Genomic DNA, 144,179 nt, shown 5'->3' with positions numbered 1-144,179 from the left:
AAACCCTAACCCTAACTTTAGCCCCAACCCTAACTTTAGCCCCAACCCTAACCCAAACTTTAGCCCCAACCCTAACTGTAGCCCTAACCCTAACTTCAGCCCCAACCCTAACTTTAGCCCAAACCCTAACTGTAGCCCCAACCCTAACCCTAACTTTAGGCCCATTCCTAACCCTAACTGTAGCCCCAATCCTAACCCTAACTGTAGCCCTAAACCTAACTTTAGCCCCAACCCTAACCCTAACTTTATCCCTAACCCTAACTTTAGCCCCAACCCTAACCTTAACTGTAGCCCTAACCCTAACCCTAATGAAAATGGAAATGGAAAATGGAAATAAATACATTTTTTTAATTTTATTATTTTTCCCTAACTAAGAGGGTGATGAGGGGGGCTTGATTTACTTTTATAGTGGGTTTTTAGCGGATTTTTATGATTGGCAGCTGTCACACACTAAAAGACACTTTTTATTGCAAAAAATAGTTTTTGCGTCTCCACATTTTGAGAGCTACAATTCTTCCATATTTTGGTCCACAGAGTCATATGAGGTCTTGTTTTTTGCAGGACGAGTTGACGTTTTTATTGGTTCCATTTTTGGGAATGTGACATTTTTTGATCGCTTTTTATTCCGATTTTTGTGAGGCAGAAAGAACAAAAACCAGCAATTCGTGAATTTCTTTTGAGGGGGCATTTATACCATTCCATGTTTGCTAAAATTGATAAAGCAGTTTTATTCTTCGGGTCAGTACGATTGCAGCGATGCCTAATTTATATAATTTTTTTATCTTTTGGCGCTTTTATAGGATAAAATCTATTTTATATAAAAAATAATTTTTTTTGCATCACTTTATTCTGATGACTATAACCTTTTTATTTTTTCGCTGATGACGCTGTTGCATCGCTTTATTCTGAGGACTATAACTTTTTAATTTTTTCGCTGATGATGCTGTATGGCAGCTCGTTTATTTTTGCGGGACAAGAAGACGTCTTCAGCGGTACCATGCTTTTTTATATCCCTCTTTTTGATCGTGTTTTATTCCACTTTTTGTTCGGCGGTGTGATAATAAAGCGTTGTTTTTGTCTCGTTTTTTTTTTTTATGATGATCATTGAAGGGGTTAACTAGTGGGAAAAGACCATCTCCAAGCAGCTTGATGTTCCTGTGACTACAGTTGCACATATTATTCAGAAATTTAAGATCCATGGGACTGTAGCCAACCTCCCTGGATATGACCACAGGATGAAAAATGATGACAAATGGAAGAGATTGATAATACGAATGGTAACAAAAAAGCCCAGAAAAACTTCTAAACAGATTAAAGGTGAACTTCAGGCTCAAGGAACATCAGTGTCAGATCGCACCATCCGTCATTGTATGAGCCAAAGCGGACTTCATGGGAAACGACCAAGGAGGACACCATTGTTGAAACAAAATCATAAAAAAGCCAGACTAGAATTTGCCAAACTACATGTTGACAAGCCACAAAGCTTCTGGGAGAATGTCCTATAGACAGATGAGACAAAAATGCAAAGTTTTTGCAAGGCACATCAGCTCTATGTTCACAGACGTAATAATGAAGCATATAAGGAAAAGAACACTATCCCTACTGTGAAACATGGAGGAGGCTCTGTTATGTTCTGGAATTGCTTTGCTGCATCTGGCACAGGGTGCCTAGAATCTGTGCAGGGTACAATGAAATCTCAATGCTATCAAGGGATTCTAGAGAGAAAAGTACTGCCCAGTGTCAGAAAACTTGGTCTCAGTCGCAGGTCATGGGTCTTGCAACTGGATATTGACCCAAAACATACAGCTAAAACACCCGAGAATGGCTAAGAGGAAAGCATTGGACTATTCTGAAGTGGCCTTCTATGAGTCCTGATCTAAATCCTATTGAGTATCTTTGGAAAGAGCTGAAACATGCTGTCTGGAAATGGCAACCTTCAAACATGAGACAACTTGAGCAGTTTGCTCTTGAGAAGTGGGCCAATACCTGTCGAGAGGTACAGACGTCTCATTGACAGTTACAGGAATCGTTTGATTGCAGTGATTGTTCAACAAAATATTAAGTTAAGGGTACCATCATTTCTGTCCAGGCCTATTTCATGAGTTTTATTTTTTTAACCCCTTCATGACCCAGCCTATTTTGACCTTAATGACCTGGCCGTTTTTTACAATTCTGACCAGTGTCCCTTTATGAGGTAATAACTCAGGAACGCTTCAACGGATCCTAGCGATAATGAGACTGTTTCTTCGTGACATATTGTGCTTCATGTTAGTGGTAAATTTAGGTTGATAATTTCTGAGTTAATTTGTGAAAAAAATGGAAATTTGGTGAAAATTTTGAAAATTTTGCAATTTTCACATTTTGAATTTTTATTCTGTTAAACCAGAGAGTTATGTGACACAAAATAGTTAATAAATAACATTTCCCACATGTCTACTTTACATCAGCACAATTTTGGAAACAAAATTTTTTTTTGCTAGGAAGTTATAAGGGTTAAAATTTGACCAGTGATTTCTCATTTTTACAACTAAATTTACAAAACCATTTTTTTTAGGGACCACCTCACATTTGAAGTCAGTTTGAGGGTTCTATATGGCTGAAAATACCCAAAAGTGACACCATTCTAAAAACTGCACCCTTCAAGGTGCTCAAAACCACATTCAAGAAGTTTATTAACCCTTCAGGTGTTTCACAGCAGCAGAAGCAACATGGAAGAAAAAATTAACATTTAACTTTTTAGTCACAAAAATGATCTTTAGCAACAATTTTTTTTATTTTCCCAAGGGTAAAAAGAGAAACTGGACCACGAACTTTGTTGTCCAATTTGTCCTGAGTATGCTGATACCTCATATGTGGGGGTAAACCACTGTTTGGGCGCACGGCAGGGCTCGGAAGGGAAGGAGCGCCATTTGACTTTTTGAATGAAAAATTGGCTCCAATCTTTAGCGGACACCATGTCGCGTTTGGAGAGCCCCCGTGTGCCTAAACATTGGAGCTCCCCCACAAGTGACCCCATTTTGGAAACTAGACCCCCCAAGAAACTTATCTAGAAGCATAGTGAGCACTTTAAACGCCCAGGTGCTTCACAAATTGATCCATAAAAATGAAAAAGTACTTTTTTTTCACAAAAAAATTATTTTAGCCTCAATGATTTCATTTTCACATGGGCAACAGGATAAAATGGATCCTAAAATTTGTTGTGCAATTTCTCCTGAGTACACAGATACCTCACATGTGGGGGTAAACCACTGTTTGGGCACATGGTAAGGCTCGGAAGGGAAGGAGCGCCATTTGACTTTTTGAATGAAAAATTATCTCCATCGTTAGCGGACACCATGTCGCGTTTGGAAAGCCCCTGTGTGCCTAAACATTGGAGCTCCCCCACAAGTGAGCCCATTTTGGAAACTAGACCCCCCAAGGAACTTATCTAGAAGCATAGTGAGCACTTTAAACCCTCAAGTGCTTCACAAATTGATTCGTAAAAATGAAAAAGTACTTTTTTTCCACACAAAATTTCTTTTAGCCTCAATTTTTTCATTTTCACATGGGAAACAGGATAAAATAGATCCTAAAATTTGTTGGGCAATTTCTCCTGAGTACGCTGATACCTCATATGTGGGGGTAAACCACTGTTTGGGTGCACGGCAAGGCTCGGAAGGGAAGGCGCACCATTTGACTTTTTGAATGGAAAATTAGCTCCAATCGTTAGCGGACACCATGTCGCGTTTGGAGAGCTTCTGTGTGCCTAAACATTGGTGCTCCCCTACAAGTGACCCCATTTTGGAAACTAGACCCCCAAGGAACTTATCTAGATGCATAGTGAGCACTTTAAACCCCCAGGTGCTTCACAGAAGTTTATACCGCAGAGCCGTGAAAATAAAAAATAATTTTTCTTTCCTCAAAAATGATTTTTAGCCCGGAATTTTTTATTTTCCCAAGGGTAACAGGAGAAATTGGACCCCAATATTTGTTGTCCAGTTTTTCCTGAGTACAATGATACCCCATATGTGGGGGTAAACCACTGTTTGGGCGCACGGCAGGGCTCGGAAGGGAAGGCACGCCATTTGGCTTTTTGAATGGAAAATTAGCTCCAATCATTAGCGGACACCATGTCGCGTTTGGAGAGCCCCTGTGTGCCTAAACATTGGAGCTCCCCCACAAGTGACCCCATTTTGGAAACTAGACCTCCCAAGGAACTAATCTAGATGTGTGGTGAGCACTTTGAACCCCCAAGTGCTTCACAGAAGTTTATAACGCAGAGCCATGAAAATAAAAAATAATTTTTCTTTTCTCAAAAATGATTTTTTAGCCCACAATTTTTTATTTTCACAAGGGTAACAGGAGAAATTGGACCCCAAAAGTTGTTGTCCAGTTTCTCCTGAGTACGCTAATACCCCATATGTGGGGGAAAACCACTGTTTGGGCACATGCCGTGGCTCGGAAGGGAAGTAGTGATGTTTTGGAATGCAGACTTTGATGGAATGGTCTGCGGGCATCATGTTACGTTTGCAGAGCCCCTGATGTGCCTAAACAGTAGAAACCCCCCACAAGTGACCCCATTTTGGAAACTAGACCCCCCAAGGAACTTATCTAGATGTGTAGTGAGCACTTAGAACCCCCAAGTGCTTCATAGAAGTTTACAACGCAGAGCCGTGAAAATAAAAAATAATTTTTCATTCCTCAAAAATTATGTTTTAGCAAGCAATTTTTTATTTTCGCAAGAGTAGCAGGAGAAATTGGACCCCAATAGTTGTTCTCCAGTTTGTCCTGAGTATGCTGGTACCCCAAATGTGGGGGTAAACCACTGTTTGGGCGCACGTCGGGGCTCGGAAGGGAGGGAGCACCATTTGACTTTTTGAACGCAAGATTGGCTGGAATCAATGGTGGCGCCATGTTGCGTTTGAGACCCCTGATGTGCCTAAACAGTGGAAACCCGTCAATTCTAACTCCAACACTAACCCCAACACACCCCTAACCCTAATCCCAACTCTAGCCATAACCCTAATCACAACCCTAACCCCAACACACCCTTAACCACAACCCTAACCCTAATCCCAACCCTAACTCTAAACCCAACCCTAACCCTAACCCCAACCCTAACCACAACTTTAACCCCAACACACCCCTAACCCTAACCATAACCCTAACCACAAGCCTATTCTAAACCCTATTTCCAACCCTAGCCTTAATTCTAACCCTAAATCTAATTCCAACCCTAAGTGTTGTGAATTCCGCTCTTGGGCTCCGTCTGGTGGTTGTAAGTAGCACTTTTGTGAATTCTGCTCTTGGGCTCCCTCCTGTGGTTTTGAGTGGTATAGCTGCTTCTTGGATTTAGCATCAGCAGCTGCCTCCACTGATTGTCTTTCTGGCTCGGCTATTTTAGTCTGGCCTTATCCCTCAATCAATGCCAGTTGTCAATTGTTCCTGCTTGGAGTCACTGCTCTTTTGGATTTCCCTGACACTCTGACCAGTTCTGCAAAGATAAGTCCTTGCTTGTCCTTTTGCAGTCCACTTGTTGTGGACTTTATTGTTCAGCACATTCTATGTTTTGCTTATTTGTCCAGCTTATCAGTATGGATCTATTCAGCTAAGCTGGAAGCTCTGGGCAGCAGATTTTGCCCTCCACACCTTTAGTCAGGTGTGGAGATTTTTGCATTTCTCTGCGGTGGACTTTTTCTAGTTTTTATTACTGACCGCACAGTGTTCTTTCCTGTACTATCTATCTAACTAGAAGTGGCCTCCTTTGCTAAATCTTGTTTCATACTACGTATGTCATTTCCTTCTCCTCTCACAGTCATTATTTGTGGGGGGCTGTCTATCCTTTGGGGATTTTCTCTGAGGCAAGATAGCTTTCCTGTTTCTACCTTTAGGGGTAGCTAGTTCTCCGGCTGTGACGAGGTGTCCAGGGAGTACAGGAACATCCCACGGCTACTGCTAGTGTTGTGTTAAGATCAGGAACTGCGGTCTGCATAGTTACCACCTGCTCAGAGCTAGTCGCATGTCGCTCCTAAATCACCAGTCCATAACAGTACAACTGGCCAAAAATGAGTTGAATGCATCTCAAAAGAAGGAAAAGAAAAAGAGTTCTGAGCCATTTTTTTTTCTTTAGTCTGTTTTGTCTTTTTCCTTCCTCTTAATCTCTGGGTGGTTCAGGATTTGGGCGCAGACATGGATGTTCAGGGTTTGTTTTCTCGTGTGGATCAGCTTGCTGCAAGAGTTCAGAGTATCCAAGATTATGTTGTTCAGACTCCAGCCTTAGAGCCTAGAATTCCTACTCCAGATTTGTTTTACGGGGATATATCTAAGTTTTTGAACATTAAAAATAACTGCAAATTGTTTTTTGCTCTGAAACCCCGTTCCTCTGGTGACCCCACTCAGCAAGTTAAAATAGTTATTTCTCTGCTGTGTGGTGACCCTCAGGACTGGGCATTCTACCTTGAGTCAGGGTATCTGGCATTGCTTAATGTAGATGCATTTTTTCAGTCGCTCGGATTATTGTATGACGAACCTAACTCTGTGGATCATGCGGAAAAAACCTTGTTGGCCCTGTGCCAGGGTCAGGAAGCGGCAGAATTATACTGCCAGAAATTTAGAAAATGGTCTGTGCTCACTAAATGGAATGAGGATGCTCTGGCAGCAATTTTCAGAAAGGGTCTTTCTGAAGCCCTTAAAGATGTTATGGTGGGGTTCCCCATGCCTGTTGGTTTGAGCGAGTCTATGTCTCTGGCCATTCAGATTGATCAGCGCCTGCGCGAGAGCAAAGTGGTGCACCATATGGCAGCATCCTCTGAACAGAGTCCTGAGCCTATGCAATGTGATAGGATTCTGACTAGAGCGGAACAGAGGGGATACAGACATCAGAATGGGCTGTGTTTTTACTGTGGTGATTCTGCTCATACTATTTCTGATTGCCCTAAGCGTATTAAGAGGGTCGCTTGATCTGTTACCATTAGTACTGTACAGCCTAAGTTTCTCCTGTCTGTGACCCTGATTTGCTCATTGTCAACTTTTTCTGTCATGGCATTTGTGGATTCAGGCGCTGCCCTGAACTTAATGGACTTAGAATTCACCAGGCGCTGTGGTTTTTCTTTGCAGCCTTTACAGAGCCCTATTCCTTTGAGGGGTATTGATGCTACACCGTTGGCCAAGAATAAACCTCAGTATTGGACTCAGCTGACTATATGCATGGCTCCAGCAAATCAGGAAGATTGTCGTTTTCTGGTGTTGCATAATTTACATGATGTTGTTGTACTGGGGTTTCCATGGTTACAAGTACACAATCCAGTGTTGGATTGGAAATCGATGTCTGTGACTAGTTGGGGTTGTCAAGGGGTACATAGTGACGTTCCTCTAATGTCAATTTCCTCTTCCCCCTCTTCTGATGTTCCTGAATTTTTGTCAGATTTCCAGGATGTATTCGATGAGCCCAAGTCCAGTTCCCTTCCTCCACATAGGGACTGTGATTGTGCTATTGACTTGATTCCAGGCTCTAAGTTCCCTAAGGGCCGACTTTTCAACCTGTCTGTGCCAGAACATACCGCCATGCGGAGCTATGTTAAAGAGTCCTTGGAGAAGGGGCATATTCGGCCGTCTTCGTCACCATTGGGAGCGGGATTCTTTTTTGTGGCCAAGAAGGATGGCTCCTTGAGACCCTGTATTGATTATCGCCTTCTTAATAAGATCACGGTCAAATTCCAATACCCTCTACCTTTGCTCTCTGATTTGTTTGCTTGGATTAAGGGGGCTAGTTGGTTTACCAAGATTGACCTTCGAGGGGCATATAATCTTGTTCGTATTAAACAGGGTGACAAATGGAAAACTGCATTTAATACGCCCGAAGGCCATTTTGAATACCTGGTGATGCCTTTTGGGCTTTCTAATGCTCCTTCTGTATTTCAGTCCTTCATGCATGATATTTTCCGCAATTATCTTGATAAATTCTTGATTGTGTATTTGGATGATATTTTGATTTTTTCCAATGATTGGGAGTCTCGTGTGAAGCAGGTCAGGATGGTATTCCAGATCCTTCATGATAATGCTCTATTTGTGAAGAGGTCTAAGTGCCTATTTGGAGTTCAGAAGGTCTCTTTTTTGGGGTTTATTTATTCTCCTTCGTCTATAGAAATGGATCCTGTTAAGGTCCAAGCCATTCATGACTGGATTCAACCCACATCTGTGAAGAGCCTTCAGAAATTTTTGGGCTTTGCTAATTTTTATCGCCGTTTCATTGCCAACTTCTCTAGTGTGGTTAAGCCCCTGACCGATTTGACGAAGAAAGGCGCTGATGTGACAAATTGGTCCTCTGAGGCTGTTGAGGCCTTTCAGGAGCTTAAGCGCCTATTTACTTCTGCCCCTGTCTTGCATCAGCCGGATGTGTCTCTTCCATTTCAGGTTGAGGTTGACGCTTCTGAGATTGGGGCAGGGGCCGTTTTGTCACGGAGGAATTCTGATGGTTCCTTGATGAAACCATGTGCCTTCTTTTCCCGAAAGTTTTCGCCTGCGGAACGCAATTATGATGTCGGCAATCGGGAGTTGTTGGCTATGAAGTGGGCATTTGAGGAGTGGTGACATTGGCTTGAGGGAGCCAAGCACCGCGTTGTGGTCTTGACCGATCATAAGAATCTGATTTACCTCGAGTCGGCCAAGCGGCTGAACCCTAGACAGGCTCGATGGTCCCTGTTTTTCTCCCGTTTCGATTTTGTGGTCTCATATCTTCCGGGATCTAAGAATGTTAAAGCGGATGCCCTCTCTAGGAGTTTTTTGCCTGATTCTCCTGGAGTTCTTGAGCCGGTTGGAAATTCTTAGGGAAGGGGTGATTCTTTCTGCCATCTCCCCTGATTTACGGCGGGTGCTTCAGGAATTTCAGGCTGATAAACCTGACCGCTGTCCTGTGGGGAAGCTGTTTGTTCCTGATAGATGGACAAGTAAGGTAATTTCTGAGGTCCATTGTTCGGTGTTGGCCGGTCATCCTGGGATTTTTGGTACCAGAGATTTGGTTGCTAGGTCCTTTTGGTGGCCTTCCTTGTCGCGGGATGTGCGTTCTTTTGTGCAGTCCTGTGGGACTTGTGCCCGGGCTAAGCCTTGCTGTTCCCGCGCTAGTGGGTTGCTTTTGCCTTTACCTGTCCCTGAGAGGCCCTGGACGCATATTTCCATGGATTTTATTTCGGATCTTCCAGTGTCCCAGAGGATGTCTGTTATCTGGGTGGTTTATGACCGGTTCTCTAAAATGGTCCATTTGGTACCTTTGCCTAAATTGCCTTCCTCCTCTGATTTGGTTCCATTGTTTTTTCAGCATGTGGTTTGTTTGCATGGCATTCTGGAGAATATTGTGTCTGACAGAGGTTCCCAGTTTGTTTCCAGGTTTTGGCGGGCCTTTTGTGCTAGGATGGGCATTAATTTGTCTTTTTCTTCGGTGTTCCATCCTCAGACAAATGGCCAAACTGAGCGAACTAATCAAACCTTGGAAACCTATTTGAGATGCTTTGTGTCTGCTGATCAGGATGATTGGGTGGCTTTCTTGCCGTTGGCTGAGTTTGCCCTTAATAATCGGGCCAGTTCGGCTACTTTGGTTTCGCCTTTTTTTTGTAATTTTGGTTTCCATCCTCGTTTTTCTTCAGGGCAGGTTGAGCCTTCTGATTGTCCTGGTGTAGATTCTGTGATGGACAGGTTACAGCAGATTTGGACTCATGTGGTGGACAATTTGACGTTGTCTCAGGAAAAGGCTCAGCGTTTTGCTAACCGCCGTCGGTGTGTTGGTCCTCGGCTTCATGTGGGGGATTTAGTCTGGTTATCTTCTCGTCATGTTCCTATGAAGGTTTCTTTCCCTAAGTTCAAGCCTCGGTTTATTGGTCCTTATAAGATTTCTGAGATTATCAATCCAGTGTCTTTTCATTTGGCCCTTCCAGCCTCTTTTGCCATCCACAATGTTTTCCATAGATCTTTGTTGCGGAGATATGTGGTACCCGTTGTTCCCTCTGTTGATCCTCCTGCCCCGGTGTTGGTTGAGGGGGAGTTGGAATATGTGGTTGAGAAAATTTTGGATTCTCGTTTTTCAAGGCGGAGACTTCAGTATCTTGTCAAGTGGAAGGGTTATGGCCAGGAAGATAATTCTTGGGTGCTTGCCTCCGATGTCCATGCCGCAGATTTGGTTCGTGCTTTTCACTTTGCTCATCCTGATCGGCCTGGGGGCTCTGGTGAGGGTTCGGTGACCCCTCCTCAAGGGGGGTACTGTTGTGAATTCCGCTCTTGGGCTCCCTCCGGTGGTTGTAAGTAGCACTTTTGTGAATTCTGCTCTTGGGCTCCCTCCTGTGGTTTTGAGTGGTATAGCTGCTTCTTGGATTTAGAATCAGCAGCTGCCTCCACTGATCGTCTTTCTGGCTCAGCTATTTTAGTCTGGCCTTATCCCTCAATCACTGCCAGTTGTCAATTGTTCCTGCTTGGAGTCACTGCTCTTTTGGATTTCCCTGACACTCTGACCAGTTCTGCAAAGATAAGTCCTTGCTTGTCCTTTTGCAGTCCACTTGTTGTGGACTTTATTGTTCAGCACATTCTATGTTTTGCTTATTTGTCCAGCTTATCAGTATGGATCTATTCAGCTAAGCTGGAAGCTCTGGGCAGCAGATGTTGCCCTCCACACCTTTAGTCAGGTGTGGAGATTTTTGCATTTCTCTGCGGTGGACTTTTTCTAGTTTTTATTACTGACCGCACAGTGTTCTTTCCTGTACTATCTATCTAGCTAGAAGTGGCCTCCTTTGCTAAATCTTGTTTCATACTACGTATGTCATTTCCTTCTCCTCTCACAGTCATTATTTGTGGGGGGCTGTCTATTCTTTGGGGATTTTCTCTGAGGCAAGATAGCTTTCCTGTTTCTACCTTTAGGGGTAGCTAGTTTTCCGGCTGTGACGAGGTGTCCAGGGAGTACAGGAACATCCCAAGGCTACTGCTAGTGTTGTGTTAAGATCAGGAACTGCGGTCTGTATAGTTACCACCTGCTCAGAGCTAGTCGCATGTCGCTCCTAAATCACCAGTCCATAACACCTAAGGCTATGTGCCCACGTTGCGGATTCGTGTGAGATTTTTCCGCACCATTTTTGAAAAATCCGCAGGTAAAAGGCACTGCGTTTTACCTGCGGATTTACCGTGGATTTCCAGTGTTTTTTATGTGGATTTCACCTGCGGATTCTTATTGAGGAACAGGTGTAAAATGCTGCAAAATCCGCACAAAGAATTGACATGCTGCGGAAAATACAACGCAGCATTTCCGCGCTGTATTTTCCGCACCATGGGCACAGCGGATTTGGTTTTCCATAGGTTTACATGGTACTGTAAACCTGATGGAACACTGCTACGAATCTGCAGCGGCCAATCTACTGCGGATCCGCAGCCAAATCCGCACCGTGTGCACATAGCCTAATTCTAACGCTAACCCTACCCCTAACCCTACCCCTAACCCTACCCCTAACCCTAACCCTAACCCTAACCCTACCCCTAACCCTAACCCTACCCCTAACCCTACCCCTAACCCTAGTTCTAACCCTAGTGGAAAAAAAAAATATTTTCTTTATTTTATTATTGTCCCTAGCTATGGGGGTGATAAAGGGGGGGTTCATTTACCATTTTTTTTATTTTGATCACTGTGATAGGTTTTATCACAGTGATCAAAATGTACATGGAACGAATCTGCCGGCCGGCAGATTCGGCGGGCGCACTGCGCATGCGTTCGCCATTTTGGAAGATGGTGGCACCCAGGGAGAAGATGGACGGACTCCGGGAGGATCGGTAAGTATGAGGGGGTGGTGGGGGGGTGGATCGGAGCACAGGGGGGGTGGATTGGAGCACGGGGGGTGAGGACAGGAGGACGGGGGAGCGGTCAGGCGGACAGAGGGGAGTACGGGACAGAACGGAGGACTGGGGAGGAGATCGGTGGGGGGGGCAGATCTGGATTTCCAGCCATGGCCGATGATATTGCAGCATCGGCCATGGCTGGATTGCAATATTTCACCATTTTCATAGGTGAAATATTGCAAATTGCTCTGATTGGCTGTTGCACTTTCAGCAGCCAATCAGAGCGATCGTAGCCACGTGGGGGCAAAGACACCCCCCCTGGGCTAAAGTACAACTCCCCCTGTCCCTGCAGATCGGGTGAAATTGGAGTTAACCCTTTCACCTGATCTGCAGGGATGCGATCATTCCATGATGCCACATAGGCGTCATGGGTCGGATTGGCACCGACTTTCATGACGCCTACGTGGCGTCATGGGTCGGGAAGGGGTTAAAAGTTCTGTGGAAGCACGGTTGAAAAGCAATGTCTGACTTTCATTTGTTCATTTTCATAGATTTTTTTATTTATTACTTTTGTGAGATTCAAGTTATTTCTGTTATTTCATTAAACAAGGAGTACCAACAATTTTGACCACGTGTGTATACGCTTTTTTTCTTTAAGTGGTGAAAAAAAAATTAGGAAATTTGTAGGAAAAAAACGTTTTGATTTAGTCACCATTTTCTGAGACCTTTAACCATTTTCATACCATTTTAGGATAGATATGATGTTTTGATTGCCTTTTATTGCAATGTTGCAGAAGCCATAAAAACTTTGGCATTTTTTTTTTTTTTTTACTATGCCATTTACTGATTGGATTTATTTATTTTATATTTATTTATTATATATTTTGATAGATCAGACTATTCTGAATGCAGTGACACCAGATATATGCATCTTTTAAAGTGTTTTTTGTCCTTTTAAAGTTCACTGTATTAACAACTTCAGGACATGCGTCATACATGTAGTGGGCATGTCGTGTCTCTCCCTTTGATATGGGCTCTCATGGTGAGCCCACATCTTCCCCCACACATGTCGGCTGATTTGAACAGCTGACATGTGCCCCTAACAGCCTAGTGTGGAATCGCGATCCACCTGCGGCTGTTAATCCATTAAATGCAGCTGTCAATCTCAGGAGACTATTGACGCAAGTGAAAAGTAAAAAAAAAAATGTTTTTAAAAGTATTAAAAAAATAAAAGTTTAAATCACCCCCCATTCAAAATATAACAATTAAAAAAAATAAAAAATACACATATTTTGTATCGCAGCTTTCAGAATTGCCTGATCTATCAAGATATGAAAAGAATTAAGCCGATCAGTAAAAGACGTAGCGACAAAAAAGTAAAAACTTCAGAATTAAGTTTTTTTGGTCGCCGCAACATTGCATTAAAATGCAATAACGGGCGATCAAAAGATCGTATCCACACCAAAATTGTATAATTAAAACGTCATGGAGACGCTACAGGTCTCGGAAAATGACGCAATTTTTTTTAAGCAAAAATTGGAATTTTTTATTTACCACTGAAATAAAAAAGAACCTATAAATGTTTGGTAGCAACAAACTTGTAATGACCTGGAGAATCATAATGGCAGGTCAGTTTTAGCATTTGGTGAGCATGGTAAAAAATAAAATTAAAAAACGTTGTGGAATTGCACTTTTTTTTTGCAATTTCACTGCACTTGGAATTTTTTTTCCCATTTTCCAGTACACAATACTGTATGGTAAAACAATGATATCTTTCAAATGTACAACTCGTCCCGCAAAAAACAAGCCCTCATATGGCCATATTGACGGAAAAATAAAAAAGTTATGGCTCTGGGAAGGAGGGGAGTGAAAAACAGAAAAGCAAAAAAAAAAAAGGTCTGTGGCATGAATAGATTAAATAGTCTTCTCAAGGGACTTGAAGCTGTGATCATTCGATTGCATGTGCTATACATAGCAGTGCTTCAGCACTGCTATGTATAGCAGAAATCATGAACGCTATGAACGCTGGTTACAGAACGGCGTTCACAGGAGTGTTGTAATGACAGGTACGGAGTCATCAGCAGATTCCCAGCTCTTTAGAAATGAAACAGGCTGGCTTATGAAAAGGACATGCCAGAAGATGTTCCATTTCAGGGCAGGGTAACCATCATTGGGAAGTGACCACAGCGTTTTCCCCTGATGTTAATTTGTTGCAATGAGGAAAGTGATCAGGGCCGCCATCAGAGCATTACTGCCCATACTACTACTGAATGGGGCCTGGTTAGCAGCAGTACAGAGGGGGGCTCAGGGCCCCACTCTTGAGCTTCCACTCACCGAGCCCCATCGTGCACTAAAGTGCTGTGCACTGCGGCGCAAATGTTGGAGCTGTGGCCTGGGAGCTTTCTCAGAGCTGTGCATGGCCATCTAACCTTGACAGCTGTACAGCTCCTGCTCCCTCCCTCTTCTTTGTACTTCTGGTCAGGTGACAGCACGTATGCGATTACGTTATCGCATATGTGCCAACATGTACCGGACGCTGGAAGAAGAGATGCACCTGCAAGGGACCGTCTGTGAGGTTAGTATAAAAGCGTTTTTGTTTTCTTCATAAAATGAATTAAATGGATGAGGGGAGGAGGGAGACTGCAAATGAAGGGGAGGGGGACTGCACATGATGAAGTGTCCAGGAGGGGGACTGCACATGATAATGTGGGAGGGTCTGCAAATGATGAAGTGGGGGGTGAGGGGGACTGCACATGATGAAGTGGGGGGTGAGGGGGACTGCACATGAAGTGTGGGGGGTGAGGGGGACTGCACATGATGAAGGGGAGTAAGGGGGAATGCACATGATGAAGGGGGTGGGGACTGCACATTATGAAGTGGGGGGTGAGGGGGACTGCACATGATGAAGTGGGGAGTGAGGGGGACTGCACATGAAATGTGGGGGGTGAGGGGGACTGCACATGATGAAGGGGAGTGAGGAGGAATGCACATGATGAAGGGGTGGGGACTGCACATGATGAAGTGGAAGGTAAGGTGGACTGCACATGTTGAAGTGGAGGGGTAAGGGGTACTGCACATGATGAAGTGAGGGGTGGGACTGCACATGATGACGTAGGGGGTAAGGGGAACTGCACATGATGAAGTGGAGGGGTAAGGGGGACTGCACATGATGAAGTGGGGGGTGAGGGGGACTGCACATGATGAAATGGGGTGACTGCAAATGATGAAGTTGGGGCAGAGGGGGACTGTACATGATGAAGTGGGGGCTGAGGGGGACTGCACATGATGAAGTGGGGGTGGAGGGGGACTGTACATGATGAAGTGGGGTAAGGGGGACTGCACATGATGAAGTGGGGATGGGGACTGCACATGATAAAGTGAGGGATAGGGACTGCACATGATAAAGTGGGGAGTGACGGGGACTACACATGATGAAGTGGGGGTAAGGGGCACTGCATATAATGAAGTGGGGGGTGGGGACTGCATATGATGAAGTGGGGGAGGTGAGGGGACTGCACATGATGAAATGGGGGAGGTGAGGGGACTGCACATGATGAAGTGGGGGTGAGTGGAACTGCACATGATGAAGTGGGGGTGAGGGGGACTGCACATGATGAAGTGGGGGAGGGGGACTGTACATGATGATGTGACGGCAAGGGGGCTGCACATGATGATGGGGACTGCACATGATGAAGTGAGGGGATGGGGGACTTCAAATGATGAAATGTGTCTGAGGGGGGACTGCACATGATGAAGTGTTTCTGATGAGAGGGACTGCACATGAAGAAGTGTGTCTGAGGGGGAACTGCAAATGATGGAGAAGGGGATAGGGGGCTGCAAATGATGAAGTCTGGGGGATTGCAGATGAAGTGAGGGGGGATGAGGGACTGAAAATTTATATTTGGAATGGTGGATTACATAATAACCAATTATGTTGTGTAGTGTCGAAGAAAGGGAAAAATTGGGGAATGTACTCTGGAAGTGGTGCTCTAGGTAACTATGTGTTATTTTATGCAGAGACGAGTCCTGGCTGGAAGATGTGATGGCGGTCTGCGCTGCATGAAAAAGAAAAGCAAAGAAGGACTTCAGCTAGAGACGTCACTGGTGAGTCAGTGTGTTAACTGTACACTGACACTCTACACTGTATACTATATACAGAAGTCCCTGGTAGGATGTCAGTGATGATCCCTGTATTACCTCTGCATTGACACTATATGCAGAGCTCCTGTGTATAATGGCACTTAGTATTGTGTTTTCTAATTAATGATCATTATTGTAGTATTCAGTCACTATGTGCTGGTAATATGTCATCTGGTCATGGTGAGGCTGTATTTCTCCCTTTTATGTGGTAGTATTCAGTCACTATGTGGTGGTAATATGTGGTCTGATCGTGGTGTGAAAGTATTTGTTCATTGTTTGTGGGATTATTCAGTCACTATGTGGTGGTAATATGTGGTCTAGTCACGGAGTGATGGTATTTGTTCCTTGCATGTGGTATTATTCGCTCACTATGTGGTGGTTACATATGGTCTAGTCATGGTGTGGCACTATTTGTCCCTTGTGTGTGGTATTATTCAGTTACTATGTAGTGGTAATATGTGGTCGGGTCATAGTGTGGCTGCATTTGTTCCTTGCATGTGATATTCTGTCACTATGTGGTGGTAATATGTGGTCGAGTCACAATGTGATAGTATTTGTTCCTTGTATGTGGTATTAATGGTCATTTTAAAAAAATGTATGTGACACATTCCCTTAAAGAAAAATACATGCACATATACCTAAAAAGAGTATAGGATATTTTAGGAAATATTCAATAGGTTACAATAGAGTAGAGCCCAGCCAAAAGAGTCTACCTTGTCGTGGTGGCGGCTTTAAAATTCTTTCGGCCAGAACAAAAGCTGCTGGTTATGAATATGATATGGTGATGGGAACTGTTAATGTGTGATTGGTGAGGACGTGGAACAGAAGTGGAGTTTTTCCTAGAGAGGGCGGTGGGAGTGTGGAATGTTCCAGGGGTGGAGGCAGGGCTAGGGTGGAGCCTTGGTGGAGCCTCAAGGAGGCCCGAAAATTTTGCCAGTATGAGACCCCAAAATTCCTAGTGGCAGCCCTGAAAATGATGCCTTGTAAGTGACAGCAGCTTTTGCCCTCCTAATGACAATCTGTTTGAGAATGCCAAATGCAAGCTGGGAGACTCAAACAAATTGTCATAGGAAGTAAGTATAAAAAAAGCACAGACTGGAAGTTAAAGTAGAGAATGATGGGCAGCGACTTTGTAAATAAAGTGCATTAGAAAAGTGGTTAGCTTAGTAATTAAAATGTGTAAACACATAGAATGAAATTCACTATTAGGGTTGAACCACACTTTTAAAGGTCCGCTCACATGGACCGGCAAGTTTCCTTAAACGACCCCTGATCGCTAAACTGTTACTGATTGGTGGTAGTATAATAGCCTGCTCACAGGCAGACTGTGGTTAATGATGTGCACTGAAAGATCTGAAATAGACTGCTCAGTACGCATAGGCTTCCCTTGTTCTAAACCTACAAGAAACAAAATGAGCAAAAACCCTGCTGTAGCTAAATAAGTAAAAAGCAGTGCATTTAAATAACACAGAGTTCTTAGCAATGCTGTTTTGATCAAAAATAGCATAAAAGCCATCCCACCATCAACAAGGTGACTCTGATCGGGACAGTCCTATGCTGTCTAATATTAGCAACCTTACCATGTGTCAGAGTTGACCTCAGTGTGTGAATAAGGGCAGACTAAAAGACCGGATACCAACCACTGAAGGCCAGTCTGGGGAAGCCTTTAAATGTAATTTCCAGCTCAGAAGAGGGAGACCACGCTGTTGTGAACTCTGTTTTTGGGCTCCCTCTTGTGGTCATAAGTGGTACTGTGTGAGTGCTGTCTTTGGGCTCCCTCTGGTGGCTCTTTGTGTCATTCTGCAGGTCTGAGGCTGGATCAGCTGTCTCGTTATCTGTTAGCTGGTTTCCTATTTAGCTCACCTGGACTTTCAGTGTTTGCCTGCTGTCGATGTATTCAGTGCTATTTTGATCTCTCCTGAATTCCTTCGCTATCAGTCTCTTCAAGAGAAGCTAAGTTTTCTGTTTGGTTATTTTTTGCTCATCAGTGTTCAATATGTTTTTGGGTTATTTACTTGTCCTTGTCCAGCTTGCTAATATGTGATTTCCTTGCTTGCTGGTAGCTCTAGGGGGCTGAGTTTCTCCCTTCACACCGTTAGTTGGTGTGGGGGTTCTTGAATTCTCAGCGTGGATATTTTGTATAGGGTTTTTTACTGACCGCACAGTTCCCTGCCTGTCTTCCGCTATCTAGTATTAGTGGGCCTCATTTGCTGAATCTGTTTTCATTTCTACATTTTGTATTTTCCCCTTATCTCACCGTTATTATTTGTTGGGGGCTTCCTATATCTTTGGGGTCATTTCTCTGAGGCAAGTGAGGTCTTATTTTCTCTATAGGGGTAGCAAGTTTCTCAGGCTGCGTCGAGACGTCCAGGAATTTAGGCACGTTCACCGGCTGCCTTTAGTGTGTTTGTTAGGATCAGGTTGCGGTCAGTCCAGTTACCACCTCCCTAGAGCTTGTTCTATGTTCAGTAACTTAGCTAGTCCATTCTGTGATCCTCAGCCACTAAGGATCATAACAGTACAGCAGGCCAAAAAGTGTTTAATGCATCGCAGAAGTGGGATAAGAGAAGTCCTGAGTACAATTTTTTTTTTCCTCTCCCTTTGCTGCAGTCTGTCCAGCTTCTCTCATCCCCTTAATCTCTGGGTGGCTTTGAGTTCAGCTGCAGACATGGATATTCAGAGTCTGACTGCTAGTGTGGATCATCTTGCTGCAAGGGTGCAAAGCATTCAGGATTTTGTTGTTCACAGTCCTATGTTTGAGCCAAAAGTACCTATTCCTGAGTTGTTTTCTGGAGATAGATCTAGGTTTCTGAATTTTAAGAATAATTGTAAATTATTTCTTTCTTTGAGACCTCGTTCCTCTGGTGATTCCGCTCAGCAAGTTAGAATTGTTATCTCCCTGTTACGTGGCGACCCTCAAGATTGGGCTTTCTCCCTGGCGCCAGGAGATCCTGCATTGCTGAATGTGGATGCGTTTTTTCTGGCGCTTGGATTGCTTTATGAGGAACCTAATCTTGAGAACCAGGCAGAAAAGGCCTTGCTGGCTCTCTCTCAGGGCCAGGATGAAGCTGAGGTGTATTGTCAAAAATTTCGGAAATGGTCGGTGCTTACTCAATGGAATGAGTGTGCCCTGGCTGCAAATTTCAGAGAAGGTCTTTCTGAAGCCATTAAGAATGTAAGAATGTTATGGTGGGGTTTCCCACGCCTGCAAGTCTGAATGACTCAATGGCTTTGGCCATTCAGATTGATCGGCGTTTGCGGGAGCGCAAATCTGCGCACCATCTGGCGGTGTTTTCTGAACAGAGACCTGAGTCTATGCAATGTGACCGAATTCTGACCAGAATTGAGCGGCAAAATCATAGACATCAAAATGGGTTGTGCTTTTACTGTGGTGATTCAACTCATGTTATCTCAGCATGCTCAAAGTGCGTAAAAAAAATCGCTAAATCTGTCACCGTTGGTACTATACAGCCTAAATTCATTTTGTCTGTTACTTTAATTTGTTCTTTGTCATCCTACTCGGTTATGGCTTTTATGGATTCAGGTGCTGCCCTGAACCTGATGGATTTGTCGTTTGCCAGGCGCTGTGGTTTTGTTCTGGAGCCTTTGGAATTCCCTATTCCACTGAGGGGAATTGATGCTACACCATTGGCTGAGAATAAGCCTCAGTATTGGACTCAAGTGACCATGTGCATGACTCCTGTACATCAGGAGGTGATTCGCTTTCTTGTGTTGCATAATTTGCATGATGTCGTCGTTTTGGGTCTGCCATGGCTGCAGGCCCATAATCCAGTTCTGGATTGGAAAGCTATGTCTGTTTCAAGTTGGGGTTGCCAGGGGATTCATGGCGATGCTCCTTTGGTGTCTATTGCTTCTTCCACTCCTTCTGAGGTCCCTGAGTTTTTGTCGGACTACCAGGATGTATTTGATGAGCCCAGATCCGGTTCCCTGCCTCCTCACAGGGATTGTGATTGTGCTATAAATTTGATTCCTGGTAGTAAGTTCCCTAAGGGACGACTTTTTAATTTGTCTGTACCAGAACATGCCACGATGCGGAGTTATATAAAGGAGTCTTTAGAGAAGGGACATATTCGCCCGTCCTCCTCCCCTCTTGGTGCAGGATTCTTTTTTGTGGCCAAAAAGGATGGTTCTTTGAGACCTTGTATAGATTATCGTCTTCTAAATAAAATCACGGTCAAATTTCAGTATCCTTTGCCATTATTATCTGATCTGTTTGCTCGGATTAAGGGGTCCAGTTGGTTCACCAAGATAGATCTTCGTGGTGCATATAACCTTGTGCGTATTAAGCAGGGGGATGAATGGAAAACAGCATTTAATACGCCCGAAGGCCATTTTGAGTACTTGGTGATGCCTTTTGGACTCTCTAATGCTTCTTCTGTGTTCCAGTCCTTCATGCATGACATCTTCCGAGAATATCTGGATAAATTTATGATTGTGTACCTGGATGACATTTTGGTCTTTTCTGAGGACTGGGAGTCCCATGTGAAGCAGGTCAGGATGGTATTTCAGGTCCTGCGTGCTAATGCCTTATTTGTGAAGGGCTAAAAATGTCTCTTCGGAGTACAGAAGGTTTCCTTTTTGGGTTTTATTTTTTCTCCTTCTACTATTGAGATTGGCCCAGTCAAGGTCCAGGCTATTCATGACTGGACTCAGCCTACATCTGTTAAGAGTCTTCAGAAGTTCTTGGGTTTTGCTAATTTTTACCGTCGCTTCATTGCTAATTTTTCTGGCGTGGTTAAACCCTTGACGGATTTGACCAAGAAGGGTTCTGATGTGACTAATTGGTCTCCTGCGGCCGTGGAAGCTTTTCGGGAGCTGAAGCGCCAGTTTTCTTCGGCTCCAGTTTTGTGTCAGCCTGATGTCTCTCTTCCTTTTCAGGTCGAGGTTGATGCTTCTGAGATTGGAGCAGGGGCTGTTTTGTCGCAGAGAAGCTCTGATTGCTCTGTGATGAAACCTTGTGCTTTCTTTTAAAGAAAGTTCTCGTCTGCCGAGCGGAATTATGATGTTGGTAATCGGGAGTTGTTGGCTATGAAGTGGGCATTTGAGGAGTGGTGACATTGGCTCGAGGGAGCTAAGCATTGTGTGGTGGTCTTGACTGATCACAAAAATCTGATTTATCTCGAGTCTGCCAAGCGGCTAAATCCTAGACAGGCTCGTTGGTCGTTGTTTTTCTCCCGTTTCGATTTCGTGGTCTCGTACCTGCCTGGTTCGAAGAACGTGAAGGCTGATGCTCTTTCTAGGAGTTTTGTGCCTGACTCTCCGGGAGTTTCAGAGCCGGCTGGTATCCTCAGAGAGGGAGTAATTTTGTCTGCCATTTCCCCAGATTTGCGACGAGTGCTGCAGAAATTTCAGGCGGATAGACCTGACCGTTGCCCACCAGAGAGACTGTTTGTCCCAGATAGATGGACCAGCAGAGTTATTTCCAAGGTTCATTCTTCGGTGTTGGCAGGCCATCCTGGGATTTTTCGTACCAGAGATTTGGTGGCTAGGTCCTTCTGGTGGCCTTCCTTGTCGCGGGATGTGCGTTCCTTTGTGCAGTCCTGTGGGATTTGTGCTCGGGCTAAGCCTTGCTGTTCTCGTGCCAGCGGTTTGCTTTTGCCTTTGCCTGTCCCGAAGAGGCCTTGGACGCACATTTCCATGGATTTTATTTCGGATCTTCCAGTCTCTCAGAGAATGTCTGTCATCTGGGTGGTGTGTGATCGTTTTTCCAAAATGGTCCATTTGGTGCCCTTGCCTAAGTTGCCTTCCTCCTCCGATTTGGTTCCTCTATTTTTTCAGAATGTGGTTCGCTTGCACGGCATCCCTGAAAATATTGTGTCTGACAGAGAATCCCAGTTTGTGTCCAGATTTTGGCGGATCTTTTGTGCTAAGATGGGCATTGATTTGTCTTTTTCGTCGGCCTTCCATCCTCAGACGAATGGCCAAACCGAGCGAACTAATCAGACCTTGGAAACTTATTTAAGATGTTTTGTTTCTGCTGATCAGGATGATTGGGTGACTTTTTTGCCATTGGCCGAGTTTGCCCTTAATAATCGGGCTAGTTCTGCTACTTTGCTTTCGCCGTTTTTCTGCAATTCTGGTTTTCATCCTCGTTTTTCCTCGGGTCAGGTTGAGCCTTCTGACTGTCCTGGGTCCTGGGGTGGATTCTGTGGTGGATAGGTTGCAGCTGATTTGGAACCATGTGGTGGACAATTTGAAGTTGTCACAGGAGAAGGCTCAGCGCTTTGCCAACCGCCGTCGCGGTGTGGGTCCCCGACTTCGTGTTGGGGATTTGGTATGGCAGTCTTCTCAGTATGTTCCTATGAAGGTCTCCTCTCCTAAATTCAAGCCTCGCTTCATCGGTCCTTATAAGATTTTGGAAATCCTTAACCCGGTGTCATTTCGTTTGGACCTCCCAGCGTCGTTTGCCATTCATAACGTGTTCCATAGGTCTTTGTTGCGGAGGTATGTGGTGCCTGTGGTTCCTTCTGTTGAGCCCCCTGCCCCAGTGCTGGTTGAGGGCGAATTGGAGTACGTGGTGGAGAAGATCTTGGATTCTCGTATTTCTAGACGGAGGCTTCAGTATTTGGTTAAGTGGAAGGGCTATGGTCAGGAGGATAATTCCTGGGTTGTCGCCTCTGATGTTCATGCGGCCGATTTGGTTCATGCCTTCCATGTGGCTCATCCTGATCGCCCTGGGGGTTTTGATGAGGGTTCGGTGACCCCTCCTCAAGGGGGGGTACTGTTGTGAACTCTGTTTTTGGGCTCCCTCTTGTGGTCACAAGTGTGAACTGTTAATGTGTGATTGGTGAGGACGTGGAACAGAAGTGGAGTTTTTCCTAGAGAGGGCGGTGGGAGTGTGGAATGTTCCAGGGGTGGAGGCAGGGCTAGGGTGGAGCCTTGGTGGAGCCTCAAGGAGGCCCGAAAATTTTGCCAGTATGAGACCCCAAAATTCCTAGTGGCAGCCCTGAAAATAATGCCTTGTAAGTGACAGCAGCTTTTGCCCTCCTAATGACAATCTGTTTGAGAATGCCAAATGCAAGCTGGGAGACTCAAACAAATTGTCATAGGAAGTAAGTATAAAAAAAGCACAGACTGGAAGTTAAAGTAGAGAATGATGGGCAGCGACTTTGTAAATAAAGTGCATTAGAAAAGTGGTTAGCTTAGTAATTAAAATGTGTAAACACATAGAATGAAATTCACTATTAGGGTTGAACCACACTTTTAAAGGTCCGCTCACATGGACCGGCAAGTTTCCTTAAACGACCCCTGATTGCTAAACTGTTACTGATTGGTGGTAGTATAATAGCCTGCTCACAGGCAGACTGTGGTTAATGATGTGCACTGAAAGATCTGAAATAGACTGCTCAGTACGCATAGGCTTCCCTTGTTCTAAACCTACAAGAAACAAAATGAGCAAAAACCCTGCTGTAGCTAAATAAGTAAAAAGCAGTGCATTTAAATAACACAGAGTTCTTAGCAATGCTGTTTTGATCAAAAATAGCATAAAAGCCATCCCACCATCAACAAGGTGACTCTGATCGGGACAGTCCTATGCTGTCTAATATTAGCAACCTTACCATGTGTCAGAGTTGACCTCAGTGTGTGAATAAGGGCAGACTAAAAGACCGGATACCAACCACTGAAGGCCAGTCTGGGGAAGCCTTTAAATGTAATTTCCAGCTCAGAAGAGGGAGACCACGCTGTTGTGAACTCTGTTTTTGGGCTCCCTCTTGTGGTCATAAGTGGTACTGTGTGAGTGCTGTCTTTGGGCTCCCTCTGGTGGCTCTTTGTGTCATTCTGCAGGTCTGAGGCTGGATCAGCTGTCTCGTTATCTGTTAGCTGGTTTCCTATTTAGCTCACCTGGACTTTCAGTGTTTGCCTGCTGTCGATGTATTCAGTGCTATTTTGATCTCTCCTGAATTCCTTCGCTATCAGTCTCTTCAAGAGAAGCTAAGTTTTCTGTTTGGTTATTTTTTGCTCATCAGTGTTCAATATGTTTTTGGGTTATTTACTTGTCCTTGTCCAGCTTGCTAATATGTGATTTCCTTGCTTGCTGGTAGCTCTAGGGGGCTGAGTTTCTCCCTTCACACTGTTAGTTGGTGTGGGGGTTCTTGAATTCTCAGCGTGGATATTTTGTATAGGGTTTTTTACTGACCGCACAGTTCCCTGCCTGTCTTCCGCTATCTAGTATTAGTGGGCCTCATTTGCTGAATCTGTTTTCATTTCTACGTTTTGTATTTTCCCCTTACCTCACCGTTATTATTTGTTGGGGGCTTCCTATATCTTTGGGGTCATTTCTCTGAGGCAAGTGAGGTCTTATTTTCTCTATAGGGGTAGCAAGTTTCTCAGGCTGCGTCGAGACGTCCAGGAATTTAGGCACGTTCACCGGCTGCCTTTAGTGTGTTTGTTAGGATCAGGTTGCGGTCAGTCCAGTTACCACCTCCCTAGAGCTTATTCTATGTTCAGTAACTTAGCTAGTCCATTCTGTGATCCTCAGCCACTAAGGATCATAACACCACGCCCTGCACGGAATACAAAAATACAAAGAAAAAACACAAAAATTGAGCTTGCTTTGAGTTGGCTTAGGACCATCCCGATCAGAGTCACCTTGTCGACGGTGGGATGGCTTTTATGCTATTTTTGATCAAAAACAGTATTACTAAGAACTCTGTGTTATTTAAATGCACTTTTGCTTTTTACTTATTTAGTTATAGCAGGGTTTTTGCTCATTTTGTTTCTTGTAGGTTTTGCATGTTTTATGGCCAATTTGAACATGCATTTATGTGCTGCATGTATACCAACTCAAACCAAGCTCAATTTTTGTGTTTTCTCCCTTGTTCTAAGCAGTTCGAGTCCTGTTGCATCAAGAGCGATAATCTTTTGCACTGTGCAAAAGATTGTTCCACCTGATGAACAAGTGTTTTGTTTGTTCAGTGTGTGATCGGCTGCCTGTTTACACAGAAGAATTATTGTGACATGAGAGTTCTTAAGAACGTTCGTGCATGATAATCCTTTAGTGTAAATGCACCTTAAGGGTTAATATTTTTTCTTACACTTTCTTGAAATAACATAATAAAATTAACACACTAAAGAATGGTATGCACTGATTATATCTGTTCTTCATCAACTAAAATGGTTTACATAAAACCACGCATTGTGCAAATAGATAAAGATTTGTGCGCTCATATTCATGTGTCAACTGCTACATACTTATCAAAGCCACAGTATGGAAATTATTTCATCTTTATCATTATTTCAATCTCTATCAAAAGCAAAAGAAAAGAAAAACAGCAGAAGCTGTCTCTTTTCTACTAGAAGCCACCCACCTGCATATCTTAGCCGGCATGTTACAATAACCATCTTTTATCAAGTTCTGTGGGTATGGAGTCAAATCAAATAACTATTTTAATTAGTCTAAAATAGCTTATTGCAATTCTGCCATTAACTATTTTTTTCCTACAGTGTATCAACACAGACACAAAACTATAATTTAGTTGCTTATTTGTCACTGGTCAAAAATACTTCCCTTGACAATACTGCTGGCCGTCGCTACTACTGTGAATGTTGGCAATATTGCGGTTTATGTATGTTCCTGGTTTCCCGTACCTGCTGTGCACTTTGCATTTTTGTAAGTATACATCTATGGTTCCGTACATGAGGCTTGGAATAGGGAGGATTATCCTAACAGTCACTTAGGTGGCAGGTAATAGGAATTGGCGGATATCCTTCTGATATTTTAACAGAATTATATATCTTGCACCGGTATATGAAACTAAATAGAATAAAATATGAATATCCATGTGATATCTTGATATTAAGGTATATCTTGCAGTGGTGTAAGCGGGTATTTAAGTAATTAACAGTGTTGCTGTATAATGCCTCATGGAGGAATATAGTTGACAACGCTGCTGCTCTGAGCCTCATAGCGGTATATATAGCAGGTAGTGTTGAGCATTCCGATACCGCAAGTATCGGGTATCGGCCGATACTTGCGGTATCGGAATTCCGATACCGGGATTCCGATACTTGCCGCGTATCGGATACCGGAATCGGAAGTTCCCAGATTCAAAATTCCGAAATTCAGCCAATGAGAATGATTCCAAGTGTGGGCACATCCTGTTTAGCATGGAGGGCATGAAACTACTGGCAAGGCTGTGATTGGCTGCTGAAATGATGTCATGCTGCAGTTTAAAATTCGCTGGCGCCATTTTGCGATCACTCTGCTGTGAATTCAGTTAGTGACAGGACGCTGTTTGCTGACTGAGGGACAGTTTAGAGATAGCGATTTGCTTCTTTGTGCTTTCCAAAGGCTAATTTAGCAACCGCTGTGTTCACCTACTATTCACCTTGCTTTTGCCTTGTAGCGCTGTTTTCACAGCGATCTGCAAGGTCTGTGTGTGTGTGTGTGTGAGTGCAGCCCACTCTCTAGTCTGAGTGCAGCCACATAGGCCATCCATAGCTGGTTGTATTCAGTTCAGGGAGGGTGGTTCATTGCCTCATACTGTTCTTTTTTTTTTTTTTTTTTTCAAGTAGTGTAGTCTGCTGCTAATTTATTCAAAAAAATCCTATTAGTGTCTTTCCACCCGTCTCCAGCTAATTTGTGGAAAAACACTACATAGGATAAAGTAGAGGAGGGTTTTTGGGCCTTGCAGCGCCGTTTACGGCTGTCTGCACGGTCTCCCTGTGACTGCAGCTCGCCCTGTAGTCTGTGAGCAGCCGTAGCCTGGTTGTCTCCAGCTCAGGGTTGTTCACTGCGTCATACCGCCAAATCAATTTTAATTTTTTTTCAAGTAGTGTAGTCTGCTGGTAATTAATTTTAAAAAATCCTATTAGTGTCTTTCCACCCGTCTCCAGCTAATTTGTGGAAAAACACTACATAGGATAACGTAGAGGAGGGTTTTTGGGCCTTGCAGCGCCGTTTACGGCTGTCTGCACGGTCTCCGTGTGACTGCAGCTCGCCCTGTAGTCTGTGAGCAGCCGTAGCCTGGTTGTCTCCAGCTCAGGGTTGTTCACTGCGTCATACCGCCAAATCAATTTTAATTTTTTTTCAAGTAGTGTAGTCTGCTGCTAATTAATTTAAAAAAATCCTATTAGTGTCTTTCCACCCGTCTCCAGCTAATTTGTGGAAAAACACTACATAGGATAAAGTAGAGGAGGGTTTTTGGGCCTTGCAGCGCCGTTTACGGCTGTCTGCACGGTCTCCGTGTGACTGCAGCTCGCCCTGTAGTCTGTGAGCAGCCATAGCCTGGTTGTCTCCAGCTCAGGGTTGTTCACTGCGTCATACCGCCAAATCAATTTTCATTTTTTTTCAAGTAGTGTAGTCTGCTGCTAATTAATTTAAAAAAATCCTATTAGTGTCTTTCCACCCGTCTCCAGCTAATTTGTGGAAAAACACTACATAGGATAAAGTAGAGGAGGGTTTTTGGGCCTTGCAGCGCCGTTTACGGCTGTCTGCACGGTCTGCGTGTGACTGCAGCTCGCCCTGTAGTCTGTGAGCAGCCATAGCCTGGTTGTCTCCAGCTCAGGGTTGTTCACTGCGTCATACCGCCAAATCAATTTTCATTTTTTTTCAAGTAGTGTAGTCTGCTGCTAATTTATTCAAAAAAATCCTATTAGTGTCTTTCCACCCGTCTCCAGCTAATTTGTGGAAAAACACTACATAGGATAAAGTAGAGGAGGGTTTTTGGGCCTTGCAGCGCCGTTTACGGCTGTCTGCACGGTCTCCGTGTGACTGCAGCTCGCCCTGTAGTCTGTGAGCAGCTATAGCCTGGTTGTCTCCAGCTCAGGGTTGTTCACTGCGTCATACCGCCAAATCAATTTTAATTTTTTTTCAAGTAGTGTAGTCTGCTGGTAATTAATTTAAAAAAATCCTATTAGTGTCTTTCCACCCGTCTCCAGCTAATTTGTGGAAAAACACTACATAGGATAAAGTAGAGGAGGGTTTTTGGGCCTTGCAGCGCCGTTTACGTCTGTCTGCACGGTCTCTGTGTGACTGCAGCTCTATCTGTTGTCAGTTCAGCCCCCAAAAAAGAAATAAATAATAAAGTTCACCAAACACACCAGTTACACCACTTTACATTTGTGTAGGCCACATTAGCTCATATTAAAGTCTAGTCCACACTTTAGAAAATTAGTGTTTCTTATACCTGTTAGGAGGAGTTGCTCAGGAATAAGCACACAAATCCGTTAGTACTTTTCTGCTTATCTTTATCAGTCAACCAAGATGAAGAAGGCAGTGAGTAAGGCACGTGGGCGTGGGCGTGGGCGCGGAGCAGGGAGGGGACGTGTCATGATCTCCATGGCCAGAGAACTAGCATAAGCCTCTATAGGAACAAGCTCTTGGAAGATGTAACTATACTGACCATGAACTAAACCTACCGCATCATCTAGAAGTAGCCAGGTAGCATGTCCTACTTTTTATCCCTATATGCCCAGCGCCGGCCGGAGAACTAAATAATGCTAGCAGAGGGAAATATAAGACCTGACTCACCTCTAGAGAAATGCCCAAAAGGAGACAGAAGCCCCCCACATATATTGGCGGTGATATGAGATGAAACAACAAACGCAGCAGGAAAATAGTTTTAGCAAATTTGAGGTCCGCTTTCTAGATAGCAGAAGACAGAAAGCATACTTTCATGGTCAGTAGAAAACCCTAACAAAACACATCCAGAAATTACTTTAGGACTCTGGCATTAACTCATAATACCAGAGTGGCAATTCCTGATCAACAAGAGCTTTCCAGACACAGTAACGAAACTGCAGCTGTGAACTGGAACCAAAATACAAAAACAAAACATGGACGAATGTCCAACTTATCTAGTAGATGTCTGGGAGCAGGAACAAGCACAGAGAGGCTTCTGATAACATTGTTGACCGGCAAGCATCTAACAGAGAAGCCAGGTTATATAGCGACACCCAGATCTAATCAGAACAGGTGAACAGGGAAGATGATGTCACAAGTTCAATTCCACCAGTAGCCACCGGGGGAGCCCAGAATCCAAATTCACAACAGTACCCCCCCCTCAAGGAGGGGGCACCGAACCCTCACCAGAACCACCAGGGCGATCAGGATGAGCCCTATGAAAGGCACGAACCAGATCAGAGGCATGAACATCAGATGCAGTGACCCAAGAATTATCCTCCTGGCCGTATCCCTTCCACTTGACCAGATACTGGAGTCTCCGTCTGGAAACACGGGAGTCTAGGATTTTTTCCACAACGTACTCCAACTCACCCTCAACCAACACCGGAGCAGGAGGCTCAACGGAAGGCACAACCGGTGCCTCATACCTGCGCAATAACGACCGATGAAAAACGTTATGAATAGAAAAGGATGCAGGGAGGTCCAAACGGAAGGAAACAGGGTTAAGAATCTCCAATATTTTATACGGACCGATGAACCGAGGCTTAAACTTAGGAGATGAGACCCTCATAGGGACAAAACGAGAAGACAACCACACCAAATCTCCAACACAAAGCCGAGGACCAACACGACGGTGACGGTTGGCAAAAAGCTGAGTCTTCTCCTGGGACAACTTTAAATTGTCCATCACCTGCCCCCAGATATGATGCAATCTCTCCACCACCGCATCCACTCCAGGACAATCCGAGGATTCCATCTGACCGGAGGAAAATCGAGGATGGAACCCCGAATTACAGAAAAACGGGGAAACCAAGGTGGCAGAGCTGGCCCGATTATTGAGGGCGAACTCCGCCAATGGCAAAAAAGCAACCCAATCATCCTGGTCAGCAGACACAAAACACCTCAGATATGTCTCCAGGGTCTGATTAGTCCGCTCGGTCTGGCCATTAGTCTGAGGGTGAAAAGCAGACGAAAAAGACAAATCTATGCCCATCCTAGCACAAAATGCCCGCCAAAATCTAGACACAAATTGGGTTCCTCTGTCAGAAACGATATTCTCAGGAATACCATGCAAACGAACAACATTTTGAAAAAACAGGGGCACCAACTCGGAAGAAGAAGGCAATTTGGGCAGGGGAACCAAATGAACCATCTTAGAAAAACGGTCACACACCACCCAGATGACAGACATCTTCTGAGAAACAGGCAGATCTGAAATAAAATCCATCGAGATGTGTGTCCAAGGCCTCTTAGGAATAGGCAAGGGCAACAATAATCCACTAGCCCGAGAACAACAAGGCTTGGCCCGAGCACAAACGTCACAAGACTGCACAAAGCCTCGCACATCTCGTGACAGGGAAGGCCACCAGAAGGATCTTGCCACCAAATCCCTGGTACCAAAAATTCCAGGATGACCTGCCAACGCAGAAGAATGCACCTCAGAGATGACTTTACTGGTCCAATCATCAGGAACAAACAGCCTATCAGGCGGACAACGATCCGGTCTATCCGCCTGAAACTCCTGCAAGGCCCGCCGCAGGTCTGGAGAAACAGCTGACAAGATAACTCCCTCCTTAAGAATACCTGTGGGGTCAGAGTTGCCAGGTGAATCAGGCTCAAAACTCCTAGAAAGGGCATCCGCCTTAACATTCTTAGAACCTGGTAGGTACGATACCACAAAATTAAACCGAGAAAAAAATAATGACCAGCGCGCCTGTCTAGGATTCAGGCGCCTGGCGGTCTCAAGATAAATCAAATTTTTGTGGTCAGTCAATACCACCACCTGATGTCTGGCCCCCTCGAGCCAATGGCGCCACTCCTCAAACGCCCACTTCATGGCCAAAAGCTCCCGATTCCCAACATCATAATTCCGCTCAGCGGGCGAAAATTTACGGGAAAAGAAGGCACAAGGCCTCATCACGGCGCAGTCAGAACTTTTCTGCGACAACACTGCCCCAGCTCCGATCTCAGAAGCGTCGACCTCAACCTGAAAAGGAAGAGTCACATCAGGCTGACGCAACACAGGGGCAGAAGAAAAATGGCGCTTAAGCTCCCGAAAGGCCTCCACAGCATCAGGGGACCAATTAGCAACATCAGCACCCTGTCTAGTCAAATCGGTCAATGGCTTAACGACATCCGAAAAACCAGAAATAAATCGACGATAAAAGTTGGCAAAGCCCAAAAATTTCTGAAGACTTTTAAGAGAAGAGGGCTGCGTCCAATCACAAATAGCTTGAACCTTGACAGGATCCATCTCAATGGAAGAGGGAGAAAAAATATATCCCAAAAAGGAAATTCTCTGAACCCCAAAAACGCACTTAGAACCCTTGACACACAGAGAATTAGACCGCAAAACCTGAAAAACCCTCTTAACTTGCCGGACATGAGAGTCCCAGTCATCCGAAAAAATCAGAATATCATCCAGATACACTATCATAAATTTATCCAAAAAATCGCGGAAAATATCATGCATAAAGGACTGGAAGACTGAAGGGGCATTAGAAAGACCAAAAGGCATCACCAAATACTCAAAGTGGCCCTCGGGCGTATTAAATGCGGTTTTCCACTCATCCCCCTGCCTGATCCGCACCAAATTATACGCCCCACGGAGATCAATCTTAGAGAACCACTTGGCCCCCTTTATGCGAGCAAACAAATCAGTCAGCAACGGCAATGGGTATTGATATTTAACCGTGATTTTATTCAAAAGCCGATAATCAATACATGGTCTCAAAGAGCCGTCTTTTTTTGACACAAAGAAAAAACCGGCTCCTAAGGGAGATGACGATGGACGAATATGTCCCTTTTCCAAGGACTCCTTTATATATTCTCGCATAGCAGTATGTTCAGGCACAGACAGATTAAATAAACGACCCTTTGGGTATTTACTACCCGGAATTAAATCTATAGCACAATCGCACTCACGGTGCGGAGGTAGTGAACCCAGCTTGGGTTCTTCAAAGACGTCACGATAATCAGACAGGAACTCAGGGATTTCAGAGGGAATAGATGATGAAATGGACACCAAAGGTACGTCCCCATGAGTCCCCTTACATCCCCAGCTCAACACAGACATAGCTCTCCAGTCAAGGACTGGGTTGTGAGACTGCAGCCATGGCAATCCCAGCACCAAATCCTCATGTAGATTATACAGCACTAGAAAACGAATAGTCTCCTGGTGATCCGGATTAATACACATAGTCACTTGTGTCCAGTATTGTGGTTTATTATTAGCCAATGGGGTGGAGTCAATCCCCTTCAGAGGAATAAGAGTTTCCAAAGGCTCTAAATCATACCCACAACGATTGGCAAAGGACCAATCCATAAGACTCAAAGCGGCGCCAGAGTCGATATAGGCGTCAGTAGTAATAGATGACAAAGAGCAAATCAGGGTCACAGACAAAATAAATTTAGACTGTAAAGTGCCAATGGAAACGGATTTATCAAGCTTTTTAGTACGCTTAGAGCACGCTGATATAACATGAGTAGAATCCCCACAATAGAAACACAACCCATTTTTCCGTCTAAAATTCTGCCGCTCGCTTCTGGACAGAATTCTATCACACTGCATGCTTTCTGGCGTCTTCTCAGTGGACACCGCCAGATGGTGCACAGGTTTGCGCTCCCGCAGACGCCTATCGATCTGAATGGCCATTGTCATGGACTCATTCAGACCCGCAGGCACAGGGAACCCCACCATAACATCCTTAATGGCATCAGAGAGACCCTCTCTGAAAGTAGCCGCCAAGGCACACTCATTCCACTGAGTAAGCACAGACCATTTACGGAATCTTTGGCAGTAAATTTCAGCTTCATCTTGCCCCTGCGATAGGGACATCAAAGTTTTTTCTGCCTGAAGTTCCAAATGAGGTTCCTCATACAGCAAGCCCAAGGCCAAAAAAAACGCATCCACATTGCGCAACGCAGGATCCCCTGGTGCCAATGCAAAAGCCCAGTCTTGAGGGTCGCCGCGGAGCAAGGAAATCACAATCCCAACCTGCTGTGCAGAGTCTCCAGCAGAACGAGATTTCAGGGACAAAAATAGCTTACAATTATTTCTAAAATTCTGAAAGCTAGATCTATTCCCTGAGAAGAATTCCGGCAAAGGAATTCTCGGCTCAGATACCGGAGCATGAATAATAAAATCTTGCAAATTTTGTACTTTCGTGGTGAGATTATTCAAACCTGCAGTTACACTCTGAAGATCCATTATTAACAGGTGAACACAAAGCCATTCAAAGATTATAAGGAGAGAGAAAAAAAAGAAAGACTGCAGCATAGACAGACTGGCAAGTGATCCAATTAAGAGCACAGAGGAAAAAAAAAAAAAAAAAACTCTCAGCAGACTTCTTATTTCTCTCCTTTCTCAGCCAAGGATTTTAACCCTTTAGTGGGCCGGTCAAACTGTCATGATCTCCATGGCCAGAGAACTAGCATAAGCCTCTATAGGAACAAGCTCTTGGAAGATGTAACTATACTGACCATGAACTAAACCTACCGCATCATCTAGAAGTAGCCAGGTAGCATGTCCTACTTTTTATCCCTATATGCCCAGCGCCGGCCGGAGAACTAAACAATGCTAGCAGAGGGAAATATAAGACCTGACTCACCTCTAGAGAAATGCCCAAAAGGAGACAGAAGCCCCCCACATATATTGGCGGTGATATGAGATGAAACAACAAACGCAGCAGGAAAATAGTTTTAGCAAATTTGAGGTCCGCTTTCTAGATAGCAGAAGACAGAAAGCATACTTTCATGGTCAGTAGAAAACCCTAACAAAACACATCCAGAAATTACTTTAGGACTCTGGCATTAACTCATAATACCAGAGTGGCAATTCCTGATCAACAAGAGCTTTCCAGACACAGTAACGAAACTGCAGCTGTGAACTGGAACCAAAATACAAAAACAAAACATGGACGAATGTCCAACTTATCTAGTAGATGTCTGGGAGCAGGAACAAGCACAGAGAGGCTTCTGATAACATTGTTGACCGGCAAGCATCTAACAGAGAAGCCAGGTTATATAGCGACACCCAGATCTAATCAGAACAGGTGAACAGGGAAGATGATGTCACAAGTTCAATTCCACCAGTAGCCACCGGGGGAGCCCAGAATCCAAATTCACAACAGGGACGTGGGGATTCTGTGCCTGCTGCGGGCACCGGTGACTCATCATCACCCACTTTCACCAGGCAACAGTCGTTCATGCGCAGCTTTGTGTCAGAGCGCCGTACACCGCTGCTGCGTCAAGAACAAATTGAAGCTGTTGTCGGATGGATGGCAGCTAATGCATCAACTTCCATTAGTGCCACATCCTCTCAGACACAGAGCACTGGAGAGCAGCCATCTGTCTCTTCACCACCTGCCAAATTGCCCAGGCAGACAGAGAGCCCAGGACAGGAGCCGTCTCTACTTCTGTTCTCTGAATCTCTTGGCTTGGAAACAGGGGGCCAGCCAAGCAGCATTGGAGAAATGGAAGAAGAGGCAGGGTGCAGTGATGCCCAACAGCTTTTTCTGTCTTCCTCTGAAGAGGCGGGTGGGCCAGTGGCTCCGGTCACCACATCGCAGGCCGCATCAGCTGATGATGACACTCAGGTGCCACTTACTGGTGCGTGCTCTGCTGCTGAGACTACCCAGGAGGAGCAGTTGGGGGCAGAGGGTAGTGTAGATGATGAGGTCCTCGACCCATCTTGGCGTGAGGGACAGGAAGGTGGTGGGAGCAGCTCTGAGGAAGAGATTCCCCGTACGGCCCAAAGAGGGAGAGGGAGGGGGAAGACTGCGGATCCTGCAGCCTCCGCTTTGGCACCCGTTAGGAGCATGTCTCTTCCAAAAGCCAAAAAGGGCGCTCCCAAGACTTGCAGTGCCTGGTCCTTTTTTGACACAGTTGCAGATGACATTTGCTATGTCAGATGCAACGTGTGTCATCAAAAAGTCAAAAGAGGGAAAAATGTCAGCAACCTCAATACCTCCAACATGTGGAAACATGTGCGCAACAGGCACCCGGCGGAGTTAGAAAAACACACTGAAGAGGTAGGCCAACCAACAGCGGCAGCTACCACCTCTTCAGCTCGTGTTGCCTCTTCCTCTAGCTCACACGCAGCTGGTTCGGCTTCCTCCCAGGATCGCCGTGGACGAACCTCTGGCCCTGTTGTCCAGAGACCCGCTGTAATTCCACCCGCAGCACCACTTTCCCAGTCATCCACACACTCCCAGCCCAGTCTACAGCCATCGGTAGTACAGGCATGGGAGAAAAGGCGGCCTTTCTCGTCAAACCACCCACGAGCACAGGCTCTGACTGCAGGCATTGCCAAACTGCTGTCACTGGAAATGCTGTCATTCAGGCTGGTGGAGACTGACAGCTTCCGTGACTTGATGTCATTGGCAGTCCCACAGTACAATGTGCCCAGCCGCTTTTACTTCAGCAGGCAAGCCGTCCCTGCCCTGCACAAGCATGTGGAGGGACACATAAAACACGCGCTACTGAACGCCGTCAGTAGCAAGGTCCACCTCACCACCGATGCGTGGACCAGTCAACATGGACAGGGGCGATACCTTTCCCTCACTGCCCATTGGGTTAATGTCGTTGAGCCAGGTACAGACCGTGCGAGTGGCGCAGGACGTGTCCTGCCCACTCCAAGGATTGCAGGAATCCATTCTGTACGCATTGACTCCTCCTCTTACACCAGTTCCTCAGAATCATCGCTGCAGGAGCCGTCACAGTCCACCTCCACATGGACCCGTGATGAACGTGTACCTGTTACGACCGACATGAGCACAGCCGTGGCCAAACGTCAACAGGCCGTGTTGAAATTAATTTTTTTGGGGAATCGTAGCCACACAGCGCAGGAGCTCTGGAATGCCATCAAGCAGGAGAGCGATGTGTGGTTTGTGCCAGCGAATCTCCAGCCAGGCATGGTAGTGTGTGATAATGGCCGAAATCTGGTGGCAGCTCTGGGCCTCGGCAACCTCACTCACATCCCATGTCTGGCACATGTGCTCAATTTGGTCGTGCAGAGCTTTTTGAGGGACTATCCGGATCTTGATGCACTGCTGCACAAGGTCCGCCTAGAGTGTGCTCACTTGCGGCGTTCCAGCACGGCAAAAGCGCGCATTGCGGCTCTGCAGCGCCGACACCGCCTGCCGGAACATCGCATCATATGTGACCTACCTACCAGGTGGAATTCCACGTTACATATGTTGGAGCGGTTGTGTGAGCAGCAGCAAGCTGTAATGGAGTACCAGCTGCTTCAGGCGCAAAAAAGTCGCAGTCAGCGCCGTACAGACTTCACAACCACAGAGTGGGCCACTATGAATGACGTCTGCCAGGTTTTGCGTCCCTTTGATTATTCCACGCGGATGGCGAGTGCAGATGATGCACTAGTCAGCATGACTGTCCCCCTTATCTGCCTGCTTGAAAAATCACTGCAAGCGCTAAGGGATGATGTTGTGGAAGAGGTGGAGGATGAGGATTCACCATTTCCATCATCTTCTGGACAGTCAGCGCCACGTGGTTCCTCACAAACGCGTAGGCAGGGGACAGTTTGTGAGGAGGATGAGGAGGAGTCAATGGAGGAGGAAGACATCCGTCCAGAGGAGGGAGTTACCGAATTGTCCAGTACTCAGTGTGTACAGCGAGGGTGGGGTGATGACGAGCAGGCAGAGATCACGCCTCCAGCAGGGGACAGCGTTTCTTGGGCAGTTGGCAGTCTGCAGCACATGGTGAATTACATGCTGCAGTGCCTGAGAAACGACCGCCGCATCGCCCACATTCTCAACATGTCTGATTATTGGGTGTTCACCCTCCTCGATCCTCGCTACCGGGACAACGTAGAAAGCCTCATCACACCGTTGAACCGGGAGCGAAAAATGCGGGAGTACCAAGACACACTGGTCAATTCCATCATCTTCTCCATTCCAACTGAGAGAAGTGCTGCTAGTGCATTCCAAAGCAGCTCAGTGCGTCCAGGCAGTGGTGGAGGCTCTGCACAAAGAGGGAGCAGAAGCAGTGCCTCTGCCCAAGGCAAGACCAGTATGGCCCAACTGTGGCACAGTTTTCTGTGCCCCCCACAAAAGTCTACACCATCACAGACGGCTCCAGTCAGCAGGAGGCAACGGTTCCGTCAGATGGTGACAGACTACATGTCTTGCCCTCTTGCTGTACTCCCAGACGGCTCTTCCCCTTTCAAGTTTTGGGTCTCAAAGCTGGATACATGGCCAGAGCTAAGCCAGTATGCATTGGAGGTGCTGTCTTGCCCTGCGGCCAGTGTATTATCGGAACGTGTCTTTAGTGCTGCAGGTGGTGTACTAACTGACCGTCGCATGCGACTATCCTCCGATAACGTTGACCGGCTTACTTTCCTGAAAATGAACAAGGCCTGGATCTCGCAGGAATTTGCCACTCCTCCTCCTGATTAAATAATTAGGTCACTGTATACGTTATCCAGGTCTCCTGTTGTGTTCATCTTTCTACCACCTGAACTTAAATTCCTGGGCTCCAACACCGCCAGTTGAGGCTCAGAAGTGCCGTCTGCACAGTCAAAACATACGACCCAGTGTTATTGGGTTTCAGTAACGTCAGCTGATCCCCAGCTGTGTAGCCGGCAATGTGTCATGCGACCGCCGCGCTGACACAACAACTGAAATGTAAGGGAATCTGTCCCCCCCCCCCAAGGCGTTTGTTACTGAAAGAGCCACCTTGTGCAGCAGTAATGCTGCACAAGGAAAAGGTAGCTATTTTTGTTTAGCTCCTTGCACACGCAGAACTTAACACTTATAAAATGTGTCCACTGATACCGTAAAACCGTCCCAGAGGAGGGACTTTCCTTCGTAATGTGACGCAGCACAGCCGTCATTCCTACCCCCCCGGCGCCGCGCACCGGCTCCTCAGCGTTGTTTTATTCCATCCCGGAGCCTGCGCTGTTATGTTATCCCGTGGCCAGGCACACTTAGCGCTGCCCGTCTTCTGGCATTATTTGGTGTCAGGATGGCTGCGCCTGTGCGGCCGCGCTGGCCGAGAGCCCGCCTCGCAGTGTCTTCTGATTTAATCCCACTGGGGGCCTGGGATCCATGGACATGCGCAGTGCATATCTGAACCTCCACCTCTCACTCATCTCCCTATGGCTTCTTCAGACTGTTCGGTGTCAGCTGGTCCCTAATAGCATGCCACGGCCGTGACACCGCACAGTCTTAAGAAGCCGTAGGGAGGGGAGTGAGAGGCGAGGATATGCACTGCGCATGTCCATGGATCCCAGGCCCCCAGTGGGATTAAATCAGAAGACACTGCGAGGCGGGCTCTCGGCCAGCGCGGCCGCACAGGCGCAGCCATCCTGACACCAAATGATGCCAGAAGACGGGCAGCGCTAAGTGTGCCTGGCCACGGGATAACATAACAGCGCAGGCTCCGGGACGGAATAAAACAACGCTGAGGAGCCGGTGCGCGGCGCCGGGGGGGTAGGAATGACGGCTGTGCTGCGTCACATTACGAAGGAAAGTCCCACCTCCGAGACGGTTTTACGGTTGCAGGGGACACATTTTATAAGTGTTTAGTTCTGTGTTTGCAAGGAGCATGATGAAAAGAGCCACCTTTTCCTTTTGCATCTTTTGTGCTGCACAAGCTGGCTCTTTCAGCTACAAACGCCTTGGGGGGGGGTTAAAGGTTCCCTTTCGACTTTCTCAGGCTTCGGCCTACATTGTGTTCCTCTGCTTTTCCACCTGTCCCTGGGCTCCAACACCGCCAGTTGCCGTCCAGAAGTGCTGTACGCACAGTCAACAGTCGCTCCTCTGTTATTGGGGTTCAGTAACGTCAGCTGTTCCCCTGCTGTGTGTGTGGCAATCCCTCCTACCTCCTCCAACCTCCTCCTCCTCCACCTGTCCCTGGGCTCCAACACCGCCTGTTGCCGTCCAGAAGTGCTGTACGCACAGTCAACAGTCGCTCCTCTGTTATTGGGGTTCAGTAACGTCAGCTGTTCCCCTGCTGTGTGTGTGGCAATCCCTCCTACCTCCTCCAACCTCCTCCTCCTCCACCTGTCCCTGGGCTCCAACAACGCCAGTTGCCGTCCAGAAGTGCTGTACGCACAGTCAACAGTCGCTCCTCTGTTATTGGGGTTCAGTAACGTCAGCTGTTCCCCTGCTGTGTGTGTGGCAATCCCTCCTACCTCCTCCAACCTCCTCCTCCTCCACCTGTCCCTGGGCTCCAACAACGCCAGTTGCCGTCCAGAAGTGCTGTACGCACAGTCAACAGTCGCTCCTCTGTTATTGGGGTTCAGTAACGTCAGCTGTTCCCCTGCTGTGTGTGTGGCAATCCCTCCTACCTCCTCCAACCTCCTCCTCCTCCACCTGTCCCTGGGCTCCAACAACGCCAGTTGCCGTCCAGAAGTGCTGTACGCACAGTCAACAGTCGCTCCTCTGTTATTGGGGTTCAGTAACGTCAGCTGTTCCCCTGCTGTGTGTGTGGCAATCCCTCCTACCTCCTCCAACCTCCTCCTCCTCCACCTGTCCCTGGGCTCCAACAACGCCAGTTGCCGTCCAGAAGTGCTGTACGCACAGTCAACAGTCGCTCCTCTGTTATTGGGGTTCAGTAACGTCAGCTGTTCCCCTGCTGTGTGTGTGGCAATCCCTCCTACCTCCTCCAACCTCCTCCTCCTCCACCTGTCCCTGGGCTCCAACACCGCCAGTTGCCGTCCAGAAGTGCTGTACGCACAGTCAACAGTCCCTCCTCTGTTATTGGGGTTCAGTAACGTCAGCTGTTCCCCTGCTGTGTGTGTGGCAATCCCTCCTACCTCCTCCAACCTCCTCCTCCTCCACCTGTCCCTGGGCTCCAACAACGCCAGTTGCCGTCCAGAAGTGCTGTACGCACAGTCAACAGTCCCTCCTCTGTTATTGGGGTTCAGTAACGTCAGCTGTTCCCCTGCTGTGTGTGTGGCAATCCCTCCTACCTCCTCCAACCTCCTCCTCCTCCACCTGTCCCTGGGCTCCAACACCGCCAGTTGCCGTCCAGAAGTGCTGTACGCACAGTCAACAGTCCCTCCTCTGTTATTGGGGTTCAGTAACGTCAGCTGTTCCCCTGCTGTGTGTGTGGCAATCCCTCCTACCTCCTCCAACCTCCTCCTCTTCCACCTGTCCCTGGGCTCCAACACCGCCAGTTGCCGTCCAGAAGTGCTGTACGCACAGTCAACAGTCCCTCCTCTGTTATTGGGGTTCAGTAACGTCAGCTGTTCCCCTGCTGTGTGTGTGGCAATTCCTCCTACCTCCTCCAACCTCCTCCTCCTCCACCTGTCCCTGGGCTCCAACAACGCCAGTTGCCGTCCAGAAGTGCTGTACGCACAGAGCCAAACACCTCGCCAATGTGTTAGTGGGGTTCAGCACCGCCAGCTGTTCCCCTGCTGTGTATACGGCAACGTGTACTGCGACCGCCACGCAGGCACAACAAGTTAAATTTAAGGGAACCTGTCCCCCCCCCCAGGCGTTTGTTACTGAAGGAGCCACCTTGTGCAGCAGTAATGATGCAAAGGGAAAAAGTGCCTCTTTTCGTGGTGCTCCTTGCAGATGCTGAACCTAACACTTATGAAATGTGTCCCCTCACAGCGTTCAACCGTCCGGTAGGTGGAACTTTCCTTTGTCATGTGACGCAGCACAGCCGTCATTTTTACCCCCTTGGCGCCGTACGCGGCCTCCTCAGCGTTGTTTGAATCTGTCCCGGAGCCTGCGCTGTTAGGTTACCCCTTGGCCATGCACACATTTTGCGCTGCCCGTCTTCTGACATCATTTGCTGTCAGGCTGGCTGCGCCTGTGTGGGTGCGCTGTCCGAGATTCAGCCTCGCGGTGTCGTGTAATGTAATCCCACCGCGGGCCTGTGATCCGTGGACATGCGCAGTGCATATCCTCGCCTCTCACTCCCCTCCCTACGGCTTCTTCAGACTGTTCGTTGTCAGCTGGTCCCTAATAGCATGCCACGGCCGTGACACCGCACAGTCTTAAGAAGCTGTAGGGAGGGGAGTGAGAGGCGAGGATATGCACTGCGCATGTCCACGGATCACAGGCCCGCGGTGGGATTACATTACACGACACCGCGAGGCTGAATCTCGGACAGCGCACCCACACAGGCGCAGCCAGCCTGACAGCAAATGATGTCAGAAGACGGGCAGCGCAAAATGTGTGCATGGCCAAGGGGTAACCAAACAGCGCAGGCTCCGGGACAGATTCAAACAACGCTGAGGAGGCCGCGTACGGCGCCAAGGGGGTAAAAACGACGGCTGTGCTGCGTCACATGACAAAGGAAAGTTCCACCTACCGGACGGTTGAACGCTGTGAGGGGACACATTTCATAAGTGTTAGGTTCAGCATCTGCAAGGACCATAATTAAAAGAGCTAAGTTTACCTTTTCCAGCATTAGTGCTGTACACGATGGCTCTTCCAGCTACAAACGCCTGGGGGGGGGTTAAAGGTTTCCTTTCAACTTGCTCCAGTGCAGGCTTCGGCCTACACTCCGCTCCCCCTGCTCCTCCTGCTGACCCTGGGCTCTAACACCGTCAGTTGGGGCCCAGATGTGCTAGCTGCACAGAGAAAAACACCAGCCAATGTGTCAGTGGGGTTCAGCACCGCCAGCTGTTCCCCTGCTGTGCAGCCGGCAACGTGTCCTGCAACTGCCACGCAGGCACAACAGACCCAAAAGCTGCCGCCAGTGCAGGCTTCGGCCTACACTCTGCTCCATCTCCTCCTCCTGCTGACCCCGGGCTCCAACACCGCCAGTTGGGGCCCGGTACTGCTAGCTGCACAGAGAAAAACACCAGCCAATGTGTCAGTGGGGTTCAGCACTGCCAGCTGTTCCCCTGCTGTGCAGCCGGCATCGTGTCCTGCAAAAGCCACGCAGACACAAGAACTGAAATTGAAGGGAACCTGTCCCCCCTCCCCCAGGCGTTTGTACGTTTTAAAGGCCACCTTGTACAGCGGTAATGCTGCATGTGTGCAAGGTGGCTCATAAACGTATTCTCCTCGCACATGTGGAACTGAAAACACGTCTAAAATGTGTCCTCTGTGTGACCATTTAACCGTCCCGGTGGTGTGACTTTCCTTTGTAATGACACGCTGCAACCCCCTTGGTAGCGCTGCCCGTCTTCTGGCATCATGGTTTGGCTGCCTGCGCCTCTGCGGCCGCCCTGACCCACACAACGCCCCTCGTTGTCTTAGTTATTGGGACTGCGAGGGTGTGATTGATGGGCATGATCAGTGCATCAGTTCGCCTGTCCCTCATCTCCTTCCGCCTTCTGCGGACTGTGCGGCTTCATGGCCGTGGCATGCGATAAGGGATCAGATGACGCCGCACAGTCTGAAGCGGGTGTAAGGACCCGAGTGTGAGAGGCGAACATATGTGCTGCGCCAGGCCCTGAATCTCAGCCCCGCAGTGTTTTAACAATGTTAAGACACTGCGGGGCTGGGAGGATTCATGGTCATCGCGAAACGCACCGGCCGACATTAAATGATGCCAGAACATGGGCAGCGCTAACAGCGCTAGGCCAGGGGATAACACGACAGCGCAGACTCCTGTACAGCAAATAACAACGCTCAGGAGGCTGCACCCAGCACCAAGGTGGGATTCTTGACATCTGTGCTGCGTCTCATTACAAAGGGAACTCGCGCCTCCAACACAGTTTGACTGTATAAAGGGCTAAATGTTATACGTGTTTCACTCAGCGTGTGCAAGGAGCGAAATTAAAAGAGCAACCTTTGACTTGTGCAGCACTACTGCTGCATAAGCTGTGGCTCTTCTACTTTGTAACCCCTGAGGGGGGGTTAAAAGTTACCTTTGAAATTGGTTCAATTAGGCTTCGGCCTACACTCTGCTCCCCCTGCAGAGCCCTGGGCTCCAACACCGCCAGTTGGGGCCCGGTACTGCTAGCTACACAGAGAAAAACACCAGCCAATGTGTCAGTGGGGTTCAGCACCGCCAGCTGTTCCCCTGCTGTGCAGCCGGCAACGTGTCCTGCAACTGCCACGCAGGCACAACAGACCCAAAAGCTGCCGCCAGTGCAGGCTTCGGCCTACACTCTGCTCCATCTCCTCCTCCTGCTGACCCCGGGCTCCAACACCGCCAGTTGGGGCCCGGTACTGCTAGCTGCACAGAGAAAAACACCAGCCAATGTGTCAGTGGGGTTCAGCACCGCCAGCTGTTCCCCTGCTGTGCAGCCGGCATCGTGTCCTGCAAAAGCCACGCAGACACAAGAACTGAAATTGAAGGGAACCTGTCCCCCCTCCCCCAGGCGTTTGTACGTTTTAAAGGCCACCTTGTACAGCGGTAATGCTGCATGTGTGCAAGGTGGCTCATAAACGTATTCTCCTCGCACATGTGGAACTGAAAACACGTCTAAAATGTGTCCTCTGTGTGACCATTTAACCGTCCCGGTGGTGTGACTTTCCTTTGTAATGACACGCTGCAACCCCCTTGGTAGCGCTGCCCGTCTTCTTGCATCATGGTTTGGCTGCCTGCGCCTCTGCGGCCGCCCTGACCCACACAACGCCCCTCGTTGTCATAAGGCCCCGTCTCACTAAGCGATTTACCAACGATCACGACCAGCGATATGACCTGGCCGTGATCGTTGGTAAGTCGCTGTGTGGTCGCTGGGGAGCTGTCACACAGACAGCTCTCTCCAGCGACCAACGATCAGGGGAACGACTTCGGCATCGTTGAAACTGTCTTCAACGATGCCGAAGTCCCCCTGCAGCACCCGGGTAACCAGGGTAAACATCGGGTTACTAAGCGCAGGGCCGCGCTTAGTAACCCGATGTTTACCCTGGTTACCAGCGTAAATGTAAAAAAAAACAAACAGTACATACTCGCCTTTCGGTGTCCAGGTCCCTTGCCGTCTGCTTCCTGCTCTGACTGAGATCCGGCCGTACAGTGAGAGCAGAGCGCAGCGGTGACGTCACTGCTGTGCTCTCACTTCTCACTGTACGGCCGGGAGTCAGTGAGAGCAGGAAGCAGACGGCAAGGGACCTGACGGACATCAGAAGGCGAGTATGTACTGTTTGTTTTTTTTTACATTTACGCTGGTAACCAGGGTAAACATCGGGTTACTAAGCGCGGCCCTGCGCTTAGTAACCCGATGTTTACCCTGGTTACCAGTGAAGACATCGCTGGATCGGTGTCACACACACCGATTCAGCAATGTCAGCGGGGCCTCAACGACCAAAAAAAGGTCCAGGCCATTCCGACACGACCAGCGATCTCGCAGCAGGGGCCTGATCGCTGGTACGTGTCACACATAGCGAGATCGCTACTGAGGTCACTGTTGCGTCACAAAACTTGTGACTCAGCAGCGATCTCGCTAGCGATCTCGCTATGTGAGACGGGGCCTTTAGTTATTGGGACTGCGAGGGTGTGATTGATGGGCATGATCAGTGCATCAGTTCGCCTGTCCCTCATCTCCTTCCGCCTTCTGCGGACTGTGCGGCTTCATGGCCGTGGCATGCGATAAGGGATCAGATGACGCCGCACAGTCTGAAGCGGGTGTAAGGACCCGAGTGTGAGAGGCGAACATATGTGCTGCGCCAGGCCCTGAATCCCAGCCCCGCAGTGTTTTAACAATGTTAAGACACTGCGGGGCTGGGATTCATGGTCATCGCGAAACGCACCGGCCGACATTAAATGATGCCAGAACATGGGCAGCGCTAACAGCGCTAGGCCAGGGGATAACACGACAGCGCAGACTCCTGTACAGCAAATAACAACGCTCAGGAGGCTGCACCCAGCACCAAGGTGGGATTCTTGACATCTGTGCTGCGTCTCATTACAAAGGGAACTCGCGCCTCCAACACAGTTTGACTGTATAAAGGGCTAAATGTTATACGTGTTTCACTCAGCGTGTGCAAGGAGCGAAATTAAAAGAGCAACCTTTGACTTGTGCAGCACTACTGCTGCATAAGCTGTGGCTCTTCTACTTTGTAACCCCTGAGGGGGGGTTAAAGGTTACCTTTGAAATTGGTTCAATTAGGCTTCGGCCTACACTCTGCTCCCCCTGCAGAGCCCTGGGCTCCAACACCGCCAGTTGGGGCCCGGTACTGCTAGCTGCACAGAGAAAAACACCAGCCAATGTGTCAGTGGGGTTCAGCACCGCCAGCTGTTCCCCTGCTGTGCAGCCGGCAACGTGTCCTGCAACTGCCACGCAGGCACAACAGACCCAAAAGCTGCCGCCAGTGCAGGCTTCGGCCTACACTCTGCTCCATCTCCTCCTCCTGCTGACCCCGGGCTCCAACACCGCCAGTTGGGGCCCGGTACTGCTAGCTGCACAGAGAAAAACACCAGCCAATGTGTCAGTGGGGTTCAGCACCGCCAGCTGTTCCCCTGCTGTGCAGCCGGCATCGTGTCCTGCAAAAGCCACGCAGACACAAGAACTGAAATTGAAGGGAACCTGTCCCCCCTCCCCCAGGCGTTTGTACGTTTTAAAGGCCACCTTGTACAGCGGTAATGCTGCATGTGTGCAAGGTGGCTCATAAACGTATTCTCCTCGCACATGTGGAACTGAAAACACGTCTAAAATGTGTCCTCTGTGTGACCATTTAACCGTCCCGGTGGTGTGACTTTCCTTTGTAATGACACGCTGCAACCCCCTTGGTAGCGCTGCCCGTCTTCTGGCATCATGGTTTGGCTGCCTGCGCCTCTGCGGCCGCCCTGACCCACACAACGCCCCTCGTTGTCTTAGTTATTGGGACTGCGAGGGTGTGATTGATGGGCATGATCAGTGCATCAGTTCGCCTGTCCCTCATCTCCTTCCGCCTTCTGCGGACTGTGCGGCTTCATGGCCGTGGCATGCGATAAGGGATCAGATGACGCCGCACAGTCTGAAGCGGGTGTAAGGACCCGAGTGTGAGAGGCGAACATATGTGCTGCGCCAGGCCCTGAATCCCAGCCCCGCAGTGTTTTAACAATGTTAAGACACTGCGGGGCTGGGATTCATGGTCATCGCGAAACGCACCGGCCGACATTAAATGATGCCAGAACATGGGCAGCGCTAACAGCGCTAGGCCAGGGGATAACATGACAGCGCAGACTCCTGTACAGCAAATAACAACGCTCAGGAGGCTGCACCCAGCACCAAGGTGGGATTCTTGACATCTGTGCTGCGTCTCATTACAAAGGGAACTCGCGCCTCCAACACAGTTTGACTGTATAAAGGGCTAAATGTTATACGTGTTTCACTCAGCGTGTGCAAGGAGCGAAATTAAAAGAGCAACCTTTGACTTGTGCAGCACTACTGCTGCATAAGCTGTGGCTCTTCTACTTTGTAACCCCTGAGGGGGGGTTAAAGGTTACCTTTGAAATTGGTTCAATTAGGCTTCGGCCTACACTCTGCTCCCCCTGCAGAGCCCTGGGCTCCAACACCGCCAGTTGGGGCCCGGTACTGCTAGCTGCACAGAGAAAAACACCAGCCAATGTGTCAGTGGGGTTCAGCACCGCCAGCTGTTCCCCTGCTGTGCAGCCGGCAACGTGTCCTGCAACTGCCACGCAGGCACAACAGACCCAAAAGCTGCCGCCAGTGCAGGCTTCGGCCTACACTCTGCTCCATCTCCTCCTCCTGCTGACCCCGGGCTCCAACACCGCCAGTTGGGGCCCGGTACTGCTAGCTGCACAGAGAAAAACACCAGCCAATGTGTCAGTGGGGTTCAGCACCGCCAGCTGTTCCCCTGCTGTGCAGCCGGCATCGTGTCCTGCAAAAGCCACGCAGACACTTGCTCTTGTACCTTCTGCTCCCCATCCTGGTTCCAGTACCGTCAGCTGGTTCCGGGCAGAGCCTTTGGCTTAGGTGCCTCCCTCTGGGTATCCGAGTTCCACCAACGTCAGGTGGTCCTTGGTAGTGCTTTCAGGCACGGGTACCTCCTGCTTAGTAACCGGGTTCCAGTAACGTCAGCTGGTCCTCGGTAGTTCCATTGGCTCTTGGACCTTCGGCTACCCATCCGGGTTCCAGCACCGTCAGCTGGTTCTCGGCAGTGTCTTTTGCTCTTGTACCTTCTGCTCCCCATCCTGGTTCCAGTACCGTCAGCTGGTTCCGGGCAGAGCCTTTGGCTTAGGTGCCTCCCTCTGGGTATCCGAGTTCCACCAACGTCAGGTGGTCCTTGGTAGTGCTTTCAGGCACGGGTACCTCCTGCTTAGTAACCGGGTTCCAGTAACGTCAGCTGGTCCTCGGTAGTTCCATTGGCTCTTGGACCTTCGGGTAGCCATCCGAGTTCCAGTTCCATCAGCTGGTTCTCGGCATTTTCTCAGCCTTCTTGTACCTTCTGCTACATTTCCAAGTTCAAGAGACTAAACACGATGACCCGGAAGAACACCCCTAAGATGACGACGACACCAGAGACGACAACCACCGTGATGACGACGACCCTGGAGACGATGACCCTGAAGACCACCGTGATGACGACGACCCCGGAGACGACGACCCTGAAGACCACCCCGATGACGACGACCCTGGAGACGACGACCCTGGAGACGACGACGACCTGGAAGACCGAGAAGCAGAAGAACAAGAGGCTGCAGAACAAAGAGCAGAAGAACATTAAGCATAACACTAAATATCAGAGCAAAAAATATTATCTAAATTATAAGCAGAAGAAGACTAAGCAGTGTATGGGGGTGAGTCCGTTCCTCCTCGTGGTGCCCCTGGATAAAGCCTGATGCTGCAGGCCAAACTGAACGCGGACAAATGTAACTCTTTTGTGACAGGCAGAACGGAAGGTGTAATCTTCAAACTTTTATAGATAACAACTACGGGAATGCCTGTCACAAATAAGAATATGATGAAGAAGTAGAATATGATGAAGATAATAGTAAAATAAAAAGAATATGAACAATGTAACCCAAAAAATAATAGGTAGAAGATGAAGAAGAAGATGAATAAGGTGAAGAAGTTGATGTCAAAGAAGCTGATGATGAGGATAATGAAGAAGAAAGCGTGGGAGAAGTAAAAAAGAAGGTGAAGGGCGTTGAAGTAGTGATAGTGAAACATCAATATGTGACATAAAAAAAAAAAAATAACATAGTCAAATTCTTTCTAACGCCGAACGTCATAAAAAAAAAAAAAAATCCTGCTATTCTATTACATTGGGCTAAACCTCTGTGCCTTTAATGTCTCCGCCACGTCCCCCAATACATCCTACATTATTCCTAGTTGTTTTCCTTCATGTAGAATGAACCTACAAGTGTATAAAGGGTTTATTTTAATTCCGATATTTTCGTCCCATTGACTTGCATTGGGATCGGGTATCGGTATCGGATTGGATCCGATATTTTGACGGTATCGGCCGATACTTTCCGATACCGATACTTTCCGATATCGGAAAGTATCGCTCAACACTAATAGCAGGTAATCGGTGCATATACACCTGTTGTTGTAATCCTTTGATATAAAGCATAATAGATGCAGGTTGATACAAGTGTGGGGTAACCGGTGGGGGTGGGGCCCTTGGTATTACACTGTTATAAATTGATAACTGACTAACACTTGGTGAATATCTTTTCATGTAATTTTATATCTTAAATAAAGTTTTGTAATTTTTAATAACGGACTAGTACATCATTTTTCCTTCGGGAATTAGTTTTCAACATTATACAGTAGTATATTGTCTAATTTTTAAGTAGTCCACCAAAACTGTAAAATAGACCGTGAAAGCCAATTTTGACACTAATATAAATACATATTACCAGTAGTGTTGAGCGATACCTTCCGATATTCAAAAGTATCGGTATCGGATTGGATCGGCCGATATCCAAAAAATATCGGATATCGCCGATACCGATACCCGATACCAATACAAGTCAAAGGGACACAAATATCGGAAGCGATCCTGGATGGTTCCCAGGGTCTGAAGGAGAGGAAACTCTCCTTCAGGCCCTGGGATCCATATTCATGTAAAAAATAAAGAATAAAAATAAAAAATATGGATATACTCACCCCTCCGACGGACCCTGGACCTCAGCGGTGCAAGCATCTGCCTCCGTTCCTAAGAATGCAGTGAGTGAAGGACCTGCGATGAAGTCACGGTCACGCGACCAGTCACAAGACCACAACGTCATCGCAGGTCCTACACTCACTGCATTCTTGGGAATGGAGGCTGCCGGTTGCACCGCTGAGAGCCAGGGGCCGTCGGAGGGGTGAGTATATCCATATTTTTTATTTTTATTCTTTATTTTTTACATGAATATGGATCCCAGGGCCTGAAGGAGAGTCTCCTCTCCTCCAGACCCTGGGAACCATACGCACCGCACATGCCGAAGATGACTGGGAACTTATATGAACTTCCGATTTCGATTTCCGATATCACAAAAATATCAGAACTCGGTATCGGAATTCCGATACAGCGAATATCGGCTGATACCCGATATTTGCAGTATCGGAATGCTCAACACTAGTGTTCAGCATTCCGATACTTTTGAATATCGGAAGGTATCGCTCAACACTACTCAACACTAATTACCAGTTCTGTAACTTAAACCTTTGGAGGTCTGAGTGTAAAGGTCCATGATCTAAAACGCTCAGTCCAATCTCAGCTACGTGGAAGTCTATTAACTTTTCATATATTGTTCACTTTTAAATTGAAGACATTGCCTTGGTAAAACTCTAAAAATGTTTTGATGCATGTATTGTTCTTGATGCGTTTGACTGTAATCCTGTTACATGTTCTGAAAACCTAACTGCTAATTTTCTAGTGGTAGATGTATAGCCAACATACTGGATTGCTGGATATCATGTTTTGTGCACTCCAACAGATACAGTGGCATGTAAAAGTTTAGGCACCCCTGGTCAAAATTATTGTTATTGTGAAAAGTTAAGCAAGCTGATGAGGAAATTATCTCTGAAAGGCCTAAAGCTAAGTATGACATATTTCCTTATTTTAGGCAAACATCTTTTACATTTTAAAAATTACAAAGCGGAAAATGGTCCTATGCAAAAGTTTGGGCACCCTTCATGGTTAGTACCCAGTAGCACCCCCTTTTGTAAGTATTACAGCTTGCAAACACTTTTTGTAGCCAGACAAGAGTCTTTCAATTTTTCTTTGATGGATTTTCACCCATTCTTTCTTGGAAAATTCTTACAGTTCTGTGAGATTCCTGGATCATCTTGCATGCACTGCTATTTTGAGGTCTAGCCACAGATTTTCAATGATGTTAAGACCAGGGGATGTTAGGGCCATTGAAAAACCTTCAGTTTGTGCCTTTTGAGTTAGTCTGCTGTGGATTTTGACGTGTGTTTAAGATCATTATCCATTTATAGAAGACATCTCTTTTCAATTCAGCTTTTTTTTTTTTTTTTACAGAAGGTGTCAGGTTTCCATCTAGAATTTATTGACATTTCATTGAATGCATTCTTCCCTTTACCTGTGAAATGTTCCATGTGCCATTGGCTACAACACAACCCCAAAGCATGATTGATCCACCCCCATGCGTAATGTTTGTCAATAAGTTCTTTTCCTGAAATTCTGTGTCCTTTTTTCTCCACACATACCTTTGATCATTGTGGCCAAAGTGCCACTTGCTTCCAAAATGCATCTAGCTTGTTTATATGTTCTTTTCCATAAAGGTTTTCTTCTGATGCCTCTTTCATGAAGGCCCTATTTGTGCAGATGGCTCTTAACAGTAGAACAATGTGCACTAACTCCAGAGACTGATAAATCTTTCTGAAGGTCTTTTGCAGTCAAGCAGTGGGTTCTGATTTGCCTCTTTGGCAATCTTATGAGAAGCTCTGCTTTAAATTTTGCTTGGTGTTCCAGACTGTATCTTGACCTCCACTGTTTCTGTGCACTGTCATTTCTTAATTAAATTTCAAACTGAGGAAATGGCAACTTGAAAATGCTTTGCTATCTTCTTTTAGCCTTTTCCTGCTTAGTGGACCACCATTTTCATGTTCAGAGTGATAGGCAGCTGCTTAGAAGAAACCATGCTGCTATTTTTGGTACAATGTTAGAGGAGGCTGGGTTTTTATGGAGCTGGGAAATTTGCATCCCCTGACCTTTCCTAATGATGATAGTGATCAAACCATAACATCAACAGGCTAAGTAAGGTCTGAAACCTTAAGGTACCGTTACACTAAACGATTTACCAACGATCACGACCAGCGATACGACCTGGCCGTGATCGTTGGTAAGTCGTTGTGTGGTCGCTGGAGAGCTGTCACACAGACAGCTCTCCAGCGACCAACGATGCCGAAGTCCCCGGGTAACCAGGGTAAACATCGGGTTACTAAGTGCAGGGTCGCGCTTAGTAACCCGATGTTTACCCTGGTAACCATTGTAAATGTAAAAAAACCAACCACTACATACTCACCTTCTGATGTCTGTCACACCCACCGCCGGCGGCTTCCCGCACTGACTGTGTCAGTGCCGGCTGTAAAGCACAGCACAGCGGTGACGTCACCGCTGTGCTCTGCTTTTACTTTACGGCAGGCGCTCACAGTCAGTGCGGGAAGCTGCTGGCGGTGGACGTGACAGACATCAGAAGGTGAGTATGTACTGGTTTTTTTTTTACATTTACAATGGTAACCAGGGTAAACATCGGGTTACTAAGCACGGCCCTGCGCTTAGTAACCCGATGTTTACCCTGGTTACAAGCGAACACATCGCTGGATCGGTGTCACACACACCGATCCAGCAATGACAGCGGGTGATCCAGCGACGAAATAAGGTGCTGGCCTTCTAGCTCCGACCAACGATGTCACAGCAGGATCCAGATCGCTGCTGCGTGTCAAACACAACGAGATCGCTATCCAGGACGTTGCAACGTCACTGCAACATCATGGATGGTTGTCGTTCTCGTTGAGTGTGACGGTACCTTTAGTCAAAGTTATGTGAGCACACAAAGCTCCAAGGGTGCCAAAACGTTTATATTGGTCTATTTTCCTTTTTGTAGTTTCTAAAATGTAAAAAAATTATTCTTTAATGGATCTTTAACTTTAGGCCTTTTAGAGATCATTTCATCTTTAACTTGCCTAACTGTTCACAATAATAATGATTTTGACCAGGGGTGCCCCAAATTTTACATGCCACTTTAAATCACATTTGTAGTTCTACAATTTATAAGGGTGTGATAGGATAAGAGATATTTGTTTGTGTAGACATGAAAATGGTTGTTCTTGTCATGTTTTCATAAAGTTACATCTAGGCATGCCAAATGTGTATGAATTATTAATGTGCTGTTCCCAAGATAATCATAGGGAATAACTTGATGATGATGACTAGCAAAGAGCGAACACGAACAGTAAGTTTGGGTGTCTGTATCAAACACCCAGTGTCACAGCTACTGTCTCACACGGTGTCATCTGTATGACAGCGTGGGAACCGCAGCACTCTGATTGACAGTATTGAACTTACCACTGATCAGAGCCAGTGTTTCTTGCGTTGTCACACACATAACAGTGGGGGAAACACCCAATGTTCAGGCTCCCCATTCATTTGAATGGGTCTGGGTTTTGGGTTTGAGTTCGGGTACCGTTCTGGTACCTGAATCTAACTTTTTCAATTGTTTGGCCTAACTCACCGGACCTGAACATCCATGGGTTCGCCCATCTGTAATGATAACTGTTGATAAGACCACATGGACTTTCAGGAATCCTTAGAAAGAGACTCTACCAGCATTTTTTGAATGAAGTGGAGGTATGCATGCTCAGTTTCCATTCAATTTTTAATCTGCATGAAATAGTGTTAACACTGAATTTTCTTGGAGGCTCAGCATGCACATCTCCACTCTATTAAAAAAAGAAACTGTAAAGCCCAGTTCCTGGGGATCCAAAGCCCACTTTTGGTATCACTGGGGTTCCCAAAGGTCGAATTACCAGCACTACAAAAAGTTATACCTTTTATTTTGGATAAGGGATAACTTGTTTCTTTGGGAATAACTCTTTAAAATCCAGTCAATTTTGTTTTTTGTTTACTTGCGAATAAGCTGGGAAAAAGCATCTCTAGGGAAAAAAACATTAATTGGCAATACAGTTTATCTCTGGAAATAGGATTTTAGCTAATGTATCATCTTGGTATAAGATAGGTACTTGTTTGTTTAGAAGACTATCTGTTGGTAAAAGAGGTGACAGCTTTGTTTGTCCCTGTTTTTATCCATTGCAGATTGGAGATATTGACACCTAGATTTAGCAATGGCAATTGATTGTGCCTGGTTGTGTCATCAACATTTTGCCACTCTTCAAAATATGTTGCTTCCCTTGAGGATTCTTGATGCGCTCTTCTATATTTGCCTCTTCTAGGGATGACTCCTACTTTATTTTTCTTTTTTTGTTTGCTAAAAAGGCAAATGCAATCAAATCTGGACTGAGAACTGGACATCTCTATAAAAATTTGTTTATGAACAGTTTGAAAAAAGAATGTATGAACTTTAAGTTTTTGTAAAATGTTTTACTGACAAAGGCTCTGCTTGGGCTAACCTTTTAGTGAGACACTTGCACTTTCATGTAACATAGTGCAAAATGTTGCAATGTAATATTGCTAGAAGGTGGGTCATAACTATAAGATATTAGATTTATATTTAAAGGCTCCCATGCGTACTAGAAAAAAAAGTCAGATGAACTTATAAACATTACAGGATTAGCAGACCATCTATACCTTTTGTCTTTCCCCCAACACAATGCCAAGGGACATAAGGATTTGGGGGTTAGATAAGTCTGGCAAAGAGTCTGACAGCGGCTCCCTCATAGAGGACACAGGAATGCGTGGCAGAGCACAGAGATACATGTCATTTAACTGACAGCTATCTAATATACTGTATATAACCAGTTTAACTTTCTCTGGGTTGTCTACTTTCATGAAATATAAAGGGCATGGGAGATTTAACCTATGTTATTTAAAATAACAATGCTAATATTTTAGTTCATATTTTAGTTTAGAGTGCCATTTTGAAAATGTGCAAGGTGTTTGAGTGTGATAAGATTAGAAATAGTGATGGGTGAGCACTAAAATGCTCGGGTGCTCGTTGCTCGAATCGAGCAAATTGGAATACTCAGGTACACAACCCGAGGACAGAGCCCAATGTAAGTCTATGGGAAAACCGAGCTTTTTTACTGCGATCCCCCCCGGGGGGTCCTTTTAAGCTCTAAAAACGTCTGAAAATGATGGAAACACTGCTCAAATGACATGGTAACATCATGGGGATCGCCTCTGGCAGCATTTCTGACTCCTAGGTCACAGCTGTAAACAATGTTGTCAGACTTTCACGCCATTTTTACAGGTGCACCAAAAAACATACAAAAACTAAACCAAAATGGATTTTGCTGGGAAATATGTTAAGGTACATGCTTTCCAGGTTTATGACTTGTATATAAGGCAAAATAATTAACCCCAGACCAAAATGTTCCTCCACCACTTGGGCTGTATTCACCTGCAGCCTTTTTTATGCGTTTTTCAGCTTTAACATTGCTTTCAACCAATACAAATGCATTCATTGGGAAATGTCATTGTAACATTTAACAACCCTAGCTGGTCATGTGTTGTGTGACACATAAGCAGACACATCTTGTTTCATTTATGAAGGATAGACTCTTAAAGTCATAAAGCCTATTTTTAGAGGGGCATCAGGCGGCATTAATATTCTTAAAGTGTCATTATTAAACAGTGGGTCTCCTATGCTGTTATTGCCTATGCAATGAGTGGCTGGGCTGCCAAGAATTACAACGCACCACAATACCCCTTTCATGAGAGGTATAGGAGGGCTTCCTGAAAAATTGTTGCATTGAATGCATGGCCTGCCCTGCTATCAAGTCATATGCACCCCAAGAATCCTTTGAACTCAGGTACTGGATGGCCACAGGAAAATCCACTTCACATTATTTATTTTGTACTCCCATACTGTTTACTTACGTATTGACTGCAAAGCTTGCCCTGCTACCAAGTCATATGTACTCAAATAAGCCTTTGAACCCAGGTACTGGATGGCCACAGGAAAACCCACTTCACATTATTCATTTTGTACTCCCATACTGTTTTCTTATGCATTGACTGCAAGGCCTGCCCTGCTACCAAGTCATATGAACCCCAAGAAGCCTTTGAACCCAGGTACTGGATGGCCACAAGAAAGCACAGTTCACATTCTTCAGTTGGTCCTGCCATACTGGTTCCTTATGCATTGAATGCAAGGGCTGCCATTACCCAAATTTGCACAAACCCCAATCCCCCCTTGGAAGAAACATGGAGGAGAGCCTCATAAAAAACTGTCCCATTGCAAAGGAGCAGGTCTCCTAGACTCGTAATGCCCATACACTAAGTGCATGGAGTGACAAACATTTCCTCATGGGGGGTACATTTTTTTTACATTTTTTTATGGGGATCATGGACACCCTTGCCAAAAAATAGACTGGCTGTAGTAGCATAGAACACGTTCACCCTGGTGTTCTAGTGGCAGTGGATGATGAGACGTGGAGGAAGGCCTCATTCAAAAATAGGCCCAATTTACAGGAGCGGGTCTCCTAGACTTGTAATGCCCATACACTAAGTGTATGGGCTGACTAACATTTCCCCATGGGGGGTACATTTTTAGACACCCTTGCCAAAAAATAGACTGGCTGTAGCAGCATAGAACACGTTCATCCTGGTGCTCTAGTGGCAGTGGATGACGAGACGCGAAGGAAGGCCTCATTAAAAAATAATAACTATGGTAAGACACACCAAAACCAGCTCAAAGGAGCACTCAAATGCAACAATTTTTAAACCTCAGATCAAGGGAGTCGTCTGACAGAGAAACCACAATGTTCAATATGTGGCCTTTTTTATTATTTGAAAAGAAAATTACTTCACGAAGTAGGCTAGCAAAACTCCAAAAAAGTGGAATGTATGCCTGAAAAGCAAGTATTTGGAGACCACAGATAGACCGGGCATCTGACTGAAATAACAGACTGTTTCAATTTGTGTATAAAGAAGAAAGTCTGAGTCAATGCTAGTTTATCAAAAATATGAACAATTTTTTATTTAAACCAATAAATCATACAGGAAATTTTAAAAGAGTTCTAAAAAGCGACATGTAGAGCGATACTTGTAAGAAAGTGTAGATTCTGGGTTAGTGATAAAAGATCCAATTACTTAATGAGTACCACTCACAATGCAAAAGCACCGCGGGTAAGTAGTAAGTAAAGTTACTGCTATAGACATAATGTCAATATAGGGCAGTCAGTTGGTTTAGTTCAGGGGAAGCTGGGGATCTAAGTAGATACCTAAAAGTGCTTGTAATCACTAACTATATCATGATAGCAAAACCCCTGTGAAGCAACACCTAGCTACCATCCGTCTCCAACTGCCAAGGATATAAGCATTAAATAGCAAAGAAATAATTATATGCTATTACCCGTCATAGTGCCGAGCAGTGTGATCCAGGACTCTCTCCCCAACATACGTTTCGGTATAAATCTCCTTCCTCAGAGGGCATGGCTTAAGAAAGTAAATGTCCCTGTATTTGTATCTGTCCTCTCTGATCATCTGATCAGGAGACACCAATCAGGATGCGCCTACCGCACAGGCGCGTGGCCGCAAAGCCGCCCACCGCTGCACACCGACGTCACCAGCCAGGGCCAGGTCACGTGGGGTGGCCGGCGCCTAGCCGTCACCACACAACCAAGCACACAGGAGGCAGCGATGGCATGCCCCGGGGAGCGGACAGATAGACCACAGCGCATACGCATGAAGGCAAGCCCCGATTTCTGACATGAAGGTACATTACTAATGCAGAGCGACTATCATATGGGCCAAACATACATTCTTCTAGATCACAATTTTTTCTATATATATGAGAATATAAAGCACATTTAATATTAAATAAATGCTGTAGCCTATAAATCCAGTTACATAATTACATTCATAAAAGCATAGATGTGTGAACAGAAGGGGGAACAAAGACCACCAATGCTTTAAGATATAATAAAGTCCATTTGTTCAGTCCAGACAAGAACCACAGCGCACCAGTTCCTTCAGGTTACAGCGGACTTTGAAGTATCCATAGAAATACGGGGGTGAAGAAAATTTTCATCCGTCTGAAGGGTACAACTTGAAATCGTATAGATGTCATAAGTAGATGTTAATAGAATTAGTCACTATAAAACTAAAAAAGACACAAAGAGTTTGTTAGGTGTCGAGTTACTGCCACTGCACAGGGGGAATCTCAAACCATCTCCGTTGTGGTCTCCTATTCTCCTCCAGCTGCAGTGGAGCCTGCTCAGCAGAGATGTTGGTCCCAGCATCTGGCTCAAGCTGATACTGTGTAGCTGGTTACTGCTGTCCTTCCAGGCTCAGCCATTGTAACCAGTCCTGATCAGCGGCGAGCAGGCATCCCTGGGACTAAGTCCTGCTTTTCTTCTTCTGAGCATGCCCAAGAGATGACCTCTCATTGGAGGTCAGGGGTCACATGCTCAGGTCCTGTAGCAGCTCCTATTGGACCACTACGAAGGTCCTGATGAGCTTCCGCTATAAAAGGCTCGCATGGCCATGCGGCCATGCGCTAGTATAAACTTATTATTGTGTGTGTGTGGATGTATGCCTGTCGATGGATGAAAGCTCCGAATCATTCCCATCCCTAGTGTTATTGACTGTTCGCGAATGGTGGAAGCTACCTAGCGCCTGACAGTGCTATCCCGCACAGCTAGCACACGATACAGCGTCTGATAGCAGTGACCACCAGTGCGGCGCCGTGCGCTAATAGAGCGCTTTTCTGACCCAAGTCTGAGTGGTTAGTGGCGTCCGCCAGAGTGGCACTGCATGCACTCTTGTGCAGTAAATTATTAGTTCTGTTAATCTCTCACACCCCAGTACCAGTGTCGAGCTCAAGAGGTCTAGAGGAACTCTTTCCCTGAGTCTTGGGACAGAGTTCTGTGACTCTTTGCTTGCGCTCTTTGTGCGGTACCGCGGCCCTGTGGCGCAACAGGGTTCACTTCCTTCATACCGGGTGAAACTAACCCGTGTGTGTATCCACATTATACCACCATATAGTCCATCATTACTCAGCAGCAGGTTCCACCTCTGCACGGTGGACCCCGGGCTGCGAACGCACCTTATACAATCCTTATAATTATTTGGTGCGTTCCGCTAGCCCTAACAGAGTGAGTGCACAGGATAAAATACAAAATAAAAAAAGCCATAAAATCATCAAGTGGATGTAAAACAACAAATGGCGGTTTGTAGAAGGAGCGCTAGCGGCCGTCCCAATGAGGAGGAAATAAGTGCGCAGGTCCCCGCAGCTCCAGCCGGATACCCCACAATGGGGAAGACTTGCAACAGGAACAGAATAGCAGGTCTCAGGAGCGCAGAAGGAGAACACTGACACCAGTTAGGGTAAAACCACAACGCGTTTCAACGGCGCGCGCCGTCTTCTTCAGGTGGATAAAATCATCAAGTGACAGGAAGGCAGCAAGAACAAAAGGAGGCAGAGGGAAATAACATCATTTATTCTATAAATATGAGGCAAACTCTTTGCGACTCATTCAGTCCATTAGGAGACATAGCCCCCAGGATGGTAAACCATCTGCACTCTTTTTCGGCTAACAAACGCTTAATATCACCACCTTGGACACCGCACTGGATATGTTGTGTGCCTCTGACCATGAATGATTTCGGGTTACTTTGGTGAAATAGTTTGTAATGCCTTGGTATTGTCTTTAACACGGTCAAATCCATAGCTGTGGCCGCTGCCAAGATGTCTCGTACATGCTCCCGTGTATGTATCCTTAGTTGGCATGATGTTAAGCCAACATATATTTTGGGACAATCGCATGTTGCATAATATATCACCTGTTCAGTAGCACACGTAATATGTTGTTTGATGGAGAAGTCTCTGGCACCATCAGCCGAAGTGAAAGTGGTGGTTCGCAAAATATTTTTACAAGCCATACATTTCCCACATGGAAAGCATCCCTGTGATGGGCCGTGGGAATTAAATACATTTTGGGTTGTTGGGACATAGTTGCTATGGACAAGAATGTCAGCCAAGTTTTGGCTCCTTCTTGCCGTCATCAGAGGGTATTCAGATAGACAACCTGCCAGAACAGAATCAGTCTGCAAGACATTCCAGTGGTGTTGGAGACATTCTTTCATTTGCATCCACTGTCCATTAAATGTTGATATAAATCTGATTTGGTCCTGCTCTTTTTTGATCCTTGTCTGGGAATGTAGAAGTGTGGCATGACTACTCCTTTTTGCCCGCATATAGCCCCTTCTGATAGATTTGTTGCTGTACTCACGTATCCGAAATCTATCCCTCAAATCTGCGGCCTGCTGTTCAAATCCCTCTTCCGATGAGCAAATGCGCCTTATCCTCAAAAATTGACCCACAGGGATGGCCCGAATGGTGGCACTAGGTGACTAGACCCTGTATGCAGTAGCGAGTTGACCAAGGTGGGCTTTCGGTAAACATCCGTCTGTAATTGTAGATGTCTATCAACCAATATTTTGATGTCCAGGAAGTCCACCTCAGTCCTGCTGTATTTGTATGTCAATCTGATGTTAAATATATTGGAATTTAAACTATCCATGAAACACTGTAGATGTTGTTCACTACCCTGCCAAATAATAAAGAGATCGTCAATGTACCGTAACCAGCACTGCACATGGTCCGCGGCTCGGGTGCCCTCCCCCCCAAAAAATGCCCCTCTCCCACCGGCCGCCCCCATTGCAGTGCCGCACTTCTGCAAATAAAAAACATCACGAAAAACAAAAAAGTTGTGGGTCAAAATATATTGAAGTAATTCTAAAATGAGGTCACACATAGGGCCATTCCAGTTACTATTAGTAAAGGAAAAATCGACAAGCCTCTAATCCATCATGATGTCGGATGCATGTATACAGTGACTCAATGTCGGCTGTTACAAGAAACATGTCCTGATCCAAGGTCATACCTGCAGCTCTGCTCTTTGCGCCACAACCTGTGGATCTGCTCTGCTCGCAGCATCCTGCGGCTCTGCTCTTTGCTCCACAACCTGAGGCTCTGCCCTTTGCTCTGCAACCTGCGGCTCTGCTCTTTGCTCCACAACCTGCGGCTCTGCTCTGCTCGCAGCATCTTGCGGCTCTGCTCTTTGCTCCACATCCTTCTGCTCTGCTCTTTGCTCCACATCCTGTGGCTCTGCTTTGCTCGCCATTACCTGTGACTCTGCTCGTCGCTACCTGCGGCTCTGTTCTGCTCTGCTCACCGCATTCTGCAGCTCTGCTCTACTTACGAAGGTCAGCTGTGCCTGCCTGCCAAGAGTGTTAGCCGTGCTTGCCAGAGTACCAGCAGTGCCCGTCAGTACTAGTTTGCACTTGTTATTAGTGTTTAGTCCCTCAGTGGGATCAGCTGCCACAGCCAGACACCACCCTGGAGTGGTACCTGGCAGCTACCTGCTGCACAAGCCTGACCTCACTATCAGAGGCCCCAGTGAACACATAGGTACAGTAGCTGTTAGAATCTGTTTAGTTTGTGACTATCCGCCATTTACTTGTGGAGTTCTGGCTGTCGATCTTTTTCCTCTGGTGCTGGGTTTGTCTTGGGTCAGGTGTTTGTATCACTCTTTATTAATCAGCACCTGCCTCACAGTCCTTGCTGGACAACAGTGTTAATCTGCTTAAGCTCTAGCTTGGTGCTTTGCTTTGTGTTCTGTGTGTGTTATTTGTGCAGTGCTGGTACCTTTGGTTTTGCTAGCCTTAGTTTCTGTTTTCTATTGGTTTCTGCAGCCTTCTCTGTGTTTTCTATTAGGAGGTGACCCATTTTTGTACCCAGTCCTTAGTTCTTTTAGGGATCCCCTTCCCCTTATCTATAGGTCTTCGCTTGAGATTAACCTAGGATCGTCGGTGGGTCTATTCGCAAGGAATGGGTCGCCCACTCCATTGTAGGGTTTCAGCCTTGTCATAGTGCAGGGTCAGTTTTCCCCCTTCTACCTTAGTCCTGTGTTGCAGATCCATAAGAGTAGCTGCTTAGTCATGCCTCTTCCAGGTTAGTCTGGTTTGTGGCACAGTGGGGCCACAATCCCTCACTCGCACCATCCAGTCAGAGCGTGAGCGTGAGTTTGCTCAGGCCATGGTCTCTGCTGAGCCCCATGGCCTTTCGCTCTCAGAGTGAAATTAACTTTTTTCCTGTCAGCATGAGCAGCCAAATGAGTTAATCCTATCTGCGCTCACCTCCAGTAGCGTGCCTGTGGGTTTCAGCGGAGCTCTCATGTGTCCTCTACACCGGATGCCTGGTCCCAGGCAACATTGTAATGATCCCAATCAGGTCGGGGGGCTGATGGTGCTGGGACTGGGCCTACCAGTGTCTCTTTGGTCTGCAGAGTGGTAGTGTCGGTGGTCACGGTAAGGTCAGTCTCTGAAGCGGGGTCAGTAGCTAAGGCAGGAGCAGTCACTGGGGTGTGGTTGGCCTCCGGGGCAGGGTCATTCTCCATACCCGCTTCAGATGTGATCCCTCTGGTGCCGGTCTGCTCCACTGCTGAGGCTGTACACAACACACGTGTTGTTCCTGCTATGTTCTCCATGGGCGGGGCTTCTTCTTCTGGTTCTCACCATAACAGATTAGGAGGTGGACCTCCCTTGCCGATGGACATGTCCTTGTAGTATAACAGCACTTGAAAGGGGCGTTCATGTCTTTTGCACCATACAGCTAGTCTCCACCCACGATGGCGCACTTTTCTTCTCCTGCGCTCCTCGTAGCGCTGTAATGGTGGCAGTTTTGGTGGCAATTAGCAATTCAACAGTTTCTCAATAAAGCAGTCTCTGAGGTGCCCAAGAACCATTTTAATGGGTTGGTCCATACTGTTTGTGACTCCAAAATGTAAAGCCCGCCAGGGCCGTGCGGTACTCAGTACCGGGTCTGGTACTTAAAGGGATGTGTCACGGCGGCAGGGACCTGGTCCGTGGCCCGGGGCGCCCATGCAAAAGGGGGGAAAGGACTTTAAAGGGATTATTGATTAAAGATTGTTCGTGATGCCACCTGTAGTATTCGGTCAGGGATGACCAATGCTGCTTAAAGGGGTCCCCTGGGGTGACGTTATGGCAGCTGGGGTGGTATGACTTCCCACAGGTGAAGCTGGGTCCCCAGGGCTCCCGGTGTATTAGGGACAGATGGTAGATGGTGTAGAAAGGAACAGAGGACACAAGTTGCAGTCTCTTTACCTCTTTACTGTAGAATTCAGGCAGCCACAGTCCAGGGTACTGGATCACAGGTACTGGTATGGTCCGACCGGCTTGGAAGCGAATCTGGAATCCCCCTAATTAAGTGGGGTTGGAAGCCTTCCTTCTAGCGCTGTGTTGTAGTGCCTTGCTGCCTTAGGCCTCTCACAAGGCCCTCACGCTCTCTCTGTCCCCCTTTAGGTAGGACACTACCCGCATGACAGGTAACTCGAGCCTTTTTACAGGGTCTCTCAGATGACGGCGGGCTCTATCTGCTACTGTGTCTTTGGGTGTTAATGGTGGACAGGTGACTTGAAATCTAGCTGTCCGCCGGTTTCTGCCATGGGGCATGAAGTTACCTCCACAAGCTCGGTCTTCCGGCTACCGGAATTCTGCACTTCAGCGTGGAGGAAGCTCAGTCCCAGCTTCCCTCCAGCTCTTTACTTCATTTTTGCTTCTCTTTCCTTTCAGTATCCTACAGACTTCTCTGCTTTCCTCTTTCCTTTCCCAGGAGCTGCAGCACCTCACGTGGCTGCATTGCTCCAGCTCTCAGACTCTCCTCCTCACTTTTCATTCCTCTCAGACTTACTACCTCCGACAGACTGACTAACTCCTCCCCCAGGTCAGAATATATATTATCTAGAGGAGTTCCCCTGAAACTGGGTTCAGAGCTCTCCTTCTGGCCTGGAGTCAGAACAGTGTTGTATGTGCTGATTACCTGAGAAAGGTCCTTCCTCGCTTCCAAGCATGGCATTAAGGTACTGTCACACTCAGCAACGCTGCAGCGATATAGACAACGAGCCGATCGCTGCAGCATCGATGTTTAGGTCGCTGGGGAGCTGTCACACAGCTCTCTCCAGCGACCAACGATCAGGGGAACGACTTCGGCATCGTTGAAACTGTCTTCAACGATGCCGAAGTCCCCCTGCAGCACCCAGGTAACCAGGGTAAATATCGGGTTACTAAGTGCACGGCCGTGCTTAGTAACCCGATATTTACCCTGGTTACCATTGTAAAATAAAAAAAAAAAACACTACATACTCACCTTCTGATGTCTGTCACGTCCCCCGGCGTCCACAGGGTTACGCGCTGCTGCTCAGAGCTTCCTGCACTGAATCTGCCATTCATCCACAACCATGACCTCGTGTTACAGCATGATAATGCACATTCCCATGTTGCAATGATCTGTTCTCAATTCCTGAAAGCTGAAAACATCCCAGTGCTTGCAATGCCAGCATATTCACCAGACATGTCACCCATTGAGCACATTTGGGATGCTCTGGATCGGCATATACAACAGCATGTTCATGTTCCTGCCAATATCCAGCATCTTCGCACAGCCATTGAAGAGAAATGGACAAACATTCCATAGGTACAATCAACAACCTGATCACATCCATATGAAGGAGATGTGTTGCTCTGCATGAGGCAAATGTTGCAACCAGTCCAAATTCAGACAAATATTGCCATATTGGCCTACACATTTCAAACCCATAATATTTAAAGATTTTTAGTTATGGCATGACTAAGATGATTTCAATACTATAGGTTTGAAACATGTATTCCATAATGGCTATACTTGTCTGAACCTCGACTGTTTGCAGTTTTTATATTACACTTGATTTTAGTATTATGTAATAAAAAATTCAAGTTTTAACCTAAAGGACAAGTGTTGGACTCTTGATTTTTTCTCTAGGTTAGAACTAATATACTGCATCAATCAGTCAGCTGAGATATGTTCCTCTGCACCACTAATCCATCATAAATAGTGATGAGCGAGTACACTCGATGCTCGGGTTTTCCCGAGCATGCTCGGGTTTTCCCGAGCATGCTCGGGTGGTGTCTGAGTATTTGTCAGTGCTCGGAGATTTAGTTTTCCTTGCCGCAGCTGCATGATTTATGGCTGCTGGACAGCCTGAACACATGTGGGAATTCCCTAACAAACAGGCATTCCTCACATGTATTCAACCTGTCTAACAGCTGTAAATCATGCAGCTGCAGCAAAGAAAACTAAATCTCCGAGCACTAACAAATACTCGGAGACCACCCAAGCGTGCTCGGGAAAACCCGAGCAACGAGTCTACTCACTCATCACTAGTCATAACACCATGTGTACCATCTCCATGGTATCCTTAGCACTAAGGGGAGCACAAAAAAAAGTTGTTTTCTTTTTGCATTAGTATCTCATTTATATGTGCTATTTTCAATCAAAACATTAATTTTTTTGAACAAAAGAAAAATGATATGACTATTGTTCTTTTGAACTAATTGACTAAATCCTGTTTGTGCTTAAGCAATGTGTAGAAATGTTGAAATCATCATTGTGGTTTCCTGCCTTGTATATTGTAGAGCTGAATCAAACTTTTTGGCTAGAAAGAGGCGGAGATAGGCTTAGGAAAATATGAAAGAGACAGGTATTCTTCTATTCTATCTGATGTAGGTTCTGAAGATAATAGTGAACCATGCTTTCCTTTTCTAGCAACCTTAGTTTATTATTTCTACAGCTCTAGAAATATATGAATGATACCATAATTTAACAGTGACCTTATCAATTTGCTCTGGTCACGCTTCATAGTTTTTACAGGTGCATGGAGGCATATCCCAAATATTAATGCAACCATGATTCTAGGGAAGATCTGGTCTGTAGCTCTGATCATTCTGGTACAACATATAGGTAAGTCTATGCTTCGACATCAGTTCATCTGCTTTAGTTACCTTATATATGATTGCACCTAATGCCATAATGCCATATGCCATATAATGCCACCTTTTAAAATTGAATTAAAAACTGTGTTGAAGATAATAGATTTTTTGTCTGTATATTTTGCCATATTCTACAGGAACATCATTACCAGTGCTAGTGATTTTGGTATATCCCTGGATATTCCATAGAATAAACTGTATGTCTCATATGTGGTTCACATTTGTGTGTTTATTCATATTTCAATCCCTCTTAAAAGTGTATTATGTCTTCACTCTTTACAATGCTATCATAATAATAATAATAATAATCTTTATTTTTATATAGCGCTAACATATTCCGCAGCGCTTTACAGTTTTGCACACATTATCACACGTTATCATATGATAACATTATCATATCTCTAAAGCTCTTGTAGAAAATAATGGCTTTAAGTTACACAGTGCTGAGGTTTGGTTCTGTATTCATTGGTGCATTTTACAATTTACAACAACATTTTTCTGTTAATTTCACATATATGATTATTTTCGCTTATTGTGCAATCATAGTAATATTTTCAATTAATAGTCGTTTTATGCAATGTTTGCTTAGATTAAAAGATTGAAAATACTCTACATTGTATTTTTACGCATCTCCTTTCAGATTTTTCTTATCTAGACAGATCTAGTTGACTGGTTTCACTAAACAAAATGTACAGTAGTTTTCTAACAAAAAAAATGAGTAAACACAAATCACAATTTTTAATGCCTGAGGGTAAGAAACAAAGTTACTTAACACCTATGATACCAATAGAAAATGTAATTACTACTTCAAGGAAATCTATATTCTTAGAAATAGTTGAAATTAGTTTATTCACTAGATTCTTCAACTCTGTTTCCAGTAATAGGAGTTGCCTGTGCTTTATATTTTTTATGTTTTTGTTTTTTTGCATAATTTTTCAAAATGACTGTGATACATTTTTAAATTTCAATGTTTTGACTATGTTTTTTTAAACATAATTAATTAAAGTACGTCCTTTGTCAATGAAAGGATACTTAATTTGATATAAGTGATGAACATAGATATTAATGAGAGTTTAGGAATACTTTTAATTCTTGTAGCTGAACATTAAGTGTCATTAGGAATGTAATAAAATAAAGTTCTGGAAATAAACATACAAAGTACAAGCTAAGCAAGAAGCATGGTTAAAAATGAAAATGGGTAAGATATTTAATATGCATGTATATTACTAATATATGTATTGGCAAAAAGGGGTTTTCCATGATTTTGTTTTCATTTGCAGATCTCAGCAGCAGCTAAAATACTACAACATATGAAAATCGCCATTTTGCCTTTTTTTAAACACCCAACCCCCTTCAATCTCAAAGCCTCTATTCTAGTGGTCCACCATTGAACTCCAATTACCTTCCTGAAGTGATGTCATGCTATACTGCCACATGACTGCTTCAGCCCAACACTTGTTGCAGCGGTCATGTGCCTTACATATTAATATGACCACTGCATCCAGTGATTGGCTGCAGCATTTATGTGCTGGTACACCATATTGTAACTGGAGAGGAACCACTGGATTTGCAAAGCTGGAGCAGAGAAAAGTTTAAAAACTATATGTGGACCTTTGTAAATGTTATTTCATTTGCACATGACAGTTTTTTTTTTTAAATGCTGGAAACCCCCCATTAACACTTAGGGTGTCGGGCCACTGTTTCCGGCTGCCTTAAAACCACAAAAGTTATTATCTTTAAAGGTATGCTAGATTTTCTCAATTGCAAGTAGTATTTATAATGATATTTATTTCCCAGATTCTTGGTATTTTGGAATTCTTCAATATTTGGTTATCGTTAGATTTGTTGCGCTTTTTTCTCCCTATGGATGGAAGACATTTAACCTTTATGATTGTAAAATCATTGAGTTTATTTTGATCATCATGGACAGAGGAAAACGTACAAGTGGTTTTGTCTGGAACACATGCAAGGTTGTTATCAAGGCAGGCTGATAGTGAGAGGAACACCACAAATTGTTAACTATACATTTCAGCGGTTAAAACCTTATTGAGTTAGAAAACTTGATACTTGTTTGTCATGTTACAAATTTATTTGTTTTTATAATCACATTTTTATCATCCAAAAGTGTAAAAATAAGTCTTAAAACTGTAGATGGGTGACGGTATTAGTAAAAAATTTTTGGGGGCACACCTTCTCATTTAACCCCTTCATGACCCAGCCTATTTTGGCCTTAATGACCTTGCCGTTTTTTGCAATTCTGACCAGTGTCCCTTTATGAGGTAATAACTCAGGAACGCTTCAACGGATCCTAGCGATTCTGAGACTGTTTTTTCGTGACATATTGGGCTTCATGTTAGTGGTAAATTTAGGTCGATAATTTCTGAGTTTATTTGTGAAAAAAACGGAAATTTGGCGAAAATTTTGAAAATTTCGCAATTTTCACATTTTGAATTTTCATTCTGTTAAACCAGAGAGTTATGTGACACAAAATAGTTAATAAATAATGTTTCCCACATGTCTACTTTACATCAGCACAATTTTGGATACAAATTTTTTTTTTGCTAGGAAGTTATAAGGGTTAAAATTTGACCAGTGATTTCTCATTTTTACAACAAAATTTACAAAACCATTTTTTTTAGGGACCACCTCACATTTGAAGTCATTTTGAGGGTTCTATATGGCTGAAAATACCCAAAAGTGACACCATTCTAAAAAATGCACCCCTCAAGGTGCTCAAAACCACATTCAAGAAGTTTATTAACCCCTCAGGTGTTTCACAGCAGCAGAAGCAACATGGAAGTAAAAAATGAACATTTAACTTTTTAGTCACAAAAATGATTTTTTAGCAACAATTTTTTTATTTTCCCAAGGGTAAAAGGAGAAACTCATACCTCATATGTGGGGGTAAACCACTGTTTCGGCACACGGCAGGGCTCGGAAGGGAAGGAGCGCCATTTGACATTTTGAATGAAAAATTGGCTCCAATCTTTAGCGGACACCATGTCGCGTTTGGAGAGCCCCCGTGTGCCTAAACATTGGAGCTTCCCCACAAGTGACCCCATTTTGGAAACTAGACCCCCCAAGGAACTTATCTAGAAGCATAGTGAGCACTTTAAACCCCCAGGTGCTTCACAAATTGTTCTGTAAAAATGAAAAAGTACTTTTTTTTCACACAAAATTTCTTTTAGCCTCAATTCTTTCATTTTCACATGGGCAACAGGATAAAAATGGATCCTAAAATTTGTTGGGCAATTTCTTCTGAGTACGCCGATGCCTCATATGTGGGGGTAAACCACTGTTTGGGTACACAGCAAGGCTCGGAAGGGAAGGAGCGCCATTTGACTTTTTGAATGGAAAATTAGCTCCAATCGTTAGCGGACACCATGTCGCGTTTGGAGAACCCCTGTGTGCCTAAACATTGGAGCTCCCCCACAAATGACCCCATTTTGGAAACTAGACCTCCCACTGAACTAATCTAGATGTGTGGTGAGCACTTTGAACCCCCAAGTGCTTCACAGAAGTTTATACCGCAGAGCCGTGAAAATAAAAAATAATTTTTCTTTCCTTAAAAATGATTTTTAGCCCAGAATTTTTTATTTTCCCAAGGGTAACAGGAGAAATTGGACCCCAAAAGTTGTTGTCCAGTTTGTCCTGAGTACGATGATACCCCATATGTGGGGGTAAACCACTGTTTGGGCGCACGGCAGGGCTCGGAAGGGAAGGCATGCCATTTGGCTTTTTGAATGGAAGATTAGCTCCAATCATTAGCGGACACCATGTTGCGTTTGCAGAGCCCCTGATGTGCCTAAACAGTAGAAACCCCCCACAAGTGACCCCATTTTGGAAACTAGACCCCCAAAGAAACTTATCTAGATATGTGGTGAGCACTTTGAACCCCCAAGTGCTTCACAGAAGTTTACAACGCAGAGCCGTGAAAATAAAAAATCATTTTTCTTTCCTTAAAAATGATGTTTTAGCAAGCAATTTTTTATTTTTACAAGGGTAACAGGAGAAATTAGACCCCAATAGTTGTTGCACAGTTTGTCCTGAGTACACTGATACCCCATATGTGGAGGTAAACCACTGTTTGGGCACAAGTCAGGGCTCGTAAGGGAGGTAGTGACGTTTTGAAATTCAGGCTTTGATGGAGTGTTCTGCGTGTGTCACATTCCAATTGCAGAGCCCCTGATGTGCCTAAACAGTAGAAACCCCCCACAAGTGACCCCATTTTGGAAACTAGACCTCCCCAAGAAACTTATCTAGATATGTGGTGAGCACTTTGAACCCCCAAGTGCTTCACAGAAGTTTACAACGCAGAGCCGTGAAAATAAAAAATCATTTTTCTTTCCTTAAAAATGATGTTTTAGCAAGCAATTTTTTATTTTCACAAGTGTAACAGGAGAAATTGGACCACAATAGTTGTTGCCCAGTTTGTCCTGAGTACACTGATACCCCATATGTGGGGGTAAACCACTGTTTGGGCACAAGTCAGGGCTCGGAAGGGAGGTAGTGACGTTTTGAAATGCAGGCTTTGATGGAGTGTTCTGCATGCGTCACATTCCATTTGCAGAGCCCCTGATGTGCCTAAACAGTAGAAACCCCCCACAAGTGACCCCATTTTGGAAACTAGACCCCCCAAGAAACTTATCTAGATATGTGGTGAGCACTTTGAAAACCCAAGTGCTTCACAGAAGTTTACAACGCAGAGCCGTGAAAATAAAAAATCATTTTTCTTTCCTTTAAAATTATGTTTTAGCAAGCAATGTTTTGTTTTCGCAAGGGTAACAGGAGAAATTGGACCCCGATAATTGTTGCCCAGTTTGTCCTGAGTATGCTGGTACCCCATATGTGGGGGTAAACCACTGTTTGGACACACGTCGGGGCTCGGAAGGGAGGGAGCACCATTTGACTTTTTGAACGCAAGATTGGCTGGAATCAATGGTGGCGCCACGTTGCGTTTGGAGACCCCTGATGTGCCTAAACAGTGGAAACCCCTCAATTCTAACTCCAACACTAACCCCAACACACCCCTAATCCTAATCCCAACCCTAACCCCAACACACCCCTAACCCTAATCCCAACTCTAGCCATAACCCTAATCACAACCCAACCCCAACACACCCCTAACCACAACCCTAACCCTAATCCCAACCCTAACCCTAATCCCAACCCCAACAACAACTTTAACCCCAACACACCCCTAACCCTAACCATAACCCTAACCACAAGCCTATTCTTAATCCTATTTCCAACCCTAGCCCTAATTCCAACCCTAACTCTAATTCCAACCCTAACCCTAAGGCTATGTGCCCATGTTGCGGATTCGTGTGAGATTTTTCCGCACCATTTTTGAAAAATCCGCAGGTAAAAGGCACTGCGTTTTACTTGCGGATTTACCGCGGATTTCCAGTGTTTTTTATGCGGATTTCACCTGCGGATTCCTATTGAGGAACAGCTGTAAAACGCTGTGAAATCCGCACAAAGAATTGACATACTGCGGAAAATACAGCGCAGCATTTCCGCGCGGTATTTTCCGCACCATGGGCACAGCGGATTTGGTTTTCCATAGGTTTACATGGTACTGTAAACCTGATGGAACACTGCTATGAATCCGCAGCGGCCAATCCGCTGCGGATCCGCAGCCAAATCCGCTATGTGCACATAGCCTAATTCAAACGCTAACCCTAGTTCTAACCCTAACCATACCCCTACCCCTAACCCTACCCCTAACCCTACCCCTAACCCTAACCCTACCCCTAACCCTAACCCTAACCCTAACCCTAGTTCTAACTCTAACCCTAGTTCTAACCCTAGTGGAAAAAAAAAATATTTTCTTTATTTTATTATTGTCCCTACCTATGGGGGTGATAAAGGGGGGGGGTCATTTACTATTTTTTTATTTTGATCACTGTGATAAGTTTACCACAGTGATCAAAATGTACATGGAACGCATCTGCCGGCCGGCAGATTCAGCGGGCGCACTGAGCATGCGCCCGCCATTTTGGAAGATGGCGGCGCCCAGGGAGAAGACGGACCGACTTCGGGAGGCTCGGTAAGTATGAGGGGGTGGTGGGGGGGTGGATCGGAGCACAGGGGGGTGGATCGGAGCACAGGGGGGTGGATCGGAGGACGGGGGGAGCGGACAGGGGGACGGAGGGGGGTACCGGACAGAACGGAGGACTGGGGAGGAGATCGGGGGCGGTGGGGGGGGCAGAACATGATTTCCAGCCATGGCAGATGCTATTGCAGCATCGGCCATGGCTGGATTGCAATATTTCACCATTTTCATAGGTGAAATATTGCAAATTGCTCTGATTGGCTGTTGCACTTTCAACAGCCAATCAGAGCGATCGTAGCCACGTGGGGGCAAAGCCACCCCCCCCTGGGCTGAAGTACAACTCCCCCTCTCCCTGCAGATTGGGTGAAATAGGAGTTAACCCTTTCACCCGATCTGCAGGGACGCGATCATTCTGTGACACAGCATATGCGTCAGAGGTCGGATTGGCACCGACTTTCATGACGCATACGCTGTGTCACAGGTCGGGAAGGGGTTAAAGATTTTCTGTATTTTCATGACTATGAAAATTGTACATTCATTGTACATTGTACATATATAACTTGAGTAGTAGGAGAACGGAGACACAGTGTCCACGTCCATTACGATCGACTACACAACATTTCTGCTGTAAAATCATGCTCTTTATAAACAATCATACTCTTTTCTACAGTACAGACCAAAGTTTGGACACACCTTCTCATTTAAAGATTTTTCTGTATTTTCATGACTATGAAAATTGTACATTCACACTGAAGGCATCAAAACTATGAATTAAGACATGTGGATTTATATACTTAACAAAAAAGTGTGAAACAACTGAAATTATGTCTTATATTCTAGGTTCTTTGAAGTAGCCACCTTTTACTTTGATGACTGCTTTGCACACTCTTGGCATTCTCTTGATGAGCAGCTTGGTCACGTGTCAGAGTCACAACGGCAAACTTAGTGAAGTGATCCATCATTTCTAGACAATGCTCATATCCCTGGTGGGCCATATCTATCATATGATAATTAGTGTTGAGCGATACCGTCCGATACTTGAAAGTATCGGTATCGGAAAGTATCGGCCGATACCGGCAAAGTATCGGATCCAATCCGATACCGATACCCGATACCAATACAAGTCAATGGGACTCATGTATCGGACGGTATCCCTGATGGTTCCCAGGGTCTGAAGGAGAGGAAACTCTCCTTCAGGCCCTGGGATCCATATTACTGTGTAAAATAAAGAATTAAAATAAAAAATATTGCTATACTCACCTCTCCGACGCAGCCTGGACCTCACCGAGGGAACCGGCAGCGTTGATTGCTTAAAATTCGCGGGTTTACTTCCTTACGTGAAGTCCCGGCTTGTGATTGGTCGCGTGCCGCCCATGTGGCCGCGACGCGACCAATCACAGCAAGCCGTGACGTAATTTCAGGTCCTTCAGGATTTTAAAATTACGTTCCGGCTTTGTGATTGGTCGCGTCGCGGTCACATGGGCGACGCGACCAATCACAAGCCGTGACGTCACGGGAGGCTGGACACGCGCGCATTTTATAATGCGCGCTTGTCCTGCCTCCCGTGACGTCACGGCTTGTGATTGGTCGCGTCGCCCATGTGACCGCGACGCGACCAATCACAAGCCAGAACGTAATTTTAAAATCCTGAAGGACCTATAATTACGTCACGGCTTGCTGTGATTGGTCGCGTCGCGGCCACATGGGCGACGCGACCAATCACAAGCCGGGACGTCACGGGAGGCAGGACACGCGCGCATTTTAAAATGCGCGCTTGTCCTGCCTCCCGTGACGTCACGGCTTGTGATTGGCCGCATCGCCCATGTGACCGCGACGCGACCAATCACAAAGCCGGAACGTAATTTTAAAATCCTGAAGGACCTGAAATTACGTCACGGCTTGCTGTAATTGGTCACGTCGCGGCCACATGGGCGGCACGTGACCAATCACAAGCCGGGACTTCACGTAAGGAAGTAAACCCGCGAATTTTAAGCAAACAATGCTGCCGGTTCCCTCGGTGAGGTCCAGGCTGCGTCGGAGAGGTGAGTATAGCAATATTTTTTATTTTAATTCTTTATTTTACACATTAATGTTGTTTCGATACCGATACCCGATACCACAAAAATATCGGATCTCGGTATCGGAATTCCGATACAGCAAATATCGGCCGATACCCGATACTTGCGGTATCGGAATGCTCAACACTAATGATAATCTATCATCAATACTTCTAGAGGAGCAGAAGTCACGATGGTCTGTGTGGGAGCTCTCTGCTCCAGAGGTTTAGCTAATATGCTGCTTTTACATTGCTGACAGGCCTCTTCCACAGTGGCCTTCAGGCGTGGATGATAAACTAGCTTTTGTAGCCACTGAAAGGTCTTCTCTTGACCAAAGTTAGCTCCTCTTTCATGCGCTTCCATGGCCACCTTAGACAGCAGCGCATCGGGGATCACAACCTGCCAGGTGACACCCAGTACCCGTTGTAGCTGAATCTTTTGGTACAATAGCACATTCTTCAGTTGAAACCTTTCCCACTGTTGAATGATCTGCAGAGTTCCTGGGGACAGGGAGTCTCTCTCTCTTTGACTGGGAAGTTGTTTCAGAGTTACCCACTGTCTCATTTGAGCGAGTTCCTCATCTTCTTGTTGTGACCGGACCCACTCATCATGGGACTGTCCCAGTATGCATTTTTGAGTCACTGCCTGTACCTGTTCCTGGGTGGCTGCCAACATCCTGACAGAATCCTGGAACTCAGGGACCTCTTCAGCCTCCAGCTCTTTGTCACGGTTGGGCCCAGGCTTTTCCTGTGTCACTCTGGATAAGGCATCTGCGTGAGTTTTTTTCAGCTCCCCTCTTGCATGTGATTTTATATTGAAACTTTGCCATCTGAGCCACCCAGCGCTGCTCCAGGGCACCTAGTCTTGCATTTTCCAGGTGGGCCAAAAGGTTATTATCGGTGCGCACCTGTCAGGACTCTGAAAATTTTTTACCTTTTGTGCATTACTGCCCTCTTCCAAGATGGCGTCTTTGGTCTCATGTGCACTGTGTCTTCCTGCTATAAAACTCCACCCCAGCCTTCAGTCTGTGCTAGAGTATTTTGCCATGCATCCAGCTCCTGACCTCTGATTACTCTCTGGCTATACACCTGCTCCTGTGAACCTGTGTGATGATCCCGCTACTCTGCTCTGAGTTCCTTCTGCATACACAAGTTTCCAGTAATCCTCCTTCATCTGCTGCTTGTGTTTACTTCATCTGCATTTGCTGGACATGTAAGCTGCTGCTGCTTTGCAATAACCTGAGACTATTAACCAGGCCTCCCTGGTTGAGCTAAGATATGATTTGAACTGCCTATAAGCATATCTATCTGTGTCTGGACTAAGACAAGGATTTATTTGTGTCAAGTATCCTCAAGAATAACTGTGCTTCATAGAATTTCTGCTTGATTGCATTTTTCTCTGAAGACTGCTAAGCTGCGTTTATTATTTGCACCAAGTGTTGTGGACTTGAGTTTCTCTCTGCACCTGTTTGAATCACCGTGTGATAATATAGACTTTACCACTTATAAAACTGTGTCCTGTAGTTGTTTTGTTCCACGCAAAGAGTCTCCTGAGTTATCCCCTATAATTATTACAGCACCAGGACTTCAGAGCCAGACAAGTATTCTGCAAACTTCTCAGTCATGGCCCACACTAATGTCAACAGCTCCAGTTTGAACTAACTGTAGTTGTCTGGGTTCCCTTCAGAGTCATGTAGGGACTGGCTAGCATATGCGATTACCTGCACTTTCCCATCTTGGATCTGAGATAACACAGCTCCAAGTCCATGCAAGCTTCCATCAGTGTGGAGAATAAATGGCTGGGAGAAGTCTGCATAGGCTAACACTGGCGCTTCAGTCAAAGCCACCTTCCAAGTTCAAAATTCTTTCTCCTGGCATTCTCCCCACGAAATAGTCCGGTTCTTTGCACCAGATGGCACCCCTTTCATCAGTTCTAGTAACGGGTTCACAATGCGAGTAAAGTTCTTTACGAATCGCCGATAATACCCGGTGAGGCCCAGGAAGGCCCGTACATCTTTCACAGTCTTCGAGGTAGGCCAATCTTGAACTGCAGCAATTTTCTCACAGGATGGTGTCACCCTCTCTACAGAGACATGTCCAAAGTACTCAATCTGGGTGCGAAATAAATGACACTTCTGAGGCTTCACTTTCAAACATGTCTCTGAAGATGGCTCAACACCTGTTCTAGTCTTTGCAGATGTTCCTCAATCTTGACGGCATACACGATGATATCATCCAGATAGATAAGAGTGGCCTCAAAGTTCAAGTTGCCTAGACACCTCTCCATAATTTGCTGCAACGATCCAGGGGCATTAGCCAGGCCAAAAGGCATCCGTTAGAATTTGTATAGGCACATAGGCAGTATAAAGGTCGTCTTTGCTCGGTCATGCTTTGACACAGGTACTTGCCCATAGCCACTGGCTAGATTCAACAATGAGAAATATTTTGCTCTTCCCAGTGCAGACAAAGATTCCTCAATCCTCTGTAGGGGATATAAATCTCACACAGTGCAGGCATTCAGCTTGTGATAGTCCACACAGAAATGTAACATTCCATCTTTCTTTCGTACCAGCACAATGGGAGCAGCCCATGGGCTCTGGCTTTCTCCAATAACACAACTCTGCAATATCTGTGTCAGCATCCCCTTCATCTCTTCGTACATTTGTGATTGGATTTGTCGGTATCATTCTCTTATGGGCGTGGCATTTCCAGTTGGAATCTCGTGGGTAATTGCCGTAGTGCAGCTAAAATCGTCCTCGTGGCATGCAAACACATCTTGGTATCGTCGTAATAGAGCTTCTACCTGCTGGACCTACTGTGGTGTAAGTTTTGTTAATTCAACCCACATAGGCTCTAGAACACGGCGCCCCTCTCGCAGGTGCTGAAGTTCTGGTGTTGACGCCATGTCTATGGCCACGGTGCAAGGATCTCCCTGTTTCACTGTCAACTGTATGGCCTGTGATGGTATCAGCTCCTCTGGTATGTCCAGAATTTGCGCAACTTCACTCCCGGGGGGAGACGTGTGAGATTATCTTCTCCCACTGGGGCCATCCCATTGTGAACAGTAGCTAACGTCCGTGTAGCAAAAAAGTCCTGGATGTAATTGCTCCATATATGCTGGCTCTATCTGTATCTAGACCCCTTCCAGAGGGGTAAACGCTCGGATGGGCAGAGTAAGTACGGTCTGACCTGGCAGCAGAACCAATTTGGCTGTGGCTGGAACGATCACTTTTCCCGACATCTTCCCATCGCTAGAGGTTTCTTGAGCTTGGGCCGTATGGATTAGCTGCTAGAACACTCTCCTCTGGGGAGTGCGAGGGCTCCACTGTTTTAGGAACACAATTGGGTTCTTGTTGATGAGAAGACTTCCGAATTCCTTCAATATGTTCATCCCTAGAATGACAGCATGTCCATTACCTGCTTCTCCAGCAGTCAGCACCACTCCCTTCCAAACCAGGTCCTTAACACACACAGTGATTTGCATCCAGACCACTCATGCGACCGGGATGGGTAAGTGATTAGCAGCCGTCAACTTTATCACTAGGCCCAATGCAGGCTGCATCACTTCAGGGAAATGTCAGAAGTACGTTTCAGGCATTCCGGTCACCTGTGAGACGGTGTCAACAAAACATCAGACGGTCCGACAATCCATTTCAGCCCAGACGAGAGGGCACAAGGAAACTAGACTTGTGGGACTTCTGATTCTCCTTCTTGACTGTTCAGGCTCTGGGCAGCATCCCCCAGCCTCGGAGGCCCCTAGTTTAATGGACGGCACTGCAGGGGTTAGCTATAGCGCGTGTCTGCACTGTCACAGAGTTCAGAGGACGGTACCTCAAACTTCCCCTGCTGCGTGCTGCATGCCAAGTCTGTATGTTTTAATATGGCTATGGCTCTGCACCCTGCTGTCAAGAGCTAAGGTCAGTCCAGGTCTCTAAGCTTTCCCCCAGACAACAAAGGTGGCAGCTCCAACAGTTCCAGACCCAGCGCAAGAAAGGTACCCCCGGTACAGCCCTTCTTCTTACACAGCTTAAAATGAAAAATAAAAAACTGCATGCTTACCTAATAATCTTCAGCTTAGACAGAATGAAGGCTGTAGTCTAGAGTTTGATCAGTAGTGCACAATTCTTTTAATTGTTAACTAGGGTTGAGCGAAACGGATCGGTCATTTTCATAAGTCGCCGACTTTTGGCAAAGTCGGGTTTCGTGAAACCCGACCCGATCCCTGTTGTGGGGTCGGCCATGCGGTACGCGACTTTCGCACCAAAGTCGCGTTTCAATGATGCTAAAAGTGCCATTTCTCAGCCAATGAAGGTGGACGCAGAGTGTGGGCAACGTGATGACATAGATCTCAGTCCCCACCATCTTAGAGAAGGGCATTGCAGTGATTGGCTTGCTTTCTGCGGCGTCACAGGGGCTATAAAGGGGCGTTCCCGCCGACCGCCATCTTACTGCTGCTGATCTGAGCGTAGGGAGAGGTTGCTGCCGCTTCGTCAGAAGCAGGGATAGTGTTAGGCAAGGTACATTCACCCCCAAACCGCTTGTGCTGTAGCGATTTCCACTGTCCAACACCACCTTTTGTTTGCAGGGACAGTGGAAGCTACATTTTTTTTCCCTCAGCGCTGTAGCTCATTGGGCTGCCCTAGAAGGCTCCCTGATAGCTGCATTGCTGTGTGTGTACGCCGCTGTGCAAACCAACTGCTTTTTTCAAAGCACAAATCCTGTTGTTCCTTCCTTTCTGCACAGCTATCTTGTTTGTTTGTCCACATGTTTGTGTGCAGCTGTCCATTTTATAGCTGCCTGCCATACTTTTCTGAGATTACTGCAGGGAGATAAAGATTGGCAAGTCTGCCTCTGTGCCAGTGCTGTGTGTGGCATCTGTCTCTCATTGTGTGCCACAGAAAACCTAGTGTGTAATACTGGGCCATTTTTTTTTAATTCTCCCTGAAAAAAAAAATAGTGGGAGATAAAGATTGGCAAGTCTGCCTCTGTGCCAGTGCTGTGTGTGGCATCTGTCTCTCATTGTGTGCCACAGAAAACCTAGTGTGTAATACTGGGCCATTTTTTTTTTTAATTCTCCCTGAAAAAAAATAAATAAATAGTGGGAGATAAAGATTGGCAAGTCTGCCTCTGTGCCAGTGCTGTGTATGGCATCTGTCTCTCATTGTGTGCCACAGAAAATCTAGTGTGTAATACTGGGCCATTTTTTTTTTTTAATTCTCCCTGAAAAAAAAAAAATGAATAGTGGGAGATATAGAGTGGCAAGTCTGCCTCTGTGCCAGGGCTGTGTGTGGCATTTGTCTCTCATTGTGTGCCACAGAAAACCTAGTGTGTAATACTGGGCCATTTTTTTTTTAATTCTCCCTGAAAAAAAATAAATAAATAGTGGGAGATAAAGCTTGGCAAGTCTGCCTCTGTGCCAGTGCTGTGTGTGGCATCTGTCTCTCATTGTGTGCCACAGAAAACCTAGTGTGTAATACTGGGCCATTTTTTTTTTAATTCTCCCTGAAAAAAAAATAGTGGGAGATAAAGATTGGCAAGTCTGCCTCTGTGCCAGTGCTGTGTGTGGCATCTGTCTCTCATTGTGTGCCACAGAAAACCTAGTGTGTAATACTGGGCCATTTTTTTTTTAATTCTCCCTGAAAAAAAAAAAATAAATAGTGGGAGATAAAGATTGGCAAGTCTGCCTCTGTGCCAGTGCTGTGTATGGCATCTGTCTCTCATTGTGTGCCACAGAAAATCTAGTGTGTAATACTGGGCCATTTTTTTTTTTTAATTCTCCCAAAAAAAAAAAATGAATAGTGGGAGATATAGAGTGGCAAGTCTGCCTCTGTGCCAGGGCTGTGTGTGGCATTTGTCTCTCATTGTGTGCCACAGAAAACCTAGTGTGTAATACTGGGCCATTTTTTTTTTTAATTCTCCCTGAAAGAAGATAAATAAATAGTGGGAGATAAAGCTTGGCAAGTCTGCCTCTGTGCCAGTGCTGTGTGTGGCATCTGTCTCTCATTGTGTGCCACAGAAAACCTAGTGTGTAATACTGGGCCATTTTTTTTTTAATTCTCCCTGAAAAATAAAAATAAGTAGTGGGAGATAAATATTGGCAAGTCTGCCTCTGTGCCAGTGCTGTGTGTGGCATCTGTCTCTCATTGTGTGCCACAGAAAACCTAGTGTGTAATACTGGGCCATTTTTTTTTTAATTCTCCCTGAAAAAAATAAATAAATAGTGGGAGATAAAGATTGGCAAGTCTGCCTCTGTGCCAGTGCTGTGTGTGGCATCTGTCTCTCATTGTGTGCCACAGAAAACCTAGTGTGTAATACTGGGCCTTTTTTTTTTTTTTTTTAATTCTCCCTGAAAAAAAGAAATAAATAGGGGGAGATAAAGATTGGCAAGTCTGCCTCTGTGCCAGTGCTGTGTGTGGCATCTGTCTCTCATTGTGTGCCACAGAAAACCTAGTGTGTAATACTGGGCCATTTTTTTTTTAAATTCTCCCTGAAAAAAAATAAATAAATAGTGGGAGATAAAGATTGGCAAGTCTGCCTCTGTGCCAGTGCTGTGTGTGGCATCTGTCTCTCATTGTGTGCCACAGAAAACCTAGTGTGTAATACTGGGCCATTTTTTTTTTTTAATTCTCCCTGAAAAAAAATAAATAAATAGTGGGAGATGAAGATTGGCAAGTCTGCCTCTGTGCCAGTGCTGTGTGTGGCATCTGTCTCATTGTGTGCCACAGAAAACCTAGTGTGTAATACTGGGCCATTTTTTTTTTAATTCTCCCTGAAAAAAAATAAATAAATAGTGGGAGATAAAGATTGACAAGTCTGCCTCTGTGCCAGTGCTGTGTGTGGCATCTGTCTCTCATTGTGTGCCACAGAAAACCTAGTGTGTAATACTGGGCCATTTTTTTTTATTTTTTTTAATTCTCCCTGAAAAAAAATAAATAAATAGTGGGAGATGAAGATTGGCAAGTCTGCCTCTGTGCCAGTGCTGTGTGTGGCATCTGTCTCATTGTGTGCCACAGAAAACCTAGTGTGTAATACTGGGCCATTTTTTTTTTTTAATTCTCTCTGAAAAAAAATAAATAAATAGTGGGAGATAAAGATTGGCAAGTCTGCCTCTGTGCCAGTGCTGTGTGTGGCATCTGTCTCTCATTGTGTGCCACAGAAAACCTAGTGTGTAATACTGGGCCATTTTTTTTTTAATTCTCCCTGAAAATATAAATAAATAGTGGGAGATAAAGATTGGCAAGTCTGCCTCTGTGCCAGTGCTGTGTGTGGCATCTGTCTCTCATTGTGTGCCACAGAAAACCTAGTGTGCAATACTGGGCCATTTTTTTTTTTTTTTTTTTAAATCCTCCCAGAAAAAAAAAAGAAAATAGTGGGAGATTAAGATTGGCATTTCTGCTTGAGTGCCGGTCCTGTGTGTGCCATCTGTCTCAAATTATTGGGGCACAGAAAACCTAGTGTGTCATACTGTTAATTTTTTTTTTTTTTAATTCTCCCTGAAAAAAAAAAAATAGTGGGAGACTAAGATTGGCATTTCTGCTTGAGTGCCGGTCCTGTGTGTGCCATCTGTCTCAAATTATTGGGGCACAGAAAACCTAGTGTGTAACATTGGGACTGATTTTCCTTTCAGTGTCAGGCACCTATAAAGGTATATATAAATCCTACAGAAGTTTGAGTTCACGTTATAAGTTGTTTTACAGTAACAAATACCGTTACTTTGGTTACGTTTTGCAAACAATGAGGAAGTCTGGTGGAAGAGGTCGTGGCCGTGGGCGGTCATTGTCAGCTGGTAATGATGGTAGTGGTGGTGGAGCATCAGGTGGTCGTGGTAAAAGCAGTACAGCACCTAAGTCTCGAGTTGTTGAGCCAGGTTCGTCATCTGGCTACACAAGGCCTCGAACGCTCCCTTTTCTGGGAGTAGGAAAACCGCTTTTAAAGCCGGAGCAGCAAGAACAAGTTTTGGCTTTCCTTGCTGACTCAGCCTCTAGCTCTTTTGCCTCCTCTTCTGAAAGTGCTAAATGTAAAAGCAGCACGTCGTTAGTGGATGTTCAAGATCAGGGACAAGTCGCTTCCTTGTCTTCTTCACCCAGAACAAGAGAGAAGGATGCATCAGGCGACACAACGGGTTACTCCATGGAGCTCTTTACACATACCGTTCCTGGGTTAGACAGTGAAACAGTTAACAGGCCATGCCCATTAGAAGTTGAATCGGACATGGAGTGCACAGATGCACAGCCACAGCCAGATTACTATGCTGTTCCTTTGACTCAGACCAGAACATTGCCCTCGCAGTGTACTGAGCCAGAATCAAACCCAGCGGAGACTATGGTGCCCCGTCACGAACGCTATACCACCGGCTTACATGGTGACACAGACAAAGTTGCACATGACATAGAAGAGGAGGTCATAGATGACCCAGTTGTTGACCCCGATTGGCAGCCATTGGGGGAACAGGGTGCAGGCGGCAGTAGTTGTGAGGCGGAGGAGGAGCCGCAGCAGGCATCAACATCACAACAGTTTCCATCTGCCGGGCCAAGTATCTGGCCAAAAACGCTTGGCAAAAGCAAAACCAGTTGGAGGACAGCGTGGCCATCCAGTTAAAGAAGCTCAGTCTGCAATGCCTGAAAAGGTATCCGATAGTAGAAAGAGTGCAGTCTGGCATTTTTTTAAACAACATCCAAATGATCAGCGCAAAGTCATCTGTCAAAAATGTTCAACTACCTTAAGCAGAGGTCAGAATCTTAAAAGTCTAAATACAAGTTGCATGCATAGGCATTTAACCACCATGCATTTGCAAGCCTGGACTAACTACCAAATGTCCCTAAAGGTTGCAGCACCCTCGGCCAATGAAGCTAGTCAGCAACGCTACATCCCTTCCCTCCCTGTAAGCCCACCATTTCCCGCACCACCTGCAGTATCTGTGCAGCTTTCGTCGCCAGGCCAAAGCAGTCAGGGAATCACCAGGTTAGTAGTAGGAAACACTGCATGTAGGGCACTGGCAAGAATACCATCTCCAACCCTCTCTCAGTCATCCATGTCCACCGGCACCCCCGCTAGTTCCACCGTATGCAGCTCTCCAGTCCAGCTCACCCTTCATGAGACTCTCGTTAGGAAAAGGAAGTACTCATCCTCGCATCCGCGTACACAGGGTTTGAACGCCCACATTGCTAGACTAATCTCATTAGAGATGATGCCCTACCAGTTAGTTGAAAGCGAAGCTTTCAAAGCGCTGATGGACTACGCTGTACCACGCTATGAGCTACCCAGTCGACACTTCTTTTCGAGAAAAGCCATCCCAGCCCTCTACCACCATGTTAAAAAGTGCATCGTCCATGCACTCAGGCAATCTGTGACTACAAAGGTGCACCTGACAACAGATGCATGGACCAGTAGGCATGGTCAGGGACGTTATGTGTCCATCATGGCACACTGGGTGAATGTGGTGGATGCAGGGTCCACAGGGGACAGCAATATTGGGACAGTTCTGCCTAGCCCACGGTCTAGGAAACAGTTGGCTGTAGGTGTTCGCCCCCCCTCCTCCTCCTCCTCATCCTCCTGCAGAAGCGAGAGCTCGTCCACAGACCGCAGTTGCACATCCACTCCATCCGCAGCTGCCACTGTTGCACACCAGGTGTGCCATTATGGGACAGCTAGTGGCAAGCGTCAGCAGGCTGTATTGGCAATGAAGTGTTTGGGCGACAACAGACACACCGCGGAAGTTCTGTCCAAGTTCTTGCAGAAAGAAACCCAGTCATGGCTGGGCACTGTACATCTTGAGGCAGGCAAGGTAGTGAGTGATAACGGAAGGAATTTCATGGCTTCCATAGCCCTTTCCCAACTGAAACACATTCCTTGCCTGGCTCACACCTTAAACCTGGTGGTGCAGTGCTTCCTGAAAAGTTATCCGGGGTTACCCGACCTGCTCCTCAAAGTGCGCAGACTTTGCTCTCATATCCGCTGTTCGCCCATACACTCCAGCCGTATGCAGAACTATCAGCGGTCTTTGAACCTTCCCCAGCATCGCTTAATCATCGATGTTGCAACAAGGTGGAACTCAACACTGCACATGCTTCAGAGACTGTGCGAACAGAGGCGTGCTGTTATGTATTTGTGGGAGGATACACATACACGGGCAGGCAGTTGGATGGCAGACATGGAGTTGTCTGCTGTGCAGTGGTCGAAGCTCCAAGACCTCTGTCAAGTCCTTCAGTGTTTTGAGGAATGCACACGGCTGGTTATTGCAGACAAAGCCATAATAAGCATGAGCATCCCCCTAATGCGTCTGCTGATGCAAAGTTTGATGCACATAAAGGAGCAGGCGTCTGTAGCCGAGGAAGAGGAAAGCCTTGATGACAGTCAGCCATTGTCTAGTCAGGGAAGTCTACAGGATGAGGTAGCGGGCGAAGAGGAGGAGGACGAGGAGGATGATGGGGATGAGTATTTTTTAAATGAGGAAGCTTCTCCGGGTCCAATGGAAATTGCTGGTGTGGCAAGGCCGGGTTCAGGTTTTTTGAGGGAGACAAGTGACGTAGATTTTCCTGTAACTGCCCCTCAAACCAGCACAACCGCAGATTTGACTACTGGAACTTTGGCCCACATGGCGGATTATGCCTTACGTATCCTCAAAAGGGACCCACGCATTCTTAAAATGATGACCGATGATGATTACTGGTTGGCCTGCCTCCTTGATCCTCGTTATAAAGGCAAATGGCAAAATATTATGCCACATGAGAACCTCGAACAAATATTAGCAACCAAACAAGCAACTCTTGTAGACCGTTTGATTCAGGCATTCAAAGCACACAGCGCCGGTGATGGTTCTCACACGAGCTGCAGGGGGCTACAGTGCAGAGGTGTTAGAGGTGCACAAATCAGAAGTGGCGTTGGACAGAGGGGTTTTCTGACCAGGTTGTGGAGTGATTTCGCAATGACCGCAGACAGGACAGGTACTGCAGCATCTATTCCAAGTGACAGGAGACAACATTTGTATGGTTACTAACTATTTTTCAGCCCTTATCGATGTTCTCCCTCAAGCGTCATTCCCATTTGATTACTGGGCATCCAAATTAGACACCTGGCCTGAATTGGCAGAATATGCATTGCAGGAGCTTGCTTGCCCAGCAGCTAGTGTGCTATCAGAAAGAGTATTCAGTGCTGCTGGTTCAATATTAACCGAAAAAAGGACTCGTCTGGCTACCCAAAATGTTGATGATCTAACCTTCATTAAAATGAACCACTCCTGGATTTCAAATTATTTTGCCCCACCTTTCGCGGCTGACACCTAGCTTTCCTATAAAAAGGTCTTGCTTGTGGACTGGTCTTACTGAGTGTTCCAATCTCTTAATTTGCAGCAGCTGTTTGTCCAGCATACGACATGTTTACACCTCCCTAAATGGGAAAACTACCCCCACGGGGCCGTGGTCTCGCCACTTGGCGCAAGCACCTGTTAGAGTGCCGTTTGTCTGAAGAGGTGGGTGTGCCCGCTTTTGGTCGATGGCACTGCCACTGGGTCCCTCATAGTACAATAAAGTGTCTCTGGCGGTGGTGGCGCGCAACCAACGTCAGACACACCGTTGTAACATGAGGGGCCCTGGGCCTGTACCGCCGGCCACAAGAGAGTTCCCCCCCAGCTCAAACTGTGCTCTACCACATGCAAAATTATCTCTCACAGCTCCAACAATGTTTAGTCTATGCGCTGACATCCTTCAATGCCTGGCACTGACAATACCAATTTGTTGACATGTATGATGCTAGTTAAAATAGTCAGGGTCAGTGTCCTATATTGACACCAGTAAATACGTATTGCCAAATTACTATGTCTGAAACTCAGTAGAGGCACCCACCCCTGTACCTAAGTATGCCACACTTTTTTGTTTTGTTTTGTTGTTTTGCGAGACATTAACATCTATTTATTTTTTGGGAGTACTAACTGTGTCAGACACTCCTTGCAATCATCCTCCGCTGACCACACCAATGCTGCCTGTGTACCCCTGCGAGATAACTCTAAGTGCCTTGAGCCTATTTTTATTTATTTTAGGCCTAGTAAGCCTGTCTGCGGTCCCTCCTTGCAATCCTCCTCCACTGACCACACCAATGCTGCCTGTGTACCCATGTAACCTACTTAAAACTGCCTTGAGCCTATTTTTATTTATTTTAGGCCTAGTAAGCCTGTCTGCGGTCCCTCCTTGCAATCGTCCTCCGCTGACCACACCAATGCCGCCCGTGTACCCCTGGAACCTATTTTAAAGTGCATAGAGCCTATTTTTTTATTTTGTTTAATATTAATAAAGCCATGATGGACTACGCTGTACCACGCTACGAGCTACCCAGTTGACACTTCTTTTGCGAGAAAAGCCATCCCAACCCTCCACCAGCATGTAAAAGACCGCATTGTCCATGCACTCTGGCAATCTGTGAGTACAAAGGTGCACCTGACAACAGACGCATGGACCTGTAGGCATGGCCACGGAAGGTTATGTGTCCATTACGGCGCAATGGGTTAATGTGGTGGATGCATGGTCCACAGGGGACAGCCTACTAACTCTGTCTGCAGTCCCTAATTCAAATTGTCCTCAATTCAGGTTTTCGGGCTTTTTTAAAAAATAGGAAACTGCATTTGGGCAACTAGTTTGGTTGGGGCCTACTGTTGATGTCTGCCGCTCCTGGGTGTTCTCCTCCTCCTGGGTGTTCTCCTCCTCCTTGGTGTTCTCCTCCTGGTTTCCTTGTCTGAGCTTCAACCTTCAGGCTCTCATAAAGTATTTTTAAATGTAACACTGCAGTTGCCCTGCTACCTGGGTTGGGGCCTAGTAACGGTGTCTGCCGCTCCTTGGTGTTCTCCTCCTCCTTGGTGTTCTCCTCCTGCTTTCCTTGTCTGAGCTTCAACCTTCAGGCTGTCATTAAGTATTTGTTTTTAAAAATTGGTGGTTGGGGCCTACTAACGGTGTGTGCCGCTCCCTGGTGTTGTCCTCTACTGTATAAAGCTGAGCTTCAGTCTTTAGGCTTTCGGCCTATAGTAGCAGATATTAAACTGCATTTGGCCTTCAACTTTGGTTGGGCCCTACTAACGGTGTGTGCCGCTCCCTGGTGTTGTCCTCCACTGTATAAAGCTGAGCTTCAGTCTTTAGGCTTTCCGGCTATAGTAGCAGATATTAAACTGCATTTGGCCTACAACTTTGGTTGGGCCCTTCTAACGGTGTGTGCCGCTCCCTGGTGTTGTCCTCCACTGTATAAAGCTGAGCTTCAACCTTCAGGCTCTCATTAAGTAGTTGTTTTTAAAAATTGGTGGTTGGGGCCTACTAACGGTGTCTGACGCTACTGGGTGTTCTCCTCCTCCTGGGTGTTCTCCTCCTCCTTGGTGTTGTCTGCTGTGAATTAGACTTTTTGGCTCCCTCTTGTGGTCACTAGTGATATGACTCTGGGATTGTCTTTCTTCAGTTTGGCACTCACCTGGGTCGTTAGTCCAGGGGTGTCGCTATATAAACTTCCTGGATCCTTAGTCCAGTGCCTGGCATTGTTGTAATCAGATCCTTCTGTTGCTCCTGTCTGCTGGTCCTGGTTCTTGCAAAATTAAGCTAAGTCTTGCTTCTTTGTTTTTTGGGTTATTTGCTTTGCTTCTATTTTTGTCCAGCTTGTACTAAATGTGAGTTCTGACCTTGCTGGAAGCTCTAGGGGGCTGGTGTTCTCCCCCCGGCCGTTAGTCGGTTCGGGGGTTCTTGAATATCCAGCGTGGATATTTTAATAGGGTTTTTGCTGACCATATAAGTCATCTTACTATATTCTGCTATTAGCTAGTGGGCCTCTCTTTGCTAAATACCTAGCTCATTCTTATGTTTGTCTTTTCCTCTTACCTCACCGTTATTATTTGTTGGGGGCTTGTATCCAACTTTTGGGGTCTTTTCTCTGGAGGCAAGAAAGGTCTTTCTTTTCCCTTCTAGGGTTAGTTAGTTCTCCGGCTGGCGCGAGACGTCTAGAACCAACGTAGGCACGTTCCCCGGCTACTGCTATTTGTGGTGCTAGGATTAGATATATGGTCAGCCCAGTTACCACTGCCCTATGAGCTGGTTTTTTGTGTTTGCAGACTTGGTATTTATTCCTGAGACCCTCTGCTATTGGGGTCATAACAGTATGCCAGGCCGACATTGAATGTTTAATGCAATGCAGAAGTGGGATAATAAGAAAGGAAATTCTGAGTTTGTTTTTTTTTTTTTTTTTCCCTCTCTTCCTCCCCTTTACCTCTGAGTGGCTTGAGCTTGCTGCAGACATGAATGTCCAGACCTTGATTACAAGTGTGCACCAGCTTGCTGCTCGTGTGCAAAGCATACAAGATTTTGTTACCAGTAGTTCTATGTCTGAACCTAAAATACCTATTCCTGAACTGTTTTCTGGAGACCGATTTAAGTTTAGGAATTTCAGGGATAATTGTAAATTGTTTCTATCTCTAAGACCCCGTTCATCTGGAGACTCAGCTCAGCAAGTTAAAATTGTTATCTCTTTTTTACGGGGCGACCCTCAGGATTGGGCTTTCTCGCTAGCGCCAGGAGATCCGGCATTGGCAAATATTGATGCGTTTTTTCTGGGGCTCGGATTGCTTTACGAGGAACCCAATCTTGAGGTTCAGGCAGAAAAAGCCTTGCTGGCTATTTCTCAGGGCCAGGATGAAGCTGAAGTGTATTGCCAAAAATTTCGGAAATGGTCCGTGCTTACTCAGTGGAATGAGTGTGCTCTGGCCGCAAATTTCAGAAATGGCCTTTCTGAAGCCATTAAGAATGTGATGGTGGGTTTCTCCATTCCTACAAGTCTGAATGATTCCATGGCGCTGGCTATTCAAATTGACCGGCGTTTGCGGGAGCGCAAAATCGCTAATCCTCTGGTAGTGTTGTCTAAACAAGCACCTGATTTGATGCAATGTGATAGAATTCAAACCAGAAATGAGCGGAAAAATCATAGACGTCAGAATGGTTTGTGTTTTTACTGTGGAGATTCTACACATGTTATATCAGCATGCTCTAAACGCCTAACAAGGGTTGTTAGTCCTGTCGCCATTGGTAATTTGCAACCTAAATTTATTTTGTCTGTGACTTTAATTTGCTCATTGTCCTCTTACCCTGTTATGGCGTTTGTGGATTCAGGTGCTGCCCTGAGTCTTATGGATCTGTCATTTGCCAAGCGCTGTGGTTTTGTTCTTGAGCCGTTGGTTAATCCTATCCCTCTGAGGGGTATTGATGCTACGCCATTGGCGGAAAATAAACCGCAGTTTTGGACACAGGTAACCATGTGCATGACTCCTAAACATCGGGAGGTGATTCGTTTTCTTGTTCTGCATAAAATGCATGATTTAGTCGTTTTGGGTTTGCCATGGTTACAGACTCATAATCCAGTCTTGGATTGGAAGGCAATGTCTGTGTCAAGTTGGGGCTGTCAGGGTATTCATGGTGATTCCCCGCCGGTGTCTATTGCTTCCTCTACTCCTTCGGAAGTTCCTGAGTATTTGTCTGATTATCAGGATGTGTTCAGCGAGTCCAGGTCCAGTGCTCTGCCTCCTCATAGGGACTGTGACTGTGCCATAGATTTGATTCCAGGTAGCAAATTTCCTAAGGGAAGACTATTTAATCTGTCTGTACCTGAGCATACCGCAATGCGTTCGTATATCAAGGAATCTCTGGAGAAGGGGCATATCCGTCCTTCCTCTTCCCCTCTTGGTGCGGGATTCTTTTTTGTGGCCAAGAAGGACGGATCTTTGAGACCTTGTATTGACTATCGGCTTTTGAATAAAATCACTGTTAAATTTCAGTATCCTTTGCCTCTGTTGTCAGACTTGTTTGCCCGAATTAAAGGTGCCAAGTGGTTCACCAAGATAGATCTTCGTGGTGCGTACAACCTTGTGCGCATTAAGCTAGGAGATGAATGGAAAACCGCATTTAATACGCCCGAAGGTCATTTTGAGTACTTGGTGATGCCTTTTGGGCTCTCTAATGCTCCTTCAGTGTTTCAGTCCTTTATGCATGATATTTTCCGGAAGTATCTGGATAAATTTATGATCGTTTATCTGGATGATATTCTGTTTTTTTCTGATGACTGGGACTCGCATGTAGAGCAGGTCAGGATGGTGTTTCAGGTTTTGCGTGAGAATGCTTTATTTGTTAAGGGCTCAAAGTGTCTCTTTGGAGTACAGAAGGTTCCCTTTTTGGGGTTTATTTTTTCCCCTTCTGCGGTGGAGATGGACCCAGTCAAGGTCCGAGCTATTCATGATTGGACTCAACCCACGTCAGTTAAGAGTCTTCAGAAGTTCTTGGGTTTTGCTAACTTCTACCGTCGTTTTATTGCTAATTTTTCTAGCATTGTTAAACCTTTGACGGATATGACCAAGAAAGGTTCTGATGTTGCTAACTGGGCTCCTGCAGCCGTGGAGGCTTTCCAGGAGTTGAAGCGCCGGTTTACTTCGGCGCCTGTTTTGTGCCAGCCTGATGTCTCACTTCCCTTTCAGGTTGAAGTGGATGCTTCTGAGATTGGGGCAGGGGCCGTTTTGTCGCAGAGAGGCCCTGGTTGCTCTGTGATGAGACCTTGTGCCTTTTTCTCGAGGAAGTTTTCGCCTGCTGAGCGGAATTATGATGTTGGCAATCGGGAGTTGTTGGCCATGAAGTGGGCATTTGAGGAGTGGCGTCATTGGCTCGAGGGTGCTAAGCATCGTGTGGTGGTCTTGACTGATCACAAAAATTTGATGCATCTCGAGTCTGCTAAACGCCTGAATCCTAGACAGGCCCGCTGGTCATTGTTTTTCTCCCGTTTTGACTTTGTGGTCTCGTATTTACCAGGTTCAAAGAATGTGAAGGCTGATGCTCTTTCAAGGAGCTTTGTGCCTGACTCTCCGGGAGTCGCAGAACCGGTTGGTATTCTTAAAGAGGGAGTTATCTTGTCAGCCATTTCTCCGGATTTGCGACGTGTGTTGCAGAGATTTCAGGCTGGTAGACCTGACTCTTGTCCACCTGACAGACTGTTTGTTCCTGATAAGTGGACCAGCAGAGTCATTTCCGAGGTTCATTCCTCGGTGTTGGCAGGGCATCCGGGAATTTTTGGCACCAGAGATCTGGTGGCTAGGTCCTTTTGGTGGCCTTCCTTGTCACGGGATGTGCGGTCGTTTGTGCAGTCCTGTGGGACTTGTGCTCGAGCTAAGCCTTGCTGTTCTCGTGCCAGCGGGTTGCTCTTGCCCTTGCCTGTCCCGAAGAGGCCTTGGACACACATTTCCATGGATTTCATTTCAGATCTCCCGGTGTCTCAGGGCATGTCTGTCATCTGGGTGGTATGTGATCGCTTTTCTAAGATGGTCCATTTGGTGCCTTTGCCTAAGCTGCCTTCCTCTTCCGATCTGGTTCCTGTGTTCTTTCAGAATGTGGTTCGTTTACACGGCATTCCTGAGAATATTGTGTCTGACAGAGGATCCCAGTTTGTTTCCAGGTTCTGGCGATCCTTTTGTGCTAGGATGGGCATTGAGTTGTCGTTTTCGTCTGCCTTTCATCCTCAGACTAATGGACAAACGGAGCGAACTAATCAGACTCTGGAGGCTTATTTGAGGTGTTTTGTTTCTGCGGATCAGGATGATTGGGTGACCTTCTTGCCGTTGGCTGAGTTTGCCCTTAATAATCGGGCTAGTTCCGCTACATTGGTTTCGCCATTTTTCTGCAACTCTGGTTTCCATCCTCGTTTTTCCTCGGGACATGTGGAGCCTTCTGACTGTCCTGGGGTAGATTCTATGGTGGATAGGTTGCAGCAGATCTGGAATCATGTGGTGGACAACTTAAAGTTGTCACAAGAGAAGGCTCAGCGTTTTGCCAACCGCCGCCGCGGTGTGGGTCCCCGACTTCGTGTTGGGGATTTGGTATGGCTGTCTTCTCGATTTGTTCCTATGAAGGTCTCCTCTCCTAAATTTAAGCCTCGCTTCATCGGTCCTTACAAGATATTGGAAATCCTTAATCCTGTGTCCTTTCGCTTGGATCTTCCGGTGTCATTTGCCATTCACAACGTGTTCCATAGGTCTTTGTTGCGGCGGTACGTTGTACCTGTGGTTCCTTCTGTTGAGCCTCCTGCTCTGGTGTTGGTTGAGGGCGAGTTGGAGTACGTGGTGCCCAATCTGCCATTGGGGTCATAACAGTATGCCAGGCCGACATTGAATGTTTAATGCATTGCAGAAGTGGGATAATAAGAAAGGAAATTCTGAGTTTGTTTTTTTTTTTTTTTTCCCCTCTCTTCCTCCCCTTTACCTCTGAGTGGCTTGAGCTTGCTGCAGACATGAATGTCCAGACCTTGATTACAAGTGTGGACCAGCTTTCTGCTCGTGTGCAAAGCATACAAGATTTTGTTACCAGTAGTTCTATGTCTGAACCTAAAATACCTATTCCTGAACTGTTTTCTGGAGACCGATTTAAGTTTAGGAATTTCAGGGATAATTGTAAATTGTTTCTATCTCTAAGACCCCGTTCATCTGGAGACTCAGCTCAGCAAGTTAAAATTGTTATCTCTTTTTTACGGGGTGACCCTCAGGATTGGGCTTTCTCGTTAGCGCCAGGAGATCCGGCATTGGCAAATATTGATGCGTTTTTTCTGGCGCTCGGATTGCTTTACGAGGAACCCAATCTTGAGGTTCAGGCAGAAAAAGCCTTGCTGGCTATTTCTCAGGGCCAGGATGAAGCTGAAGTGTATTGCCAAAAATTTCGGAAATGGTCCGTGCTTACTCAGTGGAATGAGTGTGCTCTGGCCGCAAATTTCAGAAATGGCCTTTCTGAAGCCATTAAGAATGTGATGGTGGGTTTCTCCATTCCTACAAGTCTGAATGATTCCATGGCGCTGGCTATTCAAATTGACCGGCGTTTGCGGGAGCGCAAAATCGCTAATCCTCTGGTAGTGTTGTCTAAACAAGCACCTGATTTGATACAATGTGATAGAATTCAAACCAGAAATGAGCGGAAAAATCATAGACGTCAGAATGGTTTGTGTTTTTACTGTGGAGATTCTACACATGTTATATCAGCATGCTCTAAACGCCTAACAAGGGTTGTTAGTCTTGTCGCCATTGGTAATTTGCAACCTAAATTTATATTGTCTGTGACTTTAATTTGCTCATTGTCCTCTTACCCTGTTATGGCGTTTGTGGATTCAGGTGCTGCCCTGAGTCTTATGGATCTGTCATTTGCCAAGCGCTGTGGTTTTGTTCTTGAGCCGTTGGTTAATCCTATCCCTCTGAGGGGTATTGATGCTACGCCATTGGCGGAAAATAAACCGCAGTTTTGGACACAGGTAACCATGTGCATGACTCCTAAACATCGGGAGGTGATTCGTTTTCTTGTTCTGCATAAAATGCATGATTTAGTCGTTTTGGGTTTGCCATGGTTACAGACTCATAATCCAGTCTTGGATTGGAAGGCAATGTCTGTGTCAAGTTGGGGCTGTCAGGGTATTCATGGTGATTCCCCGCCGGTGTCTATTGCTTCCTCTACTCCTTCGGAAGTTCCTGAGTATTTGTCTGATTATCAGGATGTGTTCAGCGAGTCCAGGTCCAGTGCTTTGCCTCCTCATAGGGACTGTGACTGTGCCATAGATTTGATTCCAGGTAGCAAATTTCCTAAGGGAAGACTATTTAATCTGTCTGTACCTGAGCATACCGCAATGCGTTCGTATATCAAGGAATCTCTGGAGAAGGGGCATATCCGTCCTTCCTCTTCCCCTCTTGGTGCGGGATTCTTTTTTGTGGCCAAGAAGGACGGATCTTTGAGACCTTGTATTGACTATCGGCTTTTGAATAAAATCACTGTTAAATTTCAGTATCCTTTGCCTCTGTTGTCAGACTTGTTTGCCCGAATTAAAGGTGCCAAGTGGTTCACCAAGATAGATCTTCGTGGTGCGTACAACCTTGTGCGCATTAAGCTAGGAGATGAATGGAAAACCGCATTTAATACGCCCGAAGGTCATTTTGAGTACTTGGTGATGCCTTTTGGGCTCTCTAATGCTCCTTCAGTGTTTCAGTCCTTTATGCATGATATTTTCCGGAAGTATCTGGATAAATTTATGATCGTTTATCTGGATGATATTCTGGTTTTTTCTGATGACTGGGACTCGCATGTAGAGCAGGTCAGGATGGTGTTTCAGGTTTTGCGTGAGAATGCTTTATTTGTTAAGGGCTCAAAGTGTCTCTTTGGAGTACAGAAGGTTCCCTTTTTGGGGTTTATTTTTTCCCCTTCTGCGGTGGAGATGGACCCAGTCAAGGTCCGAGCTATTCATGATTGGACTCAACCCACGTCAGTTAAGAGTCTTCAGAAGTTCTTGGGTTTTGCTAACTTCTACCGTCGTTTTATTGCTAATTTTTCTAGCATTGTTAAACCTTTGACGGATATGACCAAGAAAGGTTCTGATGTTGCTAACTGGGCTCCTGCAGCCGTGGAGGCTTTCCAGGAGTTGAAGCGCCGGTTTACTTCGGCGCCTGTTTTGTGCCAGCCTGATGTCTCACTTTCCTTTCAGGTTGAAGTGGATGCTTCTGAGATTGGGGCAGGGGCCGTTTTGTCGCAGAGAGGCCCTGGTTGCTCTGTGATGAGACCTTGTGCCTTTTTCTCGAGGAAGTTTTCGCCTGCTGAGCGGAATTATGATGTTGGCAATCGGGAGTTGTTGGCCATGAAGTGGGCATTTGAGGAGTGGCGTCATTGGCTCGAGGGTGCTAAGCATCGTGTGGTGGTCTTGACTGATCACATAAATTTGATGCATCTCGAGTCTGCTAAACGCCTGAATCCTAGACAGGCCCGCTGGTCATTGTTTTTCTCCTGTTTTGACTTTGTGGTCTCGTATTTACCAGGTTCAAAGAATGTGAAGGCTGATGCTCTTTCAAGGAGCTTTGTGCCTGACTCTCCGGGAGTCGCAGAACCGGTTGGTATTCTTAAAGAGGGAGTTATCTTGTCAGCCATTTCTCTGGATTTGCGACGTGTGTTGCAGAGATTTCAGGCTGGTAGACCTGACTCTTGTCCACCTGACAGACTGTTTGTTCCTGATAAGTGGACCAGCAGAGTCATTTCCGAGGTTCATTCCTCGGTGTTGGCAGGGCATCCGGGAATTTTTGGCACCAGAGATCTGGTGGCTAGGTCCTTTTGGTGGCATGTCTGTCATCTGGGTGGTATGTGATCGCTTTTCTAAGATGGTCCATTTGGTGCCTTTGCCTAAGCTGCCTTCCTCTTCCGATCTGGTTCCTGTGTTCTTTCAGAATGTGGTTCGTTTACACGGCATTCCTGAGAATATTGTGTCTGACAGAGGATCCCAGTTTGTTTCCAGGTTCTGGCGATCCTTTTGTGCTAGGATGGGCATTGAGTTGTCGTTTTCGTCTGCCTTTCATCCTCAGACTAATGGACAAACGGAGTGAACTAATCAGACTCTGGAGGCTTATTTGAGGTGTTTTGTTTCTGCGGATCAGGATGATTGGGTGACCTTCTTGCCGTTGGCTGAGTTTGCCCTTAATAATCGGGCTAGTTCCGCTACATTGGTTTCGCCATTTTTCTGCAACTCTGGTTTCCATCCTCGTTTTTCCTCGGGACATGTGGAGCCTTCTGACTGTCCTGGGGTAGATTCTATGGTGGATAGGTTGCAGCAGATCTGGAATCATGTGGTGGACAACTTAAAGTTGTCACAAGAGAAGGCTCAGCGTTTTGCCAACCGCCGCCGTGGTGTGGGTCCCCGACTTCGTGTTGGGGATTTGGTATGGCTGTCTTCTCGATTTGTTCCTATGAAGGTCTCCTCTCCTAAATTTGAGCCTTGCTTCATCGGTCCTTACAAGATATTGGAAATCCTTAATCCTGTGTCCTTTCGCTTGGATCTTCCTGTGTCGTTTGCCATTCACAACGTGTTCCATAGGTCTTTGTTGCGGCGGTACGTTGTACCTGTGGTTCCTTCTGCTGAGCCTCCTGCTCCGGTGTTGGTTGAGGGCGAGTTGGAGTACGTGGTGGAGAAGATCTTGGATTCTCGTCTCTCCAGGCGGAGGCTTCAGTATCTGGTCAAGTGGAAGGGCTATGGTCAGGAGGATAATTCCTGGGTGGTTGCCTCTGATGTGCATGCGGCCGATTTAGTTCGTGCCTTTCACGCTGCTCATCCTGATTGTCCTGGTGGTCTTGGTGAGGGTTCGGTGACCCCTCCTTAAGGGGGGGGTACTGTTGTGAATTAGACTTTTTGGCTCCCTCTTGTGGTCACTAGTGATATGACTCTGGGATTGTCTTTCTTCAGTTTGGCACTCACCTGGGTCGTTAGTCCAGGGGTGTCGCTATATAAACTTCCTGGATCCTTAGTCCAGTGCCTGGCATCGTTGTAATCAGATCCTTCTGTTGCTCCTGTCTGCTGGTCCTGGTTCTTGCAAAATTAAGCTAAGTCTTGCTCCTTTGTTTTTTGGGTTATTTGCTTTGCTTCTATTTTTGTCCAGCTTGTACTAAATGTGAGTTCTGACCTTGCTGGAAGCTCTAGGGGGCTGGTTTTCTCCCCCCGGCCGTTAGTCGGTTCGGGGGTTCTTGAATATCCAGCGTGGATATTTTAATAGGGTTTTTGCTGACCATATAAGTCATCTTACTATATTCTGCTATTAGCTAGTGGGCCTCTCTTTGCTAAATACCTAGCTCATTCTTATGTTTGTCTTTTCCTCTTACCTCACCGTTATTATTTGTTGGGGGCTTGTATCCAACTTTTGGGGTCTTTTCTCTGGAGGCAAGAAAGGTCTTTCTTTTCCCTTCTAGGGTTAGTTAGTTCTCCGGCTGGCGCGAGACGTCTAGAACCAACGTAGGCACGTTCCCCGGCTACTGCTATTTGTGGTGCTAGGATTAGATATATGATCAGCCCAGTTACCACTGCCCTATGAGCTGGTTTTTTGTGTTTGCAGACTTGGTATTTATTCCTGAGACCCTCTGCCATTGGGGTCATAACAGTTGTCCTCCACTGTATAAAGCTGAGCTTCAATCTTAAGGCTCTCGTTAAGTAGTTGTTTTTGAAATGTGTGGTTGGGCCCTTAAAACGGTGTCTGACGCTACTGGGTTTTCTCCTGTTTTGTTGTCCCGACCTTCAATGTTCAGGCTTACATTTTAAATAATTAAACTGCAGTTGGCCTACTACTTTGGTTGGGCCTAGTAACGGTGTGTGCCGCACCTTGGTGTTGTCCTGTGTTATTTTCCTGACCTTTAATCTTCAGTCTTTCGGCCTTCATTTGCAATATTAAACTGCATAGGGCCTACTAGTGTGGTTCGGCCCTACTAACGGTGTCTGCCGCTCCAGGGTTTTCTACTCCACTGAACTAAGCAATGCCACCTGGTTAGTCCTGTTACCAATTTTGAACTGCATTTTACCCACTTTATTATTTGGGCCTATATCAGTGTTTCGTCCTCATCCTGCCCATTGCCCAGCCGGTGCTAGATGAGTCTTGTGGTACTTTGACCCAGACCACTACATTCCCCTTGCACGCTACACAGCCACAATCTGGCCCTGCTGAAAGTCAGGTTCCCCTTCCCGCATACTATACCACCTTACACAGGGACAAAGAGGAAGGTGCAGATGAAAGTGCAGGTTTCTTCAACAGGTAGGGGGGCATACTCGTTGGCGACGTCACAGGCACAGGGCCCCTCAGAGTACGCAAAAGTGTCGCTGCCGGTGGGAGGCACCCCCGCCGTGCAAACACACCACCGTACTTTGAGGGGCCCCGTGCCAGTGCCAATGCGAACGAGTGGGCCTCCCTGCTTGCTCAGGATCACAGCACTTGCAAAGTTGAAATACTTACCTCTCACTGCTCCACCGCCGTGACGTAGTCCACATTTCCTGGGCCCACTAAAACCTTGAACCAGCCCTACCCCCCACAACTTTTGCCAAATGACCCCCAATTTCCAATGCCCAACTATTATTATAAAGTTAATTAAGATTGACAAGCTTCAGAAACAAGAATGGATGTTTTTGGCATTAAAATGGGCACTGTAGGTGTTTTCCTGGCCTCCACTCACTGCCCACTATGCTTCCCCATTGACTTGCATTGGGTTTCATGTTTCCGTCAATCCCCGACTTTTCGCGATAATCGGCCGACTTCACTCGACTCGACGTTGGACAAAGTCAGGTTTCGCAAAACCCGACTCGATCTTAAAAAAATGAAAGTCGCTCAACCCTATTGTTAACGCTACTCTATAAAGAGCAATGGAGTAATTTTAATTATGACTATACCTGGTATTACAGCTCATTCCCATTAACTTGATTGCGTTGAAACTGTGATGTTGGGGTTGAAGCCTGGCAAATAAAAGTATGTGGTTCTGCTGGGTGTAAAGCAAAAGAAAATACAAGCACCATAAACAGAACTGATCAACTCACTGTGTACTTAAAAAAACATGTAACAAAGAAAAAAGAAGTATGCATGAAGAGAGGATTATAAAAATAATATACTGTATATCAATTATATTTAACTTGGCCAAAGAATACACATACATAAAGCTTTAAAAACAGCTATGACCACAATAATGCAACGAAGGGTGTTTTGTTGATAAGGCGGACAGTCATAAACTCAGCTAGTAACAATGGAAACAAGATCACCAAATTTATAGCACCAGCTCAGTTATCACACTTTGGTTATATAACACCTATCACGTACAAGATACCAAAATAGAAATGTATAGTGCCAAAATGAGTATAAATAACTTTAATAATAAAGTAATGCATACAAATATCGAAACCTGTCAATTATGAGACACACACAGTGCACAATATATAAACATATACAGTCATGGCTGAAAGTGTTGGCACCCTTGAAATTGTTCCAGAGAATTAAGTATTTTTCCCAGAAAGTGATTGCAATTACACGTTTTGTTATTCACATGTCTATTTCCTTTGCGTGTATTAGTATTGGAACAACACAAAAAAGAGAAAAAAAGTCAATTTTGCCTTAATTTGACACAAACCCACCCACAAAGGACCAGACACAATTCTTGGCACCCTCAACTTAATATTCCACACCCTTTGGAATAAATAACTGCAATCAATCACTTCCTATAATCATCAACAAGCTTCTTACACCACTCATCTGGAGCTTTTGACCACTCTTCTTTTGCAAACAGCTCCAGGTCTCTCATATTTGATTGGTGCCTTCTCCCAACAGCAATTTTAAAATCTATTTACAGGTATTCAATGCGATTTAGATCCAGACTCATTGCTTGCCACTTCAAAACATTTCAGCGCTTTGTTTCCATCCATTTCTAGGTACTTCTTGAAGTATGTTTGTTTGGAGTCATTGTCCTGCTTGAAGACCCATTATCTAGTACGCAAACCTAGCTTTCTGACACTGACAACTACATAGCGACCCAAAGATCCTTTGGTAATCTTCAGTCTGCATGATACCTTGAACACCCAGTCAAGGCATCCAGTGCCAGGTGCAGCAAAACAACCCCAAAACATTTTTGAACCTCCACCATATTTGACTATAGGTACTGTGTTCTTTTTTTCATAGGCCTCATTCTGTTAAATAATGAGCTTTACTAAAAAAACTCTGTCGTGGTCTCATCTTTCCACAAGACGCTTTCCCAGAAGGATTTTGTCTTACACATACATTTTGGCAAACTGTAGTCTATCTTTTTATCTGTATCAGCAGTGGGATTCTCCTGCCATAGCATTTCAGTTAATTCAAATGTCGACGTATAGATTGCGCTAACACTGATGCAACTTGCGTCTGCAGGAAAGCTTGAATGTCTTTGGAACTTGGTTGGTGATTTTGAACAAGCATCACATGCTTGAAACAAAATTGCTTACCCACAATTTTGAAAAAGTGGCAACAATTTGGGGGGTTTGTGTGAAATGATTCCCAATTTGCCTTTTTTCTCAATTTTTTTGTGTTATTTCAATGCACACAAAGGAAATAAACATGTATATATCAAAACGTGTAATTGCAATCATTTTCTGGGAGAAATACTTCATTTTCTGGGACAATTTCCAGGGTGCTGACACTTTCAGCCATGACTGTGTGTGTGTATATATATATGACTATGAAAATTGTACATTCACACTGAAGGCATCAAACTATGAATTAACACATGTGGAATTATATACTTAACAAAAAGGTGTGAAACAACTGAAAATATGTCTTATATTCTAGGTTCTTCAAAGTAGCTACCTTTTGCCTTGATGACTGCTTGGCACACTCTTGGCATTCTCTTGATGGGCTTCAAGAGGTAGTCACCGGAAATGGTCTTCCAAAAATCTTGAAGTTGTTCCCAGAGATGCATAGCACTTGTTGGCCCTTTTGCCTTCAACTCTGCGGTCCAGCTCACCCCAAACCATCTCGATTGGTTCAGGTCTGGTGACTGTGGAGGCCAGGTCATCTGGCGTAGCACCCCATCACTCTCCTTCTTGGTCAAATAGCCCTTACACAGCCTGGAGGTGTGTTTGGGGTCATTGTCCTGTTGAAAAATAAATGATGGTCCAGCTAAATGCAAACTGGATGGAATAGCATGCCACTGCAAGATGCTGTGGTAGCCATGCTGGTTCAGTATGCCTTCAATTTTGAATACCTGTCAGTGCTCTTCTGTACATCAGCTGGTCCAGTCCGCACCTGCCAGAGCTCATCTGTACGTTAGCCAGTCCTGTCCTCACCTGTCAGTGCTCATCTGCATGTCAGCCGCTCCAGTCTGAATCTGTGGTTCCCGTGTTCGTACAGTGTCTGTCTGCATCTACTGTTCATTCACTTGGGCCATCCCTGCTACCCATCTCTAGGGGGTCAGCTGCCATCTACCTGAGGTCAGTCCTGGAGTAGCACCTGGTCCTGCCTCCTTTGTCTTTCCTTTGTCAGCCGCTGTGCATCCGAGGTCAGATTTGGTGAGGCACCTAGTTAAGCCCCATCCATGCTTTACTTGGGCCCAGGCACAGTGGTTCCAGGCAAAAAGTTGCAATATTTTTGTGAAACTCGAGCTTTGCAACTTTTCAAATCAATTTACACCAGAATTTTGGTGAAATTGCAGGGGGGAGGGGGCATAATGGGGGGCCATAATGCATTACTTTGTGAGGAGCAGTAAGATACATGTGAATTTGTGGTGTATAATGAAGATTTTCTTGTTGGAGCATTGAGTACCATGTTAATTCTTTTATTCCCTTTGTTGTGCACTCCCTAGTTTCTGCACTAGAACACATAACACAATTTATCTGTTTTGTCCAAAGTGTTCCTTTGCCCTGGCACTTTAACTGACAGGAGGCAATGCACTGTCCTGAGTCGACTGTCAAAGTCCTGGGATGCTTAGATGCTTACAGTAACTGCTCTCAGTGATGTGAGCAGTGACAGAAGCTATACTGATCATATATATTTTCTTGTCAATGTCATACTACATTAACCAGAATTATCAATTGCAGAGAGAAGTTTAAAATTATGTAAAGAGGGAAAATCAAATTGCTAGTAACTTTTTTTTCATAGTGTAACTGTCTTTTCAGGAGAACTTGCAGCAGAACATCTTTGTCTGTCTCTACCTTCTCCCTCCTGCTTTCCATAAAATGTTATGGCCAGCAATTAAGATCTCCTATGTCAGTTATGTGACAATCTGTATACACTGACCTCTTGTCTAATGAGATTGGGTATTGAAATATCTTCTGTTGCTTTGCAGGATTTTCGATGGAGGAAGAAAATGTTAGCAGAGGTGTTCCCACTTCATGTCGGTTGGTGGAGAAACTGGTATCTCCATGTGACAAACAACTACATCTAGATTCTGGTAAAAATTCTATGTGCTATCTGTTGGTGCTTGTTAGATGACCGGAGGTCAAATCATCTCAAGACTCTGTAGATACTGGTCAGAGTGAGGTTGAAGGTAGTGAATCCAAATCCTGAGAGCTGCATGCTTGGCTCATATTTGTGAATTCTCTGACTCATTTCTGCTCAAGGAAGCACTTTATTTTCTCCTTTTATGGTTCCTGCCTGCTAAGCTTATTATGAGTAGCAGAGATATTGGGAAAGGAAATTGATTAAACATATACAGTATGTAGGCTTTTGTACATTTTAGAAAAGTTTGTTTTGGAGTTTATCAGATTTTACTTGGTTAATCCATGTCGTTGGTAAAATTATGTAGGCGAGACCATTTCTCCTTTTTGTACAAAATCTGTCTTTTAGGAAATTTGGGAATTTCCAATATTTAATAAAACATGAGTCTTCCTTATTGTAAATAAGTATATTAAAAGCTGCTTCAAAAGCCTTTTTTAGGGGAAACTTAACAAGCAACTCATTAAATATTATAACTGCTTCTATAAACTACCTGTCTGCAGTTGTTGAGGTGTGTAATAAAATGCCTTTTAGGCCCCCATGCAAATCATATGGAAAAACACACTTATATAACTTTTACAAGTTTATTTTAAAACTGCTAAATAAAATATAATTGGTAAACAAAATTTTAATTATAATTTTTCACCGAAAACACCCCCCAAATGTTTTTTTTTTTTATTTCACGCAAACATATGAAAAAACGCAAAAAACGCATAGAAATCTATACCAAACTAGCTGCAACTACATTTCTATTATTTTCTTTTCTATTATATTAGTCTTCCAGACAATTTTGACAAGTTATTTTTTTGGAAGAATGTTCTTTGCAGACATTTTCCTTACAAATTGAACAAAAATCCCTCAGTTTTCCTTTCTACGTTTCTTGGACACATGAAACAGCGCTTTCTTTTTCTTTCTCCTGGCCCTGGAATCATCTGAAACTTCCTCCATGCATGGAATTCTGGATGAGTTTCTGTATAAATGATGAATGAATTTAGGGCTGCTACATCAAGCATATTTGAAAAAAGTACTACAGGCCATCGTTTTGTTTGCCTCTTGCATGAATATTCTCCCACCATCTCATCCATTTTGTCTACACATCCTTTTGTTTTATTGTAATGCAGGATGATTTCTGGTTTTAATTTTCTGTCATTGCTGTCAATACTGCAATTCTGATGCATGGTACTGAGTAAAATCACTGATTTCTCCTTCTTCGCTTTTTAAGATACCAAAGTCGCTTTGTTATTGAATCCAAAGACACGCTCATAAAGTGCTCGCTGACGATTGTGTTTCAGTGCTTCTAGAATTTCTCGTCAGTTTGGCTTGATAGTACCAACAAGTGTAATAGCTTTTTGAAGCAGAAAATTGCCTAATTCAACATTGGTGAAATAATTGTCCATGGTAATGTTTCTACCTGAATTGAATATTAGAACAGCAAGAGTTTTGACAATTTCAGACCCCAGATCCTTCTGTACTGGTGCACCAACCTCTTTGCCACAGTAGATTACGCCATTTATGCCATAATAATTTGCAGATTCACACATATAGAAGATTTTGATTCCATATTTGGCTGGCTTGCTGGGCATGTATTGTATGAACTTGCAGCGTCCTCTCAACGGTACAAGTTGCTCATCTACTGTAACATTAGTACTAGGATTGTAAAGTTTGGTGCAATTTTTGATAAATATGTTCCAGATAAAACTGATAGGGGCTAATTTGTCTGTTTCAAACCTCAATGCACGTGTTCGCTTATCATCAAATCGAATGTGTGTTCTAATTTTCTCATATATGTCCACTGACATTGTCGCCTTATAGTGTGGATCAGAAAGTGGGTCCAGAAATAATTCTCGTATTGGAACATCATACGATTTTTTACTCCCTGCCAGCTGTAAAAGTCCCATGTATGCATAAAGTTCCTCTTTTGAGATATTTTTCCAGGACTTATTTTTTTGCAGAAGCGATACATCTTCCTTCTAGGTTTGAACATAAAAGGACCTCTTCTGTTATATTGTCAGAAAAAAAGTACAGAATATGTCTTAAGGGGAAAAGTAACTGGGACTTCCCACAGCAACTTGAGCCTGTCTCACAATATTATGGATTGCAGTACGTCCGACTAATGTAGGATTACTGTCCCAAAAAACATTCATTTTGGATGTTCTACTTATCACTTCTTGAGGATCCACTGTATTCACTTCTTCATCATCAGAAGAAGAATCACTTGAGGATGTTTGATTCTCTGGTGGCAGGTACTCGTCATCGTACAAAGATAGTTCACTTTCATCCTCACTTTGAAACACAATTGCTTCAATCTCTTTGTCACTCAGATGCTTGGAGAAAGACTGTGCCATTGCTGACTAGATGTTAGCAAACTAAAAGAAAAAACAATGAACACAATCAGGGTTGTCCACTCTTTGCTTGTGTGTGACACACTGTAAGTGTAAAGTGCCCCCTCCCTCCTGTCACCCTCAGCACCTATTACCTTTTATACTTTCCTTTAGGTGTTGTACAATTCTCTGGATGTCTGTAGCTCAATAGCTTTACCCTTTGCAGGCTTCTTAAGGTACCGTCACACTAGGCGATATCGCCAGCAATCCGTGACGTTGCAGCGACCTGGATGGCGATATCGCTGTATTTGACACGCAGCAGCGATCTGGATCCCGCTGTGAAATTGCTGGTCGCTGCTAGAAGGTCTGCACATTATTTGGTCGCTAGGTCGCCGTGTATCGCCGTGTTTGACAGCAAAAGCGACGATACCAGCGATATTTTACACTGGTAACCAGGGTAAACATCGGGTTACTAAGCGCAGGGCCGCGCTTAGTAACCCGATGTTTACCCTGGTTACCAGCGTAAAAGTTAAAAAAACAAACAGTACATACTCACCTGCGCGTCTCCCAGTGTCTGCTTCCTGCTCTGACTGAGATCCGGCCCTAAAGTGAAAGTGAAAGCGGTGCGGTGACGTCACCGCTCTGCTGTTAGGGCCGGAGCTCAGTCAGCGTCAGGATGCAGAGGCTGGGGGACGCGCAGGTGAGCATGTACTGTTTGTTTTTTTTAACTTTTACGCTGGTAACCAGGGTAAACATCGGGTTACTAAGCGCGGCCCTGCGCTTAGCAACCCGATGTTTACCCTGGTTACCCGGGGACCTCGGCATCGCTGGTCGCTGGAGAGCGGTCTGTGTGACAGCTCTCCAGCGACCACACAGCGACGCTGCAGCGATCGGCATTGCTGTCGCTATCGCTGCAGCGTCGCTTAGTGTGACGGTACCTTTAGAATCAGAGAAACTGAATCAGACTTCCTCTCAACATCTTATCTTATCTCAGGTCCTTCACAATTAGCTCACAGTGTATATTGTCCTCATTACTCTCTACACAGCTCATAACTGTGTTTAGGAGGACCTGAGATGATGTCACGGCCTTATCTCTCCCTCCAAAAATCACATGACATCCTCATATGACATTATCCACACCCTGGCCCCTCCACCAGCATTATTGAGTACAAATAAAGTAACTTGAGACACAAACACTACTGAGAACTACTGAGCCTAAAAGGCCCCCAATCCATACAGATGTGGTTTTCACCAAAAAAGCATTATTACACCGAAATGCCTATGAAAAAAATTATATGAACAACTGGATATTACCAACAATGACATACTTGAGGATTACCTGGAGTTTCAAAATTCTAACTTAAGCAATTTTGCAGATAATAGAAAAAAAGTAAGCATGGGGGCCTAAAAGGCCCCCAATACGCATGCTAGGGTTAACCCCCGCAGCCTTTTTCGGTTTTGCTTTTTGGTTTTTCGCTCCCCTTCTTCCCAGAGCCACAAGTTTTAATTTTTCCATCAATATGGCTGTGTGAGGGCTTGTTTTTTGTGGGTCGAGTTGTACTTTTGAATGACGCCATTGGTTTTACCATGCCGTGTACTAGAAAATGGTAAAAAAAATTCCAAGTGCAGTGAAATTGCAAAAAAGTGCAATCCAACACTTGTTTTTTGTTTAGGTTCACTAAATGCTAAAACTGACCTGCCATTATGATTATCCAGGTCATTACGAGCTCAGAGACACCAAACATGTCTAGTGGTGAAAAAAATTCCAAACATTGTTAAAAAAAAATTGCTTCATTTTCCGATACCCATAGTGTCTCCATTTTTCATGATCTCGGGTTGGGTGAGGGCTTATTTTTTGCATGCTGAGCTGATGTTTTAAATTATACCATTTTGGTGCAGATATGATCTTTTGATCGCCCGTTATTGTATTTTAATGACCAAAAAAACGTAATTTTGGCGTTTTGATGTTTTTCTTGCTACGCTGTTTAGCGATCAGGTAATTACTTTTTTATTGAATGATCAGGCGATTCTGAATGCAGCGATACCAAATATGTGTATGTTTCATTTTATTTTTATTGTTTTATTTTGAATGGGGCAAAAGGGGGGTGTTTTGAACTTTAATATTTTTAAAATGTTGTTATATTTTTAAAAACATTTTTTTTTACTTTTGGCATGCTTCAATAGTCTCCATAGGAGACTAGAAGCTGCCACAACCCGATCGGCTCTGCTACATAGAGGCGATGTTCAGATTGCCTCTATATAGCAGATTTACTCACTTGCTGTAGCGCCGACCACTGGGTGGCGCTCACAGCAAGCAGGCACTGACAACCATAGAGGTCTCCTCCGATGTGCGTATTTCCAGCATGATTGCTGGAAGCGCAATTTAAATGCAGCTGTCAGAGTTTGACAGTAGCATTTAATTGGTTAATAGCCACGTGTGGGTCGCGATTCCACCCGCGGCTATTGAAGACACATGTCAGCCGTTTAAAACAGCTAACATGTCCCCGGAAAGATGCGGGCTCACCGCCGTAGCCCACATCAAAGGGAGTGAGTCCGACATCGGCATAAATGTACGTCCGATGTCAGAAAGGGGTTAAAGGTAACCTGTCAATTGATTTATACTGTCAAAACCACGAGTAACATGAATTAAAGCTGGGCTGCAGCATGGTATGTTCTTCTCTGATACACTTTAGCAGTTCAAAGAAAGCATAGTTTAAAGATCCATTCGAGGACTGTAGGCAGAGCTGGGACTAGTACAATGCCGTCTCAGGTTGATTTTTTCCTGGATTGCTCTCCTTTATTGTCAGAGCTCTCCCATGTGTGTACATAGCAAGAGACCTGTCAATCAAGTAGAGTGGTGTCTGGAGAAGTCAACCGGGAGTGGCAATGGACTAGTCTCATCTCTACCTATGGTCCCTGGGTGTATAAACTATGTTTTAGTGTTTCAGAAACAAAACATACCAGGCTGTAATAATGCACCCATACTTTGATTCATTGTGGCCATGTAATTGACTAATACAGTATGTGCCTTTAAATAACCATTGACCAACAAACATAATTTTGATGGGAGTTAGAAAAAAATGGATTGTTACGCTAATAGTTGTGGTTGATCTGTTTAGCAGCAATCTATTTTTCATTGGCTAAACCAAGGTGGGAATTCAATCAAGGGTACTCCATAAATATCTAGTATAGTATTCATAGAAAGTGAGCGTGATAATTAAAAATGGTGCCAAGTTAAAGGACACAGACAAGTACCAAGAATAGTCCAAAATATTAACAAGTGAACAACATCAGTATACAAAGCAAGCCCAGTAACAAAGATAACCTAGTAGAAAAATATCTCTTTCCTTGATCAGTAAACAAATGCTGTAGATGCCACTGAAAATTGTAGCCTTAAAGGGAACCTATCACCCTGTTTTTTAAAGATTAGATAAAAATAGTGTGAAATAGGGGCAGAGCTGGGCTTTACATTAGTGCCTTTTTGGTGCCTTTACACCCCCGTTAGGCTGCCGAAATACCTTTGTGAAGTGGCCGTTTTGTCCTGTCACTCAAGTTGGTCAGGTCGGATGGGCGTGGTCACAGCGCTGTTTTTCCCCCAGATCAGGCTCATCATTACGTTGGTGGCGTAGTGGTGTGCGCATGTCCAAGGTCCCGAATCCTGCACAGGGGAGTGAAAATAGCAGCGATGTCCGTTATTCCATTGGTGGTCGGTGGGCGCGGCCATCTTGCTTTGGCCGCGCGTGCGCAGAAGCGGCGCTCTGTTGGCCGCGGCTTCAGGAAAATGGCCGCGGGCATCCGTGCGTGCGCAGATGGCTATCGCGGTGGCCATTTTCGTGAAGCAGAGTTCGCATCTCGGCTTCATGAAAATGGCCGCCGCGATAGCCATCTGCGCACGCGCGGATGCCCGCGGCCATTTTCCTGAAGCCGCGGCCAGCAGAGCGCCGCTTCTGCGCACGCGCGGCCAAAGAAGATGGCCGCGCCCACCGACCACCAATGGAATAACGGACATCTCTGCTATTTTCACTCCCCTATGCAGGATTCGGGACCTTGGACATGCGCACACCACTACGCCACCAACGTAATGATGAGCCTGATCTGGGGGAAAAACAGCGCTGTGACCACGCCCATCCGACCTGACCAACTTGAGTGACAGGACAAAACGGCCACTTCACAAAGGTATTTCGGCAGCCTAACGGGGGTGTAAAGGCACCAAAAAGGCACTAATGTAAAGCCCAGCTCTGCCCCTATTTTACACTATTTTTATCTAATCTTTAAAAAACGGGGTGATAGGTTCCCTTTAAGGTACCTTCACACGAAGCGACGCTGCAGCGATAGCGACAACGATGCCGATCGCTGCAGCGTCGCTGTTTGATCGCTGGGGAGCTGTCACACAGACCGCTCTCCAGCGACCAATGATGCTGAGGTCCCCGGGTAACCAGGGTAAACATCGGGTTGCTAAGCGCAGGGCCGCGCTTAGTAACCCGATGTTTACCCTGGTTACCAGCGTAAAAGTAAAAAAAACAAACAGTACATGCTCACCTGCGCGTCCCCCGGCATCCGCTTCCTGACACTGACTGAGCTCCGGCCCTAACAGCACAGCGGTGACGTCACCTGTTGTGTATCCACTTTTTGGGCTCCCCTGGTGGTTGCTGGTGGTACTGGTGACTTGTTTGCACTTTGCTTCTTCTGTTCACCTGCTTCCATCAGTGTTTGGGAGTTTCCTATTTAGCCTTGCTCTCCAGTCATTTCCTTGTCGGTCATCATTGTAACCAGAGCCTTCGGTTGCATGTTCCTGCTACTAGTCTGCTGATCAGCTAAGTGGACTTTGTCCTTTTGTTTTGTACCTTTTGTCCAGTTTGCAGTTTTTGTAATTCTCTGTAGCTGGAAGCTCTTGCGGGCTGAAATTGCCACTCCTGTGTCATGAGTTGACACAGGAGTCTTAAAGTAATTTCAGGATGGTTTTTGAAAGGGTTTTCAGTTGACCGTGAAGTCCTCTTTTGTATCCTTCTGCTATCTAGTAAGTGGACCTCTCTTTGCTAAATCTACTTTCATACTGTGTATGTCTTTTCCTCTTAATTCACCGTTATTACATGTGGGGGGCTGCTATCATCTTTTGGGGTATTTCCCTAGAGGTAAGCCAGGTCTGTTTCTTCCTCTACCAGGCGTAGTTAGTCCTCCGGCTGGCACGTGGCATATAGGAAGCCGTAGGTATGCTCCCTGGCTACTGTTAGTTGTGTGGTAGATTTAGCTCACGGTCAACTCGAGTTTCCATCACCCGAGAGCTCGTTCGTTACTTATGTGTTTTTTACGTTCCCTTGCCATTGGGAACCATGACAGTATGACCGGCCTACAAAGTGTTAATTGTTTGGGCTGAAGCAGGAGAAAAAGAAGTGTTGAAAGGAAATTTTTTTTTTTTCTTTCCCTCAGAGTTTTGCTGCCTAGCCCTTAATTGCTGTCTAGCTGCTTCTTACCTCCTCTTAACCCTTGAATGGCTCTGACCTTAGCTGTTTAACATGGATGTCCAGAGTTTGGCTGCAGGTTTAAATAATCTTGCTACGAAGGTTCAAAATTTACAAGATTTTGTTATACATGCTCCTATTTCTGAACCTAAAATCCCTACACCAGAGGTGTTTTCCGGAGATAGATCTCGGTTTTTTAATTTCAAATATAATTGTAAATTATTCCTTTCTCTCAGACCTCACTCCTCAGGATTTCCTGTCCAGCAGGTTAAGATTGTAATCTCTTTGCTGCGAGGTGACCCTCAAAATTGGGCATTTTCATTGGCACCAGGGGATCCTGCGTTGCTCAATGTGGATGCGTTTTTCCTGGCTTTAGGGTTGCTTTATGAGGAACCTAATTTGGAGATTCAAGCTGAAAAAGCTTTGATAGCCCTATCTCAAGGGCAAGATGAAGCGGAGATATACTGCCAAAAATTTCGTAGGTGGTCTGTGCTTACTCAGTGGAATGAGTGCGCCTTAGCGGCAAATTTCAGAGAGGGCCTTTCTGATGCCGTTAAAGATGTTATGGTCGGGTTCCCTGCGCCTACAGGTCTGAATGAGTCCATGACAATGGCAATTCAGATTGATTGGCGTTTGCGGGAGCGCAAACCCGTGCACCATTTGGCGGTATCTTCTGAAGAGACGCCAGAGAAAATGCAATGTGACAGAGTTATGTCCAGAAGCGAGCGGCAGAATTATAGGCGTAAAAATGGGTTATGCTTCTATTGTGGTGATTCTGCTCATGTTATATCGGCATGCTCTAAGCGTACTAGGAAGGTTGACAAGTCCATTTCAATTGGCACTTTACAGTCCAAATTTATTTTGTCTGTAACCTTGATTTGTTCATTATCAGTTATTACCGTGGATGCCTATGTGGGCTCGGGCGCCGCTCTGAGTCTTATGGACTGGTCCTTTGCCAGGCGCTGTGGGTTTGATTTAGAGCCTCTGGAAGTCCCTATACCTCTGAAGGGTATTGATTCTACACCTTTGGCTTGTAATAAACCACAGTTCTGGACGCAAGTGACTATGCGTATGACTCCAGACCATCAGGAGGTGATTCGCTTCCTTGTGTTGTACAATTTACATGATGTTTTGGTGCTTGGATTACCATGGTTACAGTCTCATAACCCAGTCCTTGACTGGAAGGCTATGTCTGTGTTAAGCTGGGGATGTCGGGGGGCTCATGGGGACATTCCTATGGTGTCCATTTCGTCATCTATTCCATCTGAGATTCCGGCATTTTTGTCTGATTATCGTGATATTTTTGAAGAGCCTAAGATTGGTTCACTCCCTCCTCACAGGGATTGTGATTGCGCCATAGATCTGATTCCTGGCAGTAAATTTCCAAAGGGTCGTTTGTTTAACCTATCTGTACCTGAACATGCTGCTATGCGCGAGTATATTAAGGAGTCCCTGGAAAAGGGACATATTCGTCCTTCTTCATCACCTTTAGGAGCCGGTTTTTTCTTTGTCTCTAAAAAGGATGGCTCTCTGAGGCCTTGTATTGATTATCGTCTCCTGAATAAAATTACAGTCAAATATCAGTATCCGTTGCCTTTGCTGACTGATTTGTTTGCTCGCATAAGGGGGGCTAAGTGGTTCTCTAAGATTGATCTTCGTGGGGCGTATAATTTGGTGCGAATTAAGCAGGGGGATGAGTGGAAGACCGCATTTAATACGCCTGAGGGCCATTTTGAGTATTTGGTAATGCCTTTCGGCCTTTCTAATGCACATTCTGTCTTTCAGTCCTTAATGCATGATATTTTCCGGGAATATTTGGATAAATTTATGATTGTGTACTTGGATGATATTTTGATTTTTTCTGATGACTGGGAGTCTCATGTTCAGCAGGTCAGGAGGGTTTTTCAGGTTTTGCGGGAGAATTCTTTGTGTGTAAAGGGTTCAAAGTGTGTTTTTGGGGTTCAAAAAATTTCATTTTTGGGGTATATTTTTTCCCCTTCTTCTATTGAGATGGACCCTGTCAAGGTTCGGGCTATTTACGACTGGACGCAGCCTACTTCTCTGAAGAGTCTCCAGAAATTCTTGGGCTTTGCTAATTTTTATCGTCGATTTATAGCTGGTTTTTCTGGCGTTGCTAAACCTCTGACGGATTTGACTAAAAAGGGTGCTGATGTTGCCAATTGGTCCCCTGCTGCCGTGGAGGCCTTTCGGGAGCTTAAGCGCCGCTTTTTGTCTGCCCCTGTGTTGCGCCAGCCTGATGTTTCTCTTCCCTTTCAGGTTGAGGTCGATGCTTCCGAGATCGGAGCGGGGGCGGTTTTGTCGCAGAAAAGTTCCGACTGCTCAGTGATGAGACCTTGTGCGTTCTTTTCGCGAAAATTTTCGGCCGCCGAGCGAAACTATGATGTTGGTAATCGGGAGCTTTTGGCCATGAAGTGGGCATTTGAGGAGTGGCGTCATTGGCATGAGGGTGCCAGACATCAGGTGGTAGTTTTGACTGATCACAAGAATTTAATTTATTTGGAGTCTGCCAGGCGCCTGAATCCTAGACAGGCACGTTGGTCGTTGTTCTTTTCCCGGTTTAATTTTGTGGTCTCGTACTTACCGGGTTCTAGGAATGTGAAAGCAGATGCTCTTTCTAGGAGTTTTGAGCCTGACTCTCCTGGGAATTCTGAACCTGCTGGTGTCCTTAAGGATGGAGTGGTTTTGTCTGCTGTCTCTCCAGATTTGCGACGTGCTTTGCAAGAATTTCAGGCGGATAGACCTGATCGTTGTCCGTCTGGTAGACTGTTTGTTCCTGACGAGTGGACCACTAGAGTCATCTTGGAAGTTCATTCTTCTACTCTGGCAGGTCATCCGGGAATTTTTGGCACCAGAGATTTGGTGGCTAGATCCTTCTGGTGGCCTTCCCTGTCTCGAGATGTGCGTGTTTTTGTGCAGTCTTGCGATGTGTGTGCTCGGGCCAAGCCTTGTTGTTCTAGGGCTAGTGGGTTGTTGTTGCCCTTGCCTATTCCGAAGAGGCCTTGGACGCACATCTCTATGGACTTTATCTCGGATCTCCCTGTTTCTCAGAAGATGTCTGTCATCTGGGTGGTGTGTGACCGTTTTTCTAAAATGGTTCATTTGGTGCCATTGCCTAAGTTGCCTTCCTCATCTGAGTTGGTCCCTCTGTTTTTTCAAAATGTGGTTCGCTTGCATGGTATTCCGGAAAACATCGTTTCTGACAGGGGTACCCAGTTCGTGTCTAGATTTTGGCGGGCAGTCTGTGCCAGGTTGGGCATTGATTTGTCCTTTTCGTCTGCATTCCATCCTCAGACCAATGGCCAGACGGAGCGAACTAATCAAACTTTGGAGACTTATTTGAGGTGTTTTGTGTCTGCGGATCAGGATGATTGGGTTGCCTTTCTGCCGTTGGCGGAGTTTGCTCTTAATAATCGGGCTAGTTCTGCCACTTTGGTTTCTCCTTTCTTTTGCAATTCAGGGTTTCATCCGCGTTTTTCATCTGGTCAGGTTGAATCTTCGGATTGTCCTGGAGTGGATGCGGTGGTGGATCGGTTGCATCGGATTTGGGGACAAGTGGTGGATAATTTGGAATTGTCCCAGGAGAGGACTCAGCAGTTTGCTAACCGTCGTCGTCGTGTTGGTCCCCACCTTCGCGTTGGGGACTTGGTGTGGTTGTCTTCCCGTTTTGTCCCTATGAGGGTTTCTTCTCCCAAATTTAAGCCTCGGTTCATCGGTCCTTATAGGATTTTGGAGATTCTTAACCCTGTTTCCTTTCGTTTGGACCTCCCGGCATCTTTCGCTATCCATAATGTGTTCCATCGGTCGTTGTTGCGGAGATATGAGGTACCGGTGGTTCCTTCTACTGAACCTCCTGCTCCTGTGCTGGTGGAGGGTGAATTGGAGTACGTCGTGGAGAAGATCTTGGACTCCCGTATTTCCAGACGGAGACTTCAATATCTGGTTAAATGGAAAGGCTATGGTCAGGAAGATAATTCTTGGGTAACTGCCTCTGATGGTCATGCCTCGGATTTGGTTCGTGCCTTTCATAGGGCTCATCCAGATCACCCTGGCGGTTCTTGTGAGGGTTCGGTGCCCCCTCCTTAAGGGGAGGGTACTGTTGTGTATCCGCTTTTTGGGCTCCCCTGGTGGTTGCTGGTGGTACTGGTGACTTGTTTGCACTTTGCTTCTTCTGTTCACCTGCTTCCATCAGTGTTTGGGAGTTTCCTATTTAGCCTTGCTCTCCAGTCATTTCCTTGCCGGTCATCATTGTAACCAGAGCCTTCGGTTGCATGTTCCTGCTACTAGTCTGCTGATCAGCTAAGTGGACTTTGTCCTTTTGTTTTGTACCTTTTGTCCAGTTTGCAGTTTTTGTAATTCTCTGTAGCTGGAAGCTCTTGCGGGCTGAAATTGCCACTCCTGTGTCATGAGTTGACACAGGAGTCTTAAAGTAATTTCAGGATGGTTTTTGAAAGGGTTTTCAGTTGACCGTGAAGTCCTCTTTTGTATCCTTCTGCTATCTAGTAAGTGGACCTCTCTTTGCTAAATCTACTTTCATACTGTGTATGTCTTTTCCTCTTAATTCACCGTTATTACATGTGGGGGGCTGCTATCATCTTTTGGGGTATTTCCCTAGAGGTAAGCCAGGTCTGTTTCTTCCTCTACCAGACGTAGTTAGTCCTCCGGCTGGCGCGTGGCATATAGGAAGCCGTAGGTATGCTCCCTGGCTAGTATTAGTTGTGTGGTAGATTTAGCTCACGGTCAACTCGAGTTTCCATCACCCGAGAGCTCGTTCGTTATTTATATGTTTCTTACGTTCCCTTGCCATTGGGAACCATGACAGTCACCGCTGTGCTTTCACTTTCACTTTAGTGCCGGCGCTCAGTAAGTGTCAGGAAGCAGACGCTGGGGGACGCGCAGGTGAGTATGTACTGTTTGTTTTTTTTACTTTTACGCTGGTAACCAGGGTAAACATCGGGTTACTAAGCGCGGCCCTGCGCTTAGCAACCCGATGTTTACCCTGGTTACCAGTGTAAAATATCGCTGGTATCGTTGCTTTTGCTTTCAAACGCAACGATACACGGCGATCGGACGACCAAATAAAGTTCTGGACTTTATTCAGCGACCAGCGACATCACAGCAGGATCCTGATCGCTGCTGCGTGTCAAACGAAACGATATCGCTAGCCAGGACGCTGCAACGTCACGGATCGCTAGCGATATCGTTTCGTGTGAAGGTACCTTTACTAACAAACTGCTCCAACTCAGGACCCAGAGAATTAACTACTGCAGCAAATTATATAAAACAGGAGGAAGAAAACCTGACAGGAACATGTAGAGGCATGTAACACGTCTATTGTCTTACAGATGGGTAGTTTATGTGCCACAGATTGTAAAAGGCATATTTATGAATAGGTCTTGGTAAATTAACAAAAACAACTTAAAATGGGAGGGATCATCTGACACCAAAGTCCTCTAGTAACAGGAGAGAATTATCTTGCAATTAGGATAGCTTGGTAGAACCTGATTTTAAGACAGTAATTTGGGCAGTATGAATATTAGCGACTGAAATTGTAGGTTATATATTGTTAGATGAAGGCTAAGGAGTTTTCTGCAGACTAAGAGATAGCAATTCTGTGGATTCACAGCAGAGGAGGGAACTCCTCTTAAGGTGGCCATAAATGCTGTGGAATGCCACAAAACTAAAAGACAATAGGCAGCCTTGAACTGGAGCACCTTGGACCCACCAGAGAAAATTATTCTTGGGGCCTACTATGTAGCTACATAGAAATATATACAAGACCACAAATTGGGAAGTAAAACACGCTAATATCAGGGTATAATATAAGATAATACACGTTTTAATTATGTAGCAGGGGTTTGGGTAGCCCCCTCATGAAATATAAAGTAGCCCCCTCATAACATTTAATGTAGCCCCCTCATAGAAATTAATGCAGCCCCCCATAGAATATAATGTAGCCCCCTCATAGGGTAAAATGCAGACCCCCACAAAATATAATATAGCCCCCCTCAGAGTATATGCAACCTCCTCATAAGGTATAATGCAGCACCTTCATAGGGTATAATTCAGCCCCCTCATAGGGTATAATGCAGCTCCCCTCAGAGGGTATAATGCAGCCCCCCTCATAGGGCATAATGCAGCCTTCCCACACAGAATATAATGTAGACCCTCATAGAGTATAACGCAGCCCCACAGTCCTCCTACAGTCTTATGGCCACCAGGACTAACTCACTGATATATATATATATATATATATATATAAAACACAATACTCACCTCTCCTTCTCATTCCCACGCTGATTTCAGCTCTGCTCCAGTATCTGCAGCTGCACTGCCTGACACACAGTGGGTACACGATGATGTGCCGTCATTGCGCACCTGCTGTGTCAGAGGCAGAGGGGAATGATGGGAAAGGGAGCATCAGATGATGCTCTCTCTTCCATTATTGCTTTCAACTATATCAGCATCTATGATGCCAACACAGTTGAATGCAGCGTGCACTAGGGGGCAGCGCTGGCACCAGGCCCACCTGATTTTAGGGCCCCTGTCATGATCTCTGCAGGCAGAGATCATAGCAAGCCTATAGAGGGACAAGCTCTCGGAAGATGGAACTATACTGACCATGAACTAAGCCTGCCGCGCAACTAGAAATAGCCAGGTAGCATTTCCTATTTATTGCTAGATGCCCAGCTCTGGCCTAAGACCTAAATAGCTAGCAGAGGGAAATATAAGACCTGGCTCACCTCTAGAGAAATATTCCAAAGAAGACAGTAGCCCCCCACATATAATGACGGTGAGTACAGATGAAACAACAAACGCAGCAGGAAAATAGTCTTAGCAAATTTGAGGTCCGCTTACTAGATAGCAGAAGACAGATAGTATACTTTCATGGTCAGCAGAAAAACACTAACAAAACACCATCCAGAGATTACCTTAAACTCTGGCATTAACTCATAACGCCAGAGTAGCAATCCCTGATCAACGAGAGCTTTCCAGACACAGTAACAAAACTTCAGCTGTGAACTGGAACAAATAGGCAAAACGAAACATGGACAAAAGTCCAACTTATCTAGTAGTTGTCAGAAGCAGGAACAAGCACTGAGAGGCATCAGATAACATTGTTGACCGGCAAGAAACCACCAGAGAAATGAGCTTAAATAGCGACACCCACTACTGATGGAACCAGGTGAAACAGGAAAGAGGATGACAAGTCCAATTCCACAAGCGGCCACCGGGGGAGCCCAGAATCCAAATTCACAACAGTACCCCCCCCTCAAGGAGGGGGCACCGAACCCTCACCAGATCCACCAGGGCGACCAGGATGAGCCCTATGAAAGGCACGAACAAGATCAGAAGCATGAACATCAGATGCATTGACCCAAGAATTATCCTCCTGGCCGTAACCCTTCCAGTTGACCAGATACTGGAGTCTCCGTCTGGAAACACGAGAGTCCAAAATTTTCTCCACAACGTACTCCAACTCACCCTCAACCAACACCGGAGCAGGAGGCTCAACTGAAGGTACAACAGGTACCTCATACCTGCGCAATAACGACCGATGAAAAACGTTATGAATGGAAAAGGACGCAGGGAGGTCCAAACGGAAAGAAACAGGATTAAGAATCTCCAATATTCTATAAGGGCCGATGAACCGAGGTTTAAACTTAGGAGAAGAGACCCTCATAGGGACAAAACGAGAAGACAACCACACCAAATCTCCAACACAAAGCCGAGAACCAACACGACGATGACGGTTGGCAAAACGCTGAGTCTTCTCCTGGGACAACTTCAAATTGTCCATAACCTGCCCCCAGATGTGATGCAATCTCTCCACCACCGCATCCACTCCAGGACAATCCGAGGATTCCACCTGACCGGAGGAAAATCGAGGGTGAAACCCCGAATTACAGAAAAACGGGGACACCAAGGTGGAAGAGCTGGCCCGATTATTGAGGGCGAACTCTGCCAATGGCAAAAAAGCAACCCAATCATCCTGGTCAGCAGAGACAAAACACCTCAGATATGTCTCCAGGGTCTGATTAGTCCGCTCGGTCTGGCCATTAGTCTGGGGGTGAAAAGCAGATGAAAAAGACAAATCTATGCCCATCCTAGCACAGAATGCCCGCCAAAATCTAGACACAAATTGGGTACCTCTGTCAGAAACAATATTCTCAGGAATACCGTGCAATCGGACAACATTCTGAAAAAACAGAGGAACCAACTCAGAAGAAGAAGGCAACTTGGGCAGAGGAACCAAATGGACCATTTTAGAGAAACGGTCACAGACCACCCAGATGACAGACATCTTCTGGGAAACAGGCAGATCTGAAATAAAATCCATCGAGATGTGTGTCCAAGGCCTCTTAGGAATAGGCAAGGGCAACAGCAGTCCGCTAGCCCGAGAACTACAAGACTTGGCCCGAGCACAAATGTCACATGACTGCACAAAGACTCGCACATCTCGTGACAGGGAAGGCCACCAGAAGGATCTTGCCACCAAATCCCTGGTACCAAAAATTCCGGGATGACCTGCCAATGCAGAAGAATGTACCTCAGAGATGACTCTACTGGTCCAATCATCCGGAACAAACAGTCTATCAGGCGGACAACGATCCGGTCTATCCGCCTGAAACTCTTGCAAGGACCGCCGCAGATCAGGAGAAACGGCCGACAAAATTACTCCCTCCCTAAGGATACCTGTGGGTTCAGCATTACCAGGAGAGTCCGGGTCAAAACTCCTAGAAAGGGCATCTGCCTTAACATTCTTAGAACCCGGTAGGTATGACACCACAAAATTAAAGCGAGAAAAAAATAAAGACCAGCGCGCCTGTCTAGGATTCAGGCGCCTGGCAGTCTCAAGATAAATCAAATTTTTGTGGTCAGTCAATACCACCACCTGATGCTTAGCCCCCTCTAGCCAATGGCGCCACTCCTCAAACGCCCACTTCATGGCCAAAAGCTCCCTATTCCCAACATCATAATTCCGCTCTGCGGGCGAAAATTTGCGAGAAAAGAAGGCACAAGGCCTAATGACGGAGCAGTCGGAACCTTTCTGCGACAACACTGCCCCAGCTCCGATCTCCGAAGCGTCAACCTCAACCTGAAAAGGCAGATTCACATCAGGCTGACGTAACACAGGGGCAGAGGCAAAACGGTGCTTAAGCTCCTGAAAGGCCTCTACAGCATGAGGGGACCAATTAGCAACATCAGCGCCATGTCTGGTCAAATCAGTCAGTGGTTTAACGACATCCGAAAAACCAGCAATAAATCGGCGATAAAAGTTGGCAAAGCCCAAAAATCTCTGAAGACCCTTAAGAGAGGAGGGCTGAGTCCAGTCACAAATAGCTTGCACCTTGACGGGATCCATCTCAATGGAAGAGGGAGAAAAAATATACCCCAAAAAGGAAATTTTCTGGACCCCAAAAACGCACTTAGACCCCTTCACACATAAAGAATTAGACCGCAGAACCTGAAAAACTCTCCTGACCTGCTGGACATGAGAGTCCCAGTCATCAGAAAAAATCAGAATATCATCCAGATATATTATCATAAACTTATCCAGAAAATCGCGGAAAATATCATGCATAAAAGACTGGAAAACTGAAGGGGCATTAGAAAGACCAAAAGGCATGACCAAATACTCAAAGTGGCCCTCGGGCGTATTAAATGCGGTCTTCCACTCATCCCCCTGCCTGATCCGCACCAAATTATACGCCCCACGAAGATCAATTTTAGAGAACCACTTAGCACCCTCTATACGAGCAAACAAATCAGTAAGCAATGGCAATGGGTATTGGTACTTAACAGTGATCTTATTCAGAAGCCGATAATCAATACATGGTCTCAAAGAGCCGTCCTTTTTTGAGACAAAGAAAAACCCAGCTCCCAGGGGAGAAGAAGATGGACGAATATGTCCCTTTTCCAAAGACTCCTTTATATATTCCCGCATAGCAGCATGTTCCGGCACAGACAGATTAAACAAACGACCCTTTGGATATTTGCAACCCGGTATCAAATCTATGGCACAATCGCACTCACGGTGCGGAGGTAACGACCCAAGCTTGGGTTCGTCAAAGACGTCTTGATAATCAGAGAGGAACTCAGGGACTTCAGAGGGAATGGACGACGAAATAGAAACCAAAGGTAAGTCCCCATGAATACCCTTACATCCCCAGCTCAACACAGACATTGCTCTCCAGTCCAAGACTGGATTGTGAGACTGCAACCATGGCAATCCCAGTACCAAATCGTCATGTAAATTATACAGCACCAGGAAACGAATAATCTCCTGGTGATCCGGATTGATACGCATGGTTACTTGTGTCCAGTATTGTGGTTTATTATTAGCCAATGGGGTGGAGTCAATCCCCTTCAGAGGAATAAGAGTCTCCAAAGGCTCTAAATCAAAACCACAACGATTGGCAAAGGACCAATCCATAAGACTCAGAGCGGCGCCAGAGTCAACATAGGCGTCCGTGGCAATGGATGACAAAGAGCAAATCAGGGTTACAGACAAAATAAACTTAGACTGAATGGTGCCAATGGAAACAGACTTATCAAGCTTCTTTGTACGCCTAGAGCATGCTGATATAACATGAGTAGAATCCCCACAATAGAAGCACAATCCATTCTTCCGTCTAAAATTCTGTCGCTCGCTCCTGGACAGAATTCTATCACACTGCATACTTTCTGGCGTCTTTTCCATAGACACCGCCAGATGGTGCACCGGTTTGCGCTCCCGCAGACGCCTATCAATCTGAATAGCCATTGTCATGGACTCATTCAGACCTGCAGGCACAGGGAACCCCACCATAACATCCTTAACGGCATCAGAGAGACCTTCTCTGAAAGTTGCCGCCAAGGCGCACTCATTCCACTGAGTAAGCACAGACCATTTACGGAATTTTTGGCAGTAAACCTCAGCTTCGTCTTGCCCCTGAGATAGTGCCATCAAAGTTTTTTCTGCCTGAAGTTCCAAATGAGGTTCCTCATAAAGCAAGCCCAAGGCCAGAAAAAACGCATCCACATCGCGCAACGCAGGATCCCCTGCTGGCAATGAGAAGGCCCAATCTTGAGGGTCACCCCTGAGCAAGGAAATCACAATCCTAACCTGCTGAGCAGGGTCTCCAGCTGAACGAGACTTCAGGGACAAATAAAGCTTACAATTATTTCGGAAATTCTGGAAGCTAGCTCTATTCCCTGTGAAGAACTCCGGCAAAGGAATTCTCGGCTCAGATACTGGAGCATGTACCACAAAATCTTGTAAATTTTGTACTTTCGTGATGAGATTATTCAAACCCGCAGTTACACTCTGAAGATCCATTATTGTCAGGTGCACACAGAGCCATACAGAGATTAGGAGGAGAGAGAGAAAAAAGACTGCAGCAAGGCAAACTGGAGGAAAAAAAAAAAAAAAAAAAAAAAATTCCAGCAGACTTCTTATAACTCTCCTTTCTCAACCTGGGTCTTTAACACTTTATCGGCCGGTCAAACTGTCATGATCTCTGCAGGCAGAGATCATAGCAAGCCTATAGAGGGACAAGCTCTCGGAAGATGGAACTATACTGACCATGAACTAAGCCTGCCGCGCAACTAGAAATAGCCAGGTAGCATTTCCTATTTATTGCTAGATGCCCAGCTCTGGCCTAAGACCTAAATAGCTAGCAGAGGGAAATATAAGACCTGGCTCACCTCTAGAGAAATATTCCAAAGAAGACAGTAGCCCCCCACATATAATGACGGTGAGTACAGATGAAACAACAAACGCAGCAGGAAAATAGTCTTAGCAAATTTGAGGTCCGCTTACTAGATAGCAGAAGACAGATAGTATACTTTCATGGTCAGCAGAAAAACACTAACAAAACACCATCCAGAGATTACCTTAAACTCTGGCATTAACTCATAACGCCAGAGTAGCAATCCCTGATCAACGAGAGCTTTCCAGACACAGTAACAAAACTTCAGCTGTGAACTGGAACAAATAGGCAAAACGAAACATGGACAAAAGTCCAACTTATCTAGTAGTTGTCAGAAGCAGGAACAAGCACTGAGAGGCATCAGATAACATTGTTGACCGGCAAGAAACCACCAGAGAAATGAGCTTAAATAGCGACACCCACTACTGATGGAACCAGGTGAAACAGGAAAGAGGATGACAAGTCCAATTCCACAAGCGGCCACCGGGGGAGCCCAGAATCCAAATTCACAACAGGCCCCATAGAGGCCGCATGGGCTGGGGCACTTGGTGGAGCGGATGCCCTGGTCTGCTGGCCCTGATAGCGGGCAGTGTTAGCCTCAGCCAGAGGCTAACACTGCACTCTCTATTAAAGTGAAATGAATATTCACTCCTCTCTATGCCCATTGGGGCATGGGGAAAAGTGAATATTCATATCTCTTTAGCACCGGGGACATACTTTAGCTGCAGCATCCAGGTTCTGCCTCCTCTCACCCATTGCTGCTCTGCTGGCATCGGTCTGGCCCCCCCGACTCATGGGCCCCATAGCAGCTGTGTGGTGTGTCGCTATTAGCAACACGTCACTGGATGGGGGCCCCTGGAGCAGTAGGGGCCCTAGGCAGCTTTCTGCCCTGTATGCCAGCAGTTGTCAGTGCTTGGGACCTCCAGAGAATCCTCCAGTTCTCTAGTGGGCCAGTCTGACCCTCACAATAGGACTGATCCATCAAGGCTGCCATATTGCACACTTGCCCTACACCTGTCTTGCTGGAGTAGAAGGTGCTGAATTCAATAAGAGGCAAACTCCACTTCATGAATTTGTCACCTTTTCTGAATGGTGTGTGCCTTCATGCGTCACACCAGAAATGCTACTCAACTCAAGGACTGCAGAAAATTATATGCAGACAATATTGGACAAAAGCTTGAACACACTTGTTCATGCAGTGAGTTTCCTTGTTCATATTGGAATGTGCATATTGTAGATTCAGAATGAAGGCAGCAAAACCGTGAAGGAACACATATGGAAACAGAGTAAAGAAGCTAGTGTGAAACACACAATAATGATGTGCTATACCATACATTCCTCAAATTGCTCTACTCTTTACTCTGATGCATCTTCATCAGGCAGTTACACAGAATGGCTTCCAATGAACAGATTTGCCTCCACAAGAGTTCATTTGTGAAATCACTGGCCTTTTGAAAGGATTTGCGACCATCAGGTGTGTTTTTCAGAGTCAGTGTTGATACATAGTTTTATAGAATGCTAAGCCCCATTCCATAACTGCTGTAAGTAAGAATATAGCAAGAAAAACTCAGCTCAATAAATAAAAAAGCAGAGTATAATTACTTTAAAAAATAAAGTTCAGTCATTCTAGAAAACTGCTTGAACCTTGAAGATACCCTCATGTTCAGTTAGGAAAATCATAAAACGTCATGATAAAACTGGCTTTCATAAAGACTGCTCCATGAAAGAAAGACCATGGATTACCTCCACTGCAGAGGATAAGTTCATCAGAGTTACCATCCTCAGAAACTGCAAATTGACAGCACATCATATAGTAGCCCTCATGATTGATGCACAGGTAATAAGTAGCAGACAATTCTCAACATCAACTGTCCAGAGGAGACTGCAACAGCAGGTCTTTATGGTTGTATTTCTGCAAAGAAGCCACCACTAAGGACTGCAAACAAACAGAAGAGAAATGTTTGGGCCAAGCAACACAAAGACTGGACAATAGATCCAATAGATCATTGGAAATCTGCTCTGCGGTCTGATGAGCAAAAATCTGATATTTGTTATGCCAACTGCCATGTCTTTGTAAGATGCAGAAAAGGTGAGCAGATGGTATCTACTGCACATATGTGGGCCCACTGTGAAGCATGACAAGGGTGTGATGTTGTGGGGATGCTTTGCTGGTGACACTGATGTTGATTTATTTAAAATTCAAGGCACACTTATTCAGCATGACTATGACAGCATCCTGAAACAACATGCCGTTCCATTTGGTTTCGATTTATGTTGTACCCGGACAATGACCCACAACCAACCTCCATGTTATATAAGGGATAAGTAACCAAAAAGGAGAGGAGTGCTGTTTCAGATGACATGGTCTCTGTAATCACCTGATCTCATGTCAATTGAGATGGTTTCGGATCCGAAGACTGCAGAGTAAAGGCAATGCAGCCAATAAGTGTTCAGCAAGACTAGAAACTTCTTCAAGACTGTTGGAAAGCCAATCTTAGTGACTATCTGACGAAGCTGATTGAGAAAATACCAAAAATGTGCAAAGCTGTCAAGAGTAAAAAGGGACTATTTTGAGAAATCTCAGGTTTAACACATTAAATGTGTTTTTTTTTGTTGATCAGCAGTTTGAGGAAGAAAATGATATTGTGCCTAAAGCTATATTTTCTGCTGCATTTAAGCGTGAGTAGTCAACGTGGATTAAATTAAGTGGGATAAAAATGTTGATACTAAATCACCTGATTTTCAGATAATGTAATCTGCAGTTGATATCAGCTGCAGTTGATATATTTTAATATACAGTATATTTGAAGCACCTACTTCTGCCATTATCAAACCTTTAACCTCTGATTTTCAGGACCTTCAACTAAAGATGATCATGCACATTCAATAGCTGTTGACCATTACCTATTGCTAATGAATTTCCCATACAGTCATGGCCGTAAGTTTTGGCACCCTTGAAATTGATGCAGAAAATTAAATATTTCTCCCGGAAAATTATTGCAATTGCAAATTTTTCTATGCACATGTTTCTTTCTTTTGTGTGTTTTGGAACAACATAAAAAAAACTGTGAAAAAAGGGCAAATTGGAAATAAGGTCTCACAGAACCTCAAAAATGGGCAGGAAATTGTTGACACCCTCAACTTAATATTTTAAGTAGCTACAGTTCCATGGGTTGTACATTTCTTGATTATGTTGCGGTCCATGGACAAAGGAACAACAATATCTCTGGAGATGGACTTGTAACCTTGAGATTGTTGATATTTTTCAACAATTTTGGTTCTCAAGTCCTCAGACAGTTTTCTGCTCCTCTTTCTGTTCTCCATGCTTAGTGTGGCACACACAGACACACAATGCAAGAATTGAATCAACTTCTCCCCTTTTAACCTGGTTTCAGCTGTGATTTCATATTGCCCACTCCTATTACTTGCCATAGGAGAGTTTGTTCCAAGCATGTGATGATCATTCAAAGTTGTTTACACACAATTTGTTGTTCCAATACACACAAAGGAAATAAACATGTAAAAAACAAAATGTGTGATTGCAGTAATTTTCTGGGAGAGATACTTCATTTTCTGGAGAAATTTTAAGGGTGCCAACACTTTTGGCCACGACTGTACACATATGTGGCTATCCAAACTGAAGTGTTCTGATGGCTGGGCAGAAAGAAGTATGGCACTGCAAAACACTGCTAATAGAACGTTCTTTCTTAGAAACTGATTTTCAACATACTTAGATTTTATCCCCATGACATTAGCTGAACAAATGTGAACTGAACATTTTATACACAATACATTGTCCACCGTTTCATAATTTGCAGGTTGAGACACTGTTAGTCTAATGTGCGTGGCCTTCTTGAAGGAACTTATGGTCCAATGGAATTATGGGAGGTATGGGTATTACTAAAATGCACCCTTACTATGGCTGTATGAAACCAACTTAAGTCTTTACTTCTATAACTGCATGCATGAGCATTCTGAAGAATTGTATAGTGTATAAAATTGTAGATATCTTACCACTTTTCACTGATCTTGTACTTTAGCTGCTGTTTTAATAAAAAAGTAAATTCAGAATTCTGTTAGCACTAGAAACTAGGCCATTGTCGTGAGCTCAGGAGAGTATTATAGGTCATGTCTGTCAGAAAATCTAAAAGAAGGCCAAGTAGACATCACTGAGGAAGGGGGCCCGCTCTAAGCTTCACCTAAATGGGCCAAAGTATCAGCAGCTCTTTCACTGGTAAACGTTTTGGACATGAGTAGCCAACTGCATCATCCTCATTGAAGAAAAACAGACATAAACATATTACAAGTTAAGATGCTTCATCTTTATGACTTCTCTGTAGAATCGTATGCCAAAACAATTTTTTTAAACCTTTGTATTGTGGTTTTGTTTACTCCACATAGCTTCCTGTGTGTTGGCCTGATATCGTTACCTAACCTCTGCTCTGTGCAAAAGAAGTAATCTGGTCTACAGCTGAGTGTTTTGTTGGGGAGGACTCTTAAAAAAGAGAAAGTAAAATGTTCTTATAAACAGAGGGGTCTTCCGCGTGATGTAGTGAAACTGTGGCCGCTTAGATAAACCACAATAGAATGTTGCAAGAAAAGAAAACCCCACTCTTTATGATTATATTAGAACCAGATTTTATGTAAAAACATTCTCTATCATTATATTAAATACAAAACTCCCAAATACATTTTGTGAGCGCACGAGGTCTGGCAGTGAATATGCCAAAAGACCCCGACCTCACCAAATCAGCTCAAAACAAACCATGCCAAAAGGAGAAAAATTCAGAGCAATGATTTATAATACAAAACTTTAATTGCCATAAATAGTACAAAAATATATATCAAAACATTACATTATTTAATGACTAGAGCACAGGATGAATGTCCCAGGATTGCTGGAAAAGCGCCCATCCCCCCACTCCCCCAGATGTAAATACCCTTGTAATGGTATGCATAAGGAAAAGCACCTACACTATCCAACCAAGGTCACCCCAAACCAGTGGGATTCTATAATAATGCCATTAAGTATGGTGGTGGAAAAAGGTGCTAGCACTTACCACTACACAGAGGTAGGAGGGGGCGGTCGAGCGATGGTCCCCAACGCACGTTTCGTGGCCACCAGTGCCACTTCCTCAGGGGGATAACCATATACTGCCTAACAGGACCTTAAAATAGCCCTTGGCCCCGGTCACATGGTACACAGCAGCCAATCACAGTGGCACCATCGGAACATGCGCACTGTGTCCGGCAGGTCCCGGCAGTGAAACTCAGCGTCAGACCAGGTGCGCATGCCCAGGGCAAAAAAATGCCCGGAGCGCACACACCGAGCCCTGAGACGCCGGTCCACACAGGGACAGGACGAATCACAGTGCGATGCGCACGGCCACTGATGAGGGAAGATACTAAGATGCACAATATAGATATAAAAGCTACTCCCTCCACATCCACTACTCATAGCTACTACCAATACAGGACAATTGAGGACCCATCAAAAATACAGCTCATAATAAAAACCGGTAAATAAATAAATATACAAAGTGGAACTAAGCCGTTTTCTATACATCGGCTTCACATTATAGTGGGAAAGGTGCATCGCTTCAGTATAACAGTCTCCATAGTAAGAATGTTTGTCCCATTTTCTCTGAAGCAGATGTCTTGATGAGTCCACTTTCCCCTGATTTGGATGGTATCCACGCTGGTTACTTGAACGGAGCCAAGGACATATTCAAAAGGCAAACCTTAAGGCCTCGGATCAATTATTATCACTAATAATGTAAATAAACCAGAGGTTAAAATCACAAACACAAACATAAAAACAAATGCTAAAACCAAAAAATCCCGAACCATACAGGGGATAAGGACGCCCAGGGCTGGAAGGGTCATATATTTAAATACAAAAGGAAGCAGAGGATGACACCTTGGCACACACAAATAAGGAATAAACAATAAGGAGTGCAAACGGTACCAGGGATTCCCAGCCAGTCTCCCATGTTGGTCCTTGCCTAGCCTCAAGCTGCTTAGCATTTGCAATCTGACGAGGGCAGGCACATTCAGCTTAGTGTGGCCGTTAAGTACTCATAAATAGGGAGCAAAGCTTAAAGCCTCATTCAGACCCGCTGGTGACATAGTACCAAGTCTAACTATCCACCTAGTTTCTTTTTGTGCTAGAAGTTTTTTATTGTCCCCACCCCGAATACCCAAGTGCAAGGCATCAATACCCCTCACCTTTAATAGATTTGCATTGCACTTATGGTGCCGCAAAAAATGTCGTGGAATGGGTTTAAGGTCCGACGTGTCGGTCACTGTCTTGGCCGCACCAATGTCCCGGACATGCTCACGGACACGGACTCTCAGCTCCCGTGTGGTAAGGCCTATGTAAATCATAGGACACGGGCATGTCGCATAGTAGATTACATTAGTTGTGCTGCATGAGATCCGTTCCCTGATGTCAAATTCTCTCGTTCCATCAGTAGAAGTGAAACTGGAGCATCGCAGGACATTGGTGCAGGCAAGACAGTGCCCGCACGGGAAACACCCCAAAGTGGGGCCCCTCGAATTAAATGGGTTACTCGGACTGGGGACATAGTGGCTATGCACCAGCAGGTCATTCAAATTTTTGCATCTCCTAGAGGTCATCTGAGGGTATGGGCCAAGGGAGGCCGCCAGGGAGGGCTCTGCCCCAAGAACTGACCAGTGCTTAGCAAGGATGGAGCGCATCCCATTCCACTCATGATTGTACGTAGAAATAAAGCGAATGGTGCCAGCCCCATCCCTGCCAATCTGCCGGTCACGTGGATGCAGTAGAGTCTCACGTGGGGTCTTTCTGGCGCGATCATAACCATGTTTTATGGATCGCCGGCTATACCCCCCGAGCCAAAAATCGGTCCCTGAGATCAGAGGCCTGTGCCTCAAATTTTGACTCAGAGGAGCAGATTCGCCGCATCCTCAGGAATTGTCCGATCGGGACGGCCCTAACCGTGGACGGATCATGTGCCGATGAGGCATGCAACAGTGCGTTAACAGAGGTCGACTTCCTGAAGACATCCGCCTGGATACGACGATGGTTGTCGATCTCAAGACGGACGTCCAGAAAGTCGACCGCAACCTCACTGTAAACGTGCGTAAGTTTGATATTAAGAGTGTTGTTATTCACAGCACCCATAAAGTCCTGGAGCTGCTGGACAGTCCCATCCCACAAAAAAAGAATGTCATCAATGAAGCGATACCAGCACAGCACATGGGAGGCGGCCGGTGGGCCCTCGTCGCCAAAAAGGAATCTCTCCCAATAACCAAGGAAGAGATTAGCATACGAAGGCGCACAGGCCGCGCCCATGGCTGTGCCACGCTTCTGTAAATAAAAAACGTCTTTAAAGACGAAAAAATTGTGTGTGAGAACAAAGTCCAGCAGCTCAAGTATCAATCCACGTAAAGGGCCGTCCAGATCGGAGGTCCCGAGGAAGAAGCGAACCGCCTCCAACCCACAAGAGTGTTCTATGCAAGTATACAGCCCTTCAACGTCAGCAGTGATGAGAAGGGTTGCTTTGTCCACAAGGATGCCATCAACCCGTGCTAGGACATCCGTGGTGTCACGGATATAAGAAGGTAATGTCTGGACTAGGGGCTTCAGATAGAAATCAATAAATTGACACACACGGTCACATAAACCCCCAATCCCAGACACAATCGGACGTCCCGGGGGGTTGAGGGCATCCTTGTGGACTTTGGGCAACAAATAAAAGGTAGGAGTTCTGGGGGATCTGACCATCAAACCATCGAAGACCTTTTTGGGGATAATACCCCCCTCGAAAGCTCCAAATAGAACCTGCTCTAACTCCCGCAGATATATCACCATCGGATTGGAGGACAATCTAATGTAGGTGTCAGAGTTCCGGAGCTGGCGGAATGCCTCTCGCTCATATTTATCACTTGGCCAGACCACAATGTTCCCCCCCTTGTCCGCAGGCCTAAATACAACATCCCGCAATGATTGAAGCTGCCCAATAGCCTGACGTTGTTTAGCGGTTACATTATCGTAAGTTCGCCTAGTAGACAATTTTTTGAAATCCTCACTAACCAATCTAGTGAATACTTCAATTGCCGGGCTTAAGGACAAGGGGGGGAACCTTGTGGACCTGGGCAGGATAGAAGACGGAAAACTACTTACATTCGGACACTCCTGTTCCTCCAATAGGTCCTCCAAATCACGAAGTGCTTGTGCTTCAACTGCACTCATGGATTCTGATGTAGGATCCCTTCCATGCAGTTTTCTCAAAATCAATTTGCGGGAAAAGAGATGCAGGTCCTTTAGGGCTGTAAAATAGTCAAATGAATTTGTTGGAGAGAAAGTCAGACCCCTACTCAGAACATCCAACTGAGACTCAGTAAGTGCATGTGATGATAAGTTCAATACCTGGAGTCCACCCTGGCGGCCACCCCGGGCCGTAGCTCCCGCAGCTCCCTTATTCCTGGTGTGTTGCCTGGTAGTCATCCTCTTATTGCCGGACTCAGACATTGGAACCTGTTCAGACTGAGAAGTGCTGGACCTGGCGTCTTCCTCATGGTTGGATCTGCCAGAAAATGCTGAAGTGGATCTCGACCGGGAATAAGGGTACCTTCACACTGGTCGATTCTGCTACGATTACGACGCATTTGCGTCATATTCGACATCGCAGTACGAGCTCGTAGCCAGCGGTCACACTCTACGATGTTAACGCTTTTTCTGACGTAGTTGCGATGTGAACGTCACGCGTCGCAATCGTACGCTACCCTTCACACCGCCATAGTCCTACGACTCCGAGCGTGACGTATTACCAGCATGGGCGTGCTAAAACGTCACGCCCAATCAGGAGACAGGTATGCGGAAGCCCAACCCACGTAGTCGCATTACGAGCTCGTATGACCGCCGTCACATACTACGATTTCGACCGCCACAGCGGGACATTTACGACGAAAGAAAGTTCTGCTCTTTCTTTCACATCGTACGATGCTGGGCTGCGTCGCAAATCGTAACGCCATGTCACACTTTGCAACCTCGGAACGAGGACGGATAAACGTCACAAATCGAACGCTCGTTCAGACTTTGATTGCACAGTGTGAAGGGGCCCTAAGACATGTTCCTCGACCTTGGGCGAGAATGACCCCATGGGTTCCGCCATCTATATACTCTAGACTGCTGTTTATCCAGAATATCACGATTAAATTTTTTTTGTTTTAGTTGTTTGAATGTCATGGGCCCACTTCTTCAAGTCGGCATCAATTTCTTCATTTAGCTTGTTTAGAGCGTCACTTGACATGTCCTTCTGCAGGCACACCTGTAACTCATCAATCTCCTTCTCAATTACTTCCAGAGATTCATGGTTCAACCGTTTTAGTAGAACCATGAACCCCCTGGAGCAGGTATTAGTCAATTCCTCCCAATCATTTTTAAACTTGTCATCCAAGATAGGGAATGACGGAAACACTTGGATACGAAGCCCACGTGGGATAAGATCCTTCTGGATATACATATCCAGGAACTCGTGGTTCCACCATGTCCGAGTCCTCTTACGTAAAAGTTCCTTAAAACGATGTACCACCTCCTGCAACTCCTTGGAGGACCCCTCAACCACCCCGTCAGCATTGTCAAGACAGACATCATTAATCTGTGCTCGCCAGGTGCAGTCACGCGCACGGAAATCCATGCCTAAAAATGAGAAAGCTGTGAGAAACACAGAGAATATTGAATACAAAACTCCCAAATACATTTTGTGAGCGCACGAGGTCTGGCAGTGAATATGCCAAAAGACCCCGACCTCACCAAATCAGCTCAAAACAAACCATGCCAAAAGGAGAAAAATTCAGAGCAATGATTTATAATACAAAACTTTAATTGCCATAAATAGTACAAAAATATATATCAAAACATTACATTATTTAATGACTAGAGCACAGGATGAATGTCCCAGGATTGCTGGAAAAGCGCCCATCCCCCCACTCCCCCAGATGTAAATACCCTTGTAATGGTATGCATAAGGAAAAGCACCTACACTATCCAACCAAGGTCACCCCAAAACAGTGGGATTCTATAATAATGCCATTAAGTATGGTGGTGGAAAAAGGTGCTAGCACTTACCACTACACAGAGGTAGGAGGGGGCGGTCGAGTGATGGTCCCCAACGCACGTTTCGTGGCCACCAGTGCCACTTCCTCAGGGGGATAACCATATACTGCCTAACAGGACCTTAAAATAGCCCTTGGCCCCGGTCACATGGTACACAGCAGCCAATCACAGTGGCACCATCGGCACATGCGCACTGTGTCCGGCAGGTCCCGGCAGTGAAACTCAGCGTCAGACCAGGTGCGCATGCCCAGGGCAAAAAAATGCCCGGAGCGCACACACCGAGCCCTGAGACGCCGGTCCACACAGGGACAGGACGAATCACAGTGCGATGCGCACGGCCACTGATGAGGGAAGATACTAAGATGCACAATATAGATATAAAAGCTACTCCCTCCACATCCACTACTCATAGCTACTACCAATACAGGACAATTGAGGACCCATCAAAAATACAGCTCATAATAAAAACCGGTAAATAAATAAATATACAAAGTGGAACTAAGCCGTTTTCTATACATCGGCTTCACATTATAGTGGGAAAGGTGCATCGCTTCAGTATAACAGTCTCCATAGTAAGAATGTTTGTCCCATTTTCTCTGAAGCAGATGTCTTGATGAGTCCACTTTCCCCTGATTTGGATGGTATCCACGCTGGTTACTTGAACGGAGCCAAGGACATATTCAAAAGGCAAACCTTAAGGCCTCGGATCAATTATTATCACTAATAATGTAAATAAACCAGAGGTTAAAATCACAAACACAAACATAAAAACAAATGCTAAAACCAAAAAATCCCGAACCATACAGGGGATAAGGACGCCCAGGGCTGGAAGGGTCATATATTTAAATACAAAAGGAAGCAGAGGATGACACCTTGGCACACACAAATAAGGAATAAACAATAAGGAGTGCAAACGGTACCAGGGATTCCCAGCCAGTCTCCCATGTTGGTCCTTGCCTAGCCTCAAGCTGCTTAGCATTTGCAATCTGACGAGGGCAGGCACATTCAGCTTAGTGTGGCCGTTAAGTACTCATAAATAGGGAGCAAAGCTTAAAGCCTCATTCAGACCCGCTGGTGACATAGTACCAAGTCTAACTATCCACCTAGTTTCTTTTTGTGCTAGAAGTTTTTTATTGTCCCCACCCCGAATACCCAAGTGCAAGGCATCAATACCCCTCACCTTTAATAGATTTGCATTGCACTTATGGTGCCGCAAAAAATGTCGTGGAATGGGTTTAAGGTCCGACGTGTCGGTCACTGTCTTGGCCGCACCAATGTCCCGGACATGCTCACGGACACGGACTCTCAGCTCCCGTGTGGTAAGGCCTATGTAAATCATAGGACACGGGCATGTCGCATAGTAGATTACATTAGTTGTGCTGCATGAGATCCGATCCCTGATGTCAAATTCTCTCGTTCCATCAGTAGAAGTGAAACTGGAGCATCGCAGGACATTGGTGCAGGCAAGACAGTGCCCGCACGGGAAACACCCCAAAGTGGGGCCCCTCGAATTAAATGGGTTACTCGGACTGGGGACATAGTGGCTATGCACCAGCAGGTCATTCAAATTTTTGCATCTCCTAGAGGTCATCTGAGGGTATGGGCCAAGGGAGGCCGCCAGGGAGGGCTCAGCCCCAAGAACTGACCAGTGCTTAGCAAGGATGGAGCGCATCCCATTCCACTCATGATTGTACGTAGAAATAAAGCGAATGGTGCCAGCCCCATCCCTGCCAATCTGCCGGTCACGTGGATGCAGTAGAGTCTCACGTGGGGTCTTTCTGGCGCGATCATAACCATGTTTTATGGATCGCCGGCTATACCCCCCGAGCCAAAAATCGGTCCCTGAGATCAGAGGCCTGTGCCTCAAATTTTGACTCAGAGGAGCAGATTCGCCGCATCCTCAGGAATTGTCCGATCGGGACGGCCCTAACCGTGGACGGATCATGTGCCGATGAGGCATGCAACAGTGCGTTAACAGAGGTCGACTTCCTGAAGACATCCGCCTGGATACGACGATGGTTGTCGATCTCAAGACGGACGTCCAGAAAGTCGACCGCAACCTCACTGTAAACGTGCGTAAGTTTGATATTAAGAGTGTTGTTATTCACAGCACCCATAAAGTCCTGGAGCTGCTGGACAGTCCCATCCCACAAAAAAAGAATGTCATCAATGAAGCGATACCAGCACAGCACATGGGAGGCGGCCGGTGGGCCCTCGTCGCCAAAAAGGAATCTCTCCCAATAACCAAGGAAGAGATTAGCATACGAAGGCGCACAGGCCGCGCCCATGGCTGTGCCACGCTTCTGTAAATAAAAAACGTCTTTAAAGACGAAAAAATTGTGTGTGAGAACAAAGTCCAGCAGCTCAAGTATCAATCCACGTAAAGGGCCGTCCAGATCGGAGGTCCCGAGGAAGAAGCGAACCGCCTCCAACCCACAAGAGTGTTCTATGCAAGTATACAGCCCTTCAACGTCAGCAGTGACGAGAAGGGTTGCTTTGTCCACAAGGATGCCATCAACCTGTGCTAGGACATCCGTGGTGTCACGGATATATCATTATATTAGTAGAGTTTACGTAAAAATACTCTCTATTATTAGGACTACCAGATTGTATGTAGATTTATTAAAGAACAATGATGAGTAGTAAACTGGTTTAAACATAAAGTTATAGCTGTCATGATTTTTCCGCTCAGTGTGTCTTGGATGTGGTGACTGACAGCTCAGCCACCCATTCTGAGTCTGGGAAGGTGCTGAGCTTCTTTCAGGTGTTCCCTGTTCCAGGTGATTCCCCAGCTACTTAGCTGAGCTGTCACATCTGTGTTTCCTTGTCAGATGTAGCATCTGCTCAGTGGTGTGCCTTGTATTTCTGTACTCTGCTGGTTGATCTATTGCTGCCTGACTTTGGATGTCGTTTTGACCATCCATTTGCCTAGCCCTTTTGTTTCGATCTGCCGTCTTATTGGTATTCTGACCTTGAACCATAACTTGACTTCACCTTTGTCTTTACCCTTTAGTTTGCTACTTACTCTCTTGGTATCTGATCCTGGAATGTCTGATTACCCAATGTCACAATAACAAGGTTATAGGACATTTCATTACAGATACTAGACAAATTACAATAAAAAAATGAAACTCACAAATTGCTCGTTGGCAAAAAAAATCTAGAATTGCAGGCTTTCCTGCAGCAGGACCAAGGATTATTTTATTAAATACAGGACCGTAGCATAAATTAACCTGGTCAAAGCCAAACAGTTCATTGTTGGGCCTGTTTCACCGCATTCAGAAACCAGGAAATGTGCCTCACCAGGTCAATCAAGCTACCTGCTCTGAATGCTAAATGATAAAATGATTGCTAACATTATCATCTTCTTTTTCAGAGTCATCATCGATAAAAAACAGATGCACTATCTTTGCTCACAACAACAGTTTAACCTTTTACCTTACTGTAAATGACACAAACAAAGATTTCCGGGTGTCATTGTTCAGAGGAATTAACAAAACAATCAGATTTTGTGAAGGATCTTTCAATGCCTCCCAGCTACCCTCCCATTGCAATAAATGCAGGATAATTCCATCAGCAAATTATGTTACCATTCAGCTACAAAATGTTACTGAGGCTGATACGGACATTTACTTCTTTTACAAGGAGGTTCTGTATCCCCCTCCTTACATCTGTGAAAATGACGAAGGCACTATCATTCATGTGAAAGGTAAGTCCAGAGGATGGTACCAATAAAGCCAAAAGGAAAGATGTACTTAGACTTGCATTTTAAACCCCAGTCTAAAAGCTGACATACAATTGAGTAACATGTACTAAATGTATTAAGAGGCATATGCTCAATAATAAATTAGATGTCTCTTTGGCAGTCCATGCAGCATTATCTGAAATTTTCGATTGCTCTGTAGCAGAAAATATGTTCCCCCATCCTGCCCAAACCCATCTCTTGTATTGCCATTTATGGATGTTTTTCTATAGCTTGTAAATAACACTTTTTTTCTGCATTTTTTTTACGTTACATTATTAATTTCTATCTCACAAGTTTTATTTACCTGTAATGAAGACAATGGGAAAATGTATGAAAAATGGCAGACGGTTGAGTTTGTAGAAAATGGTAGGCAGCGAAAAGAGTGAAAAAAATCCATCAAAAATACAGTTTGTAATGCATTTTCATATTGTCCTACTGAAGTGCAGACAACGGAAAATGAGGAAAAAAAGCCACAAAAATCCATCATCCTAAACAACAGCTTCACATGTACTTTTACAGCAATGTTTGGCTATCTTTTTTTATAAAAGGAATTAGCAGTTTTCACGTTCATGTTCTGTGCTTGATTTTCACAGATAGAACATGTAACCATTAAAGTCTATAGGGCTTTTCACATCAGTCAATACTTTTTTTGTAGGCCGTTTGTATAATTTGTTTGCTTTTGTAACACAACACAGACGTCTAAATAAAGCCTAGGGGCTCATTCGCACATCTGATTTTAATGTACGAGTGATATCCATGTTTTACAGATTGCATTCGTACCTGTGAAAAAAATCGGACCACACTCGGAGGACATCTGATTGCGGTCAGGTGTCAAACGCAATAATTTTCCAAAAAGTGCTCATTGCTACGGATATGGCGTCAGGAAAAGGCTTTTGCCTTTTTGGTGTCAGAGGCTTTTGCTTATTTGGTTGTTCATTGATACATCCTGTAGTTCTTTTTATGAGAGGTTGCACATGCTCAGAAGATACATGATATTCTAGCAGTCTCATTGTTTACCTATGAATTAAAATATAAATGCAACTTGGCCTTTATCTATATTGGCTGAAAAAGAAGCTGTTTTTTTCCCACAGCAATCAATCAGTGATTAACGTTCGGTTATTTTATTTACTTTCCTTTATTTAACATCACTGGTGAAATGAAAGCTGTACTGTGATTGGTTCCTATAGGTAACAAAGAACTAGTAGAGCACAGATAGCCAAATACATGTAAAACACATTCAGAATTCGTTAGAGGAGGATTATACACCTGTTCACAAAGTAGTTTGGACAGAAATGGGGGCCTCTAATCTATCCCCTGACAGATGATGGGAGGGAGGATAAAGATTCAACATGTACAAATTCGGACTGCCATTCATTTTATTCGTTGCAAGATAAGTCACTGCCCACGGAGTCTGACAGCAGCTGTCTAGAAAAGAAATCAGGAGCCCTCAACAAGCATTCCTTTGTATAGTGGAGTCAGCTGTTTATGTCCATATAGTATATACACCACACAGAGCTTAGCTTGAGATGTCAAGGGCTAGTTCCCAGGTAATGGTATACCTGAATCTGATAACCAGGCTCTGAATATCATACCTTCAACAATAGCTGGCACTCACTTCCCACTGATCTAATGGTGAGAAAAAACCACATGAGAAGATCCATTTAACCCCTTAACCCCCGAAGCTTTTTTTCGGTTTTGCATTTTCCTTTTTCACTCCCCGTCTTCCTAGTGCCATAACTTTTTTATTTTTCCATCAATATGGCCAAGTGAGGGCTTGTTTTTTGTGGGACGAGTTGTACTTTTGAACTACACCATTGGTTTTACCATGTTGTGTACTAGAAAACGGTAAAAAATAAATTCCAAGTGCAGTGAAATTGCCAAAAAAGTGCAATCCGACACTTGTTTTTTGTTTGTTTTAATTACTAGATTCGCTAGATGCTAAAACTGACCTGCAATTATGATTCTCCAGGTCATTACAAGTTCATAGACACCAAACATGTCTAGGTTCTTTGTTATCTAAAAATTCCAAACTTTGTTAAAAAAACCCAAAAAACATAATTCTGGTGTTTTGACTTTTTTCTCGCTACGCCATTTGGCTATCAGATTAATCCTTTTTTTGATAGATCGGCCGATTCTGAACGCGGCGATACCAAATATGTGTAGGTTTGATTTTATTTTTATTGTTTTATTTTGAATGGGGCAAAAGGGGGGTGATTTAAAGTTTTATCTTTTTTATATTTTTAAAAACATTTTTTTTCCCTTTTGGAATTCTTCAATAGTCTCCATGGGAGACTAGAAGCTGCCACAACCCTATTGGCTCTGCTACATAGAGGCGATGGTCAGATTGCCTCTATATAGCAAAATTACTCACTTGCTATGAGCGCTGACCACTGGGTGGTGCTCCCAGCAAACCAGCACTGACAACCATAGAGATCTCCAGGACACCTCAGGTTGTCATGCCAACACACCGGTGACCTGCGATCACGTGACGGGGGTCACCGGTGTGCTTATTTCCAGTGCGATTGCCGGAAGCGCGATTTAAATGCAGCTATCAGAGTTTGACAGTGGCATATAACTGGTTAATAGCTGTGGGTGGATCACAAATCCACCCGCGACTATTGCGGGCACATGTTAGCTAGTCAAAACAGCTGACATGTCCCTGGAAAGATGTGGGCTCACCGCCGGAGCCCACATCAAAGGGAAGGAGTCCGACATCGGCATAAATGTCGGAAAGGGGTTAATATACATTATGGCCCTGACTTTTCAAAGATATATTTATGGCGTTTTTGATAACGAGATTGTGTTGGAGTCATACGCTCCTGATTTTTTAGGCAGCATCTTACTCCAGTAAAGAACTGAAGTAAGAATTCTTCCATAAGGTATATCAAGCTTATCTTGAATTTTATAAGTTTTTGTGCCATGCCCCCGTCGTGCCATGGTCCCGCCCCAGCTCTGCTCATTTCGAAGTAGGTGGGTGAAACTGTTGTGAAAACACCAAAAATCACAACGTTTTTGCTCAATTCTGTGCTGTACAAAAATGTATGATTTTTTAAAGTGATTCACGGCAGAATTGTGGTGAAATAACCTTGAAGAAGGGAGGTCTATATCTTTACACTTGATACATTTTTATAGTAAGATTGGAATTATCCATGCAGCTTTTGTGCCAGTTTTTTTATGCAATAATAAGGGCCAAGCCAGGAATGGATACAAGTCAATCACAACATCATATGCTTTTTTCTGTTTGGGTGTAAACCTACATGTATGATTCCAGGCTAACACTCATCAGTTTATTCTGCTTTTCACTTTTTCAGGACAAAAAGTGCACGAGGATGGAATAGAAATTCAGAAACCGCACCTAAGTGTTTTGCTCATACTGGGATGTATTGTCGCATACAGTCTTATAATCACTACATCATTTATATATATTTTGGTAAGGCAATTAAGTATAATTTTATTTATTTGATCACTGTGTGAATTATGTGCAAAGAAAAAAGGTATTGTAGCAGTGTGTTGCCACTTCAACAGGGACATCTAATGATGCCAAATCCTTCTATTTATACAGGATGCTGATAATCACATTATACAATTCTTAAAGGGGTTGTCCAGTATTCTGACAACTTTTCAATCACTAAATTTCCCTGTATAAAATAAAAAATGCCTATGCTCACATCTGGTGTCGGTGCAGTTCCAGTGATGAGGATGCGCCTGATCTACCGGGTCTTGCATAACATTATGTTATGGAAGCTCTACAGCCAATTAGCAGCTGCTAATGGGCCGCTGTGCTCTCACTTCCTTCAGACTTCACTGACATATGGAAGAAGTCAAACAGCAGCAGCATGTCAGTCATAAGCATCCGAATAAAATGATACCCTGATATCTGAGATGCAGTGTCTTGTTCCACAGATAATCACATTTTCCTTAATATGTAAATGAGCTGTTATGATCTATGGGTCGGACATAGATCTCTCTGTGAACCTGCCTTCAGAGATTTTTTAAAATGAAAGGAGTGTAACCAGTGTGAGACAAGTATATGAGGAGAGAAGACTGTCAGTCATTACATGTCTCACACTGGTAATGCCCCCTTTCATTGAAAATAAGCTCTGGAGGCAGATTCTCATGTAGATCATTGTCCAGCCTATAGATCTTAACAGCTATAGTTGCAAATATAAAGGTATCATTTTATTCAGCATCCTATGACCTACATGCCCATGCCCATGTAGACGGTTAAGGGTTGAATCTACTGACAGATTCCCTTTAGGAGAAGTGGAGACCATTGTAGCTAAGATTCTCTTTAAAAACTGCACATTGTGTTCACTTGTAAATTAAAATAACAACTTTGTTATTTTTTTTGCAGAGAAAAAGAAGAAGAACTCGAATTCAACAGAGTGAATATATTAATGTTGTCCCGCGACGGCCAAAAAACAATAAGCCTTATATGCCTTACGCTGCCAATCCTATTCATCCTTGTACTCGCTGATTATTGCATATGCTGGGCAGATATTCCATCTGTCTGTTTTACCAGGACTGTCACAACAGCAAAACAGCAGTATACGTATATGCCTGAATCATCATACTAATGTTTTTTTCATTAATTTCAATATTCATTTAAAAAAAACTGTCTTGTTTGCATTAACATTAAAAATGATATATTTGGTATCGCAGCATCCATAAAAGCCCTATCTATCAAAATAAATCTAAATAAAATTAATTAACCCGATCAGTAAACGTTGTAAAGAGGAAATAATAAATAAAATGACAGAATTTCAGCTTTTAGGTCTCTGCAGCAACGTGATAAAAAAAACGTAATTTGGAGCTATAGAAGCACAATCTCACCATGGAAAGAACAAGCCTTCACACAGCTCAATTTATGGAAAAATAAAAAAGTTATGAGTCTTGATATATGGTGTCACAAGCCAAATTATTTTTGTTCAGTTCAGAATTTGTCAACCAATAAAATAGGGAAAAACTATTCATGCTTCATATCTCTGTAATCATATAGAGCTAAAGAATCATGTTATCGGGTCACTATTAGTGTACAATAAACCCAGTAAAAATAAAACTCAAAAAACAATGGTGGAATTGAGTTTTTTCACCATGTCACCGCACTTGGAATTTTTTGCCAATTATTCTTACGTTATATGATAAAATGAATGGCGTCATTCAAACCTCCAACTCGTCAAGAAAAAAATAAGTCCTCAAACATCTGTGTCTGCAGAATAATAAAAAAAATGGCAAAAATGCAGAGGGTATCTGTCACCAGGTTTTTGGTACCACATCTAAGAGGAGCATGATGTATGGTAAAGATCCTGATTCCAGTGATGTATCATTTACTAGGATGTTTGTTTGTTTTTTTAAATAATATAACAGTTTTATCTGCTTCAGATCTACTAATTCTCTGAATGCTGAGCTCTGTGTATCCCTGATCACATCACTGACTGGTAGCTTTTTCAGTAGGCTGTGCATAGGCAGAAAACTTCCAATCAATGGTGGGAGAGGAGTTATATAGAGCTCATGAGTATGGAAGAATACACGGCAGCAGGTTTACTAGTCCTTTAGTGATACTTTCCTTCTAATAAATCACTGATGCTATCAAAACTGCAGCAAGCAGCTCGGTAAGTGATACATCTCTGGGATAAGGGTCTCTTTCTCTACACTATGCTGTTTTCAAATTAGGTGGCAAAAATCTGGTGACAAATTCCCCTTAAGGGGTTAAAATATGCAAGTGTGACAGTGGCCGTCTCGAATTCTGATGTAAAGAATAGCGCAGCACTATTGCTGCTATCAATAAGCTGAGAACCTCTTACGGACACACACCCAACTAGAAGCCAAGGGGGTTCAAGCGATAAAGTATATATTACATATTCTTCTGCCATTATCAGAAGCCAGGGTGTTATTGACAGCAAAGCCTTATAGCCATTATTTATCATTTGTTGTTGAGTAAATGTGACATAAATGATATACTATTATTTTTTTTACTTTTGCTTTACTTTGTTTACAATGTATTAAATCAAGATTATTGTTTAATAGGACTGAAATAGTTGCAAAGAAAAAAAAATATTTGTCTCAAAAATTCCCATTTATCTATTCCTTATAGACATGGTCTCATCATTATCTTAAAAATACTGAAATTGTTAGTTGTCATTTACAACTTTATATAATAATTCATGAGCCATTAAAAAATTGCATGATTTAAATTTAGTCATTGCGAGATCTTGTGACTCTGACTAATGAAGCACTGTCTACAGCGTGTACATAGCGATGGTTTATTGCGCGTTTGTAATGGGTATGCATATCTGTATAATGAATGTATAATGTGTGGATATACAGTAATGTATGTGAGTGCAATATGTGAATAATGTGTTTGTATATTTGTCATCTAAAGTGTATTTCTGATTATGTGTGTATGTATTGCTGTGTCTACCGACAGCAACATGTGTTGTGACAATAAAAAAAAAAATCTTTACTTTAGTCTTTAATGGAATTGTCCAGGGCTATATTATTTTTTTTACTATGAGCCATAAAACTAACAGGCAGGTAGTGGGTAATTATCTGCCAATTTTATCTGTTGCTGGCTTAAAGCGGTCACTGGCCACTCCTGCAGGCATTTTAGCTGCTGCATGTCAACAAAGAAGTTCTTTCTTTTCTGGGCTGATCTTTCGATGGGGTGTAACTGCTGACATCATGCTGATTGACAGCCAGCTTCCGCAGTTAGGCAGTGGGGAGCAGGCTGCGAATAAGCATGACATCGGCAGTCACGCCCATCAAACAGAGTACAGCAGAGAGGAAGAGATATGGTCTGCATTATACTTTATGGATGACTATGGTCTGCGTTATACTTTATGGATGACTATGGGCTATGTATTATACTTCATGGATGACTATGGGGTGCATTGTACTTTATGGATGACTATGGGTGGTGCATTATACTTTATGAAGTTGCATTATACTTTATGAATGACTATGGGCTGTGCATTATACTTTGTGGATGACTATGGACTCTGCATTATACTTTATGGGTGACTATTGGCTGTGCATTACACTTTATGATTACATTGGCATGCTTTATACTTTATGGATGACTATGGGGTTGCATTATCTATACATATAATTGCCTAAGGGGTACTTCTGTTTGTTTCTAACTTCCATCTGTCTGTAACGGAAACCCTGGGTCGCTGATTGGTCGCGGCCGGCCGTGACCAATCAGCGATATTAGGGCAGGAGTAAACACTGCTTCACTTTCTACTATTGATGCTGCCTATGCAGTATCAATAGTAAAAACATAGAATGTTAAAAATAATTAAAAAAAACAAAAAACATTATATTCTCACCTTCCGAAGTCCGCCGCAGCCTTTCCCGCTCTTCGCGCTCCGGTCCCAAGAATGCATTGCGGCAATGCCCCGAGATCACGTGGCGGTCTCTCGAGACCGCTACATGATCACGGGTTATTGCCGCTAGGCATTACTGGGAAAGGAGCGTCGCGAGGAGCATCGGTAAAAGCCTCGGCTGGATCCGGGGCCGCTGGAAGGTGAGTATATAACTATTTTTTATTATAATTGTTTTTTTTAACAGGGATATGTTGTCCACATTGCTATATACTACGTGGCCTGTGTTATATACTGCATGGGCTGTGTTATATACTGCGTGGGCTGTGCTATATACTGCGTGGGCTGTGCTATATACTACGTGGGCTGTGCTATATACTGCATGGGCTGTGCTATATACTGCATGGGCTATGTTATATACTGCGTGGGCTGTGTTATATACTGCATGGGCTGTGCTATATACTACATGGCTGTGTTATATACTGCGTGGGCTGTGCAATATACTATGTGGCTGTGTTATATACTGCGTGGGCTGTGTTATGTACTGCGTAGGCTGTGCTATATACTACATGGCTGTGCAATATACTACGTAGCTATGCTATATACTACGTGGCTATGTAATATACTACGTGGGCTGTGTTATATACTATGTGGCTGTGCTATATACTACGTGGGCTGTGTTATATACTACGTGGCTGTGCATTCTAGAATACACGATGCATTAGAATCGGGCCACCATCTAGTATTTTATAGATGACTATGGACTCTGCATTATACTTTATAGAGGACTATAGGCTGTGCATTACACTTTATGATTACTATGAGGTGCTTTATGCTTCATGGATGATTATGGGGTGCATTATAATTTATGGATGACTACAGATGCTTCTCACAGATTATAATATCACCAATAAGTTAATTTATTTCAGTTCTTCAATACAAAAAGTGAAATTCACATATTATATGAAGTCATTACAAACAGAGTGATCTATTTCTAGTGTTTATTTCTGTTAATGTTGATGATTATGGCTTACAGGCAATGAAAAGCCAAAAGACATTATCTCAGTAAATTAGAATAATTAGCAAGAAACACCTCCAAAGGCTTCCTAAGCATTTAAAAAGGTGACGCCTAGGAGAGACGAGTTTCCAAGAGTGGACCCTCTGGGTCGCGGTGCTGAACCTCCCCGGGTGAACGAACCAAGTGAACCCGACCACTATACAGGGATCGTTAGGGGCAGTCCTGGAGGAGTCAGACACCGAGACGGCTGGTACCAAGAGGGCTGGCTCACAGGGAAGCACAGGACTAACACGGGTATAGCAGACAGGACAGCCGTCAGTAGGTGGTAGGGAGACAGGGTCCCAAGAGGGCTGAACAGGTTCAGAGATGCAGGAGTAGGGAATCCGAGAAGGGAGGACTAGGAACCAGGAGAAAAACAGGGACTTAAGAGTGGAACCCAGGAGCCGAGGGGGTTCTGGACGGAGTAGGAGGCAGGGAACCCAGAAACAAGGGGAACCAGAGGCTGCAGGGAGCTGCAGTAGGGATAGGAAATACAACAGGACAGATAGGTAGAGCAGAGAAGGCCTAGCATCAGCACACAGAGCGGGTAAACAAACAATAATCAGGCACCTCCACTAAGGGAGGGCGGCCTGATATAGCTGGAGAAGAATCCTGATTGGAGCAGAGAAGACTTCCTGGTCAGATGTTGCACAGCTTAAGAAGCTGGCAGAGTGTGCCGCCGTGGCCTAAGATGCCTGCGCAGAACTGCCACTGGTCGTGAGACCGACAGCGCGGGAGTGACAAGCTGCGACCCCCGACCAGCAAGACACCGAGGTGCTGGAGCGGACAGGTAAGTATCAGAGGACGGAGCGGCTGTGGATGTAGTGTCCACGGGCATGACACTTAGTCTGTTTCTGTAGGCTCCACAATCATGGGGAAGACTGCTGACTTCACAGATGTCCAGAAGGCAGTCACTGACACACTCCACAAGGAGGGTAAGCCACAAAAGGTAATTGCTAAAGAAGCTGACTGTTCAGAGTGCCGTATCAAAGCATATTAATGGAAAGTTGAGTGGAAGGAAAAAGTGTGGTAGAAAAAGTTGCACAAGCAACCGGGATAACCGCAGCCTTAAAAAGGTTTGCTAAGCAAGGCCATTCAAAAATGTTTGGGGAGATTCACAAGGAATGGACTGCTGCTATAGTCATTGCTTCAAGAGCCACCACACACAGACGTATCTAGGACATACTGTCACAGGGCTTCCGCGACAGAGAGGTTCCAGAGAACCGCAGCGCTCTGGGCCTTGTTCACACACAGTGAACAGAAACTCTTCACCTGTATTCTGACCTGGCTGGTTTGTGCCAGCAGTGCAGGAGTTAACCTTATTGCTGTGTTGCTGAGAGCTGGGTCTCTCAGCTGAAGTGGATCTTGTAATCTGATCCTCTATATAGACCCAGTCCTGACTTCAGCTATTGTCAGTGAACAGTTCTACTGCCTGACTTGGAGATTGAAGGAGCGTAGTGTTGGAGTTGGAGGTTTATTTACAGAGATTGGTGTCTGCTGTTTTGGTTGCATGTGAAACCTGTTTTCCTTCCTAGTTTATTCCTTCTCTTCCCTTCTCTGTGTTTCCTCTGTGGTTGTGTGAGCATTTGGTGAGTTTGAGACTTTTTGTTACCTTGTCTGTTTACCCTGTTGTTTGTTGTATATTTACACTGGTGCAGTCGACCTCCTTTAGGGGGAGAGGGGGCCCCTGATAGGGCCAACTCAGGAGACAGGGATACACTGGCAGCTCAGGCCTCCTAACCATCATAGGTACCCCTGAGATAAGGGAAAGCCAGGGCCCCATTATTGTGGCAGGGTCAGGTGCGGGTCCCAGTACGCCGTCCTGCTCCTTTATTGCCGTTTATGGCGTGACAGTATCACTGACCATTGGAATTTTCTTGGTCCAATATGGACCCCATTGCTGCTTTAGCTGGACAAATGCAGCAACTCAGCCTAGAGGTGGCTGACCTCCGCTCGGCGGTTGTGAAGCGCACTCCAGTGGCCACTGCAGGGGTTGCT

General features: G+C 45.3%; 1 protein-coding gene across 1 annotated transcript; it reads left to right on the top strand.

The window, feature by feature from the left end:
• Nucleotides 1-64,252: 64,252 nt before the first annotated feature.
• On the top strand, nucleotides 64,253-138,518 carry CD28 (CD28 molecule). Its single transcript, XM_077274734.1, has 5 exons — nucleotides 64,253-64,555; nucleotides 100,313-100,417; nucleotides 133,434-133,766; nucleotides 137,114-137,232; nucleotides 138,157-138,518. Exons 1-5 carry the CDS (start codon nucleotides 64,501-64,503, stop codon nucleotides 138,277-138,279), a joined length of 735 nt encoding a protein of 244 aa, XP_077130849.1. The 5' UTR covers nucleotides 64,253-64,500; the 3' UTR covers nucleotides 138,280-138,518.
• Nucleotides 138,519-144,179: the final 5,661 nt, after the last annotated feature.

Source organism: Ranitomeya variabilis, chromosome 7 (genome assembly GCF_051348905.1).
Source record: "Ranitomeya variabilis isolate aRanVar5 chromosome 7, aRanVar5.hap1, whole genome shotgun sequence".
NCBI classification, from domain to species: domain Eukaryota; kingdom Metazoa; phylum Chordata; class Amphibia; order Anura; family Dendrobatidae; genus Ranitomeya; species Ranitomeya variabilis.
Note: the sequence above shows the minus strand (reverse complement) of the source record. Positions and strands in the feature narration are given on the sequence as shown.

Bases quoted from the DNA above. Each gene is read 5' to 3' on its own strand.
- CD28 (XM_077274734.1), top strand. From the start codon at position 64,501: ATGATTCTAGGGAAGATCTGGTCTGTAGCTCTGATCATTCTGGTACAA. The intron at 100,418-133,433 runs GTAAAAATTCTA...CTTCTTTTTCAG, and splicing joins ACAACTACATCTAGATTCTG to AGTCATCATCGATAAAAAAC. The intron at 133,767-137,113 runs GTAAGTCCAGAG...TCACTTTTTCAG, and splicing joins CACTATCATTCATGTGAAAG to GACAAAAAGTGCACGAGGAT.